At 42.6% G+C, this 141,643-nt stretch overlaps 4 protein-coding genes and 3 long non-coding RNA genes across 14 annotated transcripts; 2 read left to right on the top strand and 5 right to left on the bottom strand.

The window, feature by feature from the left end:
* Positions 1–3,860: 3,860 nt before the first annotated feature.
* GTF2H1 (general transcription factor IIH subunit 1) lies at positions 3,861–40,802 on the bottom strand. 2 transcript variants are annotated; one of them, XM_077866281.1, is made up of 16 exons: positions 40,671–40,802; positions 40,326–40,497; positions 33,225–33,393; positions 29,663–29,855; positions 28,760–28,925; positions 27,804–27,897; positions 26,068–26,217; positions 25,853–25,932; positions 19,754–19,881; positions 19,567–19,654; positions 15,789–15,877; positions 15,041–15,158; positions 11,443–11,533; positions 10,871–10,986; positions 9,870–9,962; positions 3,861–4,879 (listed from the first exon to the last, which is right to left on the bottom strand). In XM_077866281.1, the coding sequence occupies exons 3-16, from the start codon at positions 33,376–33,378 to the stop codon at positions 4,793–4,795; spliced, it is 1,647 nt and encodes a 548-aa protein (XP_077722407.1). In that variant the 5' UTR covers positions 33,379–33,393; positions 40,326–40,497; positions 40,671–40,802; the 3' UTR covers positions 3,861–4,792. The 2 variants fall into 2 exon arrangements, with proteins under 2 accessions (XP_077722407.1, XP_077722406.1); XM_077866280.1 differs by having other exon boundaries at positions 40,326–40,770.
* Positions 4,148–19,983, top strand: LOC144294570 (uncharacterized). The gene is made up of 3 exons (XR_013361928.1): positions 4,148–4,277; positions 13,717–13,892; positions 19,581–19,983. It is a non-coding gene; the product is annotated as an uncharacterized LOC144294570 (long non-coding RNA).
* On the top strand, positions 40,569–85,331 carry HPS5 (HPS5 biogenesis of lysosomal organelles complex 2 subunit 2). Of its 6 annotated transcripts, none has more exons than XM_077866274.1 (25): positions 40,575–40,970; positions 41,351–41,566; positions 41,943–42,028; positions 47,041–47,204; positions 53,500–53,610; positions 53,780–53,844; positions 54,533–54,725; positions 56,264–56,397; positions 60,579–60,791; positions 61,081–61,152; positions 65,102–65,190; positions 68,271–68,449; positions 69,134–69,304; positions 70,162–70,348; positions 71,034–71,157; positions 72,329–72,478; positions 73,732–73,809; positions 74,291–74,868; positions 76,194–76,314; positions 76,504–76,659; positions 77,637–77,756; positions 78,752–78,865; positions 80,316–80,422; positions 83,088–83,358; positions 84,532–85,331. In XM_077866274.1, the coding sequence occupies exons 4-25, from the start codon at positions 47,097–47,099 to the stop codon at positions 84,590–84,592; spliced, it is 3,402 nt and encodes a 1,133-aa protein (XP_077722400.1). In that variant the 5' UTR covers positions 40,575–40,970; positions 41,351–41,566; positions 41,943–42,028; positions 47,041–47,096; the 3' UTR covers positions 84,593–85,331. The 6 variants fall into 6 exon arrangements, with proteins under 6 accessions (XP_077722405.1, XP_077722403.1, XP_077722400.1 ...); XM_077866276.1 differs by lacking the exon at positions 40,575–40,970 and adding an exon at positions 41,006–41,235; XM_077866277.1 differs by lacking the exon at positions 84,532–85,331 and having other exon boundaries at positions 40,571–40,970; positions 83,027–83,330.
* A 21,026-nt stretch (positions 85,332–106,357) lies between these two features.
* LOC144294574 (serum amyloid A protein-like) lies at positions 106,358–110,813 on the bottom strand. The gene is made up of 4 exons (XM_077866283.1): positions 110,667–110,813; positions 109,935–110,039; positions 107,040–107,178; positions 106,358–106,655 (listed from the first exon to the last, which is right to left on the bottom strand). Exons 2-4 carry the CDS (start codon positions 110,023–110,025, stop codon positions 106,493–106,495), a joined length of 393 nt encoding a protein of 130 aa, XP_077722409.1. The 5' UTR covers positions 110,026–110,039; positions 110,667–110,813; the 3' UTR covers positions 106,358–106,492.
* A 4,464-nt stretch (positions 110,814–115,277) lies between these two features.
* On the bottom strand, positions 115,278–120,617 carry LOC144294571 (uncharacterized). Its single transcript, XR_013361929.1, has 3 exons — positions 120,241–120,617; positions 119,240–119,418; positions 115,278–117,361 (listed from the first exon to the last, which is right to left on the bottom strand). It is a non-coding gene; the product is annotated as an uncharacterized LOC144294571 (long non-coding RNA).
* A 5,354-nt stretch (positions 120,618–125,971) lies between these two features.
* LOC144294572 (serum amyloid A protein-like) lies at positions 125,972–130,414 on the bottom strand. The gene is made up of 4 exons (XM_077866282.1): positions 130,286–130,414; positions 129,552–129,656; positions 126,663–126,801; positions 125,972–126,279 (listed from the first exon to the last, which is right to left on the bottom strand). The coding sequence occupies exons 2-4, from the start codon at positions 129,640–129,642 to the stop codon at positions 126,117–126,119; spliced, it is 393 nt and encodes a 130-aa protein (XP_077722408.1). The 5' UTR covers positions 129,643–129,656; positions 130,286–130,414; the 3' UTR covers positions 125,972–126,116.
* A 3,771-nt stretch (positions 130,415–134,185) lies between these two features.
* Positions 134,186–139,693, bottom strand: LOC144294575 (uncharacterized). Of its 2 annotated transcripts, none has more exons than XR_013361930.1 (3): positions 139,622–139,693; positions 138,621–138,799; positions 134,186–136,733 (listed from the first exon to the last, which is right to left on the bottom strand). It is a non-coding gene; the product is annotated as an uncharacterized LOC144294575 (long non-coding RNA). The 2 variants fall into 2 exon arrangements; XR_013361931.1 differs by lacking the exon at positions 139,622–139,693 and adding an exon at positions 139,383–139,493.
* Between the last annotated feature and the right edge of the window lie 1,950 nt (positions 139,694–141,643).

Here is a 141,643-nt window from a genome sequence, read left to right on the forward strand (position 1 = left end):
TTTGAGTGCATAGAAAAGTGTCCATAAGAAAACGCAATGAGGGACGCCTGCGTGGCCCAGTTAAGTGTCTGGCTTTGACTCAAGTCATAATGTCAGGGTCCTGGGATCAAGCCTGGTGTCAGGTTCCATGTCCAGTGTGAAGTCTTTCTTGTTCCTCTGCCCCTGCACCTTGCCCTTGTGCTAATATGTAAAAAAACAAGGGCGGGGGGGCACCTGGGTGGCTCATTGGCTGAGCATCTGCCTTCAGCTCAGGGCATGATCCTGGAATCCCAAGGGGAGCCTGCTTCTCCCTCTGCCTATGTTTCTGCCTCTCATGAATAAATAAATAATATCTTAAAAAAAAAAAAAAAAGCAAAAGCAAAAAAATGCACTGAGCATTACCTCAGCAGAGTGAAATTTGGTGGTAAGGGTAGAGAACCATCTTCTACTTTATATGCTTCGGTACTATTCAACTCTTAAAAAAATTATACTTTTGTAAGAATTTTTAAAGTGAAGACTAATGGTAACAATCTTTTTTTTTTTTTTTTAATTTTTATTTATTTATGATAGTCACACAGGGAGAGAGAGAGGCAGAGACATAGGCAGAGGGAGAAGCAGGCTCCATGCACCGGGAGCCTGACGTGGGATTCGATCCTGGGTCTCCAGGATCGCGCCCTGGGCCAAAGGCAGGCGCCAAACCGCTGCGCCACCCAGGGATCCCATAATGGTAACAATCTTATAGGTCATTCACTTTTTATTACTTTGTTCACAACAGTTAGCTACTGGAATCAGAGAAATAAATCTGAGTAATAAAGGACTTTGAACTCTAACACTTAGTGAACCTGAATTTGACACTCGATGGAGGGCAAGTCTGGTGAGTTAAGTGTAGATGTTTTTGTGATTCTTTTTTTTTGTTTGTTTGTTTGTTTGTTTGTTTTTGTGATTCTAACTAGTGTGTGTTGAGTCTTGTTTTTTAACCGAATCTGACAAAATCTTCGTCCTTTTAAAGTGTTCAGCCTGTTTACATTTAATGTAATTGCTAACAGGTTGGGTTTAAGTACCATCTTGCTATTTATGACTATGGAAAAGTAAAACTTAAATTTAAGCCAGAATTTATATTCAGCTTCAGTCTATTCCTATTATCAGCCACTCCAATAAACGGCAGGTTACCAGGTAGCCAGAGAGGGTATGTTCCAAAGGTAGTATTCTTAGTGTATTGTTGAGATGGGGGGGGTGGGGTGCAGTGAGAGGAGCTGGACCTGAGGCTTTGCCTTGGCAGGTACAATTCCTTGTTTGTCCTATGTATTACGAACTCTATGAAAAAGATGATGGAAACAGGATTCTGTGGTTATGGAAGCTGGAATTCTAAAGTCTTTTCAACGATTTTAATGCCCCCAAGCAAGAACATGGACTACAAACTGAGGCTGATCACTCCTGAACCAGGTTCTAGGCAATACTCCAACTCTGGATAGCTTCAGAGCTGAAAATAACTAATATTCCCTTGGCCTCAGAAACTGGGAGAACAGCTGAGTCTTCAAGAAGCTAAACTGGGAAAGGGCAGAGGTTAACACACTCAGGAATCCCATGCAAGTCTTGACACTGGAGACAGCAAATCTAAGTTTAAAATAGGCAGCTTTCTATCCCAGGGCCACTGTTGGCTCCAGATGGTATATATACTGGCTGGAATCACTTTCAGAATTCAACTCTCCCCCTGGATGTTATAACGGATGATTACCATTATAGGTACAGATGCTAAAGCATTCTTTAGTCTTCAAGACTGAAGTTGGCAGCGCAACACAGAATTCACTTTGTAGTTTAAATCCAAAGCAAACCAGCACTACTGACTTTCCGCTTCTTTCCAAGAGACAGTCAATTCTCCTAAGGCAGGTTATGATTTCATTATTATATTCTGCAGCCCTCTGGGCTAATGGGACCCATTAAGCAGACTACTGTGATTTTCCATAAAAGCAACACAGAATAGAATCAGAGGTAGAAATAGCAAGGAAGTCAAAAGAAAATCTAGCCAATGGAGGCGTGACTTGGGGAATAAAAGTTTCCAACTTCACAAGCATCTTATCCCTAAGGGACTGCAAAAGCTTAGCAGTTCAGGTAAATCCCATCACCTAACATCTAAACCAGTTCTTTTCTTTTCTTTCTCCTTCCTTCCTTCCTCCCTCCCTCTCTCCCTCCCTTCCTTCCTTAAGATTTTATTTATTTACGAAAGAGAGAGAGAGGCAGAGACACAGGCAGAGGGAGAAGCAGGCTCCATACAGGGAGCCCAATGGGGGATTCCATCCCAGGCCCCGGGATCATACCTTGGGCCAAAGGCAGACGCTCAATCACTGAGCCAACCAGGCGTCCCGATCTATTCTGATTTGTAAAATTATCTGTCACACCTACCCACTTCACTGGTTATATCTCCATCCAAGTGGAGAATGAAGTGAGATACAGCCGGAAAGGTGCGATCGTTTTCCACAATCAGAAGGTAGGAAAGTAACAGGACCAAACGGCAGCCAAAGTTCACTTTGAAAAGACTCCAAGGATAAGATACTTTAAATGCAAGGTAGACATGAAATTGAGAGCTATCTCGGGTGAAATCATCCTTAAATCCTTCATTTCCTGTAAGACTTGGTCACATTTCTTAAGAATGTCTTTACTCATCCCTTCCTATTTACCAGAACTCTTCTTTAATTTGGACCTAGTTTCCAGTCTGGATTGGCATGTTTAGGGGGTTGGCCTTCCTACCTGCCAGGCTTTATCTAAAAACCAACCAACCAACCTTCATAAAAACTTACAATTTTTTCTGACATAACCCATGCCTAAAGGATGAAGTCTTGAATTTCTTACCTTGGCATACAAAGCCATTAACAATCCGGATTACACTGATTTTCCCAGTCATTTACTGGTCATTCCCAACCTTCTAATCTAACACACTGGGGTCTTTCCAAGCCCTCACACCTTCATCATGCTTTTCCCTATTCAACCTGCAAGGCTTAGCTAAAATATTACCTCCTTAGTAAAGCCTACCCAGTTCCCCAAAGTGGTTTCTCTCTTCAGTCTCCGTTACTTCCATCACTTAATAAGAGTACTCAACAGGGTATTTGTTTACACTTGGCTTTCCCAACAGATACATACTCTTCATTTCAAACATTCTCTACCTGCTCCACTGCTATTGCTTACAGTAGTTGTAGTGATAATACACTTGAAAAGCACTTTGCAAAACTGTAAGGTGTAAGAGATTCCACTATTACTGTTCTGATCTGAAGGAGAAATGGGAAGACTGAAGCTGAAAGGGATGTCGCCCCTTCTCTTTTACCAGTTCAAAGACCAAGTTTTTGACCCCTTTGTAGCCATTATATGAAAGATAATCAGTCACAAGGATGGGAGGTACTGCATACAGAATATTGTCACTGGTACTGTAATCAATGGTGACAGACGGTAGCTACACTTGTGGCAAACATACAGCATAACATGTAGACTTGCTGAATCACTATGTTGTACACGTGAAAGGAATACAACGTTGTATGTCAACTATACTTCAATACAAAAATAATTTTAAAAAAGCAAGAAAAAAAGGAAAGACAGCCAGCTTGTACAATGGCTTTAAAAAAGAATGAGTAGCCTACCAGAGTAAATACCACACGTGAGAAATCACAAGATGTGTTAACAGTTAAAACAGTACCTATAAAAAGTTTTTTTTTTCCTGTAATTTTTAATACATCTGAAGTCTTAAACAGTGAGTTGATCCTATTAGGAACAAAATATGGCATGAGTCCAGAAACAAGAATGTGTTTTTTTTTTGCATGTAGGCTTTTCAGTCACTATGCAATGATTATCGATTCGCCAAGAACAGTAACAGTCAGATACTGGAGAAAAGGAGATATGAGAAACATCTTTTATTTTTTTCTAAAGAGGTGAAAATAAGTAAGATTTCTTATATTTCTCACTCGTAAGATTTTTAAACTCTTAAAAATGCAATTTCCTCTTTTCAAAGCACATGCCATCTTAAAAAAAAATCTTAGCAATGTACATTTGCACTCAAAGAAAAACATGCAGCGCCATTGTCTTTTGACAAAATTCTGCATAAAAAAACCCCACACAACTTTCTGCAAATATGTTCCCTCTTAATTATTTAGGGACTCCAAACCACAAACATTCAGTGCAACATTTATTGTTTCTTATTTCCGTAGGAAACACAGGACCAATGATGTCTTCTGACTATAACTGTTTCCTGATGGCTGAACAACAGTCTCCTTCTGCTTTACTTTAAAGTACTCTCTTTAACTTGCTGATGTAAGGTATAATTAGAATTCAGTACAACTTGAGGATCCAAGGGGAGGATGGAGGAGAAATACTTAAGGTGTACCCTGTGCCATAAACTTAGGAAAAAAATTTACAAAGAAAAAAAAACAAACCTCAGATTTTATCAATGCACCCTTTTAAAAAGTTTTTTTTTTTTAATTTCTGAAAGCAGCTTAATGTGAATCAAAAGCAGTTCCTGAGTAACTGCAGTAAACAGTGTCTCTTTAAAATATATATATGTGTATATATACATATACATATATATATTTATCTCTGCAACTTAGCTCATTTTGGTTCTGCCTTAATTTACCTCCTCAGCTTTGAGTTTTGTCACAGTTCCTTTCCTTTCAGTTCACAATGTGCAAGAACAACAGCATCAGCTCCGAGAGTTGGCATGGTGCAGATGTTTGTCACTTCTGTGCGATCATCGGCATGTCTTAGCCAGGTTTCCAGAGTCACTGCAGGTCACAGTTCTCTTAATTTCACAAAACCTGCGAGAGCCACAGATACTTCACGTTTTCTTCATCAGACGCCGTGACTGCCACTTGTGGAGCTTGTTGTAGGCTGTCTGGAGCATCTCTTCTATGTGACTTACCAACTGAAAAACAAAGCAAGACACTTAAGCAATAACTGGGCAAAGGCTGGGGAGGTTAACCGTTCTGATCCAGATCTGGCACATACTTCAGAGTATAGTTTCCAAGCTCATTTCTATTACTCCGATGAGGCAACCTACAAGCCCTTTGTGGAGGTATTTTCAGACACACTGGTGGGATAGAGGCTGGACATTCATCTGCTCTGTCTGGCCTGTTATTAACTAGCTATAGGACACCATGGAAGTTGAAACTGAGCTCTAGACCTCAGTTTCTTCTGTCAAATGAGGGAGGTGTACTGAACTGATTGATAGTTTCAAGAGCTGATGATTTTTTATTTATTTTTTTATGATAGTCACAGAGAGAGAGAGAGAGAGAGAGAGGCAGAGACATAGGCAGAGGGAGAAGCAGGCTCCATGCACCAGGAGCCCGACGTGGGATTCGATCCCGGGACTCCAGGATCACGCCCTGGGCCAAAGGCAGGCGCCAAACCGCTGCGCCACCCAGGGATCCTCTGATTGACAGTTTCTAGATTTAAACATTAGTCTGTTGACTAAGGACAGGATGGTGGCATCAACATTATTTTATAGAACATTTGAAAAAAATGCCTTACTCTCCTGAAGATCTTTACAAAAAACAACAACAGATTTTTATTTATTTGAGAGAGAGAATGAGCAGGGGCAGGGGCAGAGGGAGAAGTTCCTGCTGAACAGGGAATCTGATGCAGGGCTCCATTACAGGACTACAGGATCATGAGCTGAAGGCAGGTGCTTAACTGACTGAGCCACACAGGCACCCCTCTCTCCTTAAGGTTCTGATGTAGCAGGTCTGGCACAAGATCAGGAATCTATGTTCAAAAGCTCCTGTAGCTAATTTTGTTGCACAGCCAATCTTGTGAAGTATTTTTCTATGTTTTTTTTTACGGTCTTTTCCAGCTCCAATGTTAGGGAATTTCAATGTTACTCAGTAAATTAAAGAAAATCTTAATGGTGTCATTCAGTACTTCACGTAAGTATTATGTCACACCTTAGGTCAGAACTATACATCTTGAATAGAAAAAGATTTTTACCCTTGCTATGGATATAACTAAAGGTCAACAGGATCACACTGATTGAAGTTGATAAAGACTCCTGAAGGAAAATGTCTTTGGAGTATCTGTTTCTTTGGAGACGGACAGTATTTATGTAGTTGGAACTAACAGTCTTATAAAGTCTGCAAGTCAGTTCTGGCAGGATGCAATGGCGACAGGAAGTCCTTAATTCTTTTAGCATGTCAATAACTTAGATTCAATCTGAGATGGAATAAAAAAAAAACACCAACACACTTATTCACCCCATCTGTTATCATTATGGTGGGGGTGGGGGTAAGGAGAAAAAGTATTATGCTATTTAGTTGTCTGGAAAGTATATAAAAATCATTTATTTTGCTTGATGGGCACCAGTGGTTCCATAGTGCCAGTGAGAAGAGATGATTGCCATAACCTCTTGTGAGGTTGTACAGGCATACCTTGTTTTATTATGCTTATCATGCTTCTCAGTGGTTTGTTTTTTAATCGCAAATTGAAGATTTGGGGCAACACTGCATCAACTGACTCTACCAGGGAAAAGCCATTTTCCCAACAGCATTCATTCACCTTGTGTCTCTGTGTCACATTTTAGTAATGCTTGCAACATTTCAAACTTTTTCATGGTAATCTGTGACAGTTTGACTTTGATGTTTCTGCAATTAGTTTTGGGGCACCATAAAGCATACCTGTAAGATGGTAAACTTTATTTATTTATTTTTTTAAATTTTTATTTATTTGTGATAGTCACAGAGAGAGAGAGAGAGAGAGAAGCAGAGACACAGGCAGAGGGAGAAGCAGGCTCCATGCACCAGGAGCCCGATGTGGGACTCGATCCCGGGTCTCCAGGATCGCGCCCTGGGCCAAAGGCAGGCGCCAAACCGCTGCGCCACCCAGGGATCCCAAGATGGTAAACTTTAAATCGATAAATGCTGTGTCCTCTGACGGCTGCACTGACTGGCTGTTCCCCTCTCTCTCCCCTGTCTTCAGAACTCCCTATTTGCTGACACACAATGCTGCAAATAGGCCAATTAATAGCCCTACCATGGCCTCTAAGTGTTCAAGTGAAAAAGGAAGAGTCACACAACTCCCACGGTAAAACAAAACTTCCTCTTAGTGAGGAAGGGGTGTTGAAAGTTGAAACAGGCTGAATGAAAGCTAAGCCTCACTGTGTCAGTTAGCTAAGTTGTGAATGCAAAGGAAGAGTTCTTGAAAAAAAAATTGTTATTCCTGTGAAAATATGAATGGTAAGAAAGCAAAACAGTCTATTGCTGATATGAAGTTTTAGTGGTCTGGACAGAAGCTCAAACCAGTCACAACGTTGCCTTTAGCCAAAGCCTAATGCAGAGGAAGGTCACTCTCTTCAGTTCTATGAAGGCTGAGAGAAGTGAAGAAACTGTAGAGGAAAAGTCCAAAGCCATCAAAGTTGGGTCATTACCTTTAAGGAAAGAAGCCATCTCTGTAACAAAGTGCAAGGGTGAAGCAGCAAGTACTGATGTATAAGGTACAGCAGGTTATCCAGAAGATCTAGCTAAGTTAATTAACAAATGCAGCTAAATTAACCAATAGATTTTCAATATAGACAAAACAGCCTTCTACTGGAATATGACATCCACGACTCTCATAGCTAGAGAGAAGTCAGTGCCAGGCTTCAAAACTTCAAAGGACACACTGATTCTCTTATTAGGAGCTAATGCAGTTGGTGACTTTGACAATGTACCTGGTCACTCAAGAGCTCCGATGGAGATGTGCAAGATGAATGTTGTTTCCATGCCTGCTAACCCAACATTTATTTATTCCGTAGCCTGTAAGTTAAGGAGTAATTCTGACTCCTAAGTCTAATTATTTAAGAAATACAATTCCTAAGGCCATAGCTGCCATTGACAGGGATTACTCTGATGGATCTAGGCGAAGTAAAATGAAAGCCTTCTGGAAAGGATTCACCGTTCTAGATGCCATTAAGAATACTCATGATTCCTGGGAAGAGGTTAAAATACCAACATTAACATGAATTTGGAAGAAGTAACTGCAAAGTAAAGGAAATAGAAAGAGAACTAGAATTAGAAGTAGAGCCTGAAGATGTGACTAAATGACTGCCATCTCATAATAAAACTTGAATGAATGAGGAGTTGTTTCTCAGGGATGAGCAAAGATAGTAGTAGTTTCCTGAGATGGAATCTATTCCTGGTAAAGATGCTGTGAAGACTGTTGAAATGACAACAGGATATTTAGAATATTACATAAATTTAGCTGATAAAGCAGCAGCAGAATTTGAGAAGGGTGACTCTGAAGCAAACTTCACTGCTCTTATTTTTAAAAACTGCTACCAGCCACCCCAACCTTCAGCAGCCACCAACACAGAAATAAGATCCTTCGCCAGCAAAAAAGATTGACTCTGAAAGTTCAGGGGATAGCAATTTTAGCCATAAAATATTTTTAAATTAAGGGAGGTACAATGTTTCTAAAAATATAATGTTATTGCATACTTTTAAAAAAATATTTTATTTATTCATTCACAAGAGAAACAGAGAGAGAGAGGCAGACACAGGCAGAGAGAGAAGCAGGGTCCATGCAGGGAGCCTGACGTGGGACTCGATCCCGGGACTCCAGGATCACACCCTGGGCCAAAAGCAGGCTCTAAACCGCTGAGCCACCCAGGGATCCCAGTTATTGGATATTTAATAGACTATAAGAGAATGTAAACAATTTTTACATGCACTAGGAAACAGAAAAATTCATTTGAATCATTTTACTGAGGTGATCTGGAACCAAACCTTCAACATCTTTGAGGTTATGTATGCACGGGGCTTCAGAATCCTTTTTTCTAGTGTTCCAGGCAGTTACAACCGAGAAGACAACACATAAATTGAAACCCATGTGCTGTCCTTGCTCTCATATAGGAAGGAACTTCAAGTTTCCTTCCTGATTTTTAGTACTATAATTCTATTCTGAGACAAACCATGTAGAATGTTTAGGGAATAAATACTAAAAAACCTTACTGACAAAGAATTTTCAGCTTTCAATTATAAAACTCCTCCTTTTGATTAGCCCATTTACTGAAATACTAAATCCTAAAATTGTATATATTCTTCTTTCCCAGTCATCTCAGAGGGAATTGCATAACACATACAAAAAAACCCCATCTTGAGTGGTTGCTCTAGCCTTGCATTAAAAACAATGTTAAAAATCCTGAGCACAAAGTGACACTTTTCACCCACTACCTCACCCCCAGGCCTGCGCTGCTGTAAGCAATTAGGGTAGGTGAAGGCAGACCATTAGGCAGCAACTCTAAGGTTTACTGTTACAGAGTAGCAATTCTGCCTTTCTTGGCAGGGTTAAGTTTTCAAAATAATAATTTTTTAGGAACATATATATAGGTTTCTAGATCTATAAAACAAAGCACAGAGATGATTAGAGCTCCTTGACTGGCTCAATTGGCAGAGCAGTAACTCCTGATTTAGGATTGTGAGTTCAAGCCCCATAGAGCTTACTTAAAACAAACTTAAACCCATGGAGTTCATTATTATAAATGCCTGGGTTAGTTGTGGCCTTGGAAGACTGTGAAGGAGGGGTAGGCAACTGGATAGGGAATACCTATGGGTACTGGTATTGTTCCATTTCTTATGGCAATTTATGGGTAGATCCTTGTTTTGAAGTGTTACGTATTTTATATACTCTTGAATGTATGATACATTTTCATTTAAAAAATAGTACCCTTGAGAAGCTCCTGAGTGAGAGAGAGCCCCACACTGGGTACAGAGATTACTAAAACAAAACAAAACAAAACAAAAACTAAAAAAAACAAACTGTACTCTGAGCAATAGAAAAAACAAATGAACCCAATTTATCTACTCACTCACATGAAAACAAAATTAATCTCATAATTTTGTGACACAGAGAAAGAAAATCAGGCCAAAATCACATTGTTGCCTTACATTTGTGCTTAAATACTGTCTCCGAATTTTTTCTTGGAATGGGCAGAGCTTCGTAACTTGAAATCGCTCCAAATTACTTTTCATTTTCACTACCTAAAGACGATGACAGAAATAAATTAGAGAAATCTTAGAGAACCTATGGGAGGTAAGATAGAAACACAGGAAGGTTACTTTTTTTTAAATAGATTAATTGGCTTTAGGAATTTATATTAAATTCCTGAATACTGAATTTCTGGGTCAAAACATTTTTTAAACAAGGTAGTACAAGTTTAATGGAAGAAAGGACTCTTAGCAACCTGGCCATCACAGATCATTTTAAATTTTTTGTTCTTTTAAAAACCATAGATAAAAAAAAATGCTCTTTCACTGTAGCTTTGAAGATTATTTGAATACTAGGGAGTATGAAAATGTCCTCTTAGGTTTGCTGAGCCAAGTGCATTCTTTAGTGAGGTGCCTGTTAAAAATCTTTTGACTATTATTTTTAATGGGGCATTTAATCTTTTTTTTTTTTTAGAGGGTTGTTTAAAAGAGCAATCTATACAGTTCAATTACTACTATTAATACTATATATATTTTCTATTTGTCAACTGTCCTTTAATTGGTTAAAAAAGGATTTTAGTGTTTAGTGTTATATAGCTAGTGCTGTATTTGTTGTCAGGCTCAGTTTGAATTTCGCTACCTCTAAAAAATATACCAAATAAATAATTTTACATATATAACTTGTTTTGGGTCTCTGTCCTTCATTGCTCCTAGTGGATTCGAGCTAGACACAAGTTTTAAGATGTCCAACTATAGGTTATAGAAATGGCCTGGATCTCAAGTTTATTTATAAAATGGGTTTCAAAACCTACTCCATTAAGATGCTGTAGGCTTAAATTAACATATGCAAGTAGTTATCTGAATGTCTAGCACATGGTAAATACTCAATACAATTTTGATTTCAAAATAACACCCTACTAAGTCATACTACCAGAGAGCTGGCTGTTTGGAATTATTCTGACCTTTTCTTCTAGGAATGGTGTATTAACAGGAAAGCAGGACCAGAAGTGCCGTAGAAGTTCCCCAACAGCCACATAAAGGTGTTTCAATTCAGACTGAATATCATTTGGCACCATCTCTGCAGAAGAAAGAATTGGATAAAAGTTATTTCCACATATGTATAGTCTCTGAAAGAACGATCACTCACAAAATAAATATGATCATGTGTTCTTTGCCAATGCTAAACCAGGATGTGCTATTCAGAGATAAGTTAATGATTTTGTGGCTAACAGATCTTAAAATTTAAATTCCCTTAGATTTTGGAATAATTTTCAGGTTTCCTTTTATTCTAGGAGGCTGGAAAGTAAAAAAGAAAGCTTTTAGTATGATTAAGGAGACTAGCAATGTACTGCTGTTTGTAATATTAAGATAATTAATGAAACCTAACTCTTGTCTAAGTAGGATCTATACGCATAAAAACATAAGTTCCAGAAATGCTCCCAAAAAACAGAATATAATTTTTGCATTCCTCTCAACTTGCTCTTTAGAGTTTATTTAAGTAAAGGGACAGCAAAGAAAGTGGCCCAGCACATACGGTTTATGGCTTGCTGTGTCCCTCCCTGCATAAGTGCTCCTCCAGGTGACAGCGTTGTGATAGTACTACTGGCAGCACTACTTGAGAGAACCTGAAAGAAATGAAGACACAGAAAAGTGGTTTTTCTCTTCTTGCCATCTTTCTTACTTGTTTTACAGCAAAACATTCAGTACATCTTTATTCCTGTACTAACAGTATACAATTTATAGCAGCCAGAGTGAATTATTTTGCATGAGGCCAGAAAAAAATACCTACCAGTCTTCCAGCGAAACAAGCAAGTCTATAGAACTCAAAACTCACACTTTGGCTAGTAAAGCACTTTCTTAAGCACCAACTCAACTAAACTTGTGAACTTTTACCAATGAAGGTAAAATTGAGTTTAAGAAAACAAGCAAAAACAATATAACGTGTACTAGCCGGTAGCGGGGGGGGTGGGGGGGGGAGGAGAAAACAGAGCCGTTTGCCGTTTTCCAAAGGAGTGAATATACCTTGCCAAAAGGGGAAAAAAACATACTCCCCACTGTATCAGTATCAATAGTTAAGGAAATAATTGACCTATGTATTCAGTGGAATGCTTAACAAGTGCCAGGCACTGTGGTTATAGAGGAACAAATAATTTGTTGAATAGTTCAAGTGCAGGGCTAGTATGTGCAAGGCTTTTCAATGATGTTTTTGCAAGTAGAAATCTATGGGTATAAGGGACTGGCTGAAAATAAATTTTCAACCTGGCCTAAGGGTACAGGACATGACAACAATGAGTGAAGAGAACATGGGAGTTCATGTTATTCCTATTTCTTTTTGTCAGAAATTTAATGTGTTGGACCCAGAAGTTTCACTGATTGTTGAGTTTGCTGACTAGCCATGGGCTGCACTCAGGTACACACACCCAAGGAGAGATAACTTCCTGGGCATTCCTGAGTCAATTCATGTGTCTTAGATATTAAATCATTTTGGGGATGCAGAGTGGATGTGGGGAAAACTTTAAATATCTAAGATTGACCACAGCTTAAAAACAACCAGGAGAGTCTATCTGGGCCCAAGAGCCAGATGTTGGGCAGTTATATACCAAGAAGAAAAAAAGTAGTCAAATAATCTCAAATGTATTACGTGTGCATATATGTACATACCTATATTTCTCAGCTCTGGTCATGGAAGGGACAATAACACTAGCAGTAAATGATACCCCAAAAGCAATGAAAACACTGCACCCAGGTCTTTGTTTCTTTCTTTTTAAATTCTACACCAAGAGAGAGAATCCCAAGCAGGCTCCGCACTGAGGGCAGAGTCCGACTTAGGGCTCAATCACACCATGCTGATACCAAGACCCCAGAAATCAAGAGTGTGGCATTTAACTGACTGCACCACCCAGGCATCCCCAGATCTTTGGCTTCTAAATCTACGCAGCACTAAAGAAGATTCTGTGGCTGGGGCAGAGAAAGCATAAGATGAACCTGGAAGATCTCATTGTTCCATAAAGTAAGGTACTCAAAAATTGATGAAGAAATCATCAGAAAGATACAGGAGCCAGTGTGAGGGGCATGGGAAGGTACTAATTACTACAAAGAGGCATGGGTACACTTTTGGGGGTGACAAAACTGCTTTTTGACTTGTGTTGGTTGTTACCGAACTGCATATGTTTATTAAAATTTGCAAAAGAGACTAAAAAAATGTACATTTTATAATTTACTGCATGTAAATTATACCTTAGTTTAACAAAAAGACAGCAACAGTTAATAACCCAGAAAATAATGTAAGAACCCATGAATCCATTCTGATATAAATAAATGCAAGAGACGGAAAGGCAAGCTCTTCATCTTAGCAAAGTGTCAAATGATAAATGTAGAAGGAATAATGGGATTAGAAAATCACCATTTGGGGCACCTGAGTGGCTCAGTCAGTTGGGCGTCCAACTCTTAAGATTCTCTCTCCCTTTCCCTCTGCTCCTCCCACTGCTTGTGCACTCTCTCAAAGACAACAACAACAACAAAAAGTCACCATTTAACTACCATGGTATTGTTTCTGGTAAGAATAAAAAATGGATTCTAAAAAACTGTGGGTAATAGTTTGATAAGAAACAGAATATTTACATAGTCTTAAAAGTATTGCTCAAGGGGCACCTGGGTGGCTCAATGGGTTAAGCCTCTCCCTTTGGCTCAGATCATGATCTTAGGGTCCTGGGATTGAGTCCTGCATCAGGCTCAGTGGGGAGTCTGCTTCTCCCTCTGCCCTTCCTCCCCACTCATCATGCTCTCTGTCTCTCTCTCTCTGAAATAGATAAATAAAATCTTAAAACTGGCTCTACTCAAATATCAAGACCATGAAACTGTAAAACGATTCCATTTGAAAGGAGACTAAAGGGATACGAGAGAACCAAATACAACTTGGAACCTGACTTGGATGCTGGACCAAAAAAGTTTTCTTTGCTGTGAGGGACACTGCTGATACAACTGGTAACATTTTTGTATAAGACCTAAAGAATAACAATGCTTTATCAGTGTTAACTTATCATTTCTGTAATTATATTGTGTTATTTATGAGGAATGTTTTGTTTTAGGAAATACAAACTGAAATATTTCAGAGTTTCTAATCTCAAAATAGGCCAGAAAACATTCTTTTGGCAACTTGCTGTAAATTTGAGATTACTGCAAAATAAAAAGCAAAAAGTAAGTTCCAATACGTGACAAGTATTATAAAACATGTATGAACTCTGCCTCGGGGTTTACAAAAACAGACATGCCCCCATGCCCTGCCCCAAAACTTGTTCTGGGCATGCTGAGAATTGCTTTACAGAGATAATGAAATCTGAGCTGAGTTTTGAATAATTATTATTAGGGGCAGAACAGACTAAGGGCATTCTAAGAAGAGAGAAAGCCTGAGCTTTCTCTGTTTTCTAGGTAGTTTAGTGTGTTAGGCTGGAGAGAAGACTCTTGGTTGTGTGTGGAAGGGAATGGTGGGGATACAGCTGGAATGCAAACTGGAGATGTGAATCCGGGCCACAACGTAAAGGCTCTGGCACACCAGATAAAGGCATTCAGACAATTCCTATGTCAATGAAAGGGGACAGTAAAGGTTTTAAGCTGCAGGGTGATAAGATTAAATTTCTGTTTTTAGAAAGATAACCTGTAGAGGCATTGCGGAAAATTGATTCAGTGTGTTTAAACCAACGTTGTGGGAATCAAGAAATACTGAAGAATGGACAGAACTTGCCGAAGAATTTAAGTATGAATAAGAAAATAAAGACCTGATAATAAGCTCTATTTTATATATTCTAGTTTGAGGTCATGCAGAATATCTAGATAGTGATGTCCAGGAGTGTTTCGGAAATCTGGGAAATTTTCCCAATAACACTGGGTATGTGGAAGGAAAAAATTAGCAATCACAAAACTTATGTTATTTTTCATTACATCTTAACTTCAAATGCTTCTTGAGTATGCCAAATATCTTTTTTTCCCTACCTCTTGATTATTTTAAAATCTATTTAGCAGAAATATGCCTTTAAACCCAATTAAAACAGTTTATATAGTTCAATACAGTTGTGCTCATAAACGGAGGAAAGAACTATGGGAATTCTGGTTTTCAAACTGTACAAGTCACATACCTGAGTTAATTTGGGTGTATAAGCTTCCATTTCTTGCCTAATACTTTGAAAAGAATTAATAATGTCCTGACTTGTTGCATATTGTAGTGACTGGATTGGAGTTGGACCGTGATAATACCTGAAGATTAGCAAAGAATAAAGAAATTACTCATCACACAGAATAAAGGCGCTCAACATTTGCCCTTCAAATATTTTAGCAGTCTTCATAGAAGTTGTCCCCAAAGGAAAAAACAATATATTTAAACAGATTTCAATAAAGTAACTCAATTTTTATGGGGGTAATAAAAAAATAGCACAGAGAACCACCTTTTTATCTTAGCTTTTATCATTTAGCATCCTTTTCTGAAATGCACAAAGTAATTTTTTTTTTAAATAATTTTGAATTTGTCTTTTATTTTTTCTTTAATTTTTATTTATTTATTTATTTATGATAGTCACACAGAGAGAGAGAGAGAGACAGAGAGAGGCAGAGATACAGGCAGAGAGAGAAGCAGGCTCCATGCACTGGGAGCCCGACATGGGATCCGATCCCGGGTCTCCAGGATCGCGCCCTGGGCCAAATGCAGGCGCTAAACCGCTGCACCACCCAGGGATCCCCAAAGTAAATTTTCAAGGGAAGAAGATACTGTATTTTTATGGTAACAAAGGGATAGAAAACTTGGGTGCTACACTTGCAGAATATACTCTGCAGTGACTTGTGTTCTAGAACTGTTGTGCCTTAAGTTAATTTGATATTGACCAAACTTACCTATCTGACTTCTTGAGGTTTAGTGCAATCGTTTTTATGGAATTATTTTTTCCCAAGTCTTCATATTCAATGGACTCTTGTAACTTTGCCTGTAATTATCAATACAGCACTTTTTATGTTAACTTTTCCGTACAAAAGTAATAAATGTGACTGAAAAAGTACCACTATACAGAGAGTAAAATATGAAGTCTTCCCACCATGAGATTCGATTCCTAGAAATGAATGCTCTACAACTTGTTGAACTCATTTTCTCACCAACCACTCACAGAGTACCTGTTTTCTTCCTACACTCTGAAGTACACTTCCTACACATCTTAAGTATTACTGAACTTCCAGTTTTTAGCAGTCTGACAGGTGAAGATGGTGTATTTTACTATTTTTCTACCAAATAAGTAAGACTAATTTATTGTATGTGCTGTAAATACTTTTACTTGCGTGTTTTTTTTTTTTTTGGTTTTATTTCTTTCTTACTTATTATTCTGTGGATTAAATCTTTTGCCTAACTTTGATCCACTTAAGATTTATTGTGGAATAAGGAATCTGAGTTGTTTTAACAGTTCTCCCAACAGCATTTATAGAATAATGTCATTTCCTATGCATTATGAAATAGCATGTTTATCATGTATATTTAATTCTTCCAGGTATTTGGGTTTACTTCTGTACTATTTTGGTTTCTGTACTCTCTATTTTGGTTATACTAATCTGTTTTCTCCTGTACTAGTAGTAACAGACTGCTAAATTTCTACAGCCTATATGTTAATTATAAAAGAAATAAAGCAATCTACATATGGCTATTTGTGAAAATAATTCTACATTTCATCCTTTACATAGCTGTGAAATTCATCTGGTCAAACCTTCATCTATAGCTACCAAGACTAGGATCAAAATATTTAGGTTATTAAATAACCTGAAAACTTAGTATCTGAAATTACCCCTGTTTGGACAGTTTGAATATTCTCCTGGTAGTATAGGAACACAATATTCAGAATTAACACATTCACCAGTCCCACTTTACCTAAACCCAGAATTTTTTTTCTCAAATCTATACCCTTTTACCAACTTCAAGGCATATAGAAATCTTCATTAATTTTCACATAAATCAAGCTCATTTCTACCCCTGCTGTTGCTTCACCTAAGTCATATTCCTTTCTAACCTCCCATGATAACCCAAATCCCATACTTTTGCCAAAGTCTCATTCGATGACCTGATTCTCATACCTAACCGAAAACTCCATAAAAATACTCTTATTACTTCAGAATCTCTCATTCTATAAAACCCTTGTACAGAACATTCATCAGACCATTTATTTCAAACTATTGATTTCAAATAATGTCTAGAGTCAGCATTATTGAACACTGTGAAAATCCACACAAACCATGATTTTTAATTACCATGATTTTATTTTTAACAACTCTTTAATTACCAACTGTCAAATGTACTTAGTGTAATCGTACTGCAAAGAAAAGCATCACTTCCTAGATTTCATCTTAAACTCCTCTCTGTAACTTTCATTTTATTTTCACTTTTCTTAATCAGAAAAAAAAACTATTCAACTCATAAATAAGATATTTTTTAAAGGAGTGCACTTGTGATGATCACTGGGTATTATATATAAGTATCGAATCACTAAATTGTAGGGGTGCCTGGACTGCTCAGGCACTTAAGTGGCTGCCTTCAGCTCAGGTCATGATCCTGGAGCCCTGGGGTCCTGGAATAGAACCCAGTGTTGTGCTCCGTGCTCAGCAGGGGGTCTGCCTCTCCCTCTGCCCCTCCCTTCTGCTCATGCACACTCTCAAATAAATAAATAAATAAATCTTAAAAAAAATTAACAAAGCCAATAGAATATTTTTTCATTTTAAGTTTTCATTTAAATTCCAGTTAGTATATGGTACAGTCTTCGTTTTCAGGTATAGAATTTATTATTTTTTTTACAAGATTTTATTTATTTATTCAAGAGAAAGAGAACAGGAGCAGGATGATGGGCAGTGCGAGCAGAGAGGAAGAAGCAGGCTCCCCCATTGAGCAGACAGTCCAACGGGAGGCTTAAGTCCAGAACCCTAGAATCATGTCCTGAGCCAAAGGCAGATGCTTAACTGCCTGAGCTGCCCAGGCTTTGTTAATTTTAAAGGTTTTTTATTTTTTATTTTTTTAAAGATTTATTTATTTATTTATGAGAGAGAGAGAGAGAGAGAGAGAGAGGGGCAGAGACACAGGAGGAGGGAGAAGCAGGCTCCATGCCGGGAGCCTGATGTGGGACTCGATCCTGGGACTCCAGGATCGCGCCCTGGGCCAAAGGCAGGCGCTAAACCACTGAGCCACCCAGGGATCCCCTAAAGGTTTTTTAATTTATTCATTTGAGAGAGAGAGAAAGCAAAAGTATGAGAAAGGGGGAGGTTGAGAGGGAGGAGACAACCCACTGATCAGGGAGCCCAACCTGAGGCTCAATCCCAGGACCCTGAGATCATGACCTAAGCCGAAGGTAGACACTTAATCGAAGGAGCCACCAAGGTATCACCGGCTTTGTTAATTTTAAAAGTGTATATGCCTGTAGAAACATATTAAGTTACTAAAAAATGAACTAAAGTGTAAGACTCATTCATAATTCTTTTATGGAAAGAAAACCATTTAGCGAATTTTTGAAGGCCTTTTAAAAAAGTTCATAAACTTTTTTTTACATGTGAAATTGTACTACATAGCCTGTTCTGTGAACTTTGTATTTACTTAATTCATGAATTTTTATTTTCTTGATTCCTACTTTATTTTTGATTCCTACTTTAAATAACATAATTGCTATACTTCAAGTTTTATTCTGAAACACTTTTGATTTTGTGTTCCCTACAGACACTAAACTCATAAAGGATAAGAACTCTTATCCTTTTTTGTTTCCCACCCCCTAATATTTTCAGTGACTCAAAAATGGTTTCTTGAATATAATTTTTTATGAACTAATTATGGCATATGTGAACTCTTTTTAATTTAGTATGTCAGTAATCCTTTTCAAGTTATTCATGGCTGCATCAATCTCCATTGTATGGGCAGATATATTATTAGGATGTTTGCTACTTTGTTATAATACTATAATAGGTATGTGCATTTAAATATTTGCACACCTTTACCTTTTAAAATAACTGTCCAAAATGAATACTGTCCCCAAAATGGAATTAAGTGCATAAACCACTAAAATTTTAATACACATTGCTTGATTGCTGTTTATATTTATAATTAGGGAAGAACTTAAAAAATTGGGAGAGAAAAAAAAATTGGAGAGAGAGTAGCTTGGCAAAGTTGAAGGAAAAAATATGGAAGTAGATAATTCTGTCCATACTCCCCAAACGCCCCAAATGATTACTTCAATATTTAATGAGAACACATTTCTAATTCTGATATGCTGTTTAAAAGAGGCCCAAATCCTATCTTTTAAAATCATATACACAAACCTTTAGTTTTTCTTCCTGTCATATTGCCTTTGTTGAATACTCTTGCCCAGAACACAAACTGTATGTCAATATGTGTGTATGTGTACATGTGAAGGAAAAAAAAGAGAACAAAACCAGTAAGAACAGTTAACAGACAGGAATGCATGGAAAGTGGGCTGGCAAGTTAAAAACCAACAAAGTATTCTTTAAAACGTTCTATAATTTATGCCAAATGCTTAACGTCTTGGTCAGAAGAACTGAGTCATTTGAAATAATCTAGGGTTAACATAAAGTACTAATAGTTATACAAGGTTATCTGGAGAAACTTGAGCTCTAAACCTTCTGAACTTTTTACCCATACCCTTTTGACTGCAGGCTGGAAGCAATCTGCATCTCCAGAATTTCCATCGATGCTGCTGGGTTCACCATTTTGTTCATTTTGTGCTTCTCTTAAAACAAAGGGGGAAAATGTTAAAAATCAGAACAACACAACTCCATCTGGTTACCTTGAAAAGCCCAGTTATTGCACCTTTGCATGTATACTTAACTGTTTCCTGAGACCTGCTGCAAGGACCATGGCACTGTGATGGTTAAACCTCTTGATGATGGCAGCATTACTATTCTCCTTTATGGATTTAGAATTAGAAGTAGATGGCACAGAAGAAATGCCATAGCCCTATGAGAAACAATTTAGAAGATTAAAAATAAAGTTCTGGTTTTCTTATCCATTATGAGAGAGATGCCTAGCTGAAAAAGTTTTCTGGATGATGGGACTATATTAATTCTGAGCATTACTCAAATTTTGTTTTTTTGCGTTACTCAATTTTTACAGGTAAATATTTAACAAGTTACATACACACAAAAAAATACAACATGCTCCTTCTTCTAGCATGATAAAAATAATCTTAAACCACCCATTTTTTAAAGGAAGATTTTAAGTCATCTCTACACCCAGTGTGGCGCTCAAACTTCTAACCTTGAGATCAAGAATTGCATGCTCCACTGACCGAGCCAGGCAGGCACCCTGAACCGTGTTTTTCTTTCTTTCTTTCCTTTTTTTTTTAGAAGAGCTGTTTTGGATATAGTTAGCAAAATATTAAATGAAGAATTAGAATACAGGCATAGAATTAGAAAAAAAGGCATAGACTTAGGAGTCATGTAGATATGGAGTCAAATTCTGGCTTTATAACTTTTTAGTAAGTATTAGTCTAAGCAAGGGTAATCAACTTTTCCAAGCTCTGTAAAAATAAGTATTTAAGAAACAGATAGATATTTTCAAACATGTAGACAGAAAGTTGTTAAGACCTCGTGCCAAAGGAGCCAGAACACTAGTTAGCAGGGTGCTAGGCTATAAGCCAGTTACACATAGTTAAGTGCTGCAACAGAGGAAGTATTCTATCCCACAGGAGAGCAGAGATAGGTTCAAAAAAGCTTCATGGAGCACCATAAATTGATCAAGTGCTTGCAAGCCAGACACGAATACAGTAACATTTCAGGGAGAGGAAACTGCTTAAATATAGGTGTACAAGCAACATAATACATATGTGTCATAGGGTTTTCCTGGTCAGCAATACACCTGGAATGAAGGGTGGACCAGGGATTGGTGAGACATAGGGCTAAAAAGGGAAAAGATTATAAAAAGACTCATGCCGGGCAGCCCGGGTGGCTCCGCAGTTTAGCACTGCCTTCGGCCCAGGGCCTGATCCTGAAGACCTGGGATCGAGTCCCATGTTGGGCTCCCTGCATGGGGCCTGCTTCTCCCTCTGCCTGTGTGTCTCTGCCTCTCTCTGTCTCTCATAAATAAATTTAAAAAATCTTAAAGACTCATATGCCATTCATTCAGCAAATAATTACTGAATACCTATTACGTGTCATGTGCAGGGGATAGGTCAGTAAACGAGAGTCACCGTCACAAAACTTCTACTCTATTGAGATCACTTTTGAAAATGACAAGGGGTATGAAAAAAATAAAAGGGCGGCAGGATATAAGGACTGCATGGAGAGAGAGCAGGAACCACTTCAGATAGAGAGGTTAGAGAATGTCTCTCTTAAGATTTTATTTATTTACTCATGAGAGAGAGAGAGAGAGAGAGAGAGAGAGGCAGAGGGAGAGTAGGCTCCACACAGGGAGCCCGACTCAGGATCACGCCCGAGGCTGAAGGCGGCACCAAACCGCTGAGCAACTGAGGCTGCCCGAGAATGTCTCTCTTAAAGAAGTCTTTGAACAGATGTCTAAAAGATGGGTAGGAGCTAGTTAGGTAGAAGAGCAGGAAGGAGGAATAGCAAGTACAAAGACCCTGAGGTAGAAAAAGCTTGGGATAGACAAGAAAAAAGGTATCTAAGGGGATGAATGAGTGTAAGTGGCCTAAATTGAAGTAGCAGCAGGCAGAGGCCAAATCAAGAAGAGCCTTGTAGTTTTGATTTTTAGGTTCAATAAGAAACCACCAAAGAGTTTTACACAAAAAACTGTTATGATCTGATTTATAACTCTACTGCTAAGGGAAAGTAACATAGGGAACAAAGTTGAAAATAGGAGTATCAATTAGGAGGCTAATAAAAGCAATCAAAACAAAAATGGTGGTAGCTTAATTAATAGTAAGAGAGTTTAAGTGTGGGGATGCACAGTTGTAGGCAAATCGATGTATTGTAGAGGACTTGCTGATGAACTAAACATTGGAGGTGAAGGAAGGGGAGGAATCAAGGAGACTCCCAGCTTCTGGCTTGAGCAACTGAGTCCATGGTAATGTTCGTCTTTTTTTCTGAAGATTTTATTTATTTTGGGGGGGGAGGGGAGCGCGTGCGCGCACAAGTACAAGTGGGTGTTATAGGCAAAGGGAGAGGGAGAAACAGATTCCCTGCTGAGCACGGAGCCTGATGTGGGCCTTCATCCCAGAACCCTGAGATCATGACCTGAGCCAAAGGCAGATGCTGAACCGATTAAGCCACCTAAGCACCTCGATGCTATGTAATGGTAATTTTTTAAAAAATTAAGATACAGAAGATCCAAGAAGAAATAGGTTTAAGAGGATAAGAACAAAAGGTTCATTCTGGACATGCTATGCTGAGGTGTCTGTGAAATATCTAAGTGAAGATAGTAAGCAGGTATGTGTATAATTTTGGAGTTCTGGGGTCAGAGAGACCAGGGCTACCTGGGATTCATCATTACGTATTAGTATTTAAAGCAATGGAAGAAAATGTATCCAGAAGGTGGCCCAAGGCCATACCCTGGAAAAGTTACAACTAGAGGATATAGGGGAAAGAGGCACCAAAGGAAAAACAGAATCACCCAACATTTCTATTTACAGAATTGGTTATATAAATGTTCATTTCTCCATATAATGGAATATCAAGCAAGCACACCAAAACATAAATAAAAGTAACACCTATGATTTGCTGAGCACTGTGTACCACACTCTTCTAAGCTCTTGTAGCAATCCCATAGTCAGCACTTTTCTTTGTACTGAATTTATTCAACTCAGATATAACTGATACATAACATTTTATAAGTTAAAGGTATAAACTGTATTAACCTCATATTTCTATATTGCAGTATGATTACTCTAAAGTTAACATCTCTATCATATCATGTAATTATCATTTCCTGTTCTGCAGTGAGAACTAAGATGTAGCAACTCTGAAGTTTATAACACAGCATTGTTGACCATAGGCTGCATATTAGTTCTTTAGAACTTATTTATCTGCTAGTGGCAAGTTGGTTATCCTTAACCAACATCTCAATTTTCCTATCCCCTACTAATAAGGTCAGTACTATTAACCTCATTCCATAAGAAAACTTGGAATGACAGTCTAAGCCAGGTAGTTTGGTCCTATAGTCTATGTACTTAACAACTATGGTTTATATAACTAGGACTGACAGTGGTTAACAGGCAAAGTGAAGAACAAAATCACACATGAATACGTATAATATGCCATCATTTTTTTTTTTTAATTTTTGTTTATTTATGATAGTCACACAGAGAGAGAGGTAGAGACACAGGCAGAGGGAGAAGCAGGCTCCATGCACTGGGAGCCCGACGTGGGATTCGATCCCAGGTCTCCAGGATCGCGCCCTGAGCCAAAGGCAGGCGCCAAACCGCTGCGCCACCCAGGGATCCCCTCATTTTTTTTTTTTTTTGTTAAAAAAAATTTATTTCAGTAAACTCTGCACCCAAAGCGGGGCTTGAACTCACAACCTTGCGATTAAGAGTCACATGCTCTGCAAACTGAATCAGGCCAGCACCCCAAAATACCATCATTTGTATTTTCTTAAACAACCCCCCCCAAACCCACTAATATCTTTCCCCCATATTAAGCTATACTTCTAAGCTTCACAAAACTTCATATTTTCAGAATGATTTAAAGAGGGCCATTTTTTTTTTTTTTTTTTAAGATTTTATTTATTTATTCATGATAGTCACACAGAGAGAGAGAGAGAGAGAGGCAGAGACATAGGCAGAGGGAGAAGCAGGCTCCATGCAGGGAGCCCGATGTGGGATTCGATCCCGGGTCTCCAGGATCGCGCTCTGGGCCAAGGCAGACGCCAAACCGCTGCGCCACCCAGGGATCCCGAGGGCCATGTTTTAATGTATTGAAACTCACCAAGAAAGTGCCTGAATATAGAGAATTAACAAGAAAACTCAATTTCATTAAGGAAATGACTTATCTGGGCACCCAGGATTATTTTCTGCTAAAAACTGTAGGTTAAAAGTTTCCTCACCTTGCTGAATACTATACACTAAAATAAAGCAAAAGTTTAGAAAAAGTTTGGAAGGTTTAAGCATGTGTATATGGCCAGCAGAAGAGGAGCCAAAAGAAAGGTAAGAAAATGAAAATCTGAGTATAAAGAAGAATAATTGAGGAAAGCAGGCTTCTAGCCTAGAAGACGGGAAGGGAACCCATCCTTCCCTGTGACCAATACATCTGTAAGTCTGGAGTCCTGAGGTGGAGGTAGGTGGTGCATACCTGGTGGTCTAGCTGTTGAAACATTATCAGAGCTGGTAAGGTCATGGGTGTGCTCAAGGTCTGGCATATAGTGGGCTATGGAAAAATGTTATCTTTTCTTGGCCTATTGATATTTACTCATATTTCTTTAGATCAACATCAGAAAATAAAGCAGACTCACAAATATCTTAAGCCTTCACATTACTTAGAGAAGTACCAATGAGCTAGAGCTAGAAAATTCTTTTTTTTTTAGAAAATTCTTTTTATTTTTTTATTTATTTTTTTTTTTTTTCTTTTTAAATTAAGAACTTAGAAATTGTATGTAGCTGCTTAAGATCTTATGGGCATTGCAATTGATCGGTACATCTTTTTTTTTTTAATATTTTTATTTATTTATTCATGATCGACAGAGAGGGAGGGAGAGAGAGAGAGAGGCAGAGACACAGGCAGAGGGAGAAGCAGGCTCCATGCACCGGAGCCCGACGTGGGATTCGATCCCGGGTCTCCAGGATCGCGCCCTGGGCCAAAGGCAGGCGCTAAACCGCTGCACCACCCAGGGATCCCCTAGAAAATTCTTTTTAAAAAAAAGTTTTAGTGGGGATCCCTGGGTGGTTCAGCGCCTGCCTTTGGCCCAGTGCGTGATCCTGGAGTCCCGGGATGGAGTCCCGCTTCAGGCTCCTGCTTGGCATGGAGCCTGCTTCTCCCTCTGCCTCTCTATGTCTATCATGAATAAATAAAAAAAAATCTTTAAAAAAAAGAAATTAAAAGTTTTAGCAACTCAGGAATTTCAATTTTCCAAGGCGATTTTAATAGCAAATGGTGCTGACAAGACTTCTGATAAATCACTCCAAATAACAATATTTATGTGAAATACCTATACTGAGGGAAATTTTTAAAAGAATTTTTTTTTTAATTTTTATTTATTTATGATAGTCACAGAGAGAGAGAGAGAGGCAGAGACACAGGCAGAGGGAGAAGCAGGCTCCATGCACCAGGAGCCTGATGTGGGATTCGATCCCGGGTCTCCAGGATCGCGCCCTGGGCCAAAGGCAGGCGCTAAACCGCTGCGTCACCCAGGGATCCCTGTTTTTTTTTTTTTTAAATTAAGATTTTTATTTTATTTGACAGAGAAAAAGCCAGAGAGCACAAGTGTGGTGAATACCAGAGGGAGAGGGAGAGGCAGGTTCCCTGCCGAGCAGGGAGCCCCATACAGGGCTTGATCCCAGGACCCTGGGACCCTGGCCCGAACCAACAGCAGATGCTCAAAAGACTGAGTCATCCAGGTGCTCTAGATATTTTTAAACCAGCTGAAGACTGTTTTCTCTCATAAATTCTTTTTAACGAAAATTTGTTTCTTGTGGGGCGCCCGGGTGGCTCAGTTGGTTAAGCATTGGACTTCAGCTCAGGTCATCATCTTGGGGTCCTAGGATGGAGCTCGGTGTCGGGCTCTGTACTCAGCAAGGAATCTGCTTGTTCTTGTCTTTCTCCCTCTCACTCTGCCCCTCCTCTGACCTGTGCTCTCTTGGTCTCTCTCTCAAATAATATCTTTTAAAAAAGGTGTTTTTTTTTTTTTTTTTTTGGTGTGTGTGTTTTTTAGTAGGCTCTAGGCCCAAGCTTGAACTCACAACCCTTACACCAAGAGTCACATGCTCTACCAACTGAGCCAGCCAGGTGCCCCTCTTACAAATTCTTTTACTTCTACTTACCTCATCTAATGATTTATCTTCCAAAGCAGTCAAATCAAGTAGTGGGTTTTTCACTCCTAATGAAACCATTGTTTTTAACCCTAGAAAATCAATGAAATAAAAAATTGGTCAAGTCTGACCTTCCTCAGAAATAAAAAAATTCACTAATGGCACTATGACTAGAGGACCAGAAAACAGCAAAACAAATTTAGAGTGTGTCAGGGAGAAATGATTACCTTTTTCATCAATTTTGGCACATTCTGCAAAGAGGTCTTTTGACCCCGTATTCAGGCGGTCCCTATGAAAATAATGGGACTGAAAGAAACGTGTCCAAAACTCTTTTTCTGTCATGTTGTGAGGAACATTTTCTGCATACTTCATTTTTACTGTGGAAAAAAACCATAATACTTACATACAAAATTTCCATTTCTTAAAATCTCTCAAATTAGTTGAAATATGGATAATGGAAAAACTAAATTAAACTGTTCAACTTTATATACTGTGTGTCATAATCTAATTGGAAATATGAAATATAACTTGAAAGATTAAGTGACACAGTCCCTTTATGAATCTTAAATTACAAACAAAATCTTATTTTGCACCATTAACAAGTTTCAGTTTTAGCAGAAATATCAAAAATCAATACCCACTAGACTATCTGTTCAGCACATTCCAGAAGTTCAGAGTCCAATAAACAAGAGGTTAAGAGCATGGTCTCTTGAGCCAAACAGCCTGAGTTTATTTATTTTTTTTTCAGCCTGAGTTTAAAATTTTAGATTTGCCATTACTATGTGACCTTGTACAAATTACATAACTTCTCTGTATCTTGATTTCCTCATCTGTCATATGAAGGTATAAGAACACCCACTTCATTGGGTTATTTGTGATGACTAAATGAGTTAATACATATAAAGGCCTTAGAATAGTGTGATATATAATAAATACTATATAATTACATTATTATAAAAATATACAAAAATAATTATATTACAATCTGACAACTCTTTGAGACAGACACAAGCCTCTATAGAAGCAAAGGGAGGCTTATACCTGCCCAAAGAAGTCAGGATTTTATAGAAGTGGCAGTGAGGCAATACTTGAGTCCTATAAGGGAGATATGTTTCTAAAGGACTAATGGAGCAGGGGTGAGGGAGTGAGGGGAGAGAACAGCATGCGGTTTGAGAGAGAACAGTTTAGTCAGTAAAATAACTGAAGTGGTGGCTCTCCTCCTTGGCTGCACCTCATAAATTACTAAGGCTGGGATCAAGTCATTTATACTTTTAGGATGGTTTCTGCAAAGGTAATGATTTGTGGGTTAGAAAGGTCACTGTGGAGGCAGTATGAAGGATGATTTGAATTACTGCTGTAGAGACTCATTTATTGATGCCTCTGGAGTAGGTCATTTTGTGCAGGTATGCTGAAGGGTAAATAAAGTTTAAGAACCACTGATGAAAGAATGGGAAAGTCATTATACCAATGAACTGATCCTTTAATAACTACCATAAGAGACCCTTAATCACGGGAAACAAACAGAGAGTCACTGGGGGGAGAAAGGTGGGGGATGGGGTAACTGGGCAATGAACTATTAAGCAGGCCATGGAGTCCCACATCAGGCTCCTTGCAGGGAGCCTGCTTCTACCTCTACCTATGTCTCTGCCTCTCTCTCATGAATAAATAAAATCTAAAAAAAAAAAAAAAAAAAAAAGAGAAGGCACAGGATGTGATGAGCACTGGGTATTATATAAGACCGACGAATCACTGACCTCTATCTCTGAAACCAATAATACATTATGTTAACTAAATAAATTTAAATAAAGCTTAATAAAAAATAATAAAAAAATAACTACTGTATGTTTTCGCAGATTTTGTTGTACTTCATCAGGAATAAAGGTAAAGGTTTTTGTTTTTCGCTGATGTATTACTGAATTCATCCACACAAATATTTCAACTATGTGGAAAAATTGATTCTTACCTGCTGGATAGGTCCTAAATATGGACTCGATGATATCAGAGGTTAAATTGTACCTCAGACCATTACATCCATCTGTTTGGGGCCGGACATCAGCCTAAATTAAGACCAGACGTATATATTTATTACAATATTGGGGGAAAATATATAAGCATATAATAGACACTGGACAAAGGTGGAAAAACAGACTTTTCTGAATAAACAACACAGACAGAATTAAGTCCCTCATTTGTAATTTTTGGCACTGAGATAGGGCTCAAAGAAGCCTGACCTGGTTTCACTTAATCTTACTGATGTGTAAAACCTGCTTCCTTGAATTACCAAAACTATAAACCTTGGTTACTAAATTACTATCTGGTTTCTCTAGGAAAGACTTTATTAATTCAGTTCACTACTAAGCACCCAGGAAGATGCTAAACATATAAATGGTAGTCAAATTTTTTGTTGAATGCATAAATACTGCTTTGGTTCTTCCAGAGTACAGATTAAATTAATCCCACTTTCTAATTCTACAGGTAAGGCATTCCCAATTTTTCATTAACATACATTTTACAAATCTTAATTCTTCTGAAACACCATGGTCATTACACATTTAACTCTGAATTTTAAGTATAGCAATCATAAAAAAACGTACCAGAAAGCCCTAAATTTAAAAGAATTAGGGGAAATAAGTACTAGTCCAATTGCTGAAAGATTCTCTTTATTTATTAAAGTCCATAAATTTCTAGCATGTTAGGGTCAAGTCCAAAAACCAAAAAAGTAGAACTGGCAAAAAGTATCAATTTAATAAATACTGCATATATTTTAAAAGATTTTTTTAAAGAAGAACACTGTAGATACCAAAGTATCCACTGATTTACTTAAAGGAAATGCTAGTTTTTACAAAAGAAATGGCACAGTTATGACATATACCAGGGTTTTCTTTTTTTTCTCTTCAGAAATCTAGAGGGGTCACATACCAGAAATGCTGCAGAAATGCCAACATCCTGCTTATGATTGGATGTAGAAGAACTCTCTGTTGCATTCACATTTAAACGATTGGCCCAGAATTCCTCAGCGCTGATCACTTGACTCACAACAAGGTCTTTATAAAGCTGAAACAAAACAGGATCTTCTTGCAGCATTCTGGTGATAGAATAGATTGAACATTTTGAACTTCTGGAATAAAACACCATTTATGTAACACTTTTTTAAAAGACTTTAACAACATGAAACACTAACACACTCAACTTCCATTTTATAATGTGGGAGCGGCAGAGGTCATTTAATTCATTTGTTAGTAATTACAACAAACAAGCTAACAAAAAAACATTTCTGGAGGAACAACTGAAGAAAAGTGGAAGTCTGAAGAAGCAAAGACTAAACTCCTTGAAGGCATGGATTTGGTATTATTTGTCTCTGTATCCTAGTGATACAGAGGTCATTGTATCTGTATTTGTACTGTATTCTCCTTCACAGATGAAGGGGAAAAGGAAAGAGAGGGGGTATGCATGAGATTTTCTGGCCATTAGTTTTTCCACTAATAAGCACCTGGAGACTTAAGCACTCATGGCCTGGAAATATTGGTGATGGAATAATTCATCTTACCAGAAACTCATCATTTGATATTCTTTCTCAACTTTTTTACAATGTGATTTCTTTCAAGTTTCTCACTCACAAACATATTTCTAAATGGTTTTGTGTCGTCTCTGTGGCAGTAAACTGGGAAAAGGAATGAAAGGACCTTAGCACCTTTGGGTCCCAGTTGTGTTCCTCATCAGACGTTACACTTGAGGCAGTACAAGGGATAAAAAATAACAAGGTGTGACTCTACTTAGAGACCAGAGAGAACCTAGGGTCTCTTTATTCTTTTCCCCCTTCACCTGTTTTTCTCTTCCAGCTCTTTATTCGCTTTCCTCTTGAATTTGGGCAGCAGCTGCTGAAGAAGGTCTTTCACTGCATCTCGCTCTTTCACAGCTGTGCTTTCATTGGAAAAATGGAAGTTAGTTGTGTCCCCTGCATGCAACACCAGCTGAAGTTGAATTTTAGCTTTTCCTTCTGGACTGATTTTCTGGCCTAAAAAGAAGCATGAGGCAAATTAGATGAGGACACCCACACTGTGGAAATTGTCCTACAATAGGCTACTTCTTCCTCCCAAGAAGATTCAGAATTCCTTTGGGCTTCAGCTGCCCTGCTCCAATCTTAATGCTTTTGCAGAAATGCCCTCTTCTCAAATAATTCCATATATTCAGAGCAGAGTTTAACAAATTCACCGCTAACCACTCTGCTTCCTTCTTTAGTATCCTTTGTTGGCATTTCTTACCCAATGCCTCCACCTCCAGATACTAAAGGGCTTCTGTTTCCATTCAAGATGGAGCAGATCTCTAAAGAGCCAGCTATTTAGAGATAATAATTGAACCTACCCTGAAAAGCTGCCTCCAATCAACATTAATAAAAATGATCTGTCATAGTTAAAAAAAGAAAAAACTCCCAAAACATAGCCCATGGCTTACTAACTTCAAAGAAAAAAATATATTTTACATTTGAGAGATCTGGGTCACCATTTCAATCAAGTGATGAAATTTTAATGAGTCTCATTCAAAGTGGGTGGGACAACCTAACACTATGGGCTTTCTGAGGGAATAGAAAAGTAGGTAAATAACACCACCTATGTGTGTTCTTGCTGTGAAAGTTTAACCTGAGTATGATCAAGCCTGTAGAAGTGACTCAGTTTATGAGAAATACAGGTCTGCACAAATAAAGAAAACCTTGAGGAGACAAGCACACATAATCCAAATGTGGTATGCAACACTCTACAGACTGAAGACACTACAAGTCCATATGTGAACCTAGATTGCATATAATTAAAAAAAAAAATCACTGCTACTGAAAACGTTATTGGGGGATCCCTGGGTGGCGTAGCCGTTTGGCGCCTGCCTTTGGCCCAGGGCGCGATCCTGGAGACCCGGGATCGAATCCCACATCGGGCTCCCGGTGCATGGAGCCTGCTTCTCCCTCTGCCTGTGTCTCTGCTTCTTTCTCTCTCTGTGACTATCATAAATAAATAAAAATTAAAAAAAAATTTATAAAAAAAAAGATTTGAAAACGTTATTGGGACAACTGGGGAAATGTCACAACGTTCTGGATATTATTAAAAATTTCTTGGTGTGAAAATATTACAGCAAAATGTATGCACACATAATCTTAAGTGGATTATATAGGTATGCATTGCACCATTTCTTTCTTTCTTTTTTTTTTTTTGCATTGTACCATTCCTAAAAATTTTTCTGTTACTTTGAAAATTTTCATAATAAATTGAGGCTAAGAATGTCAAAATACACCCACATAATGGAGAACTTGTACTCTTAAACAGTGGGCCTCATGGTGATAGCAGTGCTTGTCTCTGTCAGGGGAAGAGAGATGGAGGGGCTTTGTCTCATGAAATGGGAGACTCCTGGTAGTCTGAAACAAATTGCCTAGAGTTGTAACCCAAACCACCTATTAAAACCCCTAAACAAACTTTACTACTGAAAACACCAATACAGAGCAATTTACACTGTCAGCCACCCTATTCTGGTATTCTATTTTTCCAAAACAAAACTATAACTTCTTTCTAGGCATCTTTTCTCAGTCATTGCTCTATCCTTGCTCTATCTTGGCTTTTGCCTTTGAGAGGCCTACTTCTTAAGTTTTTTATTTTTTTTTATTTTTTTTAAATTTTTATTTATTTATGATAGTCACAGAGAGAGAGAAAGGCAGAGACATAGGCAGAGGGAGAAGCAGGCTCCATGCACTGGGAGCCCGATGTGGGATTCGATCCCGGGTCTCCAGAATTGCGCCCTGGGCCAAAGGCGGGCGCCAAACCGCTGCGCCACCCAGGGATCCCTTCTTAAGTTTTTTAATTAGCAAACTTAACTGCTGATTTTCACCTTAGTAATTTACTATTGATAACTCTGAACGTCTTCTTCCAGAAATGGGTATTCTTTCAAATATTCAAATTAAAATGAAAACTGATCTGGTGCAGATCTGGATTTGGGTATGAGCTCTCCTTCCTAATAAGAGAAGAACTGTCGGGAAACAGGAGAAAGGTATATTCCTCTATTGTATGTTGTGGGTATCACAATGAGTGTGTGTTTTGCAGAGCTACAGGACCAGCTTCCTGTTCAAGAGAAATGCTAATAGAGGCAGTTCCTAATTTATGGGTCTCTTCTAGTACAACTGTTAGTTTAAAAGAGTACTAAGAGGAATCTGATGAAGCACTTTCCCACAAAGTTTTAAAAGGAGGTAGTATTCAGAATGAAAAGTGGACAAAACATCAGATAGCTTAGGCAGTACCTAATTATGATGAATTTTAACAGTATTTCCTTCTGAAAGTTAAAATTCTAAGTTATTTCAGTGGCGGTAGATGAAAATCCTGGTCATTTCCAGCAGCAAAACTGAGGTAAGTCCTTAGGGCCACTGTTGACACACAAAGTACTTCTATATCTTGAGTATCTGCAAGTGGAAGGTTGTCTTTTTTTGAGGTGTCATGTTCCTTGAAATTTACACAACAGGATTTTATCTAGGAGAATAATTTTATGTTCAGGAAAATAAATGAATTCATATTAATGGTCACAGCTCAGATACCACAATTTGTTAAGGAGACTGTGCTCTGTATTTCTCCTATTAAGTATAAAAAAGTGAGTCTATCTTTTCAACAGATGATGGTCACATAACTAAAGATTAATTAGACAACTTGCTTACATCATACAATTTTATTAAAGGACAATCTGCCATTATCTGTCAACATTTTAAATGCACGAACCATCCGAAGCAGTAAATCTACTGCAGGGATGTATCCCATACATACCACCTCACAAAGATTATTAGCACACATAACTATATTGCAGCATTGTTTTCATTAAAAGAATTCAGGAGACTTCATAACTGCCCTTCAACAGAAAACTAATTAAATACATGACTATATCCATTCAGTGGAGTATTAGGCAACTCCTAAAGAGAAGGTAGGTGTGGAGATCTTTATGTAATAAAGATTTATATGGGGATCCCTGGGTGGCGCAGCAGTTTGGCGCCTGCCTTTGGCCCAGGGCACGATCCTGGAGACCCCGGATCGAATCCCACGTCGGGCTCCTGGTGCATGGAGCCTGCTTCTCCCTCTGCCTATGTCTCTGCACCACCGCGCCCCCCCCCACCCGTCTGTGTGTGACTATCATAAATAAATAAAAATTAAAAAAAAGAGATTTATATGTTCAAAGCTATATAAACTCTATTATTAATTGGAAAAGACAAGTTACAGAATAACAGATTCAGTGATCCCACTTTATATTATTTCAACATGATTATTTTTTGGACACTATAATAAAAACTCCCATAAAGACTATATAAGCAATCTTCTTATAAAATTACTGACAAATATTCCATCAAACCTTAGTATAGCTGACTTACATTTAATATCTGCATACATATGGCTGATTGTAAATCTATCTTTGCCTTCAGGTGCCCAAGCAATTCTTTCTGCCATGAGGTATAAAGCTCCATCCTGCTTCTTTTGACGCACCTTCTTCACAATCAACAAAACCTCTTCAGATGAAGTTGCCATGATGTCTAGGAAGTGCTAAAAGAGAGTTCACATCTTAATTAGGATCATACTTGTTGACTTCTGGAGTCTTTCCAAATCTAAACCTAAACTAATAATGAGGAAAAATGTCTGTGACTCAAAGTTGGAGTTGTATGGCACGACCTTATAAAATCAAATTTAATCTGCTCATATCACAGGTGTGAAATTTACACGATATACTTTATGACACTTGGCAGTTTTTAAACCATCTCTACGTATTCTAATCAGAGTATTTTTAATTTTACTTTTAGTTTCTCAATATTATTCTTAAATCTTAAATATATAATTTGACTACAGATATGCTATCTTTAATCTACATGCGGAATTGTGGAACTTTAGAATTAGGACCCTACTGAATGTTTAGTTCAATTTTTTTCAGCTGAAACAACTAAGGGCCAAAGGATTTGTGTGACTTTCCAGAACCACTTTGAACTGAAACCACACCCACATCTCCTGATTCCTAGTTTAAGTTTCTTCCTGTATGCTTTCAAAAGAAAACTTTTAACACTTCAGATGCTATTTCCCCCATCTTTTACAATCAAGTATCTTTAAGCTGAATTGTTCTCTTGGTCTCGGTGGAAGATTCACTTGTATATGACTAATTCATTACCTAGGAAACCACCTTTAGTCTGCCTCTTTCTCTACTCCCTTCCTTCCAGTCCTGGGAATCTTACATGCTCAACTGAAATCCTAGATGCTTGAGTGTGGCTTTCTAGAATATGACTCTGAAAAGGAATTTGAGGTTGTATGGGCTTAAGGAAAGAAGCCATGATTGATAGCAATGTTTGCCATGGGCTGGGATGGGCAAAGTGATAGCACATATATGATGCCACATATACGTCATTTCTGATGAAGTTACGGCTTTAAGTTTTCATTCTCAAATAAATGATTTAAAGTATAATTTTAAAACATTTGCTTCTTCAAGGATAGCTTATAATACAATTTTAGAGAAATCCACATATCTAGGTATCATAAAAATTAAGTTTGTCATGAGAAACTGAGGCTTTACTGAAATGTTTTTCCTGGAAGTTAATTAAAACAAATGAGAACAATGAAATACTGGATCTGCCATCAGTTATTCAAAATAATTGAGAAATGTTTCTATTTGGAAGTGGAGAAGTAAGCACCAGGAAGAGTGGCAGGCATTAAAAATAATGGAAACCATCAATTCTTCCATCACCTCTTAGCATTAATGAAAAACATGACTGGATTAAAAAACGTTTTATAGTAGTTGACACATTACATTAGTTTCATACACTTAATACAGTAAATCCAGTAAGTTATGCTCACCACAAGTATCACCTAACCTGTTTTTTGAAATGCAGATCATTACATTTATCAGTGTTTTTTTCTTTTTTGTACTTAAATCAGTTATGAATTGGGTCTTAAATGAGGATTTTGGCAGAGAAAAGGAAATAGGCATTACAGGCAAAGAGAACGATTTGGGGCAAAGGCCTGAGATGCTAGGAATGGTAAATAGCCTGCTCTGGTTGTAGTATAAAGTTCATGATAAAGATCAGTGGGATATGGAATGGGATGGTTAAGACAGAGACAGTGGAGAATGCCACCATACATGGCAGACAACAGAAAAACCTCTAAGGACTTCTGAATAGGCCAGAGATTTGTATTTTAGGAAACTGATCTGTGGACAAGATGAGAGATACTTAAAAGGACTAGCAAGGGTCTGAACCAGGCTGGTGGCATCAAGAATGGAGAGGAAGGGACAAGGAAGAATACTGAAGAAGGATGAATAGACACTGCAAGTACTGAAGGTGTCACAGCGCTTGCTCATACCCCACTCCTAATCCCTACTAACATGAGTACAGTGTGCCATTTACAGAAAAAATTTAAAAGGAAGAAGAGGTTTGAAAGTGAAGACAAGGAATTCAGTTTTGGACATGAAGAGTGTGAGATGCTGTTGAGTCATGCAGGTGGAGATTAATTAACTCATTTTTCACTTGCCATTGAAAATACTTCCCCATGTTAACAATCTCCAGTTTGGAGATCTATAAAATAAACATGACAGAGGCTAACATTCTTAATACCACCTTTTAACTAATTTATTTATTTGATATCCTAAGATTTTTTTTTTTTTAAATCTTTTATTTATTTATGATAGTCACACACACAGAGAGAGAGGCAGAGACATAGACAGAGGGAGAAGCAGGCTCCATGCACCGGGAGCCTGACGTGGGATTTGATCCCGGATCTCCAGGATCGCGCCCTGGGCCAAAGGCAGGCGCCAAACCGCTGCACCACCCAGGGATCCCCGATATCCTAAGATTTTGATTAGAGTTACTGCTGCTTAAAAAGTTTGAAAAACCACTGTTTAACTGTTTTAAAAGACTAATGACATGAAAAGACACAGGTAATCAAAAAAGGGGGGAAAAGCATGTAGTTTGATTTCATATTATTAAATTTTAAAAATTTAGTAAAATGTACTCAATGCAGGGAGCCTGGCTGGCTCTGTTGGTAGAGTATGCAACTCCTGATCTCAGGGTCATGAGTTCAAGCCCCACATTGAGTGCAGAACTTAAATCAAAAAATGAAAGTACTCCATGCTTCATGTTATGTGTGAAGCACTGGGCTAAGTTCTTTATAGGTATTATCTCATTCAATCCCTAGTTAACAATCCCCAGGTAGGTTCTATTATTAGTTTCATTCTACAGATAAAGGAAACTGGGTCTTAAAAAAAAAAAAAAAAAAAAATTCAACATGCCTTCCCAAAGCATCAAGGAAAATAGCTAGGTCTGAATTTGGGTCAGTCTGACCTTAGAGTTCCACCATGCTGTTTTGCAAATAATATATGACTGGATAAATATACACCCATCTTCATAGTGGTTACCTATGGGTGATGGGATTACAGACGACTTGAATGTTCTTTTTGTTTTCTGGGTTAGCTATAATACATATTTTGCAATGAGAAAGGTAGTTATTAAAAAAGTCTTTCCAAGAATTTGTTCCCTATCAAACCAGAGGTATATAAAGTAACATGGGAAAAATAGGACTATTACTGTAAGACAACAACTGTTATTTTCAAAATTTCTGTAATATTTATTAATTTATTGGTTTTTTTCCAAAGATTTTTTATTTATTCATTTGAAAGAGACACCAAGCGAATGAGAGCACAGCAGGGAGAAGGGGCAGAGGGAGAAAAAGCAGGCTCTCTACAGAGCAGGAGCAGAGAGCGCAACGTTGGGACTTATACCCAGGAACCCAGAATCATGACCTGAGCCAAAGGCAGACATGTAACTGACTGAGCCACCCAGGCGCCCCCAATTTATTTTTTTATTTAGTTAAAAAACTTAATGTACAAAGAAAATTTCATAACATGTATAGAACTTAATATTAATTTTTATACTTATTATATAGTAAACATAATACCAATAAAAAAGTCTGTACTATCTGAAATTACGCTACAGTGTAATTACATACACATGTTTTAGGAAGCATGAATTAAAATCTAAAAGATAGGACGGGGAGGCTTTGTGGACGGGGGAAAGCAAATAATTATAAGTATGTCCATATACAGAGAAAAGCAGTGAGCAAGGACAGCTGATCAAGCAATTAACTGTGTTTATAGGCACAAATAAAAAGTGCTAGCTTTGGAAAAGAACAGAAAAACTTTCTGAGATGAGAAGGTAAGAAAGAAGAGTGAAGACAATGTAAAATGGAGAATAAATCAGATGGAGAGAACCATGAGAGTCACTAGCATGTAAAACCATTTATATTAAAAAATCCACTTGAGAACATTAAAAATGAATCAGAGATAAGTAATTGAACATTGGGATGACTAGTCAATTGTCTCACAGCTAACTTGCTTGGCAAATTTCCTTGTACATCTATTGCGCCTCTGATAATTGTACAAGGACCAGTTTTAGAAAGTTTAATAGACCCAGTGGGGATACCATATAATGCCTTATGGGACTTCCAGATTTCTCTTGAGGGTGACACCTTGGGTAGCAAAACTTCTTTCCAGTAAAACTCTGTAAAAGCCACAGAATATTTTGCTTATGAAAAATATTGGTTAGTTCCATTTAAGCAAATTAGCTTGAAGATCTAGTTTACTTACAAAGATTTTTAAAAAAATATTCTATTATTTATTCGAGAGAAAGAGAGAGAGCGTACATGCAGGGGGAGGACCAGAGGGAGAAGGAAAGGAACAAGTAGTCTCCTTGCTGAGCACAGAGCTGGACGCAGGGCTCAATCCCAGGATCCTGAGATCATGGCCTGAGCCAAAACCAAGAGTTGGACACTCAACCAACTGAGCCACCCAAGTGCCCCACTCACAAGATTATTTACTTTACGAAATTATCTGCCACAAGACTTCTTTAAATAGCAAGACCTCCAGTAAAGGCATTAATTCATTTGTAGTTAAATATTTGCTTGAAACTATACATGTCTGCTCTGAGGCTTTGCACATTCTCCTCCTTTCCTATCAACTGGCTTTTAGTCATTTTTTTGGGTCTATTCTAGGTTTCAGAATTACTAGGCAAGACTTTCTGTTCTTCTTCTCTTTATAGCACTTACCACACTACAATTAATTTCTAAAGTAATTCTTTTAATGTTTGTCTCCCCGACAGACTATGAGCTTCACAAAGGGAAGAGGATGCATGTGTTGTATTCACTGTAATACAGCACCCAGTAACATATTTGGCCTGTATGAAGAGTGTAACAAATACCTGTGACATCTATTTAAGATTTGTTATTAAAAGAACACTAGCTTGGTAAGATACATAAAACATCTTTGCACATATATCCTTAAATAAACTCCAGGAAGCATGATAGCTCTCTACTCAGAGATTACAGTATCATTCTTCAGAGATTCTAGTAACTGGCTTAGAAGGAAAGAGAGATAGGAAAAAATTGAAACTGATCAACAGAAACCTTTAAATCACATCTCTTTTCTAATGTGCAGAGATAAATGGGGCAGAAACAAGGACAAGTGAAATAAAAACTCCATATCACCCCCTAAAAAGAGGATTATTATTAGAGAGAGCTGCTTTATCTGCCAGCATACAAAATGGAGATCTGGAATGCTGCTTGCTATGAGGCAATCCAAAAAAATTTTAACAATTCAGCATTACAGGGAATAGGACCTTGGAATTATGTAAAAAGTGAACAAAATTTACCATTTTAATGAAAGTTACAAACACAATGAAGCTATTAAGGGGAATAACCGATGTAGCAATTTTGAGACCAAGCACTTTTTCATTTTACAGCAGTGCAGGGAGAGGCAGGAGGAAAATGCGACAGAGACACAAGACAGAAGGAAATGTATGCTCATGTTCACTAATAAATACTGCATGCTGACCAGATTGCAATATCAAAATTGAAAGAGCAATCAGTTGGTAAAGTGGAGAAGGAAGAGACTTATTAGTTGGATGCCTAATACTCCCACATTGAAGGCAGACTAAGAAAAGAGGAAGAGCACAAGGTATTTCTAGCAGCAGTATCCATGAAGTAGAAATAGGGGGTTAAAATGCAAAAAAGCTCATTCTGATAGGGGAAAAAAACCCAGTAGCACAGAAAAGCAGGTCTAAAAGGTGTAAAGAGAAACCAGCAGGGAGAGGATCTATGCCTCGAGGGCAGTACATGCAGGAAGCTGATCATCTGGTTTATTAAACTGATTCCTCTCTGTACCAATCTTCCCAGGATCTTTAAAGAGCCCTCCCCACATCTGCGTGGCTCATTTACATGTGCACTACCGCATGTATTTAACACCGCCTAAGAGAAACTCAAACTTTCAATCTGCTGCACTGCTAAATGTCAGCGGAGTGAGGGCAAAAGAACAGGTTTAATGGCCTTAAATTATCTCACCCTCCTTCCCAAATGACGGATTTAGGTCTGCTAAAAGGTACAAAGTTCTCTCCAGAGCCCCGTCCTTCTGCAAGCCATAGGCCTGATAACCAGAGATTATCTTCCCCTCTGTTGTGACTTCATTTTTCATTTAAAAATCTACTTCAGGGTTGGCAATTTTGGCTTATTCACCAAAGCCCAGTCAAGTGGTTTTCAAGCTGTTGGGGGGAGGGGGGGGGGGCGGCGGACTGGGTGGGGCTCGACCCTCTTAAATCCAATCCCCTCGGGCTATGTTTTGTATACTGGAGCTCCCCAGTTAAGGTATCTGTGGGGAGAAATGAAATGGTTGCGCTCCTTTGCAGAGTTAACACTTACTGCAAGGTGTATTTCAAACCACTTAGTTTTTTTGTACGTTTTTCAAACTGGGTCTTCTGACAAGCAAAAGGGTAAGCTTTTATAGCTCTTTCCCCTCCCCCACTACACAGACGCCGAAATGGCCATTTAAGAGTCAGTTTGAGGAAATGAAGACTCCCTTAGTCGGTTCTGTCTCTGAGAACACTGGAGAATTTATAAAATAATTATGCTCTTCCCTGGGTCGGTGGTCTGTCCTATCATTACAGGACGATCACACCGGGCACAGACTAAGCGGGGGGTGGGGGGTGGGGGGTGGATTGGCACACGTGTTAGGAAGGTTTTAAGAAGCGGCAGGATTGACAGGTCGAGCGAAAGGAGTGCGGGCACGACGGTGGAAGCTGTTCTCCTACAGAAACCGAAAGACTTAGCCTATTTCCTAACGGGAATGGCTCCTCTGTCAGGCGGAGGCCTCCACGTCCTCCTCCTCAGGAGCCAAGTCTGATCCCGGCGGCTTTGGGTGAATCTTGGAGTCCCTGCTCTTAGTAACGGGGCAGGCTTCCTACAGGCCAGATGGGGGGGGGGTGTCGATTATCCGCCCCCCCCCCGCCCCCCGCTTCAGGACAATAAACGGCGACCGAGACGGCAAGCTTAGGAGTTGTGGCGACGGCAACGGGGACACAGGGAAAAGGGGCAGAATCCGCGCCGACCTGCGGCCCCCGGCCTGTCAGCTCCTCGCCCACCCGCCCACCCGCCCCCATTCTTCGCTCTAAACTTACCAGGTGGGAGCTACGGCCCCGGGCAGGAAGTAAGTAACCGGGCTGGATCGGGTCGAGTTCCGCCGCGCTTCTTAGAGACGCTGCCGGGAAGACGCTGGAACCCAGGAGCCGCCGCCGTCGCCACCGCCTCTGTTACTGGGGGGTCTCGCCTCCATCGCTGGCTGCGAGGACTCTGAGGGGCACGTGACCGGAAGTGCCGAGGCGGGCCTGCCGGGCACGTGACCCAGAGCGCGGCCGCCATGACACCTTCCGCTCGTTCCCTCCCTCCCCCGCCGGTTCCCGCCTGTTTCATTTCCTTTCGCCGGCCTTAAGCTGTGAAAGGTCCCGGGATCCTGGCTGTCTCACCCCTTTAGCCTAAGGGTCCTCCGGTCCCGGTTGGCGTTGCGTCTTCGGCCGGCAGCAGCCAGGGGACTGCAGGCCGCAGGGAGCGTAATTGCGACCGCGGCCGGAGGGGGAGGGACCACGCGCAAGCAGGGGGCGTAACCCGTCACGTGACAAGGAAGTGCCGTTAATAGCGCTGTCCCCGCGTCTTCGGCGCCTGTGGATGACGTAAGGCAGGGAGGGGAGGCGCGGAGAGGGAGAAGGAAGGGCTCAGGTGTAGCTCTCAGTTGCGTCTCGGGTGTCTCTGCTGCTGCTAGATGCTCGGTGAGTGTTTCGGCGGCCGGCCGTGAGAGCGGGTCTGATGTACTGAGGCTTGCGGGCTGCCGGCCTGGAGACGGGGAGGCGGGGCCGAGACCCCGGTGCTGCAGGTCGGTGCTCCCGGCTCGGAAACCCTGGCTTCCGAGGCGTCTCTCTCCGAGAGATGCGACTACAGCAGGCGCTGCTCGTGCGCAGGGACCGTGTGCAGCCGCGGGTACAAAAGCGTGCCGAATGCACGGCGTATGTAGGAGTCGGTTGCGACTTCTCCAAGGTGAAGAGTTCTCCGGTTAATACTTTCTGGCTAGGAAGGTCTTCCCCTTCGCGTAGTGTTTTTAATTTTTCCTTGTGCTTCCTTCTCTCTCCCTCCTTCCTTCCATCGTGGCTAGTGGGAGAAAGAGAACGCTGTGGGGTTTGCTTTTGAGGAGCACTAAGGTGATGAGAAAAGCCTCCAAGCCCTACGACTCGTTCATGTAATCAAGTGACGCGTGGAAGTGGAAAGGTACAGTAGATTTGGACTTAGGAGGAGTGGATTCCAGTCTCAGTGCTGCCTCGGCGGAGTTCTGTAAACTGTGGGCAAGCCAAGCCCCTCGTCCCACTGACTGGTAAGCATCTAGAGCCACCTTCTTTTCTTTAGTTTTTTTTTTTTTTTTTTTTTTTTTTTTTTGCCGCCAGCCTAGAGGCATGCAAGGCTTAACAGCTTTGCAGAAGGTAGAGTTTCGCTAGGGAATAAGAATTCAGAAAAAACAAAACACGGTATCTCTTAAATCATGGAGGGACAAAGTTTTATGCAACGAAAGAGGAACAAAAACTTGGTATAGTTGTAAAAAATAAAGGATATAAAGGGGAAAGTGAGGCTGGAAGAAGAAGTAGGGTTGAAGTCGTAGATTATGTAAGAAGGGGAACTTTTGAAGGTTTGAACAGAAATTTTTTTTTACTTTATTTTTTTATTTGTTTTAAAGATTTTTATTTATTTGACAGGGAGCGGAGAACGCACAAGCAAGCAAGGGGAGCTGCAGGCAGAGGGAGACGGAGAAGCAGGCTCCCCGCTGAGCAGAGAGCCCAAGGTGGGGCTCGATCGCAGACCCTGGGGTCATGACCCCAGCCAGAGGCAAAGGCAGACACTTAACTCATACACCTTGCAGACATTTCTTTTCAAAAATATGTACATAAAGGACCGCCTGGGTGGCTCTGTTGGTTGTCAGACTTTTTTTTTTTTTAAAGATATATATATTTATTTATTCATTCATGATAGACACAGAGAGAGAGAGAAAGAGAGGCAGAGACACAGGAGGAGGGAGAAGCAGGCTCCATGCCAGGAGCCCAATGCGGGACTCCATCCTGGGACCCCAGGATCGTGCCCTGGGCCAAAGGCAGGCGCCAAACCGCTGAGCCACCCAGGGATCCCCAGACTCTTGATTTGAGCTCAGGTTATGCATGATCTGGATGTAGCAGGATCCAGCCCCCTGTCAGGATCAGCACAGAATCTGCTTGAGATTCTTTCCTTCTACACCTCCCTGCATTCGGAGGCTCTCTTTCTCTCAAATAAATAAGTTTTCTAAAAAAGTATGTACTTAAAAAGTGTCATGGAAAATTTCAAACGTAGGCAAAAGTAGATAGGATAATAAAATGAACCCCCCCCCCATGTATTCAGAACCCATTTTTAACAATTGTCAACATTCTGTTGTTTTTACAGAGAATTTAAATGTGTATTTTTTATATACGTTGTCACCGTTGGTTAATACCATATTTCAGGTTGAGCTCAGTTCTGTCGTATAGAAGTACTAGCTAGGAAGAGCATATTAATTTTATGTGAAAATTTCTTTGGGTTTCCGTGACATGGCCACTTTAAAAACATCAGATGAGGGGCACCTGGGTGGCTCAGTGGTTGAGCGTCTGCCTTTGGCTCAGGACATGATCCTGGGCCCAGGATCAAGTCGCATTGGGCTCCTTGCAGGGAGCCTGCTTCTCCCTCTGCCTGTGTCTCTGCCTCTATCTCTGTATCTCTCATGAATAAATAAAATCTTTTTAAAAAATTAAAAAAAAAGACTAGATGTTATTTTAGGTTGTAATATAGAAACTTTGTGTCCATATCAAAGAAGTTGATGTTTCTAGTCTCTGTTATTCAACTACTTAAGTATTTTTTAAAAAATATTTTATTTATTTATTCATGAGAGACACAGGCCAAGGGAGAAGCAGGCTCCATGCAGGGAGCCTGACTTGGGACTCCCCCGGGCCCCAGGACCACACCCTGGGCTGAAGGCAGCGCTAAACCGCTGAGCCACCTGAGCTGCCCTCAACTATTTAAGTATTATGTTCATTTCTAGGCAGCATATTTTCAGGCAAACTAAATCACCTGTGTAGAAGGGTGACAAGAATAGAGAAGAATTTGGAAATTGTCATGTCACAAATGATAGAAGAATTCAAAATGTTAAATTTTTATGAGACCTGATAACACTTCAAATACTGAAGGGTTGCTTTGGAAGAAGTAAACTTGCTCCCATAAACTACAGAAGACACAATTAGAAATAATTAGTAAAAGCTCTAAGTGATCAGATTTCAATATTAAAGGAAGAGAATAAATATAAAGTATAAATTTGCAGTTGGCCTAACACCATCACTCTGCAACTTCTCTTAAGTAACATTGCTTATGCTGTTTTTTTTTTTCATTCTCATTTCCTATTAAATTTTTTTTTTTTAGAAAAATAGAAACTTGCTAGGTTCTTTTTTACCTCATTTAATTATAATTTGTAGGATACTGAGATCAAGGCCAGATGGCCTATCCACCTCAGAACTTAGGATCACAAATAGAAGAATAAGACACTGTGGTCTTGATGTCATTCCTTTCTGTCTTCCTTAGGATTTTATACTATGGTTTTATCTTTTTTCTTGTATCTTCAGTTCTTTTCATTCTGAAGACTCTTAACTACTGCATGCAAATCTGTTGTAGTCTCTCCTGGTCAGAAAGTCAAGAGAGGGATGCCTGAGTGGCTCAGTAGTTGAGCATCTGTCTGCCTTTGGCTCAGGGCATGATCCCAGGGTCCTGGGATCGAGTCCCGTATGGGGCTCCTGCTTCTCCCCCTACCTATGTCTTTGCTTCTCTCTCCTTGTTTCTCTTGTGAATAAATAAAGAACACCTTAAAAAAAAAAGTGGTGTCTGGATGGCTCAGTTGGTTAAAGTGTCGGACTCTTTGTTTTCAGCTCAAGTCAGGATTTCATGGGTTGTGGGATGGTGCCCTACTTCTTGGCTCCTCACTCGGTGGGGTGTCTGCTTGAAGCCTGCTTCTCCCTCTGCCACTCCCCACCTTTCAGATAAGTAAATCTCAAAAAAAAAAAAAAAAAGTCAAGAGAGGTTTTCTTTTCCACCAGGTTACTTGAGTAATTGGCAGGCCTTATCTCTACTTCCTTACCACCCAACACTTTTCTCAAGTCTTTGTTTTCTAGTTGTGCTCACAGCATTTCACAGAAATTGTGATTGCCTGATACCAAATCCTTCAATGCCTTTCTGTTGCATACCAAATTATTATTATTATTTTTTAAAAGATTTTATTAATGAGAGACACAAGAGAGGCAGAGACATAGGCAGAGGGAGAAGCAGGCTCCCCACAGGGAGCCCAGTGTGGGACTCAATCCTGGGACTCTGGGATCACACCCTGAGCCGAAGGCAGATGCTCAACCACTGAGCCACCCAGGCGTCCCTGTTGCCTACCAAAGTAAAATATCTTCATTTTCTTTGGTTTGAAATTCAAAGTGTTTCATACCTTATGCTGAGTTACTATTCTGCTTTTATCCTTCATTATTCCGTCCTTGTGTCCTGTGTTTCAAAGACAAAACTCATATTCTTCACATGTATCTTCTATATTTTTGCTTGTTGCTGCCCTTTTCCTATTTCTTCTGATAAAAGCCTACTCAGCTCCAGTGCTACTTCCCTTAAGTTTTCTGTGGTGCCATTTAACTCAATGTGATTCTTCTGTAAGTTCCAACATAGCACTTTTCTTATGTCTCCCTTATGAGAGGTGTGTGTTCTTTTTCTCCCAGTTTGTAAAGTGACTGATTTCTGGAATTACTTGTCTTGTTCCTACTGCTGTGCCTCATATTTTACTAGGAACCCAATAAAATGAGTGAGAAGAATGAGAGATTTTTTGGGGGTCAGGAATTCTCAAAAAAATTTTTTTTGGTAAAGATTTCATTTATTTATTTATTTTTGAAAATATTTTATTGAGGGGTGTCTGGGTGGTTCAGTTAGTTAAACAGCTGCCTTCGGCTCAGGTCACGATCTCAGGGTCCTGGGATCAAGCCCCACGTTGGGCTCCTCCCTGGGTGGGGAGTCTGCTTGTTTCTCATTCTCCCTCTGCCCCTTCTTACCTTGTTTTCTCTCTGGCTCTCTCTCAGAGAGAGAGAGCTCATAAGATGGGGAGGGCAGAACGAGAAGAAGAAGCAGACTCCCCACTGAGCAAGAAGTCTAGCAGGGAGCCAAACTGGGTGTGGGTCCCAGGACCCTAGGTTCATGACCTGAGCCAAAGGCATGCATAGGCTTAACTGACTGATCTACCCAGGCGCCCTGAAAGATGTTACTTTTAGTTAATCTCTACACCCAGAGTGGGGCTCAAGCTCACAACCCTGAGGTCAAGTCACACAACTCCACGCCAGCTAGGTACCCTGGAATTCTCAAATACTTTGAGTGTGGGACTACTAAAGATTTGTTGTTTTTCTTGAAATACTATTGTCTTTTCAGAGACAAAGCTGTATTAAGAACAGTATAATGAATAAGAAATAAGGCTATATTGTATCTGTGCAAGAAAAAAGCATCCTAAGTTTATGTGTGTTTTGCCCCTGGGAAGTATGCTCCATGAATGTTAGGACTTTGTTTATCCTCTGTTTTATCTCTGCATCTAGAACAATGCACAAGTTGGTGCTATTGTAACCTAACAAACACGAGTTCACTCCTGTGAGTCGGAGGTAAAAACACACTAGATAGACTTGCTGTATAAGGAAAACAAACACACTAGATAGAATTGTTGTGTAAGGAAAACTTTATTTGCAGCACATAAGGAGATCATGGGGAATAATTTCCAAAGCTGTGACTCCCTGAGCAAGGGCGAGTGGATTTCTTGTATTTACGGTCAGGATGCATATTTAGATAGGGGAGCCTTGTCATGGCTCGTAGACGTGGGCATAAGGTTGCGCATGCACCCTAAGGAAACCTCATATGTACGTTGTATGTTATGTAAAGGAGGCTTGTGCTGCTCCTTGGGTGGAGATTTTAGTATGGTAATAAGGTAATAATGGTAATAAGGTGCAGGTAACTGGTTGCTCCACGGTCCATCAGGACTGAGTCGGGAGTTGAGCTCAAACTGGTCTGGGTGGTCTGGGCCGCCCAAGCTCCTGTCCAGGCAGTCCTTACTGCTGGAGGGGTAGTTTTGGTTTCCATCACAGGATATTAGGCCTCAGGTCTTTTGCCTGAGTGAAGAGATGAGCTGTGAAGAAGAGCTTAAAGGAGAATGTGGGAGGTTAATGGGAACAAACAGTTGAGAAGTAAAGGTCAGTCAGGCCTTGGGGTTTAGCTGGTGACAATAAATACCTAGTTGATGAATAAATGAATTAGTAGATACATGTAGCTCTGAAAAAATAGTTTAAAAAACAGTTATTTCTAAATTTTTCTTTAGCGTTTGCTTTTATTCTTAATTGGCATGTTATAAAGATTGAGAAAAGTTAAAGTTGATGGGTAAGAATTTTTTTTGAATTTTATTTCTTTTCTGAAAGGGTGCAATTTGACAAGAATGTACACTTGAGAGTTGCAGAACAGATAAGCTCTTGTGTTAGTTTACAGAGTCTTCATAGGGTGTTTAGCATTTGCTGTCTTGTATTCTTATTCCTTTTCATTCTTTTCAGAGTCAAGGAATGATATGGTACAAGCTGATGGTTGCATATAATAATGTTGCTTATATGTATTTTCTTTTCACCTAGATGCTAAATATAGCGTAAGGATCCTTATCCCTTTCTCATGTTTTTCTATGTTCTACATACATCCATTAAATGCATGCTGAGTGAAGAGCTTCTTAAATTATATTTTTTGCAGGTTTTATTCAGGAATACTGTGTCTGTCACTCAACATAGTTTCAACTTTCCAGCTAAATGACTTTTGTGCCAGTGATACCAGAGTCCTACAGCCATGTTCTTGCAGAGTTTGAGTCTCTGGATCCATTACTTTCAGCCCTGAGGCTGGACTCCAGTCGTCTGAAGGTGAATTTCTTGATCCTTGCTCATATTTGTGTATTTTATGTGCTCTGTGACATATGCTCCCTCTCCTCTAGTTCTTTATGTTTAATGGAATCTTGGGTGTTCTTTCCTGTGCTAGTAGTACCTTATACATAGATACCATGTTCATACCCCCACCTTTTAAAAAATTTTTTTATTTATTGGGAGGGGGAAAGCACAAGCTGAGGCAGAGGGAGAGGGAGAAGCAGACTCCTTGCTGATCAGGGAGCCCATGAGGGACTCAGCCATAGGACCCTGGGATCATGACCTGAGTGGAAGGCAGATGCTTCACCGACTGAGCCACCCAGGCACTCCTGTAGCTCTTTCTTGATTTACTTTTTGAGCTATCATTTGAATTTTTTTTCTCATCCTTGGAAACCATGATATTGATTGCTGAATTTTTTTCCCTTCACAATAATCTTGTTTTTCTTTTCTCAGAAAGTCAGGTATTTGGTTGAAAATAAAGTAGTATAAATGAGTATACCCTGTTATATTTTAAGTAACATGAACCACTGCAGATATACCAAGCTCATTCCAAAACAAGGAGTTTGATGTACCCTCCATTTTAGAGAACAGAGCAAAAGTTCTTAGCTCTGTGGAAAGAAATATATACTCCTTCAAGCCCTGAGTTCTTCTGATAAACTCAGGAATGACATGATGAAGAACAAAATCTTATAATCAATTCCAAAATAATTTTGTTTTTATACTTCTGCTCCCCCATCCAAGTACTTTTCTAGCCTCTAAACGAAGGTATAGAATGTAATAAGCAAATTGATAGGAGGAACAATCATGAGGGTTGATTTCAGTTAGACTCATTTTTTAACTGCAAATTATGAGATATCCTACCTGGTATAGTATGGCTTAACCAGTATAGGTGTTTATAACCTTGTTGGAGGCTAGTGTTTCTAGGTTTAGTGTAGTAGCCCAATAATAAGACTTGAAATATCAGGTTCTCCCATCTTTCCTATTCTACCATCATCCATATATTGGTTTTTAGTCACAGTTGCAAGGTAGGTGTCCTGGCTCCAGTCTTGGTATTTCCATTTGCATCTCAAGCAGGAAAGATGGGGCCATAAGCAAAGGCTTTCTTTTCTTTTTCTAACCCCTCCCTGGGTTTGTTGTTTATTTTTAAAAATTTTATTTTTCATCATGATAAATATACTTTTTAAATACTCATCCCCTATTTCCCTCATTCTCATACTGTCCTCCCCTCCAGTGACCATCAGTTTATTTTCTATAGTTAAGAGTCTGTTTCTTGGGGCTTCTGGGTGGCTCATTCAGTTAAACATCCAGCTTTCGATTTCGGCTCAAAAATGATCTCAAGGTTGTGAGATCCAGTTCCACATTGGGCTCCATGCTGAGCATGGAGTCTGCTTCGGATACGTTCTGTCTCTCTCCCCTGTCCCTCCCTCCCCCTCTAAAAAAAGTCTATTTCTTGGTTTGTTTCTCTCACTCTCTTTTTTTCCTTTGCTTGTTTTGTTTCTTAAATTTCACATGAGTGAGATCAATATGGTATTTATCTTCCTCTGACTTATTTTGCTTAGCCTTATACTCTCTAGCTCCATCTATGTCAGTGCAAATGGCAAAATTTCATTCTTTTCCTATGGCTGAATAATATTCTATTGTAGATATATACCAGCTTTCTTTATCCATTCATCTATTGGTGGACACTAGGGCTACTTCCATAGTTTGGCTGTTGTGAATAATGCTGCAGTAAGCATGGGGGTGTATGTATCCCTCTGAATTAGTGTTTTTGTATCTTTTGTGTAAATACCCAGTAGAGCAATTATTGGGTCCTAGAATAGTTCTGTTTTTAATTTTTTGAGTAATCTCTGTACTGTTTTCCAGTGTGGCCGTACCAGTTTTTATTCCCACCAGCAGTGCAAAAGGGATCCTTTTCTCCATATCCTTGCCAGCACTTGTTTCTTGTGTTTTTGATTTTAGCCATGCTGACAGGTATGAGGGGATATCATTTTGGTTTTGCTTTGCATTTCCCTGATGATGGGTGACATTATTGAGCATCTTTTCGTGTGTCTATGGGGCATCTGTATCTTCTTTGGAAGAATGTCTATTTGTGCCCTCTGCCCATTTTTTAATTGGATTATTTTTTGGGTATTTTGTTTTTCTGGGTATTGAGTTGTAGAAGTTCTTTATATATTTTGGATATTAACACTTTATTGGATATGTTGTTTGTAAATATCTTCTCCCATTTGATAGATTGCCTTTTAGTTTTGTTGATTGTTTCCCTTGCTGTGCAGAAACCTTTTATTTTTTATTTTTTTATTTTTTTAAAGATTTTATTTATTTATTCATGATAGTCACAGAGAGAGAGAGAGAGAGGCAGAGACACAGGCAGAGGGAGAAGCAGGCTCCATGTACCGGGAGCCCGATGTGGGATTCGATCCCGGGTCTCTAGGATTGTGCCCTGGGCCAAAGGCAGGCGCCAAACCGCTGCGCCACCCAGGGATCCCCAGAAACCTTTTATTTTGATGTAGTTTCACTAGTTTATTTTTGCCTTTATTTGCCTTTTCTTTATTTTATGGTTGGTTCAGGAGATATATCTAAAAAATGTTATGGCCAGTGTCAGAGATAACTGTCTATGCTCTCTTCTTGGATTTTTATGGTTTCAGGTCTCACATTTAGGTCTTTAATCCATTTTTAGTTTATTTTTTGTGTTTGGTATTAGAAGGTGGTCCAGTTTCATTTACATGTGGTTGTCCAGATTCCTCAACACCATTTATTGAAGAAACTGTCTATTCCCATTGTATATTCTCCTTTGTTGAAGATGAATTGATCATATAATTGTGGGTTTATTCTGCGTTTTCTGTTCTTTAAGATTTTATTTATTCATGAGAGAGGCACAGAGAGGCAGAGATACAGGCAAAGGGAGAAGCAGGCTCCTGCATGGAGCCTGATGCAGAACTCAATCCCAGGACCCTGGGATCATGACCTGAGCTAAAGGTAGACACTCAACCACTTAGCCACCCAGGCACCTCTTTCTTTTCTTTTCTTTTCTTTTCTTTTCTTTTCTTTTCTTTTCTTTTCTTTTCTTTTCTTTTCTTTTCTTTTCTTTCTTCATCTTGAATTTCTTTCTTCAGTGTATTACAGTTTTCAGAGTATGGGATTTTCACCTCTAAATTTATTCCTGGATATTGTTTTTGGTATAGACATAAATGGGATTTTCTTAATTTCACTTTCTACTGGCTCATTGTTATTGTATAGGGATCCAACAGATTTCTGTACATTGATTTTTGTATCCTGTAACTTTATTGTATTTATCAGTTCTAGTAGTTTTTTAGGGGACTCTTTAGGATTTTCTATATATATGTTATCTGCAAATAGTGGGAGTTTTACTTCTTCCTTACCAATTTGGATGCCTTTTATTTCTTTATGTTGTCTAATATCTGTGGCTAAGACTTCCCAGTAGTATGTTGAATAAAAGTGGTGACAGTGGACATCCTTGTTTTGTTCCTGACCTTAGGGGGAAAAGCTCTGTTTTTGCCACCATTGAGTATGATGTTGGTTGGCTGGCTGTGGTTTTTCATAAAAGGTCTTTATTATGTTGAGGTATGTTCCCTCTAAATCTACTTTGCAGAAGATTTTTATCATGAATAGATGTTTTACCTTGTCAAATGTTTTTTTTCTGCATCTATTGAAATGATTATATGGTTTTTATCCTTTATTTTATTGATGTGATGTATCATGTTGATTGTTTGTGAATATCGAACCATACTTGTATCCTGGGAATAAATCCCCTTTGATCAGATATATGATTTTTTTAAATGTATTATTGGATTCAGCTTGTGATATTTGATCGAGGATATTTGCTTTGATATTCATGAGAGGTTGGCCTGTAGTTCTCTTTTTTTGGTAGTGTTTTTATCTGGTTTTTGATATGTAGGGTGATACTAGCCTCATAAACTGAATTTTTAAGTTTTTCTTTCTCTTGTTTTTTTGGAATAGTTTGAGAATAGGTACTAACTCTTATTTATTTACTTATTTTAAAGATTTATTTATTTGATTTAGAGAGAGTGTGTACAAATGTGCCGGTGGGTGAAAGGGCAGAGCAAGAGGGAGAGAGAATCCCAAGCCAACTCCCTGCTGAGTTCAGAGGCCAGACTTGGGCGGGGTGGGGGAGGCTCTATCCCGTGACCCCAAGATCATGGCCTGAGCCAGAACCAAGAATTGGATGCTCAACTGACTGAGCCACCCAGGTGCCCTGGTAATAACTCTTCTTTAAATATTTCATAGAGGGATCCCTGGGTGGCGCAGCAGTTTGGCGCCTGCCTTTGGCCCAGGGCGCAATCCTGGAGACCCGGGATCGAATCCCACATGGGCTCCCAGTGCATGGAGCCTGCTTCTCCCTCTGCCTGTGTCTCTGCCTCTCTCTCTCTCTCTCTCTCTCTCTCTCTCTCTCTCTGTGACTATCATAAATAAATAAAAATTAAAAAAAAATAAATATTTCGTAGAATTCGCCTGTGAAGCCATCTGGTCCGGGATTTTTGTTTGTTGGGAGTTTGGGGATTACTGATTCAGTTTCATTGCTGGTAATTGGCCTGTTCAAATTTTCTATTTCCTCCTTTAGTTTGGGAAGTTAGGCATCTCTAGGAACTTAGCCATTTCTTTTAAGTTGTCCAGTTTATTGCCATATAGGTTTTCATAATACTCTGTTATAATTGTGTTTATGTGGTGTTGGTTATTTCTTCTCTTTCATTAGTGATTTTGTTTATTTGGGTCTTCTCTCTCGGGGTGTTTTGTTTTGGTTTGGTTTGGTTTTTTTTTTTTTTAGTGAATCTGGCTGCAAGTTTATCAATTGTGTTGATCTTCTCAGAGAACCAGCTCCTGGTTTCATTGATATGTTGTATTGTTTTTTTAGTTTCTATATCATTTTTTTCTGCTCTAATCTTTATTTCCTTTTTGCTTGGTTGGGTTTTATCCTTCTTTCTCTAGCTTTTTTAGATATGAGGTTAGGTTGTTTGAGAGTTTTCTTGCTTCTTGAGTTAGGCCAGTATTGCTATAAACTACCCTCTTGGAACTAGTTTTGCTGCATCCCAAGGATTTTGAGCCGTTGTTTTCGTCTTCATTTGTTTCCATGTAATTTATTTTTTCTTTGATTTCTTGGTTGATCCATTGTTTAATAGCATGTTATTTAATCTCATATTTGTGCTCTTCCAAATTTTTTATTGTGGCTGATTTCTAGTTTCATAGCATTGCAGTCAGAAAAGGTGCATGGTATGACTTTGATTTTGATTTGTTCAGACTTGTTTTGTGGACTCATTTGTGATCTATTCTGGAGACTGTTCCATGTGCACTTGAAGAGTGTATTCTGCTGTTAAGGCTGGAATGTTCTCAATATGGCTGTTAAGTTCATCTGGTGCAGTGTGTCATTCAAAGCCACTGTTTTCTGGTTTATTTTCTGATTAGATGATTTGTCCATTGATGTAAATGGGGTGTTCAAGTCCCCTACTATTATTATAATCCATTGTTCCCCAAAGGCTTTCTTTTTTTCAGACTCTGCCTTTTACCTAATAAGGTAAACCTTTCTAAGGAACCCTAGTAGCCTTATTCCTATTAGCTAGATTTTAGTTACATAGCTCCCTCTAGCTTCAAGAGAAACTGGGTAAATGAATATTTAGGTTTTCCAGCTTCTGTGGTAGAAAGCAAGATTCAGAGGGTTGGGAGGGTCTGTTCATCAGCCAAGCACAAATTTTGCTGCAGGGTATTATTGGGCACAGCAACACCACTGTTTTTTTCTGTCGGATAAAGAAAGAAATCAGCAAGCTGAGAGTTGAGGGAGAGATAATAGCACAGTGACCTGCATCTGTGTCCTCTATAGTCCTACTTGTTCTAAAAAGCTATAGGTGGTTTGTATGTTAATTATAATTACGTAGACTAGAAATGGTTCAAGGGAGTAAATGGTTAAAGCAGTTGCTTTATCCCCTTATTTGATCTTTTGTCTTTGTGGTAAGCATTGGAATGACCTAGCCAAATTATGCAAAAGATGAATGGTCTAATAACTGGATTTTGCTAAGGGAAAATGACTCATTTGTACAATTGAGCCTATTCAGTCATTTTGAGATTCAATTAAACATTCAGAACCAAGATGTTCTGTGTGGTTCATTATACTAGGATGAGAGGATGAGTGCGATTATGTGGTATCCTACAGGGCAAGAAGTGGGGTGGGGGAGGAACCTGCTACACAGATCCTTAGTATTTATTTCCAGTAGTTAATTTGGTTATGTGACTATGATCTCACGCTTGTCTGTTTACATGTTTTTAGTGCACCAGCATAGCTGTATCTCGAAAATGGTTGGCTTTGGGCAGTTCAGGAGGAGGACTCAATCTCATTCAGAAGGAAGGATGGAAGCACAGGCTTTTTCTTTCACATAGGGTAAGATTAAGGGTAGTCCTATCATATGCTATTTGGAATATCTTTCATAAATTTGAATTTCCCCATTATGAATAATCATTTGGAGTAAAAGAAGAATGTAAATCTTGAGATATAAAAGTAAAAAATTAGCATTTTTGAGAAGCCCAATATTTTTCCTTTTGTGTTCTAGGAAGGTGCAATTTCTCAGGTTGCATGTTGTTTACATGACGATGATTATGTTGCTGTAGCTACCAGGTGAGAAACTGCTTTAAAATTATCTTATCTTTTCTAAATATATTTTATTTTATTTTTTTGATAGAGTAAGTGCTCATGCCATCAGTGGGGAGGGGCAGAAAGAGAGGAAGAGAAAGAATCCTAAGCAGGCTTTCTACTGAATGTGGGGTCCGATGCCATGCAGGACTCCGTCTCATGACCCTGAGATCATGATCCAAGAAAAAATCAAGAATCAGACACTTAACTGACTGAGCCACTCAGGTGCCCCCCTAAATACATTTTAAATTGACAGATGTAGTTGTGTGTTTGTTAGAGTAGCCAGCCATCCTGGTTTGCCTTTGACTGTCCCAATTTTAGCCCTGAAAGTCCTGTGTCCTAGGGAAATCTCTCAGTTCCCAGCAAACTGGGACAGACAGTTGTTCACGGTCACCCTATGGTTTATGGAAAATGTTGGTGTAAGGCAACAACATTTCAGTGACCTTAAAAGAGAAAGATAACATAATGTAGAAGATAACATAATGTAGAACATCTAAATTCTCATACTGGATTGGTGGACTAAAGCAAGGAAGTTAGTACCTTGACTTTCTACTTTCTCTTTTTTGAAGAACAGGAATTATGTATATTTAATAAAATTGATACTGTGATACAAAGAAATTGCACCGTTTTCACCATTGCCAAAAATCTGCTTCCGTGACTCATTTTCTTGCAGTCAAGGTCTTGTAGTTGTTTGGGAATTAAATCAGGAGCGTCGTGGGAAACCAGAACGAATTTATGTGTCTTCAGAGCATAAAGGCCGAAAAGTTACAGCTCTCTGTTGGGATACAGCTATTCTTAGAGTTTTTGTAGGTGATCATATGGGGAAAGTTTCTGCCATCAGACTTAATACTTCTAAACAAACAAAGGTAAGAGCTAGTCCAGTTCTTTATGTATTTAAGTGAGATATATGATATTGTCTTATAGAATCTTAATTGAAGGACACAATTTTACGTACTATATTTTTTGGGAGACTGATCTAGAGCCTATTAATTTTGAGGAGACTTTGTCCATATAGTAGCCTGGTTTAGCTTGATACTGTTACAGGGTTGCTTTTGTGACATTGTCTATTTGTACATTGTCTGTTACAGTATTCTGTAATTCACCTGTATGAGTCACTTAAATTAAGCATTAATATTAGGCTATTAATAAAGATAAGATGCCTTGGGGCACCCAAGTGGCTTTGTCAGATATGTGTCTGTCTTTGACTCAGGTCATGATAGCAGGGTCCTGGGATTCAGTCCTGCATCCAGCTTCCTGCTCAGTGGAGAGCCTGCTTCTCCCCCTCTGCTCCCCCTTCTTGTTTGTGCACGCACACACTCTCTCTGTCAAATAATAAATAAAATCTTAAAAAAAAAAAGATGCCTTTTTCCCTTTTTTTTTTTTTTTTGATAGAGTGAGTGAGTGGGGGCAAGGACAGAGGGAATAAATCTTTCAAAGACTTCTCACTGAGCATAGAGCCTGATACAGGGCTTGGTCCCAGGACCCATGAGATCATGACCTGAACTGAAACTAAGAGTTGGATGCTTAATCAACTGAACCACCCAGGCATCCTGATAAGATACCTCTTTGTTAGTTGTGTGAACAAAATGGGAAACATACAAATAGTATCAGTTGTCCAGGCTCCTATTCTCCTGGTCCCTGCTTAGAAGAAACTCATGAGATTAGGTATATTATTTCTCAGAATGAATGTAACTTACTGTAAGTTGAACCTTAAAGATACCTCCTGGATTATGCTTAGCTGTATGGTCCCAGGCTTCCTCCTAAGTTGGAGTAAAAGGTTTAAGTTTCACATTACCCTAACAGAATGTTCCAGGCTCTCATTAAAGAGGGCATACCAACTTCTTACTGTCCCTCTTCTCCAAAATTGTTATAGTGGGGAGCTTGGTTTATTTCCATATAGGATCTTCACAGGAAAGAAGAAAGAAATCTTAACTACCATTGGCTAAATTATTTTATTTTAATTAACACACATTCTTTTGATTTGAGCATGGTGACCCACATCAAAGTTACCACTTGATTCCTAACATATTTTTCATCCCAAATACAGTTGGAACCTTATAGGTGATATAGCCCTAATTTGTGTTTTTCCAAAGGGAGAAGTTCTGTCTTCGTGTGAAAAAAAATTCTCTTTCACATGTCCCAAAACTTGCTTCATCTTTGTCATTCCAGCCTTTAAGATTAGATAACCGAAACAGAGCCTTAAGAATTGTCTTTTGCAGTTATGTAACAAAGTATTTCACAACTTTTAAATGAGTGAAGCTTTGATATCCTAATAGGCAAATTAAATTTTGGCCCATTTAAAATTTTTATTTTGCTATCTAAGGTTATTTTCACTGAAAGGGTAAAGAGAAGATTATGCATCTGTGTAATGGTGATTTTTCTTTCCTTGTCATGTCTCTTTTAGGCAACTGCTGCCTTTGTGATGTTTCCTGTTCAGACAATAACCATAGTTGACTCCTGTGTTGTGCAGTTGGATTATTTGGATGGAAGACTACTTATATCTTCACTTACTCGATCATTCTTGTGTGACACTGAGAGGTATATTGACTAACCATGAGTCATAGCTTATGCGGAATTCTCGAACTCTCAGAGACTTAGAAGTCATATAGCCCAAACCCCTCAGTTTAGTAATACAGATGTTAATGAGGACCCAGCTATGTGCAAGCTGATATTAAAGAATAGGAAAGATAGGAGACTGAGCAGTCCTGTGAGTGACTAAGACAGATGTTCAGTTAACTCCATGAAGGGTGGTCACAGTGCCATGAGGGAAGGCTGGACAAAGGCCTGTTTCAATATGAGGAATCAGGAAGTTTTCCTTGATTGAATTTGTTGTTGTTTAGATTTGTTGTGTGTTTAATAGAATTTTACTAATGGGTAAAATTGGGTGAAGAATAATTAAGAATTTTGTGAAGCTGACAGATATTTTACCGAAATCTCAAGGGTGGAGCCAAAGGTTCAGTGAATGGCGTATTACAGGTAACTATGAAACACTAGAACATAATAGGAAACAACTTGGTATGAATATTGTGTATCGCTATACTGAAGTTACTCAGCTATTCTCACTGCAGGGAAATTTTCACAGGTTATTCTTTTTGTTTCCACTGTCATATTCTTCAGGACCGGCCACTCTTTTAAATATTTATGAAAGGGCAGCCCAGGTGGCTCAGCGGTTTAGCGCCTTCAGCCCAGGGCCTGATCCTGGAGACCCGGGATCGAGTCCCATGTCTGGCTCCCTGCATGGAGCCTGCTTCTCCCTCTGCCTGTGTCTCTGCCTTTCTCGCCTCTCTTTCTCTCTCTCTCTCTCTCTCTGTCTCATGAATAAATAAATAAAATATTTAAAAAAGTAAATATTTATGAAAGAGAATTTTGAGCACACATAAAAGAGAATTGTCTATTGAACTCCCATGAACCCACCAGGCAGCTTCAATAATTTTGATGATGATTTTTGGTAGGCTAAATTTGAACTAAGAGGGGAAGGAAGGGATATTTTAGCAGGAAGGAGCAGCCTCTTGGGGGAAAAGTGAGGAAAAAGTAGGCATATTTAAAAACCTGCCAGTCTGACTTAAGTAGGGGAGTTGGGGAAGATCAGTTGCTAAATTGGCACCACAGTGAGAGTGACAGCCTTAAATGTCACATTAATTAAGTGGGTTCTCAGGTCGTTTTAAGAAAGTATACATATAGTATATCAAGGTTTGAAAATTGATTTCCTTAAAACTATCCAGGCTTGGAAAGTCTTTATGTACTTCCAGAGGTTCACACATCTCAATTCGAAAGTTTCTATTCTAGAAAGCAGGAGATTGTTTATTATAAAAGGTTTGGAGGAATGTGAGTCAGGGATGGTAGAAGGAAGTTTGGGGAGAAGGTATACTTTGTATTTATTTTCTTGGACGAGAAAGATACATGGAAAAGAGACCAGTTATAGTAGGATGGCAGGTGCCAGATAGCAGAGAACCTAGCTGGACAGCAGAGAGGCAAGGCTTTGAGATGCAAGTGGCCAGTTTATATGGAATTAGTGGGAAGGAGGATATACTTGGTTCTGACTTATTTCAGACTGTAGATCAGCGATGAAATTAGACTTGGAGAACTGGAGATCATCTAGTGTTACTCTTTCATTCTTGCAGATCAGAAAGCCTAAGCATCCTGAGTGATAGAGCATGCCTGACATTGCACAGCTTGGGAGAGACAGGCAAGACTAGAACCTTTCTGTCTTGATTCTCTGCCCTTGCTCTTACCTTGCAGTTCCCCAGAACACCTTTTGACGTTGAATCTTTGGCCATTAATTCCACACTTGAGATTTTGGTAACATATTTATTAGCCTCACCAAGTTCCTAGGTATTCTTCACCTATAGATTTTCAAGTTTACCAATGGGCCCAATTTAGAAAGACATATGATAGACTTTTTGAAATAAAGAGTTAAAGTAAGTAGAGGTTTATTTATTCTTTTGTGCAATGGAGTTGTTAATCATTTTCCTGGTTCATAGGGATGTGGCTAGAATTGGTTATGAGAATAACAGATTCTGCTGCTAAAATAACAACTTACATTAATGCCCGCTTTGTTTTTTTTTTTCCTTTTTTAAAATTTAAATTCAATTTACCAACATATAGGATAACACTCAGTGCTCATCCCGTCAAGTGCCCTCCTTAGTGCCTGTCACCTAGTCATCCCATCCCCCCACCCTCCACCCCTTCCACAAACCTTTGTTTTCCAGAGTTAGGAGTCTCTCATGGTTTGTCGTCCTTTCTAATTTTTCCCCACTCAGTTCCCCTCCTTTCCCTTATAGTCCCTTTTACTATTCCGCATATGAGTGAAACCATATGATGATTGTCCTTCTCCGATTGACTTATTTCATTCCGCATAATACCCTCCAGTTCCATCAAAGTCCAAGTACCTACTTTCTGTTAACTAGAATTCAGTTTGGAGGGATATGGATAGTACAATAATTTAAAAAATTCATTTATGTTTAAAATAATTTTGTTGGTTTCAACCTATATTCCCTCCCAACAAGTAGCAGTTTTTTTTTTAAAGTAGGCTACATGCCTAGCATGGAGCCCAGTGAGGGACTTGAACTCACAACCCGGAGATCTAGACCTGAGCTGAGATCAAGAGTCAGATGCTTAACCGGCTGAGCCACCTAGGCACCCCAGCATTTTTTTTTTTTTTTTAAACGGGGCTCTTAGTATTTCCTTCTCCTGCCAGCCACTGACTACTTTGTCTCAGTATTGTTGATGAGCAAGGTGAGTCCCAGGAAGGAACAGAGGAAATAGAAACAAAGAACTAGGGTCTAGTGAGGAGAACATGGACTAATGGAGCCTGACAATATGATTTCAAAATCTGGCTCAGATACTCTTTAGGCCTTGGTAAATGTTGATTTTCCCATCCAGAGTGTAGAGACAGTTTTAAGGATTAACTAAGATAATGTATATGAAATACTTAGCCTTGTGCTTGTAATATATTGTTTGAAAATGTAGTAAGCAAGGTTAACGAGCATAGGAGTAGGAATGAGTTGCCTGTATGTGTTCACACGGCAAACATTCATTGCACTCATCTGAAACCTTAGCACTATGGTAAGTACCATAGAGGATATAAAGTAAGCGAGAAATATGTTTTCTCTCCCAATAAGGAACATAAGTAATAAATCCATAACTTCTTAGATTGCTCTGTATACATTTCAAAGCACTTTCACATCCATGTTCTCATGGTACGCAGAGTTCTTATAGTTAGTTACATTTTACTTATCAAACAACCAAGTACAGGGATAATATTTATTGAATTATATCTAAGGTCACCTTGTAAATTCACACCGGATGGCATATTTGATCATTCTCTTTTAATCAAAGAGTTAGAGTACATGGAAGCACTACAGAGTAGTTAGGACTTTTTGTAGGCCAGATGCTGGGCTCTACATTGGGAATTCAACTAAAGTAGAAGAAGAAATGACCTTTGTCCTAAATAAAGTCATATTCTATTGTTGAAATAGACACAATTGCTATATATAATGAGGTAAGTGCCCTGGGAAGCATGTAATTCAGCTTATGGGCATCAAGGAGTCTCTCAGAGGAAGAATGATGAAGTGAAGCCATGAAGAAAGAAGGAAGCAGTTTTTAGGAAGCAACATCCTTACATTATCACCTTTCATGTTCCCAGTCAGTATACTAAGCTCTTTTGTCTATTTAGCTCCTGTAATCATAAGGAAACAGAATGTTCAAAGTTGCAGAGTTTCAGAAGGACTTGGCATTCTGAGACAGAGTGAAGAGTTTGCTGGGTGTTTGTAGCAGGGGAGTTCCTGGAAGACAGGGTTGGAGAGGTAGCTTAGTAGCTGCTATGGAGTGTCCAAAGAACCTTTTACAAGGTGATTTGGAATGGGTTTTTAAAATAACTTTACAGTAAGATTTAAGGATGTATGGAATGATTTGCTAGCACTCATTTTATAGATTTGAAAGGGGCCTTCATATTAATTGTGAGCCTCTCATTCTGTGGATGATAAACTAAGTACTAATGTGAAGTGATCTGCTTCCTGTTACAGAAATTGTTAATGGCAAATCAAAGCTAGAACCCTATTTTGACCTTTCCAAGCTACTGTTTTTTTCCAGTATACTGCTAATGTGAATATAGAGAGGATGTTTTGGGTGCAGTTGTTATGGCCATGCTGATTTGTAGTGCCATTGGTTTTGACTTTCTTCTAAGTAAACATGCTTTCTTTGCCTTTTTTGGGGATTAGAGAAAAATTCTGGAGAATTGGAAGCAAGGAAAGATACGGAGAATATGGAGCTTGTTTCTTCCCTGGAAGATGTTCTGCAGGCCAGCAACCCCTAATATATTGTGCTCGCCCTGGCTCCAGGATGTGGGAAGTGAACTTTGATGGGGAAGTTATAAGTACACATCAGTTTAAGAAACTCCTCTCATCACCACCTCTCCCTGTGATTACTCTAAGGTAATGATTTGTATGGCTGGTAAGGACTATTTGAGGATTTTACCTGCAGGAGTTGGGTTGAAATCTCTGATATTCCAGATGTGTTAAAAATTTTATAAAGCTTTCCAAGAATGAAGTTGAATTTATATTAAAGATTTAGAGAAACCAAGTCTTTAACCAGTTATCTTTGAGATGATTAAAATAGATCAAATAAAGCCAGACAAGTTAAATGCGGCAGAACTTTTCCTATATAGGGAGCAGCATACTTTTATGCTGTGATTCAATCATTAATAGACTGTTTACTTCCTAGATCAGACCCTCAGTATGACCATACAGTTGGATCCTCCCAGTCTTTGTCTTTCCCCAGACTCTTGTACGTTAGGTAAGTTTCTCCTTTTGATCTTTCAAAAAACACACAACACTTTTTCTCTTTGCTTCTTATTCATAGGTGGTTAGCTTTTTAAAAGTTTTTTTGTACTAAACTGTTTTTGGAAAATTAGAAAATGCCTGTGTTTCTAAGAGAAATAAAAAAGATCATAGAAATATGCTGCTGTTTTTAGTTTTCAAATTGACTTTACTCAGTCTGTAATAATTAGAGCTAAGAATTGTCGGTACTCTTTTTTTCATAATCTCTCCTACCTGTTGGGAGGTTAGAATGAAAGCAAGTCTCAGACTGAAGTCAACCACATATAGGGATGTTTCTTAGCAGGTAGGCACAAACCTAATTTTAGAACTTGTTCTTGTAAGCATGGTAAACTTTCAATTCTGTGTCCTTTAGGTGTTCTGTCAGGTACCTTGCATGAAAGCTTTGCTTGAGGCACATTCAGAAATATTCTAACTTCTTTTGTTAAGATTTTATTTATCTATTTGAGAGGGGGTTGGGGGGAGAGCTTAGAGGGAGACTGAGAGGGAGAAGCAGATTCCCTGCTGAGCAGAGAGGATGTGGGGCTCCATTCCAGGACACTGAGATCACGACCCAAGCCAAAGGCAGACGCATAACTGACTGAGCCACCTAGGTGCCCCATGTTCATCCATATTCTGACATGAGAGTTCAGCTAGCCATCCAGTTAGATCAGGTGCAGAAGTCCTGCAGAAGTCCTAAGAGTGATAGCACAGAGTGCCACTAAAGGCTGGGTTTGTCAGTTCTTAGAACTTGTTCTGCAAGTGTGGGAGTCCAGTATACAATTTCCAGCCAATTTCTGGCTCTTGAACTCATTTCATCAGTGGATATTATTTCTAATATCCCTTAGGTGATGCACAAGATCTATACTGCAGATTCAGAGAATGTTATTTGGAGGTCATTTTAGGATAGTGTGATTGGGACTTCATCATCCGCTCTTAGAAAGTAATTAAAAAAAACCCAAACTCTCAAAATGTTAACTAATTGGCCCCCCCCCCCCGTGTGTGTGTGTATGTGTGTGTATCGCATTGCCTACACTGATGAATTTAAAATTAAATTGTAGACAATTTAACATTTTCATAAATTCATAATTCAGCCTGAAAATTAGAGAAAAGTTGATATTTGTTCATAGTTAGATAAACCGTATTAAAAACTTTTCCTTTATTATAATTTATAATTATGTATTCATACAACATTTATGCTTGTCTTACTCTTAGTAAGTTCTGTAAGGACTTTGTGTCTGTTTTGTTCATTATATTATTCTCAGTGCTTGGCATAGCGTCTGGCACATGATAGACACTTGCTGACTGTGGTGTGATTTGTGAGGAAACCCTTTACCCAAGGGTATGTTTTCTAATGGAAAACCATGGTCCCCTTGGTCCTCCTGGTAGAGTTGTTCCTTTGAGTTAAGCTATTTAGAGCTCCTATTATAATTTCTGCCATCACATAAAAAGCCCCTGATGATCTGGCCCTGCCTACTCTTCAGCTTAAGTAATAATTAATGCCAGTTTGAAGCCTGTGCTGACTCCTCCAGCAGGCTTAGATTAGACACTTATTCCCAGGCACTCTTGTCACACCTTGCTTGTTCCTCTGTCACCGCCCCTATTTCACTGTACTATGAATGTCCATCTCAGCACCAGATTGTAAACTCCTTTGCTCTGGGCTTGGTGTTAGCCACAGAGAAGGCCCTCAAGTAACAGCTCAATTAAAGAATTCAATGAAGATTAAAAAAAAAAAATGAGCAGGAGGGCTTTTTGTTTCTTTACTTTTTTCCTCCACCTATACACTTGTGTCCTATGGTAACCTTTACAGTTACACCCACAAATCCCAAAGGAAGCAGTATATATTTTGTTTTCTTGGGTAAACAGTACCACTTTCTCTTTCTTGACCTTTAAAGCTATTCTCTTTAGGTTGTGTCCTAGTCTGTTTATTATCAATGAAAGGACAAGGGGAGGGATACATAAGTTACAGAGTATCAGCTCTTAGGTAGGCCCCTCCTAAGATTTCCTATGGAATCTTTCCAAGCTGAGTATCAAATTTAGTGTCAAAATCATGATTGTTGGGGGTGCCTGGGTGGCTCAGTTGGTTAAGGGTCTGCCTTTAGCTCAGGTAATGATCTCAGGTGGTGTAAATAAAAATGGTATAAATTAGGAAAAGGCCTCTGTTTTCTAATTTATTTATTTATTTATTTGAGAGACATATTGGGGAAGAGGGGCAGAGGGGGAGAGAGAGACAATCTCAAGCAGATTCCCTTCTGACCATGGAGCCCAACACTGGGCCTGATCCCCTGACCCTGAGCTCATGACCTGAGCCGAAATCAAGAGTCAGATGCTTCACCAACTGAGCCACCCAAGCACCCTAATGTCCTTGTTCCTAAGATTATAATTTGTTGGAGAGATGTGATCTTTCTACAAAGCTTAACAATAATAAAAAATAAGGGTTGCAACAGTGCAATACATGACTAAGTGCCATATGAACAGGGTTGACAGGAAGTAAGGTGAGTGCAGGAGGAAGAGTGGTTGCCAAGGGCTCTCAGAGGATTCCAGAGAGAAGTAGCACTTTTGTGATCCTTGGGAGGTGGCTAGAGTGAGAGCATTATAAACTGGGATGCCCTGACTGAAGGGAAGAACCAGATTACTCATTGGTACATGAGAAATAGTAGCAGCCTTCAGGGAGTAAATGAATAAGTATAAACAAAGGAGTATGGAAAGAGATGAGCAGAGATAGAGAGTACCAGAGGACTGGCAAAGGTGAACCAGGGAAGTGCAGTGTACCAGACTCTTAGCTACTCCTAAGCTAAGATTCAGGAAGGAAGGAACAATCAGCAGGGTTGGCCCCTGCTTGAGCATTAAGAAGAAAGGAAATAAGGAAGGGTTACTTGGTTTGGCATTTAGGAAATCTATGACGATGAAACTGCAGCTATGTGGAATAGTCGGGATTCTGGATAATAGAGGAGTGAGTCAGTGTAAATAAGAGAAGAAAGAGGGATCCCTGGGTGGTGCAGCGGTTTGGCGCCTGCCTTTGGCCCAGGGCGCGATCCTGGAGACCCGGGATCGAATCCCATGTTGGGCTCCCTGCATGGAGCCTGCTTCTCCCTCTGCCTGTGTGTCTGCCTCTCTCTCTCTCTCTCTCTCCATGCGACTATCATGAATAAATAAATAAAATCTTTAAAAAAAAAAAAGAGAAGAAAGAGGTGTAGAGGAAAAGGTATAGAGGTCAGGTTTAGAGAAAAACTCCAGGTTTTGGAGCCAGACTGTCCTTGGGCATATTATTTCATCTTTTAGACTTTCAGGTTAGTTAGTTAGTTAGTTAGTTAGTTATATATATATATATATATATATATATATATATATATATATATATATATATATATAATAAAATAGGGTAAAGCACATATATCTTGAGGAGTAACCCCAAGGTTAGATGATATAGGTAGAGCCTTTGATAAAGCTCCTGGCAGATAGTTGACCAGGGGTTTTCAGCCTTTTATTGCCTGCACACAACTAAGGGCATCAAAATATTACCATCCCTAAAAGTGGCTCACTAGAGCATTGATTTGTGCTGAGGTGTGTAGTCTGTTTTGAATGTGCCCTTTGCATACTAGTAATAGGAAATTTAGGTGCTTTAATAAATGTTAGGTGAAATGCCAGCCTTTTCTTTTTCTAGAAGATTCTTAGTGTATCTAAATTTTTCTCAACTTGGCATCATAATGTGCTATTTTTTAAGGGGCTCTTGTTACAGACATGAAAGAGGTGTTAGGACTTGATTAACTAGATTACTGTTATGTTTTCTTTGTAGTTTCAGTTTACTTTAATAGCTGATGTGAGGGTCTCACTGCAGGGAATTACAGTGAATAAACTTGTGTACAGGAATAAACTTCTGTACCCAAACAAACTAGAATTCTCTTAATTTCTTCCCTTTTCTTTTATAGTGAGCATTGTGTGCTGACTTGGACAGAAGGAGGAATTTATATTTTTATTCCTCAGAATGTTCAAGTTCTTCTCTGGAGTGAGGTCAAAGGTAATTATATTTTTCTTCCATATGTGTAATGTTTAACCTCATGCTTGTAAAAGATTTAATTATCGTAGGAGAATTCTTTTGCAGCGTGAAAAGTAGAAAAATAGACTGAGGTGACTTTCTTTTAAAGATTAACATCATAGATGTTTCCCACTCTAAGATATTTCCCTAGCATACACTTGTAAATTTGTGTTCAGTTATTCAATTTTTCATGGATAATTTTATTTATTTTTTAAGTCAGCTCCATGCATGGAGCCCAACATGGGGCTTGAATTCAGAACCCTGAGATCAAGACCTGGGCTGAAGAGTCGGCTGCTTAAGCAAGCCTCCCAGGAGCCCTTTCATGAATAATTTTAAATATAATTTTCATTTATCCTTAAGTATTAGTAACCACTGCTAAGGATCAAATGGGTTATATTTTTTCCTTCTATTTAACACGAATATTTACCCCCTTTGGAAGTCTTGTTTAGCTTCTGTTTGTTTCCTAATAGTTTGAGGTTCAAAAAGTCCTTGGGGAACAGCATTTTATTGGCTGATGCAGAGAAAATCAATCTCTGATTTTCTTTTTTTTTTTTTTTAAAGATTTTATTCATTTATTCATGAGAGAGAGAGAGAGAGAGAGAGTGGCAGAGACACAGGTAGAGGGAAGAAGCAGGCTCCATGCAAGGAGCCCGATGTGGGACTTGATCCTGGGACTCCAGGATCATGCCCTGGGCCAAAGGCAGGCGCTAAACCGCTGAGCCACCCAGGGATCCCAATCTCTGATTTTCTTTAGTTTAAACCAGAAATGTCATTGCTACTCAGGGTGTGTATCTTATCTTTCTGGGTCATTTTCTACTTTGTAGAGGTATGAAAAAGAGGAACCATTGCTTACTGATCTGCTTGATACTGATTTCTTGTGGATTAAGTTGCTAAGGTTCTCCCCTGAAAAGGAGTGTTTTTAAAAAATTGACATATACACTGTATGAGTTCAGGTATATGAAGTACTGATTTGATACAGTTAAACAATTAACCCTTCAACAGTGGGACTTAGGGGCACAGACCCCCTGGGCGGTCGAAAACTGGCATGTAACTTTTGACTCCCACAGAGCTGTTGACCCGAAGCCTTACTTGATAAACAGTTAACATACTTTGTATGTATGTTATATGTAATATTTGCTGTATTCTTACAATAAAGTGAGCTAGAGAAGAGAAAACATTAAGAAAATCATAAGAAAGAGAAGATACATTTACTATACCGTATTAATGGAAAAAATTTCACATATCCATACCCATGCAGTTCAAACCCATATTGTTCAAGGATCAGCTATATATATTGCAATATGATTACTGTCTTTTGTGATGAGAACATTTAAGATCTAGACTCCTAGCAACTCTGCAGTACGTGATACAGAATTGTTAACTGTAATCACAAGGCTGTGCATTAGGTCCCTAGAACTTGGGATGGCTGGGTGGCTGTCCAGCATTTGACTATGAGTTGGAACACCTGTCTACTCCAAAGCTGAAGAGCCCTCCCCTTAGCCTGGAACCCCCTGGGAGCCTCATGGAGAACTAACAGGGCAGCCCCTTGGGGAGTCACAGGATGGTGCTTCATCCCAGAAGTACGGCTGGAGAGGAGGACGGTGACAACACCAGGTTACTTCATTTTTTCTTCATTTTAGAGTGGACTTTGCAAAGCCACTCCAGCTGGAGACAGCTTATCTCCTATCTGAAATGCTGGCTCAGGCAGCTGAGGGAGGTTCCCAGATTGGGTGGTCTTTGGATCTGAGCAGTAATTTGGGTGAAAAGTGTATCTCAGATATCCAAATGTAAATATATGTAATTCTTATGGGGAAAAAAACTGTTAAGTGGTTAAGTGTCTGCCTTCGGCCCAGGGCGTGATCCTGGAGTCCCAGGATTGAGTCCCACATCGGGCTCCCTCCATGGAGCCTGCTTCTCCCTCTGCCTGTGTCTCTACCTCTTTCTCTGTCTCTCATGAATAAATAAATAAAATCTTAAAAAAAAAAAAAAAAAAAAAGATCCCTAGAACTTAATTTGTCTTCTAACTGCAAGTTTGTACTCCTTAACCAGCATTCTTCACCGCTCCAGTCCCTGGTTACCATACTTATTTGGCTTTTTTAGATTCCACCTATAAATGAGATAAAAAACTAGTTTAAGTTCTTTCATGATGTTCTGCCAAGATAAGTATTTTCTCATGAATTGTTTGTCAATTTATATATGGTATTAAAATCCATGCATTGAAAAAAAAAATCCATGCATTGACATCAGATTGTAACTCTCAGAAATGTTGTAGTCTGGTTTCTAATGTAGAGTGCTCTCTTAGATCCTCAATTTCTTTTCACAGAAAGTATCATTTATTTTATATAGTTGTTAATTACAATATAATTAACATAGTGTAATGCAGTTTCAGGTGTACAATATAGTGATTTGACAATTCTGTACATCACCCAGTGCTCACTATGACAGACAAGTGCCCTCCTTTTATTTATTTATTTTTTTTAAGATTTTGTTTATTTATTCATGAGAGAGAGAGGAGAGAGACAGGCAGAGAGACCGGCAGAGGGAGAAGCAGACTCCATGCAGGGAACCCGATGTGGGACTCAATCCCTGGACTCTAGGATCAAGCCCTGGGTTGAAGGCGGTGCTAAACTGCTGAGCCACCCGGGCTGCCCGACAAGTGCCCTCCTTAATCGCATCACTGGTTTCCCCCATTGCCCCACCAACCTCCCCACTCTGGTCACCATCAGTTTGTTCTCTGTCGTCAAGAGTCTGTTTTGGTTTGTCTCTCTCTTTTTCCTTTGCCCTTTTGTTTAGAAAGTAGCATTGTAAACATAGCATTTTAGATAAGAGAGATGTGTTTCTGTTTATTTTTGATCTTTTAAGAAGTGTCTAAAATATTTCTTCACTGATTTTTTTTTTTAATTTTATTTCTTCACTGAATTGCAAGTATTCTAATAGAGATGAAATTTAGGCAAACCAAACTCCATATAAAATGAATTTATTAAAATAATTTCAGTCTTTGCCAACATGGAAATGGAATATTTGGTTAACCTTCTGTGTGTTCACCCCTGTGGGTTTTGTAGATATTCAGGATGTGGCCGTCTACAAGAACGAGCTGTTCTGTTTGCACCTAAACGGGAAAGTCTCACATCTTTCTCTATTGTCTGTGGAACGCTGTGTGGAGCGCCTGCTGAGGAGAGGCCTGTGGAACCTGGCTGCTCGCACTTGCTGTCTTTTCCAAAATTCTATTATTGCCAGCAGAGTGAGTCAGAGACTTACACGTTCATCTGGGTTGTTGTTGTTGTTTTTTTTTTTTTTTTTTTTTTTTTTAACTTTTTATTTATTTATGATAGTCACACAGAGAGAGAGACAGAGACATAGGCAGAAGGAGAAGCAGGCTCCATGCACCGGGAGCCCGACGTGGGATTCGATCCCGGGTCTCCAGGATCGAACCCTGGGCCAAACAAAGGCAGGCGCCAAACCGCTGCGCCACCCCGGAATCCCCATCTGGGTTGTTAAAACCACCCTAGCTTGCAAGAGTGTGCTAGAAAGTTGCTTGTCTTTATTAGACCTGTCTGTAGGACCTACAGATAAAGCAGCAATAAATCACTAAAGGAAGTATGGCAGACAAATCTAGGGGTGGGTGTGGGTAGAGGGTAAGAAAAAGGGTGGGTATACTTCCCATTTTAAAAAAATTACATTCTCAGAAACTTCCTTGAGTTTCAGGCCTTGTTTTAAGAGGGATGATTGTATGTACAATAACTCTCAATTTTTAATTCCTAAGATGATTCTCATTAAGTCTTTCACTAGCTTGTTAAATCTTTTTAAAGCACTTTTGAGATTTTATGTTCTCTGTTATACCTCTTTCAGTATATTGGCCACTGAATTTAGATTTAGTTATAAATAGTAAGCTATTCTATTTGATTTCTGCTTATCCTTTCATTAGGGAAGAAAATCTTTGACTGCAGATAAATTGGAGAATCTGAAGTCTCAACTTCAGTCTCAACTGGACCTCACAACCTATAGTGATCTAATTTCTCAACTGGAAGAATTGATTTTAAAATTTGAACCTTTGGATTCAGCTTGCAGCAGTCGGAGAAGCTCCATTTCATCACACGTAGGTTTTCTTTTACTTTTCTTTTCTTTTCTTTTCTCTTTTCTTTTCTTTTCTTTTCTTTTCTTTTCTTTTCTTTTCTTTTCTTTTCTTTCTTTTTTCTTTCTGTCTGTCTATTTAAAGGTTTTGTTTATTTATTCATGAGAGAGAGAAAGAGGCAGGCAGAGACACAGGCAGAGGGAGAAGCAGGCTCCATGCAGGGAGCCCGATGTGGGACTCCAGGATCAAGCCCTGGGCTGAAGGCGGCGCTAAACCGCCGAGCCACCTGGGCTTCCCCAGTATTTTTACTTTTTAAAGGGTTTATCTGCACAGTAAAGTTTTTCTTCCTTAGAAAAGAAATATCCCTTAAGATCCCAAAACTTATCTTTCTTTCCATATAGTAGATTTAGGGGAAAGGGGATGGAGTTGTCAAGAGGAGGCTTTATTTCAGTTGTTGGGCAGCCCTTAGGAAGCCTCTGGTTACGTGTGTCTTGGAGCTACATTTTATTTTATCATTATTTATTATATTGTTTCCAGACATAACTCATATAGCCTCTAGCACAAGTTGAGTTGCTCCTAATATGTGATTTCAGATGCTTCATGCTCATTGGAGTCTTAGTGTAGCTCAAGATTGCTTCCTTACTGCCCCAGTCTCACAGCCAGGATTCACAGAGGCAAGCTAGAGAAAGATGGTAGCGTTCTGTCATCCGTACGAGAAAGTGATCCAGCTGCCAGGGACCTACATCTTGCTTACCAGCTTGTTCTATTAAGCTATAATTGTGGTTATTGACTTGCACTTATTCATATTGGTTTTTCTCAAAAAAAAAAAAAAAAAAAAAGGAGTTTCACTTTGATTTTTTGGGGATTCTTTTTATTTGTAGGAAAGTTTCAGCATCTTGGACTCTGGTATATATCGTATCATTAGTAGTAGGAGAGGCAGTCAGTCGGATGAGGACTCTTGTTCCCTTCACAGCCAAACTCTCTCAGAAGACGAGAGACTCAAAGAATTTGCCTCACATCCAGAAGAGGACCAGCCAGATCCGTGCTGGAGCTCACGCGGAAATGAAGGTGATGGCAGTGTGCTTTGTTGGCTGCTGATAGGAAGCAGTTATTTTCTGTGACTTCTATTTGCCAGGGTTAACTTGTGCATCTAATTTTCTACATGGTGTTAATAATTTTTATCATGTTGATAGACTTTCCACTCAGACCTGTAGATCTGCTTGCCCCTGGGAGAGTGGGTTTATGTTCAGTCATGTTTTTCCCCCTCTTGCTTAGGCTAACATCGATATGGTCCCTAATTTTGGTCATGCATCATTGTGCTGGAAAAGTTAAGAAAGGAAGTCATTAACCAAAGGAGTAGAACAATTTTATCTTGACTAACCAAATTATTTTCCATCAGGAATGAAAAATTACCACAGTTTTGGGGGCCATGGCCTTCACTTTTCGATGTTCGAGTATTCCTGTGACTGAACTATTGAGAAGAGATTAATAGAGACTCTAAACTTCCTTTTTGACTTATGGGGATTCAGGGTTAGTAGGACAATGAAGGTACCTGCCTAAGTGTTTTATATGTGGACCATCCCGTGCATCTTGTAAACCTGTGTTCTGCTCATTTGTATCTGGGTCAGTTGTGATTTTGGTATGGAACCCTTCATTTCCTTTGGTTTATTCATTTCAGAATTTTTCTAAAGATAAAAAAAAAAACCTCCTGTGTGATTAAATTTTGTTTCTTTTCCCCGATTCCATTCATCAGACAGTGTTTCTCATGCTCCCGTGACATTTGAGACAGATAAGAATGAAACATTTCTCCCCTTCGGCATTCCACTATCATTTCGTTCTCCATCTCCTCTTGTGTCTCTTCAGGCTGTCAAGGAAAGGTAAACTAATCTGTCTTGCACTGAATCCTGTTTCTGGTTTCACTTCAGTTGTCACATTAGGTACTTTTGCACTGAGAATGGAAAGACATTTATTTATATACTTTTAAAAAGATTGTATTTATTTATTTGAGAGAGGGAGTGCATTCGAGAGAAAGCATGATCCAGGGAGGTGGAGGCGGGCAAGGGAGGAGACTTCCCCCACTGAGCAGGGATCCTGATGTGGGGCTTGGTCCCAGGACTCCAGGATCATGACCTGAGCTGGGGTGCCCTGTAGAAAGACATTTTAAATGAGAAAAAATGAAAGCCTCTTGGTTATTTCTATATAATGTGTTATTTATCTGAGGCTATTAGCTTCTCATTTCTGTCTTGGGCAGTTTAGCTTCCTTCTTTGAGTACTTGGATATTCAAGTTGTTAAAATGTGTCCTCCACTTCAGACAGAGCAAAGTTTGAAAAATCTGTTTTTTCCTCATCTCTGATAGAAACAGTTCCTATATATCATTAGTCATTTCTTGATACTTTCTCAGTTTGGGCTCAGAATTGGAGACTCTTAGGAAGTCTTTCTAACTACTCTGTGAGCCTAGAATTAGCATTTAAGTTTGAGAGCAGACTTTGTAAAGCTACTTAACTGCTTATCTGAGTCTTACTGGATACAGTTTTCTGTTTTGGGTTTTTTTTTTTTTTTTTTTTTTTTAATTCCAGTATAGTTAATATACAGTGTTATTAGTTTCAGGTGTACAGTATAGTGATTCAATTACTGGGTACAGTTTTGCTTATAAAGGAGGCTGTATTGTGACTAGTTAGCCATTGAGTGTCATGGAGAAATTCTGTTATTTCTCTGGCCAGGCTGAGGCAGGTGATCATATGGCCTCCTTTGCCTAAGTTGACAGAAACATTACAGACATAGCTGGAGTTAAAGATTTTTTTTCTTTAGCATTGAATCCAATGAAGTGAATCTTTATTATATTGTAAATTTTACATGGGCCTTATAGGAAATACGTAGTTGATTAGGGAAGTTGCTATAAGCATAATCTTTTTTTTTTTTTTTTTGTATTAAGTCCAAATTACCTTACTAGGAGTACAGGAAAATAGAGAATGCAGATACAGAATTTTCCATTCTTGGGAGTAATGAGGGTTTTTTTTCATATTACTTTTTTGCTATTTGACTTCTAGTGTTTCTAGCTTTGTACGTAAAACTACTGAGAAGATTGGCACCCTTCATACTAGCCCTGATCTGAAAATAAGACCAGAACCCAGGGGTGATGAGCATTTATGTGAAGAGGATATGAGTCCAGTCATCTGCCCAAAGGAAGAAGACACTGAGTAAGCTCTTGCATATAAATCTGGGTAAATTCTAGAGGACTCAGCTATCATTTTGGAGAAAGCCATAGACAGTGCTATTAGGGAAGGCACATGTATGACCCTGTTCATTGTAGATTGTGTAGTTCACTAAAAAATGTGAATGCCATAAAGGTTAAGTGTTGGAAAATGACATCCATCCATGGCGAGTCTTTTGAGAGAGAATTTTAAGTTAGCTCCTGTTTCATTTTTGCTCTCCCTTCCCTCCAATTTTTTCAAACTTCTGGGTTGTTAGAGTATTAGATTAAGAGTAGGATGATCAACAATTGAGGCCTTGTCCTTGCTGTGCTTCTGACTAGCATGTGACCTTGGCTAAGTTACTAATGCTCTCTGGCCTGTCAGATGAAAGCATTGGCATTAATGTCTTGGCACGTACTTTCTCAGGGGATCTGAGCATTGGAAGCACACAGGTTCAGCACTCACTCAGGAACTGAGAGCCCCATAGGCCCAGGGAATGTGGACAGTCAGAGGAAATAGGATAGGTCTGTGAATCCAAGTACTTAACAGGGAAAAAAGTACAGGATTGCCGTGGCATTGAAAGCCACCTCAGTCTGACCTCAGCCCATCTTTCCAGCCTCACTTCCATCCACATCCTTCCAAGCACTTGAAATTCCAGTCCTGGCAGAGTACTGGGTGGATACACCTCACGCTGTTTCTTTCACTTGCATTCCTCCCACCCCCACCCTTCAACCCCTTCCCCTGCACCATTTTTCCTAACACACATACTGCCTCCAGGGGAAGGTATCCCTTGATTGCCTCATCAGAATAATTATTCCTTTTACTGTGCTTTCGTAGCTCAGTTGTGTTGCTCTTTAACATTTATTTTATTCTCATTTATGTAATAGTTATTTGCATACTTTTCTTTCTCACTTGAGTTTATTCATCTTTTTTTTTTTTTTTTTTAAGATTTTATTTATTTATTCATGACAGACAGAGAGACAGAGACACAAGCAGGCTCCATGCAGGGAGCCCGATGTGGAACTCGATCCCAGGTCTCCAGGATCACACCCTGGGCCGAAGGTGGCGGAAGGTGGCGCTAAACCGCTGGGCCACCAGGGCTGCCCGAGTTTATTCATCTTAAAGCCATGGACCATTTTTCTATATTCCTCTGTTTGTGTCATGTAGTATTAAGTACAGTACTTGCCACTTAGTGAGCACTTAGAAACATTTGTCCAAGGAAGCTCTAATCCCCTCCAACTCTTTTCACATTTTTCTAGGGACAAAAAAGAAGTAATTAGTCAACCTCCAGAAGAAGACAAGTTCCAAGAGCTCAAAGTAGCGACAGCAGAAGCAATGTGAGTATTTATTTTTTAAGATTTTATTTATTCATTTGAGGGAGAGAGAGCATGAGCAAGGGGATGGGGTTGGCAGAGGGAAAAGTAGGCTCCTGAGCAGGGAGCCTGATGGGGCTCGATCCCAGGACTCTGGGATCATGACCTGAGCCAAAGGCAAACATTTAACTGAGCCACCCAGGTGCCCCGAGGACGAGAGAGTTTTATAGTGAATGGGAATGACTTCAAGGTCGTCAGTAGTGGTCCTCAGACAGTGTGGGGTAGAGGTAGTCTCATTGGTAATTGAAATTCAACAATTAGTATTCAAGTTAACACTCTCTGTATTTTCATCTTGCTGAGATAATTGTCAAAGAGTTGAAAAGTAACATTTCAGATCAGTCTTTTATTCAGTAGGTTTGTTTAGCATGAAATAAATTTTTTTTTTTTTAAAACAAAACAAAAAAACACATGGAGCCTAAATTTCACATTGGTCTGTCTTGTATAGGACCAAGCTACAAGATCCACTGGTTTTGTTTGAACCCGAGTCTCTGAGAATGGTCTTACAGGAGTGGCTTCCACAGTTAGAAAAAGCATTTGCCGTGAAGGACTTTTTAGGCGTTTCAGATATTGGCCACTCATCTATGATGTCAAACCAGGATGTGCTGTTGTTTGAAGAGTCAAAAAAGGGAATATTAGATGAAGATAACAAAAATGAAAAAAGAGACTCTTTAGGCAATGAAGAAATTGTTGCTCCAACAGCATGTGAATCTACAGAGTGTGTGAAGGAGCCCTCGGATGACCTTTTCCAAGTATGTGCTCCGTGCAGCATAGCTGACGGTCTTCAGAAGGACCTGGCTGAATTGACAACGTTGTGTTTGGAATTGAATGTATTGAATTTTGAGACCAAAACCACAAGCGGACACGCGGACCATTCTTTCCAACAGCACTCTCCTGAAATTCTGGCTTGTCAGTTCATAAAGAAGTACTTCTTCCTCCTGGACTTGAAAAGAGCAAAGGAGAGTGTCAAGCTTAGTTACGCTAACAGTCCTGGTGTTTGGGACACTTTTATTGAAGGATTGAAAGGTAATAATCAGATTGCCTTGTCACATAGAAATTAGTATAGAGCACAATAGCATCTTAGTATTTTCACATTTAAAAAAAAGAAGGCTGGTTGCCTTCTCTGAATTTGTTCAATTACTTACTGCCTGACACAAATAGGAAATAATGAAAGTGGGAAAAAATGATCTTAAAAAACCATATATCAGGGCACCTGGGTAGCTCAGTTGGTTAAGTATCTGCCTTCAGCTCAGATCATGATTCCAGAAGTCCATGTCCAGCTCCATGCTCAGCATGGAATCTGCTTCTGCCTCTCCCTCTGCTCCTCCCGTTTTTCTCTCTCTCTCTCTCTTTCTCTCTCTCTCAAATAAAATCTTAAAAAAAAAAACAAAAAACAAAAAACGCATATATCAGAAATTGAAGGTTGGGTTTTTAGAAATGATCTGAACAGATGCTACCCTTCTGCTAATGATGTGATTAAGGAAAACAGCTTTGGGGATCGTTCCTTAGGATTTGTCCTCAGAGCCCTTTGAAAACTACTTCAAAAAACTACTTCGTTTTAGTGGTGCCTGACTAGCTCAGTCAGTGAAGCATATGATTCTTGGCCTCTGGGTGGTAGGTTTGAGCCCCACATCGGGTGTAGAGACTAAAACTAAAATATTTTAAAAATACTCACTTTAGATTCATATGTGTGTGTGTGTGTGTGTGTGTGTGTGTGTGTGCAGAGATATCTTTTTAAACTACAAGTAGTTGTTTTTTGTTCTTTTTTTTTTTTTAAACTACAAGTAGTTTTAACTAGATCATCACTCACTTGACCTGGCTATAACTGATGTTCGTTAAAAATAGGTGAAAATTTAAGTTAATGTAATTTATTTATTTATTTATTTAAATTTATTTTTTATTGGTGTTCAATTTACTAACATACAGAATAACCCCCAGTGCCCGTCACCCATTAATGTAATTTATTTTGTTCAAAAACATGGAGTAGAGGCACTGGCTCTAGGAAAAATGAGAAATTTGGTATTGGTCGTAGATTGATCTATTCTGTTGATTTAGTATATAACAGATACGTGCTAATATGTTATACTTTTTTTAGGGTGATAGTGGGTTATATCTTGGTTGTGTGTTCTTTTCTCACTTAAAAATTATAGTGTATTTTGCCTCCCAATTTGATTTTAAGGTCTTTAAAAGTAGGGATTGTGTCTTACTCTTTTTTTATCTGTCTTTCAGTGCTTAAACATTGTGCCATGCACGCAGTAGATCCATGACTAATGATTGTTGAATGAATGTGTTCATGAACTGAATATTTACAGCTATGAGATGAAAGGAAAAGGGTGTGCTTTATCTTTCAGAATTGGCAAGTTCCAATCCTACATATATAGAGATGGAACAAGGAGACCTCCCAACAAGACTAAAGTTATTGAATGACTCAGTCCCCTTTGACAATCCTTTGTTGATTGCTTATGCTGCCCGGTAAGTTGTCGTATATGTTGTTTATATGAATAAAGCATATTTTTTAAATTTTTGTCTTAATCTCTAAAATTTTACTCAGTTGCATGGTGGGCAGTCTCTTGTTATTTTTATTTCTAATAAGTGCTTAGTGTAACCAAGTTACATCATGTCACTGAAGTGAAGACTAACTTGTTTTGTTTTTAAATGCAGATTGTATGAGAGGTTTGGAGAATCTGCCCTTCGGTCCTTAATCGGATTTTACCCATCTGTTTTGCCTTCGGATGTCACGCAACTTTGTCATCATCATCCTGCTCAGTTTTTGGCCTATTTAGACAGTCTGGTGAAATCGAGGCCTGAAGAACAACGGTGAGAAGGCGAGAATATTTGCAGACTCCCTTTGCCTTGATAGGGCATTGTTTCTTTGTAGAAGGTACTGTAACATTTTTACTGCCAACTGCCGTAATGCTGAGGCCCCTACTATGGAAGAGGACGCCTCCAGCCACTACCCTCTGTCACAGTCCGCAGCACACACTATAAATGTGTGCATACCACACTTCTCTTCCCTACCATCCCCCTCATCCCCCAGGGATTCTCAGATGATCAGTGTACATTTAACCCCTGCTTCAGGTCTTAACGCTAAGACAGATAAGCTTCCTTGTTGTCTGTGCTGCTCAGTAGGTTTATTGTCAACCTCTTTACTGATAATATTCCAGCTTTCGGAGGAATCTCATCTTTTTGTGGATCTCAGTTCCAGCTTTTTGTCCCTTTTTTAGGCTGAGGCCTCATTTCCTATTTCTGCATTGCTGTTAGTTGTTGAAGCTAGCAACATCCATCCCCCACCCCTCCCACCCTGATCACCTTTTTTCCTCTGATTTACATTTGCCATGCTGGTTTTTATTTCTCTCTCTCTCTCTCTCTCTTTTTTTCTTTTTAGGCCTTTAGACATTTACCTTATTATCTTGAGCTCACCTGTTCATTTAAAAGGCTGTAAGATTTTTTTTTTTTAAGATTTTATTTATTTATTCATGAGAGACACACAGAGAGAGGCAGAGACATAGGCAGAGGGAGAAGCAGGCTCCATGCAGGGAGCCTGATGTGGGACTCAATCCTGGGACTCCGGGATCACACCCTGAGCCGAAGGCAGATGCTCAACTGCTGAGCCACTCAGGCATTCCAGCTGTCAGATTTTCACCAGCATTTCTAAACATTTCATAGCAGAGCGTTTTCAAGTTATTTCACCTACTATTTTGATCCCCTGGTAACATTTTTTTTCACTTTCCCAGATTTTATGTCTCCTTTCTCGGCATGAAGATTGGTGACTTTTATCCCCACCTTTCTTTTAGGCCCTCCTTTCTTGAGTCTCTTCTGCAACCAGAGTCTTTAAGGTTGGATTGGCTGCTTTTGGCCGTGTCCCACGATGCTCCCCCAAGCACCAGCACAATGGACGATGAAGGAAACCCCAGGTACAGAAGCGCACTTTCTAAGCTCTACAGTTCTTTTGGAATGGAATGCCTTTATTCACATGTAGCATTCTTGGCTTACTTGAGGAATAGTGATGGAAGAGACTGGCTCAAATCATGGTAGTAATGAGACTTAGTGGGTCTGAACATGTTTTGAGTTACAGATCTTTTTTTTTTTTTTTTTTTTTTTTTTTAATTTATTTATGATAGTCACAGAGAGAGAGAGAGAGGCAGAGACACAGGCAGAGGGAGAAGCAGGCTCCATGCACCGGGAGCCCGACGTGGGATTTGATCCCGGGTCTCCAGGATTGCGCCCTGGGCCAAAGGCAGGCGCTAAACCGCTGCGCCACCCAGGGATCCCTGAGTTACAGATCTTATATAAGAATCTGATGATCCAAAAAAAAAAAAAAAAGGATCTGATGATCCTTCTCAGGAAAAATGCACATCCCTGCACAATTTTGCACATGATTTCGGGTTAAACTGATCCCCCTGAACCTCTTTCATGGATCCACATTAAGAGTCCTTGATACAATCTATAGTAGAGGGAGAAAATTGTATGTTTTCTCCCTGGAAATTTCTAGACATGGCTTGGGACTAAAAAAAAGAATTCATTAAAAAATACACACTGATACGTGTTCTGTATTAGAAATGTTCCTAGTGTTTTCCTCTAGGAGAGCTTTTTAAAAGCCCCCCCAAGTGCCTATCTTATATGTCTATACAAAAGGTCTAGAAGGACATACAGTGGCAGTCTGTGAGTGATGGATTATAGACGTTTCTTTGCTTTTGATGACCTAAAATGTGTAATTTTTAAAAATAGGTATTTGTATAGGAAACATAGCTATTTTTAATTTTTCAAAAGCCAAGTAGAAATGTTTGAAAACTATAATAATAATGGAACAAATAAAATTAAACTGTATTCTTATCTATCAGATGATTTGAAAAAACAGGTTGTGGAACGTATTTCCTATTCAATTTATTTAGAGCTTTTCATTTTGCAGGCCTCATTCACACTTGTCTTCATGGGGCTACAGTCAGCTGATGCTTCATCTCATTAAACTACCTGCAGATTTTACAACCAAAGAGAAAATGACTGACATCTGTAGGTCTCATGGGTAAGTAAGAATTTTTTAGAAGCTGAAGTTAAGATTAGAATCATCTTATTTATTAACAGCTTTGTAGTGAAGGCCCTGAATTGGTATGATTTTCATTTGGAAATTCTCTTTACTAGGGAAAAGTATCTTTTGTTTTAAGTGATAGTAAATATCTTTTTCCATTTAAACTTTGTGAATGTTTTTTCATTGTGTAGAAGAGATTGGCCCTTGCTAATTCCTCTCTCCCCCTGGTCCTTAGTAGCTAGCCCTAGTTCTCAGGCACTTAGATGGTATTTAATTAAGCTCCAGACCATGTGATAGGAGTTACAGTTGATACAGGATTCCTGAGAAGGGAGAGATCAGAATGTGCTCAAGAGAAGTGCTGGTGAAGGACTTCAGAAGGAGGTGAGACTTTGGAGGTAAAGTCCTGAAGGCTGGACAGGATTTGTATTGATAAAGGAGCCCAAGAGGAAGGCAGGGCAGGTGAGCAAACCAGCAATAGCAGGAGCATGAGAAACTGACATTGCTTTTTATCCATACCACATAGTAGTTATTTATTGTTTGGCAATGTTATTTTAGGGCTCTACCTGGATTATAATCTTTTGGAGATAGGGACCTGTGTCTGCCTTTTTCCTCATAATGCCTTAATTCACAGTGGTAGGTTCTTGATATGAATTTGTTCATTAATAATAAGGGATGAGACTAGCCAGGTATATTCACAGTGGTAGGTTCTTGATATGAATTTGTTCATTAATAATAAGGGATGAGACTAGCCAGGTATGGTGGGTGATGAGATCATGTAGGACATTGGTGGCTTGTCAGAAGAATTTAGTTATCAGTAGAGACCTTTTAGAGTTTTTGGTACAAAAATGACAAAAATGGAGCTTTTTGGAGATCATTTTCTGGTGTCATATATGAGAAGGATTGGAGGTAGGAGTGCCAGCTAGGAAGCTGTTTTAGTAATTCAGATATGATTGAATTGGTGATTAGTAGGGCAGCAGAAGGAGCACATCCAAGGGACATTCTGAAGGAAAATGCAGTGGGACTTATAGACAATGGGTATAGCAAATGAAGGAGGGGGTAGAGTCAGGGAAAACATAGTTTGCATATTTGGGGAAGAAACCTGAAAGTTTATAAAATATATTATCTTACATGTTTCATAATTGGTGCTTAGCCTCAAATGTTAGTATTTATCTCTAGCTTTTATTCATTTTACTTAAACACTTTAGATCAGGGCTAACTAATATAACTGTCTGTGATAATGGAAATAGTCTTCTACATTGTCCAATATGGTAGCCACTGGCCACTTGTAGCCATTGAGAACTGGAAATATGGTTTGGTCAGCTGAAGAACTTTTTATTTAATTTAAATTTAAGTAGCCATGTGTGGCTAACATTTACTCTATTGGACAGTACAGCTCCAGATAAATTTGCTGTTTTAATTCCTTTCTTTAACTTTGATCTCTTTAAAGTTTCTGGCCTGGATATCTTAGTCTTTGTTTGGAGTTAGAGAGAAGAAGAGAGGCCTTTACCAACATTGTGTTCTTGAACGATATGAGCCTGATGGAAGGGGACAATGGTATGTAAATCCCAATTGGTTACTCTTGGTTGTAGTATTTTAGAAGTCACTGCAGACATTTCAGTAAAGAAATCTAGTGAACATTTTAATGATCCTGTATGTAATTCTAGCTAGCTGTCAAATCTGTGGAGGTTTGGGAGCTTTTTGGGATTTTTTTTTTTTTAATCTATGCCACTTAATATATATATGAAATCATAATTAGGAATAAACTACAGACAACTTTTCTATCAATGAGTGCGTACTATATGGTATGTTAGGCATCATATACTAGGTGCTTTCTCACTTGCTGTTTAAATGAGATGACAAGCTGTTGGAATTGTTACTGTTATTTCTATTTTACCAAAGTTTTAAAGAGGAAGAACAGTTTCCCCAAAGCCATGCAACTAGTGGAAGAAGTGTTCAGACCCAGGTCTCACTATCTCTAAAGTTTGAGCTCAGATTGTTTTTTGTTTGTTTGTTTGTTTATTTGTTTTTTTTTATAGATTTTATTTCTTTGTTCATGAGAGACTCACACACACACACACACACACACACAGAGAGAGAGAGAGAGAGAGAGAGGCAGAGACACAGGCAGAGGGAGAAGCAGGCTCCATGGAGGGAGCCTGATGTGGGAATTGATCCTGGAACTCCAGGATCAAGCCCTGAGCTCAGATTCTTTTCTCAGCACCATGCTGCCTTTTACACAGGCAAAAGTTAAGATATCATTAAAATGAATTTAAAATGGAGTGGCAGCTTTTCCTAAGCCTTCACAGATATTTAGATACTTAAATTTTTTTCTTTTTTAATTTTCATCAATCCAGCACAGATAAAATGACAATTAGAAGGCCAGAACTTTGACACACTGATATCTGAGATCTGAGAGCCCATCTTGAATGTTTTGTAGTGCTACTTCATTCCTCTTAATGCAAAGATGCCAACCTTGTGACATCAGCAACCTTCATTCAGTAGTGTGACTTACAGGCCAGTTCAGCCCTGTTGGTGTAGGAGAGGGAAAGTTAGAACAGAGCAAAGAAGCCAGTTGACTGGCAAGTGTTAGTTTCAGATGTCCCAATATTACTGAGGTCATTTTTGTTTCAGAAATGAAGAAGAGGCCCAGGTGGTTCTGTAGGACTAGAACTGTACAGTTCTGAAAAATAACCAGAATAATTAAGATATACATGGTATATATATTTAAACTCATAACATAATGTTTATTATAAATTAAAACTGAGGATTCAGGAAACATAAAGAAAATAAATATCACTTAAAATCTTTTCTGCCTAGGGATCCCCGGGTGGCTCAGCAGTTTAGCACCTGCCTTTGGCCCAGGGTGTGATCCTGGAGTCCCAGGATCAATTCCTGCATCAGGCTGTCTTCCTTGAGCCTGCTTCTCCCTCTGCCTGTGCCTCTGCCTCTGTCTCTCTGTGTCTCTCATGAGTGAATAAATAAAATCTTAAAAAGAAAAAATCTTTTCTGTCTAGATAAAAGGACTGAATATTTTGTCTAAAGCTTTTATTTATTTGTGAGACAGAAGCAGAGCATGAGTGGGGAGGAGGAGGCAGAGGGAGGAGGAGAAATAAAGCCCCTGCTGAGCAAGGAGGGCACAGGCTAGGACCCTGAGATCATGACCTGAGCTGAAGGCAGACACTTAACCAACTGAGCCCCCCAGGTGTTCCTGAATATTTTGTTAAAGTAATAATAGCAGCTGTTCTTACCCTTGGTGTATTAAATGGGGGTCTTTTCTTGATAATTCTCTTTCTCCATAACTCATATTAATCATTCTTCAAGGCATGTTGGTTTTACTGCCAGAAGTAGATCTCTTATCTGTCTACTTTTGCTTCATCACCAGCTCTCTGGTCCTAGCTACTTGCCTAGATGGCTGCAGTAACCTCAGAGTTAGTCTTCTGGTTTCTATTCTCTCCCACCTTTAATCCATTTTCCTTATAGCAGCCAGAAGGGTTTTATAAAAATTGGATGATTGTGGCTCTTCTCTCTGAAGCCCCTTACATGGAACTCAGAATAAAATCCAGGCCTTTGTGCACTGTAGGCCTTTCTTTGAGTTCCTTGAATTCAAGTTCTGTCCTGTGTCAACTTACCCTCTTTGTGTCCTTTGTCAGATATGCAGGCTCATTCACCCTCTGTTCATGATGCCCTGAGACCTCAAGCTGCCCTGTGTGAGCCACAGGCACATGCTCTCTAAGTTTGCTTGGTCTTTCAGCTCTCTGCTTACCTGTCCCATCCTCATGGAGCTCTTCTCAGATCCTCCCCTAAACCTGCCATTCTCTGTGATGGTTCCCTGCACTTAGCCCAGTTTATAAGTACAGATTTATTTCTGTGTTTAAGTTCTGCCTGCTTTACTAGACTGTGAACTCCACAAGAGTATAGGGGTCATGTCCATTGGTCCCTCGCTGCACCTGTGTGCCTAGCCCAGACCATACCTGGGAAATTCCTGAGTAAGCAAGTGAATAAAGAATTATGGAACTAATTTTGTGACTTCTCTTAATGAATTATTTATTCAACAAATGTTCAGAAAACAACTTCATGGTAGGATGATGTGATTATGTTCTTATGTTTTGATATTAAATGTTTTCACAAGTGGTTTTGACCATCTACTACTGTATGCAGGCAGAGCGCTACGAGCCATGAGAGCCAACAGTTGTGTGTTTCTGTGTGCGTGTGTGTTAAGGTTGGGTCCCAGAGACTGTGGAGGAATGGAAGCTGCTCCTGCATCTTGTACAGAACAAGAACACGAAGCCCGCACCCCAGAAGTCACCAAATGGGAACTTCAGTGATGGGCCTTCCCCCATCAACGTGGAGAATGTGGCCCTCCTATTAGCTAAGGCCATGGGCCCAGATCAGGCCTGGTCACTGCTGCAGGAATGTGGTTTGACCCTGGAGTTGTCAGAGAGGTTTACCAGAACCTGTGATATCCTAAGGATTGCTGAGAAGAGACAGAGGTAATACTTGTTACACCATTGTCCTGCCATCTCCACAGGCTCAGTAAGAGATTAACAATAACTGTAATAATAAAATAGAACAATCATAATAGCGTACTGTGATAAAGGTTACGTGAATGTGGTCTTTCCTCTCTCTGTCTCTCAAAATATTTTATTGTATCATACCCTTCTTGTGATGATGTAGATGATAAAATGCCTATGTGATGAGATAAACTGAGGTGAATGACATAGGCATTGTGACGTGGTGTTAGGCTATCATTCTCATATGTCAGAAGATCATTTCTTTCTGGACCACAGTTGACCGTGGGTATCTGAAACCATAGTAAGTGGAACTGTGGATAAGAGGGGACTACTGTATTATAAGTATTTTATATAAATGGAATCATATGGTGTTTATCTTTTTGTGATTGGCTTATTTTCAACATAATGTTCATAAGGTTCATTCTGTACATGTATCAGACTTCCCTTCCTTTGTAGGGCTGAATAATACTCCATTGTGTGGATATACCACATTTCGTTTATCCTTTCATCTGTCTTTGGATACTTGGGATGCGTCCACCTCATGGCAATTATGAGTAATGCTGCTGTGAATACGAACATATAGATTTGAGACCCTACCCCAGAAGTGGAATTGCTAGATCATATGGAATTCTATTTTTAATTTTTTGAGGAACTGCCATACTGTTTTCTGTAGGGGTTACACCATTTTACATTCCTACCAGTAGTGTACAAGGGTTCCATTTTCTACATATTCTCACCAACACTAGTTATTTTCTTTTTGGTAGTAACCATCCTAATGACAAGTCATCATGGTTTTTATTTGCATTTCCCTAATGATAAAGGATCATTGAATATCTTTTCATATGCTTGTTGGCTGATTGTGTATTATCTTTGGAGACCTATCAAGTCTTTTTGCCTATCTTTTTGTCATGTTTTTTGTTGTTGGATGAATTTTTTTATATATTCTGGATATTAACCCTTTATCAGATATATGATTCGCAAGTATCTTTTCCTACAGGACAGGATGCCTTTTCACTCTTATGATTGTCTTTTGATGCACAGAATCAGTCAGCTTTTTGAATCCTTTAATTCTTTGTAGGTTTTTAAATGTTCTTTTGTAAAGAAATAACAATGAAAACTAAATGCACTTGTTTCTTTTCTTTGGGATTTCAGAGCCTTGATACAAAGCATGCTGGAAAAATGTGATCGGTTTCTCTGGTCTCAGCAGGCCTAGTGGAAGAAGATTCAGCAAATGTCGCAACATTTTGAGAAAAACAGAATCATCCTCCTGAACCTCCCGAGTGCATTTGTTGTTGAAGGAAAGGTACCACCTGAAAATTCTGCCACCTTACTGGGAGTACTTTTGTCAGTATCTATAACTTCTGCATTTGTGGCTGTGGCTGTGACCTCTGTTTCTCAACCAGGGTTGAATTTTGAAAAGGACTCAGTCCTTTTTTGCTGAAATGAAGTGCTCTGGAATCAGAATGTGAAAGTTCACAGCTGTGCAGTCCTTATTCTGAACTACAGTATTATTTTCTCCTTGCTTAAGGGATTGGGGGAATTATTTTCCTGTTGTGACTCTCATGGAGGGAACAGAAGTTTCTCACCCTGGTTGCGTGAAGGCAGATAAAGTAATTGACAGAAGTTGAATTCTTTATATCTTCTCTGGAATAGTTGAGAAATTATTGAAAGAAGACCTGATGGAATGGAATTAACACATCAAATAAGTGAAACATTGAAGATTCAAGTTAGATATTTACGTGAAATGACCCCATATTTAAAATTGAGCTAACTTAAAATCTATTTTTTCCCAGTATTTGACATTTTCTAATCTGAACTTATATACAGATGACTAATTTATTACTGGAAATGTTTTATCTCTAATCTTTCCTAAACAGTGGTCCAAAGGAATCATGCACTTTTGAAAATTATTTTTTAAAAGCCATAATAAAGGAAAACTAAGTACTCACAAACTGCAGTAGACACCTGTGTCATTTAAGCCATGGACCCAAATGCCTTTGTCAGGCCCCTGTACACTTGCATAGCATGTTACATTAATAATACATTAAAATCTGTTAAGTTTTTATTTAAGTGGAATACAGACATGAGGTTTATTGTAGCAATTTGTAGGAAAGCATGGGATAAACTCAATGTGGAGTAAGAAAAGTGTTGGATACATTGAATGATTTACTTCTTCCTTTCATTCAGAACACAGCCGGGAAGCTATAGACAGAAATTGCTGTCATATTTCCACACAGGTATTCAGATTTGATATAATCAGATGGGTTGAAAAATTGTCAGATGTCAGAGAGAGGAGGCTTCACAAAACTTATTAGAGTTTTGTGAAAAACCTAAAAGTTATGGTCAACAGTAGGGGTGGTAGTGGTGGGAGGTGTGTGTGTGTGGTGTTTCCCCTCTGACCCCAGTTGGGTGTCCTACAATTTAACCCAATTCTGACACTGTTGACGTGTCAGATCCCATAGGTAAACGGCTCAGTCCCTAAAAGACTGCCCTCCACTTTATACACTAATTGTAAGGCCAGGTTATTACTTCTATTTCTAACCAACTTCCTGTAAATCAGAGGTCCTCACGAACCCCTCCTTGTGTTTGATGGTTTGATTAATTGCTAGAGCAGCTCCGAGAAACTATTTGTAAGATTGCCAGTTTTTTATTTAAGGATACAGTTCAGGAACAGCCAGATAGAAGAGATATGTGGGGCAAGATTTGGGGAAAAATGTTAGGAACTTCCATGCCCTACTCCAGCTCTCCCTTCTCCAAATCCACGTGTTCACCAATCCAGAAGCTCTCTGAATCAAGTTCTTTGAGGTTGGTTATGCCTCCATTACAGATTGGTTAAATCACTGGTCATGGGCAATTGAACTCAGTGTCCAGTCTCTTTCTTTCCTGAGGTCAGGGATGGGATATAGAGGGTGATACTGAAAGTTCTAACCCTCTAAATCACATGATTGGCTCTACTAGCAACCAGTCCTCATCCTTAAGTGCTATCCAAATGTTACCTCATTAGTACTATAGGACACCTCTGTGGCAGTCATCACTTAAGAAATTCCAAAGGTTTTAGATCTGCCAGAATTAGGCGGAAGACCAAATATATATTCTTACTGTAAATCATCATGTCATACCTTCCCACTAGCAGCAGCTGGATTTTGGTTGTTTTGTATTATGTCGAGTATGAGTCTATACTAAGGTAAAGAGCAAGACCCCTCCCTTCACTGTCCATCAGCTTTCTCATTACATAATGACTGTCCAAAAGAGGGCCCAGAAGAAATCTGAGGAGGAGACAGCCTGAACTGGCACAATTGTGCAATCATTTCCTGACAGATTGTTCTAGGGTGTATTACGGCAATCCTCATTTGCCAAGAGGGTACAGAGAAATTTCTGGCATTAAAAAAATAAGTATCACATCATCTGAATTTATTTTCTAAAGTAAACCAGCCAACAACAAAAATCCACTTTGGCTAAACGTTTAGGTTTCAATAGTCTAGTTGGATATTAGGCAGTGTTTTCAAATACAACTTGTATTTTTCACTTGCCTAAAAATTCTAGACAGTGATTCATAGTTGCCTCACTTTTAACAGGGCCACAGAGTAGCATAGTGGCTAAGAGCTTGGGTTTTGAGGCAGGCTGTCTAGCTTTGCATGTTTTTCTGTCTCTTTCTAAATGACCTTGGGGCAGTTATTTTGTTTCTCTAAGTTTCAGTTTTCTCATCTACGAAATGGAAATGGGGACAGCAATAATGCTTACTCAGGATGGTTTGAGAATTAACTGAGGTCATGAATGTGAAGCACAGTGCCTGGCACAGAGAGTCAAGTCAGAGCCATCTCTTAGTGACACAAGAGACTAATGTGCAGGGCAGTAGTACTTGGGGCAGCACACAGGTAATACATGTTGGCTGTTGTTTGAAAGATTTGGAATATCTTTTCGTCCAGTAGTGATCAGACCCAGGTCAACTGGTTTCTATGAATCCCAGAGAATGGGAAAACCAAAGTCGAAGTTAAGAATGTCCTTACATGGGATCCCTGGGTGGCGCAGCGGTTTAGCGCCTGCCTTTGGCCCAGGGCGCGATCCTGGAGACCCGGGATTGAATCCCACGTCGGTCTCCCGGTGCATGGAGCCTGCTTCTCCCTCTGCCTGTGTCTCTGCCTCTCTCTCTCTCTCTCTGTGTGACTATCATAAATAAAAAATAAAAATTAAAAAAAAATGTCCTTACATGTGTTAAATTTGTTCCTGTCCCGCCCAAGGCTGAGAACCTTGTGGTCATCCTTGCCTCCCCCTCTTCAGCCCTCAGGTGCAGTCATGAGGGAGATCCTCTCAACTGTGTGTTGGTGGTGGTTTTCCGTGGTCATTTTCTTCCCAGTTTCTGTTGCCGCCACCCGTGTTCTCATTCCTTCTTGTCTGCCTGAACAGTCAGAGCAATCTTGGTGACCTTCCTTTCTTCACTTCTAAACTCTGTCTTCCTCATTGCCCCCACTCAGTCTCAGCTCATTAAAACGTAGGCACCTGGGCATCACCCAAGTCAGGTGACTCACAAAGCTGTTACACACATAAATCACCACAGGAGCTTGTGAAAAATACTGATGGCAGGGATCCTGCCCCAGGCCTGGGATCTATAGACCTTGAGTCTAATTTAATCCTCAGCTGGCCTCCTACAGCTGCATTGTTCCTAGATTTAGATAAGAGTTATCCGGGATTATAGATAACCCCTTATCCTTGGTCTCATGGAAAGTAATGAGAGATCCACTGGCAGAGTTCTTGTCCTCTTGAGGCATAGTCTTTTTTTTTTTTTTTTTTTAAGATTTTATTTATTTCTTCATGAGAGACAGAGAGAGGCAGAGACACAGGCAGAGGGAAAAGCAGGCTCCATGCAGGGAGCCTGACGTGGGACTTGATCCCAGGTCTCCAGGATCACACCCCAGGCTGCAGGTGGCGCTAAACTGCTGCGCCACCAGGGCTTGAGGCACAGTCTTAATCATGCCTCTTCCCAATCACAAACTTTCAGTGGCTCCCCTCTGCTTTCTGAACAAAGCCCAAATCCTTGAGCTTGTCCTTGAAGGCCCTCTATGACTTGTTTCCAAATTCAGTTTCTCAGTTCCACAGTTTGTCTCTCATCCTGGGTTCTCTGTTTCTTGGATAACACTCTCCATCCACATGGACCTCTGGTTGTGCCCCTGCTTAATTAACAGATGTGTCCATTGCCCAAGTCCCCATTTGTTGAGACCCACCAGGATTCAGTGCCTTCAGGTTCTCTTTATTTTTTTTTAAGATTTTATATATTTATTTGAGAGAGAGCATATGAGAGAGAGAGAGGGAAAGCACAAACAGGAGGGGCAGAGGGAGAAGCAGGCTGACATTGGGCTCAGTTGTAGGATCTCAGGATCATGACCCAAGCTGAAGTCAGACACTTAACCTACTGTCAAGTTTGTTGTTTTAAATTATGATAAAATACAGATAACATAAACTCCACTGTGTTAACCATTTTGTGGCAGAACAAGGGGCTGAATCTCGTGTCAAGAAACAGTAATGTTAGAGTGGGGTCAGAGTTTTTCCTACCCCTTCATTTATTTATTTTTTAAAGATTTTATTTATTTATTCATGAAAGACACAGAGAGGCAGAGGGAGAAGGAGGCTCCCTGTAGGGAGCCTGATGTGGGACTCGATCCCCCCACCCAGAATCACACCCTGAGCTAAAGGCACACCCTCAACTACAGAGCCATCCACGCATCCTCCTGCCTCTTCATTTAGAAGAAAACTGCATACTGCTAAACTCCCTAAGTAAATTATCAGAGTTGCAACACAGTGCTGGAGTCTGGAGTTTCCAAGTCTAATGAATCAAATACAAACCACAGAAGCAGCCCGGAAAAAATGCTATTTGGTAACTTTCCAGAAGGCTCACAAAAATACTAACTGGCACCCCTGTGTCCTAAATACAGAGGATGTTGTCCCAGGTTGTGGTTTTCCCATCTTGCCCAAGTAATACATTTTTCCAGATGGGCAACTCTGAATCAATGTGAATATTCAAGATGCTGTTTCTTGAATGATGAGGGCACTATTTAGTGATGAGGGCACTATTTAGACCTGTTATCGGCAGGTAAAATCTGGCTTTAGTGACCTAGTGTTTTTAATCTCTGGTGTGGCTTTTCCTAGTAAACTGCCCATCTTCATAGCCTGAGGCCTATGTAGTCCTGCAGGGGCCTGGGCTTGCGTGAATGCCCTGCTTCCACCATCTTGGAATTTTTAATAATTGCTGAACAAGGGTCTCCACGTTTTTATTGTGCATTGGGACCCACACGATAAGTAACTGGCTCTGGCTGTCACTATAGATCTGAGGTACAGCCTGAGATTTTACATTTCCAGCAGGATCCCAGGTAATACTTCCTGGGATCACCCTTTGGGTGGCAAGCCTCAGTCTGAAGTCTAGTAGAGCAGCAAATTGGAAGGAATCTGAAAGACCGTATGGAGCCAAGGCCCCTGGCACCTGGATCACTTTGAGGGAAACAAAAAGTGTTTCTTCAATCTTAAGCTTCTGTACTTTTGTTATAACAACTTAGCCCTACCCTAATTAATGAAAGTGAAGTAGAGCCAGTCTCGTAGCTTATCCTGTTCTCAGTTTATTTAGGCTTAAGTAGTTGTGGGGGAAAGAGCCTTCTGTGAAGTGTGCCCGGAAACTTGCCTCCAGCTGTGTCAAACACAAACTCAGGCTCTCTGGTTCGCCTCATCCAAGGCTAGTGGGTGCCCATGGGGACAGCCTTTATGATCTCGGGGGCTGGAGAGGAGAAGCAACCCAGGCACTGTTGCCCAGGCTCACCCGAGCTCAGTTTTGATGTCTGGAGTCAAGCCCTTGCCAACAAAAACTTGCTTCTCATTGCCCTTGAAACTTATCCCCACTAGGGACCTGGTGGCTTGTGTTGTCCTTGGATCCCCTAACCATAATGGTCATCATATCCCCCTCTTTCTACCCCAACTTCTGACAAACTACTTTTGTTGTAAGAAAAAAAGCATGTTATCTTAAGTAAAACAACGATGGGTTGTGCAGCAGATATAGTCTTGTTGCTAAGAATGTCCCTACCAAGCTCTGTAGCCTTCCCTTGCTCTCAAAGAGCACTGTGCTCCATCCAGACCATGTCCGCCCCCCGGGTGACATCTGTGTGGCGTCACTAGGTTCATGGCCGGATCATTTCACAAGTCCTTTAGTGTACATTTCTCTGTTCTTCCCAGTTGCCCCTTCCTCTTTCCTCCTCTTGGTTAACCAGTGCCTTTGCCTCTTCCCTCTTTTACTCTCAACCTGAGACCCAGTTGGTGCCTTCATTCCTGACTAAGCCTACTCTCCATGCCTTGGGGATGCCTGTGCTTTTCCATAAGCTTTAGAAGAGCACAAGGTTGTGGTAGTCAGGTCTGGCTCATGCAGTACTTCAGATCCTCGGGCCCCCTTCTCTTCCTGCAGCCACTGCCACAGTGATTCCATATGGGTCTTGATCCATCTCATGCAAGTGCAGCTGGGCAGCACCTTGCTTTAGGTCTGTTCCATACACCTTCTATGTCCTATACTAGGGAAACCCATAGGGCACTGCAGTGTACACAACCATGCGATGCAGGAACGTTACATTGTAGGGGTCGCACCTGCTCAGTGGGGATGGCAGCCACTTGATAGGGGCTTTTCTTTTTTGATTCCTGGTGGATAGTGCTCAGGCATCTTTTATTACATTGCTCAGAATGTCCCAGGGTGATTGAGCTCAGCTATAAGGCTCTTACTGCGGCCTGTCCTATAATATATCCTTCTGTTGGACATGCTCCTTCCTTGGTCTCCTCCCCTGTCTCTCACTCTTGCTCCCTGGGGTTATTTCCAAGTAAAGTAGTGGAGAACTTAGGCTAAGAACCATGAGGAGATGGTGGGGATGAGGAGGGCAGGAGGTGGGAGGATTCTTCTATTTGAGGCTTTATCACCTAGACTTAATCTGTTATTTAAGTCTAGGGCCCATTAGGTAAGAAAGAGTAGATAGTCTCTCCCCTGACCATACCTGCTTCCTTATCCCTCCTCCTCTGATGTCCTCAGATCCCCACAGCTAAGCCCCTTGGCCTACCTCCCTACCTACAGAGGTAGCTCAGCTCATAGCTTGGTGTAAAAAGTACTGAAGGATCTTCAATCTCTAAACTCCAGGCAGCCCTCCAACTATAACCTGGGGTATGAGGGGGAATGGCACATGCACACGTATCCACTAGTGAGAGACCCAAAGGGCCCAGGGCCCATTCAGATGGTGCCCCAAATGCCAAGTGGAGTCCAAGCTGTGATCAGGCTGGGGCTTTCTATGTACCCTTGCTGCTAACCAGCCCACAGGACTGGCTGGATCTTGCCTAGACCAAAAACATTTCCATTTCTCCCCTAAAACAATTCTATGCTTTTTTCTCACTGGCCTATTAACTCTAAGTCCCCATCAGAGAACTGGGGAATCTTATTATTTATTAATCCTGCCCAAGGAAGTAGTGGTGCAGGTTAAGGGAGGGACCTCAAGCCAGGGGTGTTCAAATCCTGGCTCTGCCACTCTTTATATCTGTGATCTTGAGCAAGTTACTCCATTTCTCTGCCCCTGGGTGTCCTCATTTAAAAATCCACACCAGGGGCGGGGCAAGATCCCGGAGGAGTAGGGTCCCCAGTCTACTGTCCCCACCAACTTACCTAGGTAACTTTCAAGTCATCCTGAAAACCTACGAATTCGGCCTGAGATTTAAAGAGAGAACAGCTGGAACGCTACAGAGAGCAGTTTGCGCTATCAAGTTGGGAAGATAGAAAAAAGTAAATAAAAAAGCATCCAGGGGATCCCTGGGTGGCGCAGCGGTTTGGCACCTGCCTTTGGCCCAGGGCGCTATCCTGAAGACCTGGGATCGAATCCCACGTCGGGCTTCCGGTGCATGGAGCCTGCTTCTCCCTCTGCCTGTGTCTCTGCTTCTCTCTCTCTCTCTCTGTGTGACTATCATAAAAAAAAAAAAAATTAAAAAGCATCCAGTGGGGGAGGGGCCCCACGAGGAGCCGGGCTAAGCGGGGCGGCGGGAGCCTCTAGGACAGGAGAGCCCAGGCCCGGAGAAGTGGGAACTTTACTAATACTCCTGGTCGGAAAGGTGCACGCAGGGAGCTGGGGCAGGATCCCAGGAGGGGGAGTGGAGCCCCCAGGTTCCCGGAGTCACTAACAGAGGAACTGCGCCCCGAGAGAGCGCGCCACACCCTGCGGGCTGAGCGCAGTAAAGGGCCGGAGCGCAACCGGCTGGGCCCGGGGAGCAGCTCGGGCAGCGGCTCAGGTGGTGGCTTCACGCGGAGGGGGCTGCGCGGCCCCGGAGCCCAGGGCACTGGGGGACACAGCCCAGCATCCTGTGCTGCCCCCAGGACAGGCGGAGGCGGGGAGGGCCCAGGACAGCGAGGACGCTCCTGCCCCCAGGCAGCCCCGAGCTGTGCAGGTCGGCGCCCTCCGCCCCCGGAGCATCCAGGCCCCTGCGGACTGAGAGCTATGGTGGTTACTGCGGGAGCTGACTCTAGGGCTGGAGGGCTGGCCGCAGCTGCTGTTGTTCCTCATGGTGTCACCTTGCGCCTGGGATGGAACGGGGCTCCCAGGGAGCAGGGGCCTCACAGGATAAACGGCTCCCACTGAACCGTGCACCTGGCTGGGGCGGGCAGCTCCCCCAGTGCACACACCTGAGAATCAGCCCAGCAGGCCCCTTCCCCAGAAGACCAGCTGGAAGGAGAGGGGAAGAGCAAGTTCTGGACTGAACAGTGCTGGAAAGCTCCAGGGGAAGTTGAGGGACTTACAGTATATACAACCAGAGGATACCCCCTCCTTGGTTTTTTGTTTTGTTTTTTCCCTTTTTTCTCTTTTTTTCTTCCTTTTTCCAGTATAACTTGTTTTTAGCCACTCTGCACTGAGCAAAATGACTAGAAAGAACTCACCACAAAAGAATCAGAAACAGTACTCTCTCCCACAGAGTTACAGAATTTGGATTACAATTTGATGTCAGAAAACCAATTCAGAAGCGTAATTATAAAGCTACTGGTGGCTCTGGAAAAAAGCATAAAGGATTCAAGAGACTTCATGACTACAGAATTTATGTTGCGCGTGCTGCGGCAACACGATCAGGGTCCTGAGGATAAGGGGATGAGGAAAATAAAAGTAAAGAGATGGGGACAGGAGGGACACAGTGGATGATGTCCAAGCAGTGCCAGCTTTATTCAAAGTTTTACAACATTTTATAGCATGAGCAAAACAAAGCCAAGAAAGTGTTTATTTTTAGCAGGTTTGTGAAACTCTCCAAAGTTCCCTTTTCTCAGCATGCAAGACAGGCTCACGGGTGCCAGAAGACCTTGGTAAATAGATAAGCTTGTTGCTCCAGATGTGCATACTTCAAAGGAATATTAGGTATGGTAAACAGACCAGCAAGGACAGACAGACCCTTATTTACATTTATGACTAGGTCAGAATAAGTTTTATCTATTGTGTTATGTGATCACGTACAAGCAAGCCCTGAGAACCATTGCTCAAGCCCTTTCTCAAGCGTCTACCAACTATTCACCCTTTAGGCTCTCGAGCCTTTTGAGTGAATGAGGGACTCAAGTCCAGGCCTGGTTTGGTTCAGTTACTCCAGCTAGTTCATGGTCGCCCACAAATTTAGATCTAATCAGGCCAAAATTAAAAATCAATTAAATGAGATGCAATCCAAACTGGAGGTCCTAACGACGAGGGTTAATGAGATAGAAGAAAGAGTGAGTGACGTAGAAGACAAGTTGATGGCAAGGAAGCAAGCTGAGGGAAAAAAAAGACATGAGGAAAGGTTAAGGGAAATAAATGACGGCCTCAGAAGGAAAAATTAACGTTTAATTGGGGTTCCAGAGGGCGCTGAAAGGGACAGAGGACCAGAAAGTGTATTTGAACAAATCACAGCTGAGAACTTCCCTAACTTGGGGAGGGAAACAGGCATTCAGATCCAGGAGATAGAGAGGTCCTCCCCTAAAAATCAATAAAAACCATTCAACACCTCGATATTTAATAGTGAAACTAGCAAATTCCAAAGATAAAGAGAAAATCCTTAAAGCAGCAAGAGACAAGAGATCCCTAACTTATATGGGGAGAAATATTAGATTAACAGCAGACCTCTCCACAGAGACCTGGCAGGCCAGAAAGGGCCTGGGCACTAAATGAGAAGAACATGCAGCCAAGAATATTCTATCCAGCAAGACACTCATTCAGAATAGAAGGAAAGATAAAAAGCATCCAAGATAGGCAGAAACTGAAAGAATATGTGACCACCAAACCAGCTCTGCAAGAAATGTTAAGGGGGACTCTGTAAAAGAGGAAGTCCAAAGAAACAATCCACAAAAACAGGGACTGAATAGGTATTATGATAATGACACTAAATTCATATCTTTCAATAGTAACTCTGAACATGAATGGGCTTAATGATCCCATCAAAAGATGCAGGGTTTCAAACTGGATAAAAAAGCAAGACCCATCTATTTGCTGTCTACAAGAGACTCATTTTAGACCTAAGGACACCTACAGCCTGAAAATAAAAGGTTAGAGAACCGTTTACCATTCAAATGGTTCTCAAAAGAAAGCAGGGGCAGCAATCCTCATCAGATAAATTAAAGTTTATCCCAAAGACTGTAGTAAAAGATGAAGAGGAACACTATATCATACTTAAAGGATCTATCCAACAAGAGGACCTAACAATCATGAATATTTATGCCCCTAATGTGGGAGCTGCCAAGTATATCAATCAATTAATAACCAAAGACATACTTAGATGATAATACACTTAAACTGGGAGACTTCAACATGGTGCTTTCTGTAAACGACAGATATTCTAAGCACAACATCTCCAAAGAAACAAGGGCTTTAAATGGATACACTGGACCAGATGGACTTCACAGATATTTACAGAACTTTACTTCCAAATGCAACTGAATACACATTGTTCTCAAGTGCACATTTCTTGAAAAGTGAGCTTTCTTCAGAGTAGATCACATCCTGGGTCACAAATCAGGTCTTAACCAAATCCCAAAGATTGGGATTGTCCCCTACATATTTTCAGACCATAATGCTTTGAAATTAAAACTAAATCACAAGAAGAAATTTGGAAGAAATTCAAACACGTGGAGGTTAAAGACCATCCTGCTAAAAGATGAATGGGTCAACCACGAAATTAGAGAAGAATTAAAAAGATTCATGGAAACTAATGAGAATGAAGATGCAGCCATTCAAAATCTCTGGGATACAGCAAAAGCAGCCCTGAGGGGGAAATACATTGCAAAACAAGCATCCCTCAAAAACTGGAAAAAACTCAAATACACAAGCTAACCTTGCACCTAAAGGAACTGGAGAAAGAACAGCAAATAAAACCTACACCCAGCAGAAGAAGAGAGTTAATAAAGATTCGAGCAGAACTCAATGAAATAGAGACCAGAAGAACTGTGGAACAGATCAACAAAACCAGGAGTTGGTTCTTTGAAAAAATTAATCAGATAGATAAACCATTAGCCAGCCTTATTAAAAACAAAAGAGAAAAGACTCAAATTTATAAAATCATGAATGAAAAAGGAGAGATCACCACCAGTACCAAGGAAATACAAACGATTTTTAAAAATATATTATGAGCAGCTATACACCAATAAGTTAGGCAATCTAGAAGAAATGGACGCATTTCTGGAAAACCACAAATTACCAAAACTGGAACAGGAAGAACTAAGAAAACCTGAACAGGCTGATAACCAGGGAGAAAATTGAAGCAGTCATCAAAAACCTCCCAAGACACAAAAGTCCAGGGCCAGATGGTTTCCCAGGGGAATTCTATCAAACATTTAAAGAAGAAACCATACCTATTCTACTAAAGCTGTTCCAAAAGAATGAGATGGAGTACTTCCAAACTCATTCTATGAGGCCAGCATCACCTTAATTCCAAAACCAGACAAAGACCCCACCAAAAAGGAGAATTATAGACCAATATATCCCTGATGAACACAGATGCAAAAATTCTCAACAAGATACTAGCCAATAGGATCCAAGAGTACATTAAGAAGATTATTCACCATGACCAAGTGGGATTTATCCCCAGGATGCAAGGCTGGTTCAACACTCGTAACGCAATCAATGTGATCATATTAACAAGAGAAAAAACAAGAACCATATGATCCTCTCAATAGATACAGAGAAAGTATTTGACAAAATACAGCATCCATTCCTGATCAAAACTCTTCAGAGTGTAGGGATAGAGAGAACATTCCTCAGCATCTTAAAAGCTATCTACGAAAAGCCCACAGCAAATATCATTCTCAATGGGGAAGCACTGGGAGCCTTTTCCCTAAGATCAGGAACAGGACAGAGATGTCCACTCTCACCACTGCTATTCAACATAGTAGTAGAAGTCCTAGCCTCAGCAATCAGGCAACAAAAAGAAATAAAAGACATTCAAATTGGCAAAGAAGAAGTCAAACTCTCCCTCTTTGCAGATGACATGATACTGTACATAGAAAACCCAAAAGACTCCACCCCAAAATTACTAGAACTCATACAGCAATTTGGCAGTGTGGCAGGATACAAAATCAATGCCCAGAAATCAGTGGCATTTCTATACACTAACAATGAGACTGAGGAAAGAGAAATTAAGGAGTCAATCCCATTTACAATTACACCCAAAAGCATAAGATACCTAGGAATATGCCTAACCAAAGAGGTAAAGGATCTATACCCTAAAAACCATAGAACACTTCTGAAAGAAATTGAGGAGACAAAAAGAGATGGAAAAATATTCCATGCTCATAGATCAGAGGAATTAATATTGTGAAAATGTTAATGCTACCCAGGGCAATTTACACATTCAATGCAATCCCTATCAAAATACCATGGACTTTCTTCAGAGAGTTGGAACAAATTATCTTAAGATTTGTGTGGAATCAGAAAAGACCTCGAATAGCCAGGGGAATATTAAAAAAAAGAAAACCATGGCTGAGGGCATCACAATGCCAGATTTCAGTTTGTACTACAAAGCTGTGATCATCAAGACAGTGTGGTACTGGCACAAAAACAGACACATAGATCAGTGGAACAGAATAGAGAATCCAGAAATGGGCCCTCAGCTCTATGGTCAACTAATATTTGACAAAGCAGAAAAGCTTATCCACTGGAAAAAGGACAATCTCTTCAGTAAATGGTGCTGGGAAAATTGGACAGCCACGTGCAGAAGAATGAAACTAAACCATTCTCTTGCACCATACACAAAGATAAACTCAAAATGGATGAAAGATCTAAATGTGAGACAAGAATCCATCAAAATCCTAGAGGAGAACACAGGCAATACCTTTTTGAACTTGGCCACAGCAAACTTGCAAGACACATCTATGAAGGGAAGGGAAACAAAAGCAAAAATGAATTATTGGGACTTAATCAAGATAAAAAGCTTCTGCACAGCAAAAGAAACAGTCAGCAAAACTGAAAGACAGCCTACAGAATGGGAGAAGATATTTGCAAATGACACATCAGATAAAGGACTAGTTTCCAAGATCTAAAAAGAACTTATTAAACTCAACAGCAAAGAAACAAACAATACAATCATGAAATGGGCAGAAGACATGAAGAGAAATCTCACAGAGGAAGACATAGACATGGCCAACACGCACATGAGAAAATGCTCTGCATCACTTGCCATCAGGGAAATACAAATCAAAACCACAATGAGATACCACCTCACACCAGTGAGAACGGAGAAAATTAACAAGGCAGGAAACCACAAATGTTGGAGAGGATGTGGAGAAAGGGGCACCCTTTTGCACTGTTGGTGGGAATGTGAACTGGTACAGCCACTCTGGAAAACTGTGTGGAGGTTCCTCAAAGAGTTAAAAATAGATCTTCCCTATGACCCAGCAATTGCACTGTTGGGCATTTACCCCCAAAGATACAGATGTAGTGAAACGCCGGGACACCTGCACCCCGATGTTTCTAGCTGCAATGTCCACAATAGCCAAACTGTGGAAGGAGCCTCGGTGTCCATCGAAAGATGAATGGATAAAGAAGATGTGGTCTATGTATACAATGGAATATTCCTCAGCCATTAGAAATGACAAATACCTACCATTTGCTTCGATGTGGATGGAACTGAAAGGTATTATGCTGAGTGAAGTAAGTCAATTGGAGAAGGACAAACATATGGTCTCATTCATTTGGGGAATATAAAAAATAGTGAAAGGGATTAAAGGGGAAAGGAGAGAAAATGAGTGAGAAATATCAGTGAGGGAGACAGAACATGAGAGACTCCTAACTCTGGAAAATAAACAAGGGGTAGTGGAAGGGAGGTGGGTGGGGGGATTGGGTGACTGCGTGATAGGCACTGAGGGGGCATTTGACAAGATGAACACTGGGTGATATGCTATATGTTGGCAAATTGAGCTCCAATAAAAAAAAAAAAAAAAAACTATAATATGGGCAGCCCGAGTGGCTCAGTGGTTTAGCATCACCTTTAGCCCAGGGCCTGATCCTAGAGACCTGGGATTGAGTCCCACGTCAGGCTCCCTGCAGGAAGCCTACTTCTCCCTCTGCCTGTGTCTCTGCCTCTCTCTCTCTCTCTCTCTCTCTCTCTGTGTCTCATGAATAAATAAATAAAATATTTAAAAAAATAATTAAAATGAATAAAATCTTTAAAAAATATTTTTTTTAAAAGATGGAAAAAAATCTACACCATAGAGTAGTTGCTTGCTGGCATGAGAATGAGCTCAATAAATATTCATTCTGACTAGTATTAGTATTCAAATATTCTTCTGGCCAATCCCAGTAATCCTGGTTTTCATTTTTTAACCTAAGTATAGATAATATTTCACACTAAACAAGCAAAAGATTTGCTTTTATTTCCATAAGGAGATGTTAATATTTTTTAGGATATTCCCTATGCATAAGATAAACAACAGTTTCTTTTGTTGTCTTATCAAGATAATACTAAACAGAATTTTTAAAAAAACTTTCTGATGGAACACGGATATTGTCTGAAATGACTGCATACTCCATTTCGTGTGTGTGTTACACATTATTTGAGAGTGCTCTTTCCTCCCTCTCAATTAGTTACATTTTTTCTCATACAATTTTTTAGTTGAGATATAAATCACATACCATTTAATTCACCCTAAGTGTTCAGTTCAAGGGTTTCTAGTATATTCATAGGGTGGTTCAGTCTTCATCTCCGTGCAATTCCAGAACATTTTCATCATCCCCAGAAAGAAACTTCATACTCTTTAGCAGTCACTCTCTATTCCCCCTCCTTCCAGGTCATGGCAACCACTAATATGTCTGTCTCTGGATTTGTTAGTTCTGGACATTTCATACAAATAAAATCATATAAGATACAGCCTTTTGTGCCTGGTTTTTATTTTTATTTATTTATATATTTTTAAAGATTTTATTTATTTATTCATGAGAAACACAGAGAGAGAGGCAGAGGCAGAGGCAGAAGGAGAAGCAGGCTCCATGCAGGGAGCCCGATGTGGGACTCGATCCCAGGACTCCAGGATCACAACCTGGGCCAAAGGCAGATGCTCAACCACTGAGCCACCAGGAGTCCCTGTGCCTGGTTTTCATTTAACCTAATGTTTTTTAAGGTTCATCCGTGTTATAGCATGCATTAGTACTTTATTCTTATTATGGCCAAATATTGCATTGTATGAACATTCCTCAATTTTATTTAAGCACTCATTAATTGATACTTGAGTTGCTTCCACTCCTTGGGTATTTTGAATAATGACGCTACAAATACCAATATACAAATTTTTATATGAATATATACTTTCATCTTTTGGGGGTATAAATCTAGGAGTGGAATTGCCAGCTCATATAATAACTATGTATAACTTTTTTAGGAACTGCTACTGTTTCCCAAAGTGGCTGCACCATTTTACATTCCTGCTAACAATGTACAAGGGTTCTAGTTTATCCACCATCTTGCCAACATCTTTTCAGTTATCTCAATCCTAGTGGGTGTAAGTAGTATCTTAGATAGTTTTGACTTGCATTTTGCTAATGAATAATGATGTTTAACATTGTTTCCATGTGCTTATTGGCCATTTCTATGTCTTTGGAGAAATGTCTATTTAGATCTTTTCAGCAACATGGATTTCCACTCACCAAGACCAACCCAGATGACTACAACTATCACTGAGTGCCTACTGTATCAAGAGCAGGGACCAACACTGAGCCCCTGCTACTGCACCATTGCCTGGGGTGGTCAGTCAACTCTCTAGTGACAGCTTGATACATTGGACCACTTCCATCATGGAAGGGGCAATGCTTTTCCTAAATGGAATAGACATATTGAATATAGATTTGTCTCCCCTGCATGCAATGCTTCTGCCAAAATCTGTGGATTTACAGAATGCCTTGTCCACCATCATGGTATTTATTTCACACAGTATTACTTCTGATTAAGGAAATCACTTTGCAACAAATAAAACATGGCAGTAGGGCTATGCTCATGGAATTCATTGGCTTAACCATGCTCCCTATTATCTTGAAGTAGCCAGCTGGGTGGAATGGTGGAATAACCTTTTGAAGACTCAGATAGCAACACCTTGCAGGAATAGGACAGTGCCCCCCCTCTGCCCTGCTCCCCCCACAGATATGGTAGGTGCTGTATTATTTTTTTAAAGATTTATCTATTTATTTATGATAGACAGAGAGAGAGGCAGAGACACAAGAGGAGGGAGAAGCAGGCTCCATGCCAGGAGCCCGACGTGGGACTCGATCCCGGGACTCCAGGATCGTGCCGTGGGCCAAAGGCAGGCGCTAACCGCTGAGCCACCCAGGGATCCTCATGGTAGGTGGTTTAAGTCAGTGTCCAGTATATGGTACTGTTTCTCCATAGCCACAATTCATGAGTCCAGGAATGAAGGCAAAGAAGTGTCAGTGGCTTCTCTCACTATTACCCTACTGATCCACTAGCAAATTTTTTTGTTTTCCATCCTTGTGACTTGAAGTTCTGGTAGTCTAAAAGACTTAGATCCAAAGAGAGGAACCACTCAAGAGAGAAGACTACACCTCTGGACAACAGCTTGAGCCCATGCCTGTGGAGTTCAGCCTGCTTGTGATCTGCTTGGTTGCATGGAAAACAGGTCTTCCCTATAGACCTTGGATCTACTTAGCCAGCCCCCACCATTGCATAAGCCAATTCCTTTTGAGAAATCTAAATCTAAATCTATCTTTATGATTCTGTTCCTCTAAAACAACTTATAGTACCAAATTCTGAATCAATCAGAGTTCAACCAGAGAAGCGGAACCAGTAGGATATGTATGTATCTATTAATGGCCCTATTGTAAGGAACTGGCTTACATAGTTGTCAGGGCTGCCTAAGCAGTCAGGACAGGCAGTCAGGATGGCAAGATCCAGGGGGAAGGAGAGCAATTGTAGTAGGCCCAATGACTATTTGGAGACCAGGTCAAGGAAGGTTTAAGCCTTTTTCTAAAGGCCTTCCAACTGATGAAGCCAGTTCCACGTAGGATAATCACTCATTTGATTAATTCACAGATAATTTATTATGGACATTAATCATGGCTGCAAAAAAACCTCTCATAGCACTGTGTAAATTAGATGTTTGAATAACTGAAGGATGATGTGTGTATACAACAAAGTGGCTCCATCTCCCCTTCACCCTTTAAGAAATATCTCTATGGCCCATCCAGCTGGCCTCACTTGAGAGAACTGAGGGCTGTAGTTCAGCCTAGCCAAGTTGACACATCCAAAGGCCATAACTGGGAGTCATAATTTTCATTTCTCATGAGAAAGCTTGCAAAGCATTGCTAGAGAGAATTATTTTTTCTATTATAAAGTGAGATAATGTCAGTTTAGACGGTACTTTAGTATAGATTTTGGTATAGATTTGGAGATTCATCTTTAAGTGAAACATTACTAGGTTCTGCAGACCAAAACCTGTATCAAATATCAGATACCCTCCACAAGTCCCAAACACTGCTCCCAGGTCTGTCATCCTCTGCAGAATACTTTTCTTCCTGCTTCATTCACTCAGTAAATGTTTACTGAGCATCTACTATGTGCCAGGAGCTCTGGTAGCTACTCTCAATAACAAGGATGGCATACAACAAGATAGAAGTGCTCTTTGCCCTTTGTTGATGGGTCCTGGGGACAGTAATGTACAACAGTAGCAGGAACAAGTGAATTCCCTCAGGTCCCTTGGCCTCCCTCTCAAATGATCTGCATCTCCTGACTGCATTCTCTTTACCTTCCTTTCTCAGGAGTAACTCCTTGCTCCATTTCAGGTTAACCCATCAACTGGGAGCTTGACCTCATTCCTACCTTCTTACTAATTAGCTAAACAGTAAATTATTTTACTCATTCGTTCATTCAGTAAGTGTTGAGGTTCTATTATGTACCAGGTACTTTGCTTAGTGCCAGATATTTAACGTTAAATAAGACAGGAATTGTTACAACAGAAGATGGAAGATGGACCAAGAAAACAAGCAAAACAAAGAAAAACAATAACAGAAAAATGAAAGGCAAGAAATGAAAAAAAATCCTATATATATATTTTTTGAAAGATTTTATTTATTCATGATAGTCACAGAGAGAGAGAGAGAGAGAGAGAGAGGCAGAGACACAGGCAGAGGGAGAAGCAGGCTCCATGCAGGAAGCCCGACACAGGACTCGATCCCGGGTCCCCAGGATCGCATCCCGGGCCAAAGGCAGGTGCCAAACTGCTGCGCCACCCAGAGATCCCAATCATCCTATATATTAATAATAGGTAGAAAAGAACAGCCACAGTAGGTGACTCAGAGCAGTCAGAGAAGGCCTCTCTGAAGAGACATTTCACGGGAGAGGCACAGAATGAGCAGGGGGCAGCCACGTGAGGAGCAGATGGATCGAGTGTTCTAGGCAAAGGCAAGCAACATCATGTGCAAACACGCTGTGGTGAATTAAAGCTTGACTTTTTGGTGGGACTGAGGGAACACTAGTGTGGTTGGAGAGCAGTGCTCCGAGAGGGTGGGACCAGAGGGTAGTGTGATAGGATGAAAGCAATTGAGAACATTGTTCAAGAAGGTGGGAGAAGGCAGGTGTGCTGAAGGTTGCTCAGAGGCCTACTGGTACAAGGAGGAATATGTCATTTGTTGGGGGCAACACGGAGGGCCTTGGTGGACAACAGTTGCTCTGCTGGAGTGCTGTGGACAGGCCAGGCTGGAGTGGATTCAAGTGTGAGTCGGAAGGAAGGAATCAGTGTAGACGGGAGGCTCTTTCAACAGGTTGGACTGGTAGGAGGAAGAGGATAAGGTGCAAGAGTAAAGAGTGAGATGGACTGAGTCCAGGTTTTCAGTGGTAATTTATCGGGGAAGCCGTTGGTGAGTGCCTGGGCCATACGAGGCGTAGCGCATCCGATGATGTGCCAGATGTGGTGCCCATCTCCCGATCCTAAGTGCTCTCCTGGCCATTTAAACCTAGCGCTAGAGATCTGGGAAGGAGAGGTCCCACTGCTGAAGCTCTTGGCCTTGTACAGAACACCCAGGTTCTGGAGGCAGACACAGCAGCCTGCAGTCCTGGCTCTGCACCTGTTACGTGTGCAACCCCGGACGAGGTCCTAATTGCGTACATACCTCTAAACCTGGGTTTCTCCAGCTGAGAACTGCAAAAAGCTTATGTCAAGTAAGGCGCATACAATATATAGAGCACAGTTTGGCATTTGCAAACAAAGCAAATGGCAGCTACTTTATTTAATTGGTATTCACCAGCCTCCCACACCCTAATAGAGCTGGGGTTGCCACCAGTGTGCTTCAGCAGAGGTTCTTACTAAATTATGTCGTGTCTATGTACGTATCTGGCTTCCCCTCTAGAACATTAGACATTGTCAAAAGAAAAGTTATGTAGAAAATAGAATGAAAGTGTTTTATGAGCTGTAGACTACTTTTCGGATATAAGTTATATTAGGGGCTTGGGAGTCTAACTGGGGAACTAACAAGTTAAGGCAACAGAGGGGATGGGGTAAAGGCGAGCCAACAGGCATGAATGACGCTCTGTGAGAGCCCCCAAACTCTGCCCTGCAATGCAGTGCGTGGGCTGCTGGGAAGATTCCTTGAGGAAGGAGAATTTTTATCTGGATCCGAGTTCAAGGACAGTAGGAATAAAGATGAGAGAAACTAATGTGAGAGCCAGTCCTCAGGTAGGACCAAAAAGAACTGGTTAAAAATGTCATGAGAGACAGGGGTTGGTGTTAGGGAGGCCAAGACATCAGTTGCCAGAACCCCTGGGATTAGGCTTCCCAAAGCCTAATGGAAAGAGGCCACTGAGGGGCAAGACACACAGGCAGAGAAGGGGACAGGACACAAATGACGGGGCAGCGAAGAGCTGGAGACACAGACAGGTCTGGGAGTACAACAAAACACCTGGAGAGGCCCCAGCATGACAAAGGTAAGAAGCGGAGAGACATGTGAGACGTCTCATCTGTGGTGCTGTGGATGTCAAAGGGGAGAGCCCATGTAGAACCCCTGGCGGACTGGAGACCCTGTTACTGGTCAGGGGCCTCAGGAGACAGAAACCAACCAGTAATTTAAAGAGGGGGGGTTTAACATAAAGAATTACTATAGGGGCACCTGGGTGGCTCAGTTGATTAGGCATCTGCCTTTGACTCAGGTCATGATCCCAGGGTCCTGGGATTGAGCCCCACATTGGGTTCTCTGCCCAGTGGGGAGTCTGCTTCTCCCTCTGTCCCTGTCCTTCCTCATGTTCTGTCTCTCAGATAATATATATATATATATATATATATATATACATATATATATATATATATATATATATATATATACCAGAATATTGGCTATGAAGGGATAAAAAATAAAGGAAGGATAAATCCAGGAAAGGGCCCCCACAAGGTTGATCTTAAGATCTTGGAAGAAAGTATGTGGCCGTGGTCCTTTGCTTGGCAGGAATTTTGCTGGGTGCCACGACTGAAAATTGATGAGCAAGGAAACCCCAAAGAGTGACAACAAAATTTCGCAGATGTTGATGATGCCACTATGCTAACATTTCTTTTTTATTTTTACATTTCCTTTTTTTTAAAGATGTATTTATTTATTTACTCATGATAGACAGAGAGAGAGAGAGAGAGAGAGAGGGAGAGGCACAGACACAGGCAGAGGGAGAAGCAGGCTCCATGCCGGAAGCCGGACGTGGGACTCGATCCCGGGACACCAGGATCACGCCCTGGACTGAAGGCAGGCGCTAAACTGCTGAGCCACTCAGGGATCCCCTATGCTAACATTTCTGACATGTTATGGTCCTGGTAGCTTTTGTGTAAGGCAGTGAAATCAGGAGGAGCAAAACTCTCTTGGACATATTCTTAGATGGCAAGGACCGAAACTGGTTGTAATTTGACTTGAAGGCCCTGCTGAGGAGCCCACAGAACATCAAGGTGGCCCTTGATCCCACAGTCCTGGCCTCCCTCCGCTGTGTCCCCTGTCCTCGGGGACAGAGACCACTGAGGAGCAAAGCTAAGGGAACTAGACGCTGAGGACAGAGACGGTGACAGGACACAACTGACACAGTGAGAGTTCTGGACACCAAGGAGCCAGAAATAGCACCAGTGTAAGCAGAGGGGCCTGGAAAAGGGGGCAGGTCTGATCCGGGAAGGGTGGGTACAGGGCATCTGTCCGGGTGCACTGAGACGGTCCCCCCTACACCAGGGCCCAGGCTCAGCCTCACGCGGGTGTCCATCCATCCCCCTGGGGAACTAACCAGCAGGACGTACACCCAAGAAGAACACGCTTTTTTTTTTTTTAATTTTTATTTATTTATGATAGTCACAGAGAGAGAGAGAGAGAGGCAGAGACACAGGCAGAGGGAGAAGCAGGCTCCATGCACCGGGAGCCCAAAGTGGGATTCGATCCCGGGTCTCCAGGATCGCGCCCCGGGGCAAAGACAGGCGCTAAACCGCTGCGCCACCCAGGGATCCCCCGAACACGCTTTTCAAGAGTCCATCTCTTAAGCATTTATTAGACACCTCTTAGGTGCCCTCCCCAGCCTGCGTGGCCAGAGATCTCAACGAGTGGGTGTCCCTGCCCTCAGGGGGCTCAGAGCCCGGCTCCCCAGGGCAGAGCCAAGAGGAAGCTCAGTATTTGCTAGGCAGGCCAGCAGGTCGGAAGTGGTTGGGGTCTTTGCCACTCCGGCCCCATTTGTTGGCAGCCTGGTCAGCCTTCGAGTCCTCTGCTCCGTGGCCGCTGTTCCCAAACTTAAAAAGGTCTGTGATTCTCTGAGAATTCTCTCTGGCGTCGCTGGGATGGAGGGGGACAGGCAAGAGATGAATTAGGGCCTGATGAGTGAAGCCCACCGCCCCCACCAATCTCTCCTCTCTCCAAGGGCTGGCTGACAGGAGCCAGGGCAGGAGGGGCTGAATCACCCTGCACCTGACCCTGCACCGGGCACAGCCCACCCCAGCCAGGCTGGTCCCCGGGCCCCCAGCAGGAAGGCAGGGAATCCCCGGGTCCCCCGGCCTTGCTGTGGCCCTGGGAGCCACTCCAACCCCACACTGGGCCCAGAGGAGGGGGTGGGCAGGACCAGGAGGAGCCAGTCCCTCCCGCAAACATCTCAGGGGCTTGGCTGTCCTCTGAGAGCCTCGCCCAGCTCACCATCCCTGCATCCCCAGGGGCCCAGGTCACCTGATCACTTTAGCAGCCCAGGCGCCCCCAGGTCCCCTTCTTGCAGCGTCATAGTTCCCCCGGGCATGGAAGTATTTGTCTGAATTTTTGTAGTTGGCTTCTCTCATGTCAGAGTAGGCTCTCAACATGTCTCTAGTCCCTGGAAAGGAAGGAAACTGAAGGTGATTATCTCTTGGAAAATAGAGAAAAAGTTTTCCTCCCACTGATACTAGATTTCAGTCTTTGACAAAACGCTTGGAGATGATCTTGGCTGGGAGAAATATTCCCTAACTCTTCACTCCCCTGATTCCTCCAGAATCGCACTGGATACACATTTTATTATCTTTGATTCCATCCTGTAGATACCTGGCTTTTGGCTCTGTGTGATGTGTGTGAACAAGGGTGGGATGGTCTCTAAGGGATGCTTCCTTGTACAATGAACCTCTACCTGGAAAGAAAAGGGAAGGCCCGCGCTGGGACATGAGGACAAAGCCAGAGGGTGGGGGTGGCTGCTGCCCCAGGGAGCTCCCAGCCTAGTCAAGGGGAGAAATTCATCCCTGTGGGCAGCATAAAGACAACTCGTCCTACCTACTTCTGAAGGTCCAGGGTGTATTTTGCTTCCAGGCAAATGTCAGAATTCAATCATTCATAGAATTGAAAGAGTGAGCTCCCCAAAACAGCTTCACAGAAATCGAGTCACCAGATGCATAAAAAAGGCAACTGACCCGCCAGCTCTAAAGCTCAGTGTCCTCCCCATAAATGGAAGAGTATCGCCTTCCCCACGGTGGTTTGCAACGAAATGAGAAAATAATCATATAACTTCTAGAAGATTATAGGTGCTCAATACGCTATCACCTCCCTAGGCCTTAGGAAGCCTGGGACAAATCCAGCAGCGGGACTAGGCTAAGAGGAAGGCCAGAGAGTTATGGACTGAAGGAGTCTCAGTAGACCACTCAGTAACCACATGAAGACTTCTAGAAAGTAGCTGACAAGGCAAAAGAGAAAAACCTCAGTCGAGTGGTCATCATAGTTTGAGTAATATCGGCCACGCCCCTATCTTCATTTCGTGTATTTCTCATTCCCAGTGCTCAGAAAGATCGCTTGGTTGAGCAGCACAACCTTCTGACTATACTGATTCCCTCCCAGTTAACAGATTCAATAGATGCCTGGGGGCCGCTTGCTTTAGAAGCACTTCCAAATGCCCGAATATCTGTCACTCGCGGAGCAAGACTGCAGGTAGTAGTACCCAATCTTGAGTGGGGAAAAAACCCACTGGGTGCTTGCTAAAGGCCAGATTTCAGGCTCAGCCTCAGAAATTGTGATTCAGCAGAGGGGGAGTGTGTGGACCAGGCATCTGCATTTCACGAAGCACCCCAAGCCCCAGGTGATTCTCATGCAAGTGGCCCTAGCATGACCCTTTGAGAAACCTTGACCTAAAGATGAAAAAAAAAATTGTAGCTGTGCCTGTGAGTATTTAGAAAGGACTGACAGCAAAGTCTTAAAGCAATAGCCACTGGCCATCACAGAGAACTCAAAATAAATGATTTTGTGAAATAAGCAAATTTAGCCTCTTGACCTTGCCTAATAAGGGGTATATCTCTTCTCTCCGGCCCAACCAGGACTCAGGCCAGAAGAGGATCATCATGTAATTCCTTGTGCCTTCGACTGGGGGAGAGAGCTCTCAGAGTTGCCTTCCGCCTGCAACACAGCCTGACTATCTGGCATTTGGACAGATGAGCAAGAGGATTATGTGTTCACAGGCCCCTCACTCTCCCATGTGCTCTCTGGTCTGGGAGACAGGGTAGTCCTGTCACAGGAAGCTCTGGGAGCGCCAGCACTGGGGTACTTTGCTCTGTGTGGGGACTTTGTTAGGACTCTTCATCTCTTTCTGCCTCAGGTCCTCTAATAAGACATGATGGTGCCTACATCCCAGGATTAAAGATTAAAACCTGAAGATGAAAACGAGTTCATCCATACCTGTAAAGCTCTCAGAGCAGCACCTAGGACGGCCAAGCTCAGTTACTCTTGGGTGTAATTACTAGGTGCACAAGTTGGATGCACCCACTTCAGGCTGCCTGAGACCCAGCCATGAGCTGTCCCTGCCTTCCCACCAGGAGGCACTAGAGTCCACTCGGAATAGGGAGCAGGCACCAGGGACCCCAGATCTCTTCCAAACCCTATATGACCTCAGGCAAGGGGATCCCCATGGAAGAGGGCGATGCTGGCCAGAAAATCCAGAGGTGGTGGGATAGGACAGATGAGGTTTCAGGGGAAAAAGCACAAGAAGGAAGTAAGGCCTGGAGATCTGATACACAGTATAATGGGCACCAAACAATGTATTATTATAACTATGAAGCTTGCTATCCTCTAGAACTTAATTATTTCTTTTGTAAAAAAAAAAAAAAAAAAGATTTTATTTATTTATTTGACAAAGAGAGAGAGAGAGAGAGAGAGCACAAGCAGAGGGAGCAGTAGGCAGAGGGAGAGAGAGAAGCAGGGCCCCAATGAGCAGAGAGCTCAACATGGGGCTCGATTCCAGGACCCTGAAGTCATGACCTGAGCCTAAGACAGGCGCTTAATCAACTGAGACTTGCAGGCGCCCCAAACTTAATTATTTCAAATACTATTAAAAAAAGGATAATTATATAATATAGTAGAGGTGCTAATTATAGCTACAAAGGCAATCAAATATATAAATGCATCAAATTAACGTGACATATACCTTAATTATATATACTGTTATATGTCAGTTATATTGCAATAAGAATAAATAAAAAAGCTTGGCGAAACTGCTGACTTGCAAACCACGCTTTGTGCTTCCCACTCTGGCCCCTGTGTAGATGTGGCACCCGCTCAAGTGAACTCCGAAGGAGGCCAAGTGCAGTCTCCCCATGACCCCCATGCTTTGGTCCTTACCTTGACCTGCTTCCTTGAGGAATGTCAACCATCTCTGGCTGCTGACGCCCAGGACCAGGGAGCACAATAGGATGCCCACGAGAAGCTTCATCCTGCTGCAGAGTCCTGGGGACACATGAAAAGGAGATGAGTTTGGTTTTTGTTTGGTTTGGTTTTCTACATGGGGGGAATGTGACCTATCCTTCGTGTGTACACACACACACACATACGTGTACCTATGCACCCATGTACATGCATCGGTGTGTGGGGTATATGGAGAAGGAAGTGGACAGCGTGTATTAGCATAATTAGCAGGTGATACATAGCTACGTAGACAGAATTCCAGGGGGTCCATGTCTCCATTTCCACTTGCCTCCCGGGAATCCCAGGATGAGAGCCTGCACGGCACTTCCAATACACACCACTTTCAATCCTGCCCTATGAGCCCTCACACCCACTGACAGGAAGCTTCCGAGGAGGCCTCTGGGCATTTGTGACCGTGCACCTGTCTGTCGAATGAGATGAGTGTAACGATGCCCACACACTTGCAGGTGCCTCTTGTACCCACCCCCGAAGGCCCACAGAGGACAATCACAACTAAAGCCCAGTCCCAGAAAGTATTCACATCTGCTGAATCCTCATTGTCAGGATCATGGATCCAGGAAAGGAGCAGATTGCTGGGACCCAGCACAGGAACGCTGTGGGGAAAGAGAACCTGCCAGGAAGAACCGCTTGGAAGGTTCTGGACCTCACCTTTGGCTGTCCCTCCCCGCGGAGGCTCCTGGTGAGGCTGAGCTGCCCTGGCCTCCGGCCTGCGATGTGTGCCAGCACATATATACTGACGCTCTGCTGGAGGGACGAATGGAAGACAGGGCGAGGGAAAACACTGGGCTGGGGAAATTCCCCGAGGCCAGAGGAAGCTGCAGATCATCAGGCTTTTTCCTCGAAGCCTCTCATTTCCCAGGTTGTGCAATGTGGCAGATTCCGGGAGTGTGGCAAACGTGGGGTTTCCAGCCTCTTTCCACTCTCACTGCTGCTCAGGAAAGGTTTTCTTCCCCACACAACTGCTGTGAAGGGGGATCAATAAGAGAAAAAGAGACCCGAGTGCCTAAGGCCTGAGAGCGCACAGGGCCACTGGAGGAGCAGAAGGGGGTCCACTGAGGGGCGCGAAGCCTGGGGCTGGGCCCGGGGAGCGGGAGGGAGACAGGAAAGCCTCAGGACCAGGGCAATAAGCTTCCAGCAGCCAGCAGAGGGCCTGGACACTGGGAAGGTCCTCCAGACGCCCCAGCATCACGACCGGCCACTGTGGGGCACCTCTGCAGGCGCAGTGAGGACTGGGCCGCCCAGGGACACGGACCTGGGGCTAGATACTGGCTCCCATGTCACGCAGAAATGACATCCTAAAAACCATCAGGAAACAGCACACTGGCTGGGAGCCGAGCAGAATAGAAGATTCAGGAAGGGAGCCGAGAAAGCGGGATGCAGCGCAAGAACAGAGGGAGCGGCCGCTTCGCCCGAAGAGCAGGACCGCGCGGTCCTGCGGGAGGTTAGTCAGGGTGTGTGCGGAAGGCCCTGCGCAGGGCTCCGCGGGGCCGGGAGGCCCGGTGGGCGCCCCGACCCCTTCCTGCCCATTCAAGTGAAAGGAACGCGCCGAGCTCATCGGATTTCCTCGGGGAGAGAGGACGGTGCATGTGTGACGTGGCTGCTTCAGGGGGCGTCCAGAGGACAGACCCGTCCTTGTCACACTGAGGCCCTGGGCCACAGGCCGGAGGCAGTAGGGCAGGGAAGGCCCGGCCCAGGGGTGCTGGCTCAGGGGTGCTGCCTGGAGCGCCCCTGGCAGACGAGGAACACCAGCGGCTCGGCAGACACAAGACAAGTGCCTGCAGGGCTGATGCCAGCAACCTGGAGACGGGGCAGCCCAGAGGCTGCAAGATGCTCCGTAGTGGCCAGGTCGGAGGTGGGATTCATGCTCCACCAGTAACCCAGAGAAGAAGCAGGAGGCCCACTTCTGACTTGTTACAAGACTAGAAGGGATCCGAGCAGGACGTTGCAAAGGGGAGGCTGACCCAGGACGAAGCAAATCAGGCGAGGATTACACGAGCGTGAGGGAATCATTGGCTGAGATGGGCGCCTGCCACTGCGGGAGTGATGCCTCTTCTGGGGCTGGGTCTCATCTTAATTCCTGTAGGTGTGATGAGCTGAAGCTGCAGGCAGACAACTGTCAAAGGATCTCTCTGCCCTGTGGGCCTTAGCCAAGGCGATGCTAAGCTACATTTGGATATTCCCCACACAAATCATTCCTTGGGAAAGCTGGGGTCCCTAGGTCGCTGAGTCCGTGACCCTGAGCTGCTTTGGCTCCCGGGGTTGTAGGAGTAGACATGTGGGGAGACGGGCAGTTGTCAACCCTCCACAGCCATTGGTGACAGGGAGCTTGGGGGCTGCTTCCCAGAGGAGGCCATGGGATGCCCACAGTCTGCCCCCTTGGCTCCCCAGGGCAGAAATTCTGGGTCAATGACCCCATCCTGTGACAATTCCTTTGCTCCTTTGTGGCCCTTCTGTGCTGGAATGCTCCCTCCCCCACTTTCACACAGCATTCAAGTCATTCCCTTCTTTGATAGAGACATTGCAGAGAGACTGAGTGCAATTTCTAGACACCAAGAGACGCTCCTCACAGGGACGTGAACAAGCACCGCGTGGTCTCATCCTTTGTCACATCGTGTATTCAAACTTCTTGGAAGGGACACTCAGATCTCTGCAGGGCCCTGCTAGAACAATAGATATTAGGGACCGGCAGCTAATTCCCTGGTGTCTAATACAGAAGGAAGATGCTGGCATGCTGGCATCAGAATGTCCAGGCCTTAGAGAGATGTCCCAGGTCTCCCCGGAATCGCTGTGTCCAGGTTTGCAGAGACAGTGCCCATTAGGGCTTCTTCTGTCAGCTTTATCAGTAGTGGCAACCCCTTCACTCTCAGAGTGACCTGGTTTACATAAGGTAGATGCCCCCCCACCCCGTGACCAGGCTATTAAGGGGCCTCAGAGACCCCCCTTTGCTCTGTTGCAATTAATGTAAGTGGATGAGAAGGGGACCAAGGCTTGAAGAATCAGAAAGACAAAGTTAAAAAAGAAGTTCCACAGGACACCGTGACCCAGGGAGGCACGGGAGGCCTGGATCCCACGGTCAGAGGGACAGCAGAGAGAATGATGAGCATTTTCATGAATTTAAAATGAGAAGAATAACCATACTTACCTGCAAGGTTCACATGGATAAGAAATAAAAATTTCATCATTCTGATGTTGAAATATGTCCCATATTTCTTGGTCTTTCACAGTGGCGGACTCCCAAACCCTTGGAACTGCCTGGGTGTTGACAGACACAGAGGGGTCTTTAGTGACGTTCGTGAGGTGACTTGGGACCTCACGAAGGACAGGGGCTGATTGCCAGGAGGCCCAAGCATATGATTGGAGGCACTTTCGTTCCGTCCTCTTACTAGAGGGAAGGTTCAGGGACAGGAGCATTGAATCAATCCCCCATGCCCCAGGATTTAAGTAATCCCTTATGCAACGAAGCCTCCATAAAACCCCAGAGGGCCTCGGTTCAGAGAGCTTCCAGGGTGTAAGCATATGGAGACTCGGGAGAGTGGTGACCTGGGAGGACATGGGGCCTGTGGCCTTTCCCATCCTTTGCCCTCCGGATCTCCTCATCTGGCTCTTCCTCTGTATCCTCTTCTATAGCCTTCATGACACTGGTAAATAGAAGTAAGTGTTTCCTCGAGTTCTGTGAGAGCTTCTAGCACATTATTCCAACCCAAGGGGGAGGTGGGGATCCAGCCACCTGGATCCCTCAGCCTGTCTGGGGTCTGTCAGAAGCACACAGAGCAGCGGGGGTTTAGGATTGACATCTGCCTGGCTGAGGTGAAGGGGAAAGATCCTGTCCTAGGACTGACTCCTTAACGGGAGGCTTCTGTGCTCTCCCTGGGTAGAGAGTGTCAGAAATGAGTGGAATTCTAGCACACCCAGTTGGTGTCTGAGAACTGCTTGGTGATGCATGTGGGGGATCCCCACAGACCCTGACCCTGGATCTGAGACCTAAAAGACTGCCTCATTGGGTGTGGTCGGGGTGGGTCCATTAAGGCTGAAAGGGGGCTTGGGTCGGTCTGAGCACCTCAGAGCTCTTCATACACTGAACCTTTCTGCGCTGCCAAGACAGTTCATAATACTTTATACGTTGCAGAAGACAGAAGATTAATTAATAGATTATTACGCTGCCACACATTATTAACGCTTTAAGAAGGGAGAGGACAGGGATCCCTGGGTGGCGCAGCGGTTTGGCGCCTGCCTTTGGCCCAGGGCGCGGTCCTGGAGACCCGGGATCGAATCCCACGTCGGGCTCCCGGTGCATGGAGCCTGCTTCTCCCTCTGCCTGTGTCTCTGCCTCTCTCTCTCTCTCACTGTGTGCCTATCATAAATAAATAAAAGTTTAAAAAAAAAAAAAAAAGAAGGGAGAGGACCAAGCAGAGTTAGATTTTTAAAGATCCTGCTTTGACTACTCAGGACATAGCAACATTCTTTCAAGTCTGGGTGTCTCTGAAGATCTCTTTGGTAGAAACATTGTGCCCAGGACAGTGTTTGTGATGCACAAGACAAGGCGGAGTCCCTGCAGCTGTGCAAGGGAAGAGGGAACATTCTCTGGGCCCTGGAACTCCACAGGTAGCACCGGGAGAAACTGAGGCTGGAGGAGCTCAAAACTTGCCACAAGGAAAAGAGAGGGCAAAGCGGGTTCAGGAACACATGCAATATTGACTGCGTCATCTTTTCCGTCTAAAGACCCCCAGGTAGTTAGAGTAAAAGAAAACTTTATCAGCATTTCCATCTGTATGATTTCCTTTTATTCTTCACTTTCTTCTTTCCAATATGAACTACTTGTTTAGCATCCACTTGTGAACAACTGTGGGCATCCGTTGAGGCTACAATTCATGTACTCTCTAAAGCATTGCTGGTTTTAAAACTAAATACTATATCCTGCATCATAAAAATACCTTTTAAAAAACTTAAATCGAGAATAGCTTAACAGAAAGAGTTTATGCTCCCCACAAAAGATGTTCAGGTCTTGCCCTTTCTTTTTTCAAGTTTCATCTTATGCATTGATCGGCACTAATTCTTTTAAAAATGTTATTAACTTATTTTAAGTCATCTCTACACCCAACGAGGGGCTCATGCCTCCATCCCAAGAACAAGAGTCCCATGCCCTACGATCTGAGCCAGCCAGGAGCCTCTAGGGACACGAATTCTTAACTTTGTTGTACTTTCTTTCTCAATAGCAAATAGTCTTTTTGAGTGATCATCATCTCATTCATTCCCCTCATGATCATTTCCGTAATCTATGTAGTTTGCTCCGAGGACAGAGGATATGCTTTATGGCTTAGCTATCTTTACAAACATTGAGGGACACATACTTTTACTTTTCTCTCAAACTGGAGCAGTTTCTTTAACAGCCACCACTTTTGTGAAGAGAAGTTTTGTTTTGCTTCCTGTTTTTCCTTTTCTCCTGAGGAATCGTTGAAAGTCTCAGCTTAGACACATGGTGTATCTGGTCGTCTCTATCCTGGGAAGGTGGACTGTCCTGGGGGGGCCAGGCCAGCTCATAGGAGCTCAGGACAACCAACTATTAAGTCATTGGTCATACGAGTTTAGCCAAGGTGGGATGCTTTACACCATAGAAACTGATGACACTGTGAGGCACGGATTTTTTAATTTTTTTCACTTCTGGCTTCTGGGGAGGCAGTTGTCAAACATCTCCCAGCACGGGGTGGGGCGCCACCTTCTAATTCCAAGCACCACAGATCCTTTTCTTTGGGAGTCTAGGCACAGACAGACCAGCGCTCCAGGAGAGGGAAGCTGCTGCAGACCCACAGCTTCAGCCCCAGAACAGGTGCATTCCTCACACCCACCCTTCAATTCACTCAGGGAGATTCAAAGAAAATAGCGCATTGGAACAACTGAAGAAAGCGTTAAATTCTCGGGCCCGCGGTAGATGATATGGCTGCATATATTCCCAAGGAACAAACAAACGTGGCAGGGCTGGGGCGGGTGCACAAAGCATCCAGCATGAGAGAACACGTGTACTCAGCCCCTTTGTGCTTCCTGAGACCAGGAGCTCCACCTCCATGATATCCTGTAGGGAGCAGCAGCTCCCCAGTTCCAGGGCAAGGCAACCTGCTCAGGCAGGGGGTGCTTTCTGCTCTGGTGGCTCCTCACTCTGCCCCTAGTCCCACACTAGTACTAGCAAACCTACAAAAGAATCCTTTCAAAGATCAGATCTCCCATGTTTCTCCTTTCAGCTCACTGCTGGTGGCTCCCAGGTAAGGGGACACCTGCATTCCCCACATGTACCCCCAATGGCCTCTGGAAGAAGCCAGGAGAGGCAGCAATCAACAACACTAACTACAGCACAACACAGCACAACACAAAGCAAAACTGCATAATTATCGGACCTTTCAATGACTGTAGCATTTCTCAGCATAAAAGCTCTTCAGAGGGATTGTTCTGAGCTGGTTAGAGCCAGTTCACAGAGGCAGACTAACTCTCCGTGTGGACCCAAAAGGTTAACCTAAGTTCCCCTTTTCTGGCTCACGTTTGGGCTTAATACAGAGCTCCTGTTCCTAGATTCGACTTAATCAACTCACGGTGACACACCATGTGTTAATTTAGATTAAACAATGCCACAGAGGTATTTATGTAAGAAGGATATTTTTGTTGTTGTTGCAAGGAGACATAGTCATCTTTAGGAAGCCAAATAAATATTAGATACGGTGAAATGGTTGATAAAATCTCTCCTCCCCAGATTCTCCTCTGAGGCCAGATGTTCTTCAGGAGCCTGATAGAATCTTAGGGACGGTTAAATATGTGTTATACAAGCTGTGGTAGAACACAGAAAATGAAGTTGTACAGCCATTTGAAGAAGCTAGAATAATCTTGATTCCAAAACCAGACTTGGGTTGTACAAGGACATAAAATAATAGTCCATTTTGTTTTCAAAGGCACATTCAAAATGGAATATAGTGTAAACAATCTAATCGGAGCTTAAGAATGCCTCACCATTGCCTGTGGTTTACTCCTGGAATGCACAAGGAGGTCAACACTATAATATTGATCAGTATGAAAAAGACCATAACATTCTGTCAATTGATAGCCTAAAAAAGATAAATAGTATCTCAGTTGATGAAAAAAAATCATTTGAGAAAGCTCAAGATATATTTATGGTTTAAAAAATCCTTTATGAAACTGAACATCAAAGGTAACTCTCTTAAATGTATCAGACTAGGTGACAGTACACATATAATTTAATGGAAAACTTCTAATCCATTTTCTGAGGATCTAGAATGAGTGTAGACAGACTACCAACTATCACCACTGTTTTCTATCGTAGGTCTGGCAGCCATGGAGAATACCTTGGAAAATAAAAAGAAAGAAGAAATATTAAAATTGGAAAGGTGGAGATTAAACTGTCATTATTAGCAGATATTAAAACCATTAACTCCTAGAAGCCACAAATCAAAAAACTACTAGACTTGATAAGAGAATTTAATAAGATAACCCAACAGTTGATCCAGAAACCAACCACATTTCTCCATATCAGAAATAACCAAATAGAAAATATGATTAAAAATAGGAAACCATTCCTAACATTCCTGGTAACAACGTATCTACAAAATACCTAGGGATGAAATGAATGCGGAATCACACTGGAGAAGATTTCAAACTAATAAACACGTCATACGATGATGTGATTTAATTGGAGAGGAGCTGCAGGCTCTCAGATGGGATGATTTCATTTTGTAAAGATGTTAATTAGGGATCCCTGGGTGGCGCAGCGGTTTGGCGCCTGCCTTTGGCCCAGGGCACTATCCTGGAGACCCGGGATCGAATCCCACGTCAGGCTCCCGGTGCATGGAGCCTGCTTCTCCCTCTGCCTGTGTCTCTGCCTCTCTCTCTCTCTGTGTGACTATCATAAATAAATAAAAATTGAAGAAAAAAAAAAGATGTTAATTAGGGATCCCTGGGTGGCTCAGCGGTTTAGCGCCTGCCTTTGGCCCAGGGCGTGATCCTGGAGTCCCGGGATCCAGTCCCACATGGAGCCTGCTTCTCCCTCTGCCTGTGTCTCTGTCTCTGCCTCTTTCTCTCTATGTCTCTCATGAATAAATAAATAAGATCTTAAAAAAAATAAAGATGTTAATTCTATCCCAAATTAATGGACAAATGTAATGCCTTCAAAGCAAAATTCCAGGTGAACTTTGAGGAATCGAAGAAAATTACTCTGAAATTTATTTATTTATTTATTTATTTATTTATTTATTTATTTATTTATTTATTTTTAACTCTGAAATTTATATTGAGAAGTAAAGATCATACGTAGAAAAATAAATCTTCATAAATAAGAGTGTGAAGAGGTTGCACCTGGGTTGCTCAGTGGCTGAGGGTCTGCCTTTGGTTCAGGTCGTGATCCCAGAGTCCTGGGATCTAGTTCTGCATTGGGCTCCCCACAGGGAGCCTGCCTCTCCCTCTGCCTATGTCTCTGGCTCTCTCTGTGTCTCTCATGAATAAATACATATAATTACTTAGTTAGTTAGCTAGTTAAATAAAAAAAGAAGAATGCAAAGAGTTGACACTTGCCTTACTCAGGCACTAACACACAGAGCCAATGCGGTAGTAGAAACAAAGTAGTAGTATTGGCAAACAAAGGACACATTGACCAACGGGAGAGAAGAGAGTGCAGAGCTAGGGCCACACGTAAAGGACAGTAATATGTGATGCAGGAGACACCTCAAATCATGGAGGAAGAGACGGCTTACTTAAAGAGAGTTCGAAGGAACTGGTCACCCTACAGAGAAAAATGAAACAGGATCCTTGCCCCATACATATACAAATATCAACACTAGGATATTAAATACAAAGGTAGAATGATAAAGTTAATAGAAAATATTTTCACAAACTAAACTTGTGGGGCGCCTGGGTGGCTCAGTGAGTTAAGCATCTGACTCTTGGTTTCAGCTCAGGTAGTGACCTCAGGGTCATGAGATTGAGTCCTGGGCTGGGCTCAGGGCTCAGGGCTCAGTGTGGAGCCACTTGTCCCTCTCCCTCCGCTGCTGCCCCTTCCTCAGCTCATGCTTGCATTCTCTCTCTCTCTCTCAAATCAATAAATAAAATCTTTTTTAAAAAGTTTTTTTCACCATATAATTTATTTATTTGAGATAAGCATGAGCCGGGTGAGGGGTAGAAGGCAATATATAAACTCTTCAACAAATAAATAAATGAATGTGTGGGGGCACCTGGGTGGCTCAGTTGGTTAAGTAAGCATTGGACTCTTGATTTCCCCTCCAGTCCTGAGCTCGGGGTCTTGAGATCCAGCCCTGCTTCAGGCTCTGCACTCAGCTGGGAGTCTATCTGAGATTCTCTCCTTCTTCCTCTGTCTCCTCTCCCCCGACTCTCTCTCTCTCTCTCAATGTCTCTGTATAATAAATAAGTAAATCTTTTACAATATAAACTTGTGATGTGGACGAGGGAAGAAATTCTTATAATTTCAAAGCACAAACCAAAACGCGAAATAGTGAACTTGAATACGTCAAAAATAAGAATTCATCTTTATTTTTATTTATTTTTTTTAAGAATTCATTTTTAGAGAGAAACTGGCAAATGACAGCATCTAAAACATGTCGAGCGATTAATTCTTCCAATGAATCTGTGAGAAATGGACAGCACTGCAAATAGAAAAATGGGTGAGGAGCTCAAAAACCTAGTGTGCAGGCAACTGCCAAGGACCAAGAAGCTCACAAAGAGATGCGCTCAGCGTTCCTCTTGGGGAAAAGGCAAATAAAACACCGAGCAGTCGGGTCACGTGTATTAGAACAGAAAAAAAATGACATTGGCATAAACCTAGTATATCAGGAGAGTGCGTGCTGGGGTGCTGTGGGTCTGTCACTCTGCAGTGTGGCCCGACCTCCGGGGTCCAGCTCCTTGGCCACCAGCAGGCACTTTCCCATCTCCGCCTCCCACCTGTGGAACCACGTCCACCTGCAGCATCCGTGTCCCACCTGCAGCATCCACGTCCACCTGCGGCATCCGCATCCCACATGCACCAACCGTGTCCCACCTGCGGCATCCATGTCCCATCTGTGGCATCCGCGTCCCACCTGCGGCATCCGTGTCCCACCTGTGGCATCCACGTCCCACATGCACCACCCGTGTCCCACCTGTGGCATCCATGTCCCACCTGCAGCATCCCCGTCCCACCTGCACCAACCGTGTCGCACCTGCAGCATCCATGTCCCACCTGTGGCATGCGCGTCCCACCTGCGGCATCCGTGTCCCACCTGTGGCATCCGCGTCCCACCTGCGGCATCCCGCTACCCACCACGCAAATCATTGTGGTGGCACCGACACAGAGTCACGTCTAAATATTAAATACAATAGGGCGGCGGCACTCTCAGGGGACGAACCGAAGACCTCTGAAGTCTCCTTTGTTGTTCTGGTTTCAAAGAACTCCTTGGTCAGAGCAGCTGCTGAGAACGCGGTGCCCGGTGCGCTTCGTATTCCTGCAGCTGCGGGGAAGAGGAACACCCTTCCTCTGGTCCTGAGCAAACTTCTTTCACGGGGGGTCAGTGGGGCCTGTCTTTTTCAAGGCCAAGTTCTGGAATAATGTCGGTTCGGCCTGAAGATAAGCAGGTCTAGGAGAAAATTGAATCCTACGGGAAAGGAAAGGTCAGAATAGGATTGGGACAGACGGACTACGGCGCGTGATCAGCACCATCCTTTTTCTCGTAGTTCACTGGCACCCTGACTCCTTTACCAGTTAATATCGCATGATCTTTATTAATGTGGGTGCACTATTGATGTGTGTGGATGTATTTGCACATAAGTGCAGTTGGGGGGGGTGTGATGAGAGAGAAAGGCACACACGTGTGAACTATATGCTGAACAGACATCTGCTGCTTTTCCTCATCTCAACCCTAGACTCCCAAGCAGGCGTGAGGTTGGCTTTCTCACCTTTGACAAGCAGCACCCAGGACAAGGCCTAGCAGACAGTGGAGCTTAATGAGCCTAGGTTGAAAGAACAAGTTAGAGAAGAAAAGTTGAAAAACATTTAATAAGTATATGGGCAGCCCGGGTGGCTGAGCGGTTTAGCGCCGCCTTCGGCCCAGGGCGTGATCCTGGAGACCCGGATCCAGTCCCACCACAGGCTCCCTGCGTGGAGCCTGCTTCTACCTCTGCCTGTGTCTCTGCCTCTCTGTGTGTGTCTCTCATGAATTAATAATCTTTTTATAAAAACCATTTAGTAAGTACAAAGAGAAAAAGAAAACAGCAGGGCTAACTTCCTCATCCTGGGTTGGGGGAGAGGCAGGAAGCACCTCCTGGAACCTTCATGTTTGCCTTCCGGTCTATTTCCTAAGCGTGTGTACTTACCTGAGTACATAATCAAAGACAGGGATATAATACTCAGCATTTTCCGGGCTGCTTTTTCCCTGAACAACTTAGCAGAGCATTTGTCCTCGAGCCTCCTCTCACCTGCCAGAGTCAGGGGCCAAGCTGAAGTTCACATCTGGCCGCCTGGGATTGAGCACTTGGACTCTTCGCCACATGCTGTGCGGCTGCCGCCTGAACCGTGGCCCAGGATAGTCCATCACCCACTAATGTACAGTGTAATTTAGTTCCATTGTGGTAAACATGCATAGCTAATAACGGCTCCCCCGGAGAGTGCGACCTGCCCGGGACCACTGATCTCCTCTGCGCCTTCGGCCGCTCTGTTCCCAGGGCCTCGCTCAGTTCCTGCCACATACTGGGGCTCATTCAGGAGGGGGTGAATCCGGGAACGGACGGATGAAGGAGTTTTGTAAGCATCTGTACCCACCAGGGGACAGTTGGGCTTTGAAAAGCTCTGTGTTAGACTTTTGGACATTCCAAAGGGGAGGCCTACGGGGGATTAAGGGAAGATTCCAGTGAAGGGTGGCTCCCTTCCTGCTCAGGTCCCTGGGCTGCAAGGCCCTGTGGGCAGCCTGGAGTTCTTGTCACTTTGCCCAGCTCTTTCAGCAAAGGGACGTGTGAGTCATGATGGGAGCTTTGCAAAACGTTTTACACAGCATGGTTTCACAGCACTCCGTAAATCACGGATTGTGTGTAGAGCACACACGTTCTTCCCAGAAAAGACCCGAGACTGCTTTCCCATAGTTAGAGACTTCAGAAACCGACTACTTGGGAATCAGGGGATTGTGAAGGGTGCCCTTTGCCCCCGAATTTGACAAGCAGGCCTTCAAGTGAGTCTCTTCCCTGTCCCACACCTGAGGACCGAGAGGCTCCACGCACCCCACATCCTGGGGAGAGCATCCAAGAAGCAGGCCAGTCTCGTGAGCCCCCAGGGCTGATGAAGAGGCACCTGTGCAGATGGGTGCGATCACCTCCTCCCGGTCCCATTCCCCTCTGCACCGTACAGAAGAGGCCCGGACAGGACGAGAAGGGGCCCTCGGTCACTCTGGGGTGTCCTGGAGAGACCACTGAGGTTGGATGAAGGCTGTGGCTGGGCCACGAGGGGCGACATCCTATCTAGAGAGGGAGGTTGGCACATGGGCCCTGTCAGGACCAGTCATGGATACACCACCCCTCTCTGGGGGGGTCCCGCACATGTGGGGGTGCTGGTGTAGAGCTGACCTACACCCCAGGAGCGGGTAAATAATATGAGAGGGAACCTGTATAAATAGTAACTGTAATAGCATATTCTAGTTTTCTAAGATAGACATTTTTTAGCATGATTTTTCTGAAATTAGGACATCTCTTACATCCACCAATGACCAGGCCGCAGTCATAAAGTCATTATCATTGCTCTAGGAACATTTAATCAATTTATTTTGCGTATGCTTCATCTTTTTTTTCTTTATACACAAAAGTGATCTAAGATAAAAATGTATGCCCAAGTAGGTCCAAGAGTCTCTTCCAACAAGAGTCAAGTAAAACTGCTGAGGGATAGGAAAATATTACAACTTCCCTGAATTCACAGAACGTTTTTCATGGAGCTTTACCAACAGTAATGCATATCTCAGTCCACGGGGTCTTGGGCTCAGGGAAATGCCGTGTATCTTTCCCCTCCTCTGTTCTCACAGAGCACCCTCTGCTAACTTGACCCTCTGAGAGTCCACAGGGTAGTCTGGAAGTTCAAATATTAGTTGCTCTCTCCCAAGGCTTCCCCTCAGAAACCAAGAGGACTGATAGCTTCTGTCCTCCTGAGGTTTCTATTTGTATTTGAATGGGAGACAGTGCAAGGCCCTCCTAGGAACAGTGAGTGTTTTTGATGCTCAAGTAAAATCTTGTCACTTCCCGCAGTACCTAGTGGAGATTCTGGTGTGGATCACGGCCACCCAAGGTGCCTCCTGACCACGTTGTGCAGATCAAGCCCTGGACCTGACAGCTGTATGTCCTCAGCCCCAGGCTTGCCTCCCGGTCTATGAGCTCCTGAGCAACACTCCTTCTATAGCATTGAGTCATTTCACCAAATATTTATTAAGCAGCTACTATTTGCTCTGTGCTGTGACTGGTACTGGGGATGTGAGGCTGACATGCAGTGGGGGAGCCCTCTGCCCTTGGGTTTCCCACCCTCTCGCCCGACAGCAGGGCGCTAAGGGGCAAACTCGGGGTGTGGGAGGAGTCCCAGTCCTGGGGCAGCTCCACAGGACAACTGGGCCCCTGCAGGTCCCGTCCTCCTGTCTGGCGCCCTGTGCCCACTCTCATCAGCTCTCTTACTTTCAGAGCACACGTCTCTGCTCCCCTTGGGGTCCCCCACCCCCAGAGCATGAACCCCTCTTGCTTCCCCTTCGGGCTGGGGCAGCTGTTGTTCCTCTCCTCTACAGTCGCCTGCAAGCCAGAAGAGGTGGGTGGGAATATTTAAAGGTTTTGTAGAAAAAGACCCATCAGCAGACATTGTGTACTCCGTGCACTTGTCCCGCAAAATGAAGGAGAAGCAAAGGCTTTCTGAGAAGCAAGTGAGGGCCGTGCTTGGCACGCATCTACCTGGCACAGCAGGTTCCAAGTTGTTCAGGAGATGGCAGAGGATGGGCTGGAAAGTCAGATCCACGGAGAGGCGGGCGACCTTCGGGGAGGAGGCGTCAAGGTGAAGCAGGACAACCCCGCCCCGAGGGGCGCCAAGGGGAGTGAGGCCCCAGGTCACCAACTGGACCCCACTCCCCGGGCCTGCCCCCTGCCGGGCCGCCACCTGCTTCTGCTGCCCCCGCCTTGGCTCGACAGAGACCCGTCCCTGACCCCCAAGCCCTGAGCCCGGACCATCCACCTGCACCGGGCCCTGCTTTGGGCAGGAGCCACGATCTCCCGTCACTGACACCCGCATCCTCACTTCTGTTTCCTCCTTGACCACGCGTGCAATTGTCTTTCCTCTGTGAAATGTCGTCATGACTCTCTCCCTCCGGAGGGCTCCTCGATGTCTTTGTCGGAGAGGATCCACATGCTGGTAGCGATTGACATCCCTGAGCTCCCAGGAGGGACAAGCAGGGAGGAAAGGCCTCTCCCCCAGCCTGGGGCTTGGCCTCCTCCCTGCCCCTGTGGCGCTCCTGTCCTGTGCAGGCCCCCAGGCCCCTCACCAGCTGGAGCTTCCTGGCTGTCCCCCCGAACTTCCTTGGCATCTTCTGTGACGCTTCCCTGCAGCGCTGGGCCTGTGTTAGGTGGGTGCTGACCACAGCCACACACTGCGTGACTTAATCCACTAAATGTATTTCCCATATTTCAGAGAGCAGGGAAGTCCAAGATCAAGATGCACTAATTTGGTGCCTGGTGGGAGCTCTCCTCCCGGCTTGCACATGGGCACCTTCCAGCTGTGTCCCCTCGGGGCAGAGAGGAACGAACAAGATCTCTGGTATTTGAATTTTTAAAGACACTGATCCCACCAGACCAGCTTGCACACTTGTGAATTCGTTTAACCGGAATCACTTCCTTATCCGGTGGATGCCCACACTGGGGTGGGGGGGTGGGGTAGGGCTTCACATATGACCTTTCAGTCCATAGCTCGGCCGCCTCCACAGCGAGCCTCAGGCAAGTGGACAGCATCGCCCCCACCACCCGCCGGGCCCCATGACCCATGTGGGCTGCCTCCAGGTGAGTTCCCAGCAGCCCCAGCTCCATTCCCAGTTCACTGCACACCATTGGAGTTTCCTGCCTGGTATCCTCCTTGACACCTCAGTGGGGGAATCCTTGTTTGTGGGCTTTGTCTTGGGACACCCCCACAATCTTTATGGGCCATCCAATGGGCTACAGGAGTGCCAACAAGATGGACATCTCAGCTTTGTGTGATCTGGACCCCATAGTGTGTAATCTTGCACCAGTCAACCTCTCCTTCTACTATAATGTTCCATCTCAAATTATTACCTGGTTTCCGTGTGCTGACTCCACCCCAGGTGCCACCCCAAATGGCTTCTCTCCACTGCTCCTTCTTCACTACCACTTCCCCAGTGTGACAGGCTAAGGTGCAGAGGCCTGAGGAAATAGTCACGAGTGAGGTGGCATTTCGTCTACACTTAGCTTGAAGTAAGGCAGTGAAATCAGGAGGAACAAAACTCTCTTGGACACATTCTTAGATGGCAGGGACAGAAACTGGTTGTAACTGGACTTGAGGGCCCTGCTGAGAAGCCCACAGAACATCAAGGTGGCCCTTGATCCCACAGTCCTGGCCTCACTCTGCTGTGTCCCTTGTCCTCAGGACAGCGACCACTGAGGAGCAAAGCTAAGGGAACCAGACGCTGAGGACAGAGAAGGTGACAGGACACAACTGACACAGTGAGAGTTCTGGACACCAAGGAGCCAGAAATAGCACCAGTGTAAGCAGAGGGGCCTGGGCAGGGGGGGCAGGTCTGATCCGGGAAGGTCTGATTGGGGAGGGTGGGTACAGGGTGTCTGTCCGGGTGCACTGAGACGGTCCCCCCTACACCAAGGCCCAGGCTCAGCCTCACGCGGGTGTCCATCCATCCCTCTGGGGAACTAACCAGCAGGACGTACACCCAAGAAGAACACGCTTTTCAACAGTCCATCTCTTAAGCATTTATTAGACACCTCTTAGGTGCCCTCCCCAGCCTGCGTGGCCAGAGATCTCAACGAGTGGGTGTCCCTGCCCTCAGGGGGCTCAGAGCCCGGCTCCCCAGGGCAGAGCCAAGAGGAAGCTCAGTATTTGCTAGGCAGGCCAGCAGGTCGGAAGTGGTTGGGGTCTTTGCCACTCCGGCCCCATTCGTTGGCAGCCTGGTCAGCCTTCGAGTCCTCTGCTCCGTGGCCGCTGTTCCCAAACTTAAGACGGTCTGTGATTCTCTGAGAATTCTCTCTGGCATCGCTGGGATGGAGGGGGACAGGCAAGAGATGAATTAGGGCCTGATGAGCGAAGCCCACCGGCCCCACCAATCTCTCCTCTCTCCAAGGGCTGGCTGACAGGAGCCAGGGCAGGAGGGGCTGAATCACCCTGCACCTGACCCTGCACCGGGCACAGCCCACCCCAGCCAGGCTGGTCCCCGGGCCCCCAGCAGGAAGGCAGGGAATCCCCGGGTCCCCCGGCCTTGCAGTGGCCCTGGGAGCCACTCCAACCCCACACTGGGCCCAGAGGAGGGGTGGGCAGGACCAGGAGGAGCCAGTCCCTCCCGCAAACATCTCAGGGGCTTGGCTGTCCTCTGAGAGCCTCGCCCAGCTCACCATCCCTGCATCCCCAGGGGCCCAGGTCACCTGATCACTTTAGCAGCCCAGGCGCCCCCAGGGCCCCTTCTTGCAGCGTCATAGTTCCCCCGGGCATGGAAGTATTTGTCTGAATTTTTGTAGTTGGCTTCTCTCATGTCAGAGTAGGCTCTCCACATGTCTCTAGTCCCTGGAAAGGAAGGAAACTGAAGGTGATTATCTCTTGGAAAATAGAGAAAAAGTTTTCCTCCCACTGATACTAGATTTCGGTCTTTGACAAAACGCTTGGAGATGATCTTGGCTGGGAGAAATATTCCCTAACTCTTCACTCCCCTGATTCCTCCAGAATCGCACTGGATACACATTTTATTATCTTTGATTCCATCCTGTAGATACCTGGCTTTTGGCTCTGTGTGATGTGTGTGAACAAGGGTGGGATGGTCTCTAAGGGATGCTTCCTTGTACAATGAACCTCTACCTGGAAAGACTAGGGAACCCCCTGCTGGGACGTGAGGACAAAGCCCAGGGTAAGGGTGGCTGGTGCCCCAGGAGGCTCAGCCTAGTCAAGGGGAGAAATTCATCCCTGTGGGCAGCCTGAAGACAACTCAGTCCAACCTACTTCTGAAGGTCCGGGGTGTATTTGGCCTCCAGGCAACTGTCAGAATTCATTCATAGAATTGAAAAAGTGAGCTCCCCAAAACAGCTTCACAGAAATCAGGTCACGAGATGCATAAAAAGGGCAACTGACCCGCCAGCTCTAAAGCTCAGTGTCCTCCCCATAAATGGAAGAGTATCGCCTTCCCCACGGTGGTTATGCAACGAAATGAGAAAATACACATATAACTTCTAGAAGATTGTAGGTGCTCAATACGCTATCACCTCACTAGGCCTTAGGAAGCCTGGGACAAAACCAGCAGCGGGACTAGGCTAAGAGGAAGGCCAGAGAGTTATGGACTGAAAGAGTCTCAGTAGACCACTCAGTAACCACATGAAGACTTCTAGAAAGTAGCTGACTAGGCAAAAGAGAAAAACCTCAGTCGAGTGGTCATCATAGTTTGCGTAATATCGGCCACGCCCCTATCTTCATTTCGTGTATTTCTCATTCCCAGTGCTCAGAAAGATCGCTTGGTTGAGCAGCACAACCTTCTGACTATACTGATTCCCTCCCAGTTACAGATTCAATAGATGCCTGGGGGCCGCTTGCTTTAGAAGCACTTCCAAATGCCCGAATATCTGTCACTCGCGGAGCAAGACTGCAGGTAGTAGTACCCAATCTTGAGTGGGGAAAAAACCCACTGGGTGCTTGCTAAAGGCCAGATTTCAGGCTCAGCCTCAGAAATTGTGATTCAGCAGAGGGGGAGTGTGTGGACCAGGCATCTGCATTTCACAAAGCACCCCAAGCCCCAGGTGATTCTCATGCAAGTGGCCCTAGCATGACCCTTTGAGAAACCTTGACCTAAAGATGAAAAAGAAAATTGTAGCTGTGCCTGTGAGAATTTAGAAAGGATTGACAGCAAAGTCTTAAAGCAATAGCCACTGGCCATCACAGAGAACTCAAAATAAATGATTTTGTGAAATAAGCAAATTTGGCCTCTTGACCTTGCCTAATAAGGGGTATATCTCTTCTCTCCGGCCCAACCAGGACTCAGGCCAGAAGAGGATCATCATGTAATTCCTTGTGCCTTCGACTGGGGGAGAGAGCTCTCAGAGTTGCCTTCCGCCTGCAACACAGCCTGACTATCTGGCATTTGGACAGATGAGCAAGAGGATTGTTCACAGGCCCCTCACTCTCCCACGTGCTCTCTGGTCTGGGAGACAGGGTAGTCCTGTCACAGGAAGCTCTGGGAGCGCCAGCACTGGGGTAAATCCTGCTCTGTGTGGGGACTTTGTTAGGACTCTTCATCTCTTTCTGCCTCAGGTCCTCTAATAAGACATGATGGTGCCTACATCCCAGGATTAAAGATTAAAACCTGAGGATGAAAACGAGTTCATCCATACATGTAAAGCTCTCAGAGCAGCACCGAGGACGGCCAAGCTCAGTTACTCTTGGGTGTAATTACTAGGTGCACAAGTTGGATGCACCCACTTCAGGCTGCCTGAGACCCAGCCATGAGCTGTCCCTGCCTTCCCACCAGGAGGCACTAGAGTCCACTCAGAATAGGGAGCAGGCACCAGGGACCCCAGATCTCTTCCAAACCCTATATGACCTCAGGCAAGGGGATCCCCATGGAAGAGGGCGATGCTGGCCAGAAAAGCCAGAGGTGGTGGGATAGGACAGATGAGGTTTCAGGGGAAAAAGCACAAGAAGGAAGTAAGGCCTGGAGATCTGATACACAGTATAATGGGCACCAAACAATGTATTATTATAACTATGAAGCTTGCTATCCTCTAGAACTTAATTATTTCTTTTGTAAAAAAAAAAAAAAAAAAGATTTTATTTATTTATTTGACAGAGAGAGAGAGAGAGAGAGAGCACAAGCAGAGGGAGCAGTAGGAGAGGGAGAGAGAGAAGCAGGGCCCCAATGAGCAGAGAGCTCAACATGGGGCTCGATTCCAGGACCCTGAAGTCATGACCTGAGCCTAAGACAGGCGCTTAATCAACTGAGACTTGCAGGCACCCCAAACTTAATTATTTCAAATACTATTAAAAAAAGGATAATTATATAATATAGTAGAGGTGCTAATTATAGCTACAAATGCAATCAAATATATAAGTGCATCAAATTAACGTGACATATACCTTAATTATATATAATGTTACATGTCAGTTATATTGGAATAATAATAAATAAAAAAGGCCGGGGAAACTGCTGACTTGCAAACCACGCTTTGTGCTTCCCACTCTTGGCCCCTGCACTGTGTGGATGTGGCCCCCGCTCAGGTGAACTCCGAAGGAGGCCAAGTGCGGTCTCCCCATGACCCCCATGCTTTGGTCCTTACCTTGACCTGCTTCCTTGAGGAATGTCAACCATCTCTGGCTGCTGACACCCAGGACCAGGGAGCACAATAGGATGCCCACGAGAAGCTTCATCCTGCTGCAGAGTCCTGGGGACACATGAAAAGGAGACGAGTTTGGTTTTTGTTTGGTTTGGTTTTCTACATGGGGGGAATGTGACCTATCCTTCGTGTGTACACACACACACACACATACGTGTACCTATACACCCATGTACATGCATCGGTGTGGGGGGTATATGGAGAAGGAAGTGGACAGCGTGTATTAGCATAGTTAGCAGGTGATACATAGCTACGTAGACAGAATTCCAGGGGGTCCACGTCTCCATTTCCACTTGCCTCCTGGGAATCCCAGGATGAGAGCCTGCACGGCACTTCCAATACACACCACTTTCAATCCTGCCCTATGAGCCCTCACACCCACTGACAGGAAGCTTCCGAGGAGGCCTCTGGGCATTTGTGACCGTGCACCTGTCTGTCGAATGAGATGAGTGTAACGATGCCCTCACACTTGCAGGTGCCTCTTGTACCCACCCCCGAAGGCCCACAGAGGACAATCACAACTAAAGCCCAGTCCCAGAAAGTATTCACATCTGCTGAATCCTCATTGTCAGGATCATGGATCCAGGAAAGGAGCAGATTGCTGGGACCCAGCACAGGAACGCTGTGGGGAAAGAGAACCTGCCAGGAAGAACCGCTTGGAAGGTTCTGGACCTCACCTTTGGCTGTCCCTCCCCGCGGAGGCTCCTGGTGAGGCTGAGCTGCCCTGGCCTCCGGCCTGCGATGTGTGCCAGCACTTATATACTGACGCTCTGCTGGAGGGATGAATGGAAGACAGGGCGAGGGAAAACACTGGGCTGGGGAAATTCCCCGAGGCCAGAGGCAGCTGCAGATCATCAGGCTTTTTCCTCGAAGCCTCTCATTTCCCAGGTTGTGCAATGTGGCAGATTCCGGGAGTGTGGCAAACGTGGGGTTTCCAGCCTCTTTCCACTCTCACTGCTGCTCAGGAAAGGTTTTCTTCCCCACACAACTGCTGTGAAGGGGGATCAATAAGAGAAAAAGAGACCCGAGTGCCTAAGGCCTGAGAGCGCACAGGGCCACTGGAGGAGCAGAAGGGGGTCCACTGAGGGGCGTGAAGCCTGGGGCTGGGCCCGGGGAGCGGGAGGGAGACAGGAAAGCCTCAGGACCAGGGCAATAAGCTTCCAGCAGCCAGCAGAGGGCCTGGACACTGGGAAGGTCCTCCAGACGCCCCAGCATCACGACCGGCCACTGTGGGGCACCTCTGCAGGCGCAGTGAGGACTGGGCCGCCCAGGGACACGGACCTGGGGCTAGATACTGGCTCCCATGTCACGCAGAAATGACATCCTAAAAACCATCAGGAAACAGCGCATGGCTGGGAGCCGAGCAGAATAGAAGATTCAGGAAGGGAGCCGAGAAAGCGGGATGCAGCGCAAGAACAGAGGGAGCGGCCGCTTCGCCCGAAGAGCAGGACCGCGCGGTCCTGCGGGAGGTTAGTCAGGGTGTGTGCGGAAGGCCCTGCGCAGGGCTCCGCGGGGCCGGGAGGCCCGGTGGGCGCCCCGACCCCTTCCTGCCCATTCAAGTGAAAGGAACGCGCCGAGCTCATCGGATTTCCTCGGGGAGAGAGGACGGTGCATGTGTGACGTGGCTGCTTCAGGGGGCGTCCAGAGGACAGACCCGTCCTTGTCACACTGAGGCCCTGGGCCACAGGCCGGAGGCAGTAGGGCAGGGAAGGCCCGGCCCAGGGGTGCTGGCTCAGGGGTGCTGCCTGGAGCGCCCCTGGCAGACGAGGAACACCAGCGGCTCGGCAGACACAAGACAAGTGCCTGCAGGGCTGATGCCAGCAACCTGGAGACGGGGCAGCCCAGAGGCTGCAAGATGCTCCGTAGTGGCCAGGTCGGGGGTGGGATTCATGCTCCACCAGTAACCCAGAGAAGAAGCAGGAGGCCCACTTCTGACTTGTTACAAGACTAGAAGGGATCCGAGCAGGACGTTGCAAAGGGGAGGCTGACCCAGGACGAAGCAAATCAGGCGAGGATTACACGAGCGTGAGGGAATCATTGGCTGAGATGGGCGCCTGCCACTGCGGGAGTGATGCCTCTTCTGGGGCTGGGTCTCATCTTAATTCCTGTAGGTGTGATGAGCTGAAGCTGCAGGCAGACAACTGTCAAAGGATCTCTCTGCCCTGTGGGCCTTAGCCAAGGCGATGCTAAGCTACATTTGGATATTCCCCACACAAATCATTCCTTGGGAAAGCTGGGGTCCCTAGGTCCACTGAGTCCGTGACCCTGAGCTGCTTTGGCTCCCGGGGTCGTAGGAGTAGACATGTGGGGAGACGGGGAGTTGTCAACCCTCCACAGCCATTGGTGACAGGGAGCTTCGGGGCTGCTTCCCGGAGGAGGCCATGGGATGCCCACAGTCTGCCCCCTTGGCTCCCCAGTGCAGAAATTCTGGGTCAGTGACCCCATCCTGTGACAATTCCTTTGCTCCTTCGTGGCCCTTCTGTGCTGGAATGCTCCCTCCCCCACTTTCACACAGCATTCAAGTCATTCCCTTCTTTGATAGAGACATTACAGAGAGACTGAGTGCAATTTCTAGACACCAAGAGACGTTCCTCACAGGGACGTGAACAAGCACCGCGTGGTCTCATCCTTTGTCACATCGTGTATTCAAACTTCTTGGAAGGGACACTCAGATCTCTGCAGGGCCCTGCTAGAACAATAGATATTAGGGACCGGCAGCTAATTCCCTGGTGTCTAATACAGAAGGAAGATGCTGGCATGCTGGCATCAAATGTCCAGGCCTTAGAGAGATGTCCCAGGTCTCCCCGGAATCGCTGTGTCCAGGTTTGCAGAGACAGTGCCCATTAGGGCTTCTTGTGTCAGCTTTATCAGTAGTGGCAACCCCTTCACTCTCAGAGTGACCTGGTTTACATAAGGTAGATGCCCCCCCACCCCGTGACCAGGCTATTAAGGGGCCTCAGAGACCCCCCTTTGCTCTGTTGCAATTAATGTAAGTGGATGAGAAGGGGACCAAGGCTTGAAGAATCAGAAAGCCAAAGTTAAAAAAGAAGTTCCACAGGACACCGTGACCCAGGGAGGCACGGGAGGCCTGGATCCCACGGTCAGAGGGACAGCAGAGAGAATGATGAGCATTTTCATGAATTTAAAATGAGAAGAATAACCATACTTACCTGCAAGGTTCACATGGATAAGAAATAAAAATTTCATCATTCTGATGTTGAAATATGTCCCAAATTTCTTGGTCTTTCACAGTGGCAGACTCCCAAACCTTTGGAACTGCCTAGGTGTTGACAGATACAGAGGGGTCTTTAGTGACGTTCGTGAGGTGACTTGGGACCTCACGAAGGACAGGGGCTGATTGCCATGAGGCCCAAGCATATGATTGGAGGCACTTTCGTTCCGTCCTCTTACTAGAGGGAAGGTTCAGGGACAGGAGCATTGAATCAATCCCCCATGCCCCAGGATTTAAGTAATCCCTTATGCAACGAAGCCTCCATAAAACCCCAGAGGGCCTCGGTTCAGAGAGCTTCCAGGGTGTAAGCATATGGAGACTCGGGAGAGTGGTGACCTGGGAGGACATGGGGCCTGTGGCCTTTCCCATCCTTTGCCCTCCGGATCTCCTCATCTGGCTCTTCCTCTGTATCCTCTTCTATAGCCTTCATGACACTGGTAAATAGAAGTAAGTGTTTCCTCGAGTTCTGTGAGAGCTTCTAGCACATTATTCCAACCCAAGGGGGAGGTGGGGATCCAGCCACCTGGATCCCTCAGCCTGTCTGGGGTCTGTCAGAAGCACACAGAGCAGCGGGGGTTTAGGATTGACATCTGCCTGGCTGAGGTGAAGGGGAAAGATCCTGTCCTAGGACTGACTCCTTAACGGGAGGCTTCTGTGCTCTCCCTGGGTAGAGAGTGTCAGAAATGAGTGGAATTCTAGCACACCCAGTTGGTGTCTGAGAACTGCTTGGTGATGCATGTGGGGGATCCCCACAGACCCTGACCCTGGATCTGAGACCTAAAAGACTGCCTCATTGGGTGTGGTCGGGGTGGGTCCATTAAGGCTGAAAGGGGGCTTGGGTCGGTCTGAGCACCTCAGAGCTCTTCATACACTGAACCTTTCTGCGCTGCAAGACAGTTCATAATACTTTATACGTTGCAGAAGACAGAAGATTAATTAATAGATTATTACGCTGCCACACATTATTAACGCTTTAAGAAGGGAGACGACCAAGCAGAGTTAGATTTTTAAAGATCCTGCTTTGACTACTCAGGACATAGCAACATTCTTTCAAGTCTGGGTGTCTCTGAAGATCTCTTTGGTAGAAACATTGTGCCCAGGACAGTGTTTGTGATGCACAAGACAAGGCGGAGTCCCTGCAGCTGTGCAAGGGAAGAGGGAACATTCTCTGGGCCCTGGAACTCCACAGGTAGCACCGGGAGAAACTGAGGCTGGAGGAGCTCAAAACTTGCCACAAGGAAAAGAGAGGGCAAAGCGGGTTCAGGAACACATGCAATATTGACTGCGTCATCTTTTCCGTCTAAAGACCCCCAGGTAGTTAGAGTAAAAGAAAACTTTATCAGCATTTCCATCTGTATGATTTCCTTTTATTCTTCACTTTCTTCTTTCCAATATGAACTACTTGTTTAGCATCCACTTGTGAACAACTGTGGGCATCCGTTGAGGCTACAATTCATGTACTCTCTAAAGCATTGCTGGTTTTAAAACTAAATACTATATCCTGCATCATAAAAATACCTTTTAAAAAACTTAAATCGAGAATAGCTTAACAGAAAGAGTTTATGCTCCCCACAAAAGATGTTCAGGTCTTGCCCTTTCTTTTTTCAAGTTTCATCTTATGCATTGATCGGCACTAATTCTTTTAAAAATGTTATTAACTTATTTTAAGTCATCTCTACACCCAACGAGGGGCTCATGCCTCCATCCCAAGAACAAGAGTCCCATGCCCTACGATCTGAGCCAGCCAGGAGCCTCTAGGGACACGAATTCTTAACTTTGTTGTACTTTCTTTCTCAATAGCAAACAGTCTTTTTGAGTGATCATCATCTCATTCATTCCCCTCATGATCATTTCCGTAATCTATGTAGTTTGCTCCGAGGACAGAGGATATGCTTTATGGCTTAGCTATCTTTACAAACATTGAGGGACACATACTTTTACTTTTCTCTCAAACTGGAGCAGTTTCTTTAACAGCCACCACTTTTGTGAAGAGAAGTTTTGTTTTGCTTCCTGTTTTTCCTTTTCTCCTGAGGAATCGTTGAAAGTCTCAGCTTAGACACATGGTGTATCTGGTCGTCTCTATCCTGGGAAGGTGGACTGTCCTGGGGGGGGCCAGGACAACCAACTGTTAAGTCATTGGTCATACGAGTTTAGCCAAGGTGGGATGCTTTATACCATAGAAACTGATGACACTGTGAGGCACGGATTTTTTTTCACTTCTGGCTTCTGGGGAGGCAGTTGTCAAACATCTCCCAGCACGGGGTGGGGCGCCACCTTCTAATTCCAAGCACCACAGATCCTTTTCTTTGGGAGTCTAGGCACAGACAGACCAGCGCTCCAGGAGAGGGAAGCTGCTGCAGACCCACAGCTTCAGCCCCAGAACAGGTGCATTCCTCACACCCACCCTTCAATTCACTCAGGGAGATTCAAAGAAAATAGCGCATTGGAACAACTGAAGAAAGCGTTAAATTCTCGGGCCCGCGGTAGATGATATGGCTGCATATATTCCCAAGGAACAAACAAACGTGGCAGGGCTGGGGCGGGTGCACAAAGCATCCAGCATGAGAGAACACGTGTACTCAGCCCCTTTGTGCTTCCTGAGACCAGGAGCTCCACCTCCATGATATCCTGTAGGGAGCAGCAGCTCCCCAGTTCCAGGGCAAGGCAACCTGCTCAGGCAGGGGGTGCTTTCTGCTCTGGTGGCTCCTCACTCTGCCCCTAGTCCCACACTAGTACTAGCAAACCTACAAAAGAATCCTTTCAAAGATCAGATCTCCCATGTTTCTCCTTTCAGCTCACTGCTGGTGGCTCCCAGGTAAGGGGACACCTGCATTCCCCACATGTACCCCCAATGGCCTCTGGAAGAAGCCAGGAGAGGCAGCAATCAACAACACTAACTACAGCACAACACAAAGCAAAACTGCATAATTATCGGACCTTTCAATGACTGTAGCATTTCTCAGCATAAAAGCTCTTCAGAAGGATTGTTCTGAGCTGGTTAGGGCCAGTTCACAGAGGCAGACTAACTCTCCGTGTGGACCCAAAAGGTTAACCTAAGTTCCCCTTTTCTGGCTCACATTTGGGCTTAATACAGAGCTCCTGTTCCTAGATTCGACTCAATCAACTCACGGTGACACACCATGTGTTAATTTAGATTAAACAATGCCACAGAGGTATTTGTGTAAGTAGGATTTTTTGTTCTTGTTGCAAGGAGACATAGTCATCTTTAGGAAGCCAAATAAATATTAGATACGGTGAAATGGTTGATAAAATCTCTCCTCCCCAGATTCTCCTCTGAGGCCAGATGTTCTTCAGGAGCCTGATAGAATCTTAGGGACGGTTAAATATGTGTTATACAAGCTGTGGTAGAACACAGAAAATGAAGTTGTACAGCCATTTGAAGAAGCTAGAATAATCTTGATTCCAAAACCAGACTTGGGTTGTACAAGGACATAAAACAATAGTCCATTTTGTTTTCAAAGGCACATTCAAAATGGAATATAGTGTAAACAATCTAATCGGAGCTTAAGAATGCCTCACCATTGCCTGTGGTTTACTGTTGGAATGCACAAGGAGGTCAACACTATAATATTGATCAGTATGAAAAAGACCATAACATTCTGTCAATTGATAGCCTAAAAAAGATAAATAGTATCTCAGTTGATGAAAAAAAATCATTTGAGAAAGCTCAAGATATATTTATGGTTTAAAAAATCCTTTATGAAACTGAACATCAAAGGTAACTCTCTTAAATGTATCAGACTAGGTGACAGTACACATATAATTTAATGGAAAACTTCTAATCCATTTTCTGAGGATCTAGAATGAGCGTAGACAGACTACCAACTATCACCACTGTTTTCTATCGTAGGTCTGGCAGCCATGGAGAATACCTTGGAAAATAAAAAGAAAGAAGAAATATTAAAATTGGAAAGGTGGAGATTAAACTGTCATTATTAGCAGATATTAAAACCATTAACTCCTAGAAGCCACAAATCAAAAAACTACTAGACTTGATAAGAGAATTTAATAAGATAACCCAACAGTTGATCCAGAAACCAACCACATTTCTCCATATCAGAAATAACCAAATAGAAAATATGATTAAAAATAGGAAACCATTCCTAACATTCCTGGTAACAACGTATCTACAAAATACCTAGGGATGAAATGAATGCGGAATCACACTGGAGAAGATTTCAAACTAATAAACACGTCATACGATGATGTGATTTAATTGGAGAGGAGCTGCAGGCTCTCAGATGGGATGATTTCATTTTGTAAAGATGTTAATTAGGGATCCCTGGGTGGCGCAGCGGTTTGGCGCCTGCCTTTGGCCCAGGGCACTATCCTGGAGACCCGGGATCGAATCCCACGTCAGGCTCCCGGTGCATGGAGCCTGCTTCTCCCTCTGCCTGTGTCTCTGCCTCTCTCTCTCTCTGTGTGACTATCATAAATAAATAAAAATTGAAGAAAAAAAAAAGATGTTAATTAGGGATCCCTGGGTGGCTCAGCGGTTTAGCGCCTGCCTTTGGCCCAGGGCGTGATCCTGGAGTCCCGGGATCCAGTCCCACATGGAGCCTGCTTCTCCCTCTGCCTGTGTCTCTGTCTCTGCCTCTTTCTCTCTATGTCTCTCATGAATAAATAAATAAGATCTTAAAAAAAATAAAGATGTTAATTCTATCCCAAATTAATGGACAAATGTAATGCCTTCAAAGCAAAATTCCAGGCGAACTTTGAGGAATCGAAGAAAATTACTCTGAAATTTATTTATTTATTTATTTATTTATTTATTTATTTATTTATTTATTTATTTATTTATTTTTAACTCTGAAATTTATATTGAGAAGTAAAGATCATACGTAGAAAAATAAATCTTCATAAATAAGAGTGTGAAGAGGTTGCACCTGGGTTGCTCAGTGGCTGAGGGTCTGCCTTTGGTTCAGGTCGTGATCCCAGAGTCCTGGGATCTAGTTCTGCATTGGGCTCCCCACAGGGAGCCTGCCTCTCCCTCTGCCTATGTCTCTGGCTCTCTCTGTGTCTCTCATGAATAAATACATATAATTACTTAGTTAGTTAGCTAGTTAAATAAAAAAAGAAGAATGCAAAGAGTTGACATTTGCCTTACTCAGGCACTAACACACAGAGCCAATGCGGTAGTAGAAACAAAGTAGTAGTATTGGCAAACAAAGGACACATTGACCAACGGAGAGAGAAGAGAGTGCAGAGCTAGGGCCACACGTAAAGGACAGTAATATGTGATGCAGGAGACACCTCAAATCATGGAGGAAGAGACGGCTTACTTAAAGAGAGTTCGAAGGAACTGGTCACCCTACAGAGAAAAATGAAACAGGATCCTTGCCCCATACATATACAAATATCAACACTAGGATATTAAATACAAAGGTAGAATGATAAAGTTAATAGAAAATATTTTCACAAACTAAACTTGTGGGGCGCCTGGGTGGCTCAGTGAGTTAAGCATCTGACTCTTGGTTTCAGCTCAGGTAGTGACCTCAGGGTCATGAGATTGAGTCCTGGGTTGGGCTCAGGGCTCAGGGCTCAGTGTGGAGCCACTTGTCCCTCTCCCTCCGCTGCTGCCCCTTCCTCAGCCCATGCTTGCATTCTCTCTCCCTCTCTCTAATCAATAAATAAAATCTTTTTTAAAAAGTTTTTTTCACCATATAATTTATTTATTTGAGATAAGCATGAGCAGGGTGAGGGGTAGAGGGAAATATATAAACTCTTCAACAAATAAATAAATGAATGTGTGGGGGCACCTGGGTGGCTCAGTTGGTTAAGTAAGCATTGGACTCTTGATTTCCCCTCCAGTCCTGAGCTCGGGGTCTTGAGATCCAGCCCTGCTTCAGGCTCTGCACTCAGCTGGGAGTCTATCTGAGATTCTCTCCTTCTTCCTCTGTCTCCTCTCCCCCGACTCTCTCTCTCTCTCTCAATGTCTCTGTATAATAAATAAGTAAATCTTTTACAATATAAACTTGTGATGTGGACGAGGGAAGAAATTCTTATAATTTCAAAGCACAAACCAAAACGCGAAATAGTGAACTTGAATACGTCAAAAATAAGAATTCATCTTTATTTTTATTTATTTTTTTTAAGAATTCATTTTTAGAGAGAAACTGGCAAATGACAGCATCTAAAACATGTCGAGCGATTAATTCTTCCAATGAATCTGTGAGAAATGGACAGCACTGCAAATAGAAAAATGGGTGAGGAGCTCAAAAACCTAGTGTGCAGGCAACTGCCAAGGACCAAGAAGCTCACAAAGAGATGCGCTCAGCGTTCCTCTTGGGGAAAAGGCAAATAAAACACCGAGCAGTCGGGTCACGTGTATTAGAACGGAAAAAAAATGACATTGGCATAAACCTAGTATATCAGGAGAGTGCGTGCTGGGGTGCTGTGGGTCTGTCACTCTGCAGTGTGGCCCGACCTCCGGGGTCCAGCTCCTTGGCCACCAGCAGGCACTTTCCCAGCTCCGCCTCCCACCTGTGGAACCACGTCCACCTGCAGCATCCGTGTCCCACCTGCAGCATCCACGTCCACCTGCGGCATCCGCATCCCACATGCACCAACCGTGTCCCACCTGCGGCATCCATGTCCCACCTGTGGCATCCGCGTCCCACCTGCGGCATCCGTGTCCCACCTGTGGCATCTACGTCCCACATGCACCACCCTTGTCCCACCTGTGGCATCCATGTCCCACCTGCAGCATCCCCGTCCCACCTGCACCAACCGTGTCGCACCTGCAGCATCCATGTCCCACCTGTGGCATGCGCGTCCCACCTGCGGCATCCGTGTCCCACCTGTGGCATCCGCGTCCCACCTGCGGCATCCCTCCTCCCGGTCCCATTCCCCTCTGCACCATACAGAAGAGGCCCGGACAGGACGAGAAGGGGCCCCTCGGTATCCTTGGGGTGTCCTGGAGAGACCACTGAGGTTGGATGAAGGCTGTGGCTGGGCCACGAGGGGCGACATCCTATCTAGAGAGGGAGGTTGGCACATGGGCCCTGTCAGGACCGGTCATGGATACACCACCTCTCTCTGGGGGGGTCCCGCACATGTGGGGGTGCTGGTGTAGAGCTGACCTACACCCCAGGAGCGGGTAAATAAAATGAGAGGGAACCTGTATAAATAGTAACTGTAATAGCATATTCTAGTTTTCTAAGATAGACATTTTTTAGCATGATTTTTCTGAAATTAGGACATCTCTTACATCCACCAATGACCAGGCCGCAGTCATAAAGTCATTATCATTGCTCTAGGAACATTTAATCAATTTATTTTGCGTATGCTTCATCTTTTTTTTCTTTATACACAAAAGTGATCTAAGATAAAAATGTATGCCCAAGTAGGTCCAAGAGTCTCTTCCAACAAGAGTCAAGTAAAACTGCTGAGGGATAGGAAAATATTACAACTTCCCTGAATTCACAGAACGTTTTTCATGGAGCTTTACAAACAGTAATGCATATCTCAGTCCACGGGGTCTTGGGCTCAGGGAAATGCAGTGTATCTTTCCCCTCCTCTGTTCTCACAGAGCACCCTCTGCTAACTTGACCCTCTGAGAGTCCACAGGGTAGTCTGGAAGTTCAAATATTAGTTGCTCTCTCCCAAGGCTTCCCCTCAGAAACCAAGAGGACTGATAGCTTCTGTCCTCCTGAGGTTTCTATTTGCATTTGAATGGGAGACAGTGCAAGGCCCTCCTAGGAACAGTGAGTGTTTTTGATGCTCAAGTAAAATCTTGTCACTTCCCGCAGTACCTAGTGGAGATTCTGGTGTGGATCACGGCCACCCAAGGTGCCTCCTGACCACGTTGTGCAGATCAAGCCCTGGACCTGACAGCTGTATGTCCTCAGCCCCAGGCTTGCCTCCCGGTCTATGAGCTCCGGAGCAACACTCCTTCTATAGCATTGAGTCATTTCACCAAATATTTATTAAGCAGCTACTATTTGCTCTGTGCTGTGACTGGTACTGGGGATGTGAGGCTGACATGCAGTGGGGGAGCCCTCTGCCCTTGGGTTTCCCACCCTCTCGCCCGACAGCAGGGCGCTAAGGGGCAAACTCGGGGTGTGGGAGGAGTCCCAGTCCTGGGGCAGCTCCACAGGACAACTGGGCCCCTGCAGGTCCCGTCCTCCTGTCTGGCGCCCTGTGCCCACTCTCATCAGCTCTCTTACTTTCAGAGCACACGTCTCTGCTCCCCTTGGGGTCCCCCACCCCCAGAGCATGAACCCCTCTTGCTTCCCCTTCGGGCTGGGGCAGCTGTTGTTCCTCTCCTCTACCTTGAGTCGCCTGCAAGCCAGAAGAGGTGGGCGGGAATATATAAAGGTTTTGTAGAAAAAGGCCCGTCAGCAGACATTGTGTACTCCGTGCACTTGTCCCGCAAAATGAAGGAGAAGCAAAGGCTTTCTGAGAAGCAAGTGAGGGCCGTGGTTGGCACGCAGCTGCCTGGCACAGCAGGTTCCAAGTTGCTCATGAGATGGCAGAGGATGGGCTGGAAAGTCAGATCCACGGAGAGGCGGGCGACCTTCGGGGAGGAGGCGTCAAGGTGAAGCAGGACAACCCTGCCCCGAGGGGCGCCAAGGGGAGTGAGGCCCCAGGTCACCAACTGGACCCACTCCCCGGGCCTGCCCCCTGCCGGGCCGCCACCTGCTTCTGCTGCCCCCGCCTTGGCTCGACAGAGACCCGACCCTGACCCCCAAGCCCCGAGCCCGGACCGACCACCTGCACCCGGCCCGGCTCTGGGCAGGAGCCACGATCTCCCGTCACTGACACCCGCATCCTCACTTCT

The sequence above is a fragment of the Canis aureus genome, chromosome 23, assembly GCF_053574225.1.
Source record: "Canis aureus isolate CA01 chromosome 23, VMU_Caureus_v.1.0, whole genome shotgun sequence".
In the NCBI taxonomy this organism is placed as follows: Eukaryota; Metazoa; Chordata; class Mammalia; order Carnivora; family Canidae; genus Canis; species Canis aureus.

What these genes read in the sequence shown, in the direction of transcription:
- LOC144294574 (XM_077866283.1), bottom strand. Translation starts at nt 110,025, where the DNA reads ATGAAGCTTCTCGTGGGCATCCTATTGTGCTCCCTGGTCCTGGGCGTC. An exon ending in CCTCAAGGAAGCAGGTCAAG is followed by an intron (nt 107,179 to 109,934) that starts GTAAGGACCAAA and finishes CTTCCTTTCCAG; the next exon opens with GGACTAGAGACATGTTGAGA. An exon ending in TGGGCTGCTAAAGTGATCAG is followed by an intron (nt 106,656 to 107,039) that starts GTGACCTGGGCC and finishes CCTCCATCCCAG; the next exon opens with CGACGCCAGAGAGAATTCTC.
- LOC144294572 (XM_077866282.1), bottom strand. Translation starts at nt 129,642, where the DNA reads ATGAAGCTTCTCGTGGGCATCCTATTGTGCTCCCTGGTCCTGGGTGTC. An exon ending in CCTCAAGGAAGCAGGTCAAG is followed by an intron (nt 126,802 to 129,551) that starts GTAAGGACCAAA and finishes CTTCCTTTCCAG; the next exon opens with GGACTAGAGACATGTGGAGA. An exon ending in TGGGCTGCTAAAGTGATCAG is followed by an intron (nt 126,280 to 126,662) that starts GTGACCTGGGCC and finishes CCTCCATCCCAG; the next exon opens with CGATGCCAGAGAGAATTCTC.
- HPS5 (XM_077866274.1), top strand. Translation starts at nt 47,097, where the DNA reads ATGACTTTTGTGCCAGTGATACCAGAGTCCTACAGCCATGTTCTTGCA. An exon ending in TTTTATTGAAGGATTGAAAG is followed by an intron (nt 74,869 to 76,193) that starts GTAATAATCAGA and finishes TTTATCTTTCAG; the next exon opens with AATTGGCAAGTTCCAATCCT. An exon ending in TTGATTGCTTATGCTGCCCG is followed by an intron (nt 76,315 to 76,503) that starts GTAAGTTGTCGT and finishes TTTTAAATGCAG; the next exon opens with ATTGTATGAGAGGTTTGGAG.
- GTF2H1 (XM_077866281.1), bottom strand. Translation starts at nt 33,378, where the DNA reads ATGGCAACTTCATCTGAAGAGGTTTTGTTGATTGTGAAGAAGGTGCGT. An exon ending in TCCAGCCTGCAGTCAAAAGG is followed by an intron (nt 15,878 to 19,566) that starts GTATGGGTAAAA and finishes TGATAATTACAG; the next exon opens with GCAAAGTTACAAGAGTCCAT. An exon ending in AACCTCAAGAAGTCAGATAG is followed by an intron (nt 15,159 to 15,788) that starts GTAAGTTTGGTC and finishes GCTAATCTTCAG; the next exon opens with GTATTATCACGGTCCAACTC.